Raw genomic sequence first — 144,179 nt, forward strand, 5'->3', positions numbered from 1 at the left:
TATTTTTGGAATATGCATTATGACAAAAATTGGCACTTTTCTCAGAATCAGGTAAATCCACAAACATGCAAATAAAGCTGGTAAGCTCAAATTGTTTTAATTTATGAATTTCATATATGAAGATAAAATATGCCTTTAAAATAGAAAATAGGCATCTACACATGCATATTGTAAGCAACCTTTCTGATTATAACTGAGGCTGAGATCCTCTGCTTATTAGAGCATATGGCCATTGATCACTGTAGTACGGTCATAATGTTATTGTATTGTATTGTTATATATAGAAAAAATGAATAAACAAAATGTTTGGAGAACCAGGAAGCTACTGTAGCTTCCCTGTTTCTACCAAACTTCAATAACAAGCAGGCACAGAATACAGTAGAGATTTTAGTTGTTATAAATACTGTTGAATAGACTGATAGTTTCATGTCAATAGTTACTTTTAGCACCTTATAACCCAAAATTAATGTCGGTACCTCTTCATAGAATTTTTGTTTTATTAAACATAATTAAAAATCTACATTCAAATAAGCAAACAAACACCCTACCCCTAAATGTAAGACTTTCACTGTTGCAATAAAAGAAATTCCCATTGCTGGTTATTTAGATCTATAACTGAAAAATTCTAGAAAATGCAAGAACCTCTTTCTTTGAATCAGAATGGAAAATTCTTCTGCCCCAAGTGTTTTGGCAAAAAAATAATGTAATAGCAAAGGATCTATATTTTAAATCTTTTTTTAAAGGAACATAAATAAATAATTACCTATAAAAATGTTCTGGATATAAACATGGAATATATAGCATGCTTATATTCTTAAGATCACATTTGTATGAATACAAGCATAAATAGGCATATTCCCAAATTTTTCTTGATTTGCTTTTTTCATCTTGATATTCTTTAGATTTTACACATACACAAAAAAGATTAAATCTATATTCCAGGAGTCTTGACAGTTTGATTTTTTATCTGAATAAAAAATATGAAGAATACATCTTGAGTAATTCTATGTATATGAATGTTATGGTTAAACACTTAGCTATTAATGCTACGGTAGCACCTGCTGTTTGTTTTTCCTTTCAGGAGTATTAACATTTTTCAGAAGCTACCCTGATGCTTTTCAATTGATTGACAGCAAAAAGATCCATTCTCAGTGGGCCAAATCTCCTCTTTTCAGTCAAACATGTTAATCTTCATTCTAATCATACCTGCCACATTTTTATTTACACTGCTTTGTTAATGGCATTGCTGTTTTCTCTACCAGAATGAAATCAAAGGCAATGCTACCCTTCCAAAATGTCTGTGACCTTTTCTATCTCCATCACTTGGCTTTGGTTATTGCATGGCCCTGCACTATCCTGTCACCAATCAGTTACCCAGTATTGTTCTCTGGAACAGTTGCAGCCATTGCTTGAAAGAACACTGCAAGCAGCACATCAGGGTGGTGGGGGGCAAAAAAAAGAGCTTCCAATTGAAATACAAACAAATATATTTGGCGCCAGGCAGGTTGATCATGCCATCTTTCCCTTTACATTTGCATTTATAATCAATCGCCTGGCCGTTATTATCTTTGCAAGCCTTCCAAAAGCTGTCCTTGATTGGGGGCCATCAGATCTGGTGATCTGCGCCCATAATTTTCTTTTGTTTGTAGCGGCGGCTGGCTCCCGGCCGGCTGGGAGATGCGGCGAAGAGGGAAGCGGCAGGAGATGCCGAAGCGGGCACCTCTGAAGGCTCCAGACGCTGCAGAATGAATGCGTCAGGCACGGAAAAGAGAGAGCGGAGAGGGAGAGCAGAAGGGGAGGGACGGCGGTGATCAGATCAGGCGCCTGCCTGGCAGAAGCCGCCAGGGTAGCAGGAGGAGGCGGAGGAGAGCCTAGGTGGACTTTAAACCGGGGCAGCCCCTCTCCAGCTGCACTTTTCTTTGCAGAGCGAGCGGAAAGCGGCTTGGCGAGTGGTTAGTGCATTAGGGGCCGTTGGAAGAAGCCAGCTTTGATGATAACCTGCGGATGCGCCTAGCCGAGGCGTACCAGTCTCCTCCTCCTCCTCTTTCCCCCTCCTCTTCTGGGGAGCCAGGACGACTCCGAGGCTGGCAGGGCGTTGGGTCTCCCAGGCACGCGGGGAGGCGGAACAGCCCCTGTGGTAGAAATCCCCGACTCGGCACCGTCACGCCAGAGTTTCGGTCCCCTCACTGGCAGGGGGGCGGCTGCGCCAGTCCTCGAGACAAGCCAGGTGGTGGGCGGGGGGGGCACGGGGGACGTGCCTCTCCCTCCGTATTTTTACGCGCGCTTACGCCCGCCCCTCCCAAGGCTCCGGGCTAGTCTGCTTCTGGGGCAGGTAGGCTGCGAGCGCCGGAGGTGCGCGCCTGTTACATCGGGAGCGCCGCTCTCCTCTGTCGCTCTCTTCCAATAGGACTACGCCCGGCGCGCCTCCGACCTTTCCAGGAAAGGGCCAAAAGTGCGCGCTTGGGGCTTTCACGCCCCTTCCCCGCCTGGTTGGTGTTTGCCCCCCCCTTCCACGCACGCCCACCTCTCCTGTCCGCGTGGGGGTGTGTGTGAAGGCAGCGGTAGGACGCGGCGCGCGCTTGGGGAGGTCTTTGCGTCGGCCTCAGCTGTGGAGAATGAATTAAAGCGGCTTTCCAGCAGCGGCGGGGCGCGTCTCTCCGGTTACGGTGCGTCTTTCTGATTGAATGAAAGGTAACGGGCTCTCCCACGTAATTTTTTTTGGGGGGGGGAGGCGAGGCGTTGTCGGGGCGACCCCGCGAAATTCCGACACCCCCGCCCTCCCCTCCTCCCCCTCCCCAGGTCGCTTTTGGATCAACCCCCCCGCCCTCTGTTTCCTCTGTAGAGCGATCCTATCTGGGTAGGCCAATGGATGTAGTTAAAGGGCGGGCGGCGCTCGTGGTCCGATAGGAAGACCGCCTTTTAAGGCTCCCGATGTGGGCGGAGGGGGGAGAGAGGGAAATATGTGCACTACTCCATTTGCAGACTTTCTGTTCGGGGTGTGCAAAGCTTACGCTGGAGGGCGGTGGAAGGGTTTGCCGGTGCTCGGTGGATCTTTCGTAGCAACCTTTTGCGGGCTGGTGATGCCTTCCGCCCCTGTAATTGACAATGCCATATTGGCTGGGAATTCTGGGAGTTGAAATCCAATACATGAAGGGGATTCCAGGTTTTTTTTGAGAAGGCTTGTTTTATAAGAAAATTGTTGTTTGAGACTTCCCGCGTTAATTACGTTTGTTTTTAATAAATTAAGGAGGTTTTGAGCCACACAGCTGAATGGTTGTCCAAATGTAAGCACGTTACATAATAGACTATATATGGATGGACGTATTAGATTCTTGCACAGATTTACACAAATTCATATCAGAAATGAGAGACAAGATTTTTTTTTTTGCATAATGCCTGTTACGTTGCAAAAAAAAAAACCAAAACAAAACATTTTAGGCCTAATAATAAGGACTGTAACTTTTACTATGTTTTGGAAAATTCATATTTGGCTCTTGAGAGTTTAACATACTCAGACTGACTTACACAAGGGCCTTGATGGTTTTGTGAATTATTGCAATAGAAAGAGGCCCTGTACTTTTACCAAAATTAATACTTTTAGTTTTGTTACTTATACAATGGCAGCTGCTAACACTATCTTTCAAGAATAGTTTTAGTGTTAGTGCTATCTCCTTAAAATTACTATTCAGAAAGTCCTATTGGGGATGTTTCTCTTCTAAAAATCTGATATCAAAACTGATGTCGAGGGAGTAGAGATCATTTATTGCAGAGTGTAAGGAACACTTTTAAAATTTATTTTACTTTTAAAAATCAAAATATCCAAACGTTCTACTAAACCACCTATGCAGTATCGAGAGCTACTGAAAATCTGAATTTAGCTCCCAGCTTATTGAGCTCTTTCAGTCTTGCTTTCTTAAATCCTTTCTGTTGAAAATATAGAACATTACTTTTTGGAAATTTATGTTGATGGAAGTACCAATGTTACTGTTTGGCGTCTATTGCTTGAAAAACCGTAACCATATTGATTCGTTTCAAAATACTTCTATTTTGCAAATAATGTTGTCCTAAACTGCATTCTATATTTATTTATTTAATTGCAATGGGGAACTGGAGAAGTGTATTATAACTATATAAATATTTTGCAAGGCAGGAAGGTTTTTATTCCCAGTGAGAAAATTAGAAGTTCTGGATAAAATCTGCAAAAAAAATCTACCAAGTATTTTCTCCTTTAGAATAGTTGAAATGCTTTTAAGGCACATTGTTATGCATTCAAAATATATCATGTAAAGTTTCTCATAAATAAAAATTGAGAGAATTAATGATTTTAAGAAGGATCAGAAAGATTGGGAGAGGAATCTGAATCCTTTTTAAATTTTTTGTTGAAAAGTTGGGAAAAATAGAATTTTAATTTTATCTAGATTGTGTTTGTTTCATGGAGAATCTTTATCAAACCATTTCTGTAAATTATCTACCAAGATCATTATAATTCCTCTGACATTTTCATGAATGAATAAAGAAGGAATCAGTGTGTTGTCTGTGAGCGATCTTGATCACATTTGTAATCAATTGTTTAGTGGTTCTGTTCTTGTCTTCTAAAAATATGACAGGTTCAAAATTCTGAAAGTGCTTTGGAATAAGCAGCAATGCATTATTCCAGTGGAGATTAGATAGAAACAAGGAACTTGTGATGTTGATTACCTAGACAGAGCAAGTCTAAAGGTTTGGATGTTGGAAGGAACTTCCCTTGATGTTGTAAGTTTATTTTGAGAGTCACAAATAGAGCTAAATAGAGATGAAATACATCATTGTTGCAAGCAAGAGTTCTGAAATCTTTATAATTAGTTCTATTTTACCCATCTTAGAATGTGCATAGATATGAAAAGAGACTATTGTTTTATATTCACTGGGTAACCATTGTAAAAACAGTTTTTACATTTCATTGTATATAATGCATTAAATTTCTCCAAATTATGCTAAAAACAAAGGTTAAAAAAAACTGGAAATTTTATATTTTTATTTTGATCTAGCAGTATCATTGGTTGCTCCTGGTTCGGTCCCGTTTGGCCAAACTGGTAGTAGTGGTGGCAGGAGGCTCCGCCCACCCTCCCAGATGCTTCTGCACATGCACAGAAGCATTGCATGTGGGTGTACCCGAAACAGTAGTAAAAATCTTTGCCACCCACCTCTGGTCAAAACTAGTGTCTTTGGCCAAATATCCTTCAAATGAACTACAATTTTTGGAATTTTCAGTCGTGAGCACTGATCTTTTTGAAATTCTGGAAAATCTTATGCCCTGAGGTGAGATGGGCTCCCACCCTCCTGATGTGTTAAAAAAGTCTTAAGACCTAGCTCTGCCAGATGGCTGGAGCCTCGGTGGGGAGAGCTTCATACTAAAGGTGATTGTATTAATTAAAATTGAACTCCCTCCCCTGCGTGTCTGGCCTCTTCTTCGCCATCTTGTCTCCTTGAGTTTATCCGTTAATGTTTTTATTTGCTGTGGTTTAGTAATGGATGATTTTAATGTTTTTCAAAGTTTTTATGTTGTTAGCTGCCTGGAGTGAGATGGGTGGCAAATAATTTTTTAGAGATAGATAGATAGATAGATAGATATTTTCAGCTCTCTGAAGGACTGATATGTAGGAGAAAGGGTTAATTTGTTCATTGTTTTCTAAATAGTGGGATTAAATTACAAGATATCAGATATCAGAAACAATTTCCTAACAGTAAGAACTGTTCAACAATGGAACAGTCTGCCTTGGAATATGGTAGACAGATGGATGGCTATCTAATAGTGGATTACTATTCCTATGTACAAGATCTCTTGAAAGTTGCCTAAGCAAACTATTTAGTTGTCGAGTTACCTAATTTTTAGATCCTCTAGAGTTACTTTTCCAGAGGTACAGATGGGGAGAGATTAGTTTTTCTTCTATATATTTCTGTAGAGAGTAAGAAGGATAATCTTAATGGAGATATCCAAGATTATGTTGCCAGGGCAATGGGAGATAACTTATTTTAAGCCCACAATAGACAGATAATATTCAGAAGTGACTGGGCAGACACCTTCCTAATTTACTGAACAATAAGCAATAAGTACAGCACAACATACTTGCAACATTCTTCTTATAGTCGATCTCAATGAAAGCATTTTTAGCCTTTCCATTTTTTGGATTCATCCACCTAGTGTGCTGAAAATTCTTAATTTGCACTCAAACCCAGACAATGAGTTTTGAGGTTGAAATGCATATGACATTTATAAAAATCTAATGAGATACATGCTAGAAATATGGAGAAAAGAATAGTAGTTAATGTTCAGGCAATTGGTATGTCTGTGTGTTCTGGGAAAAATCTCCATAAGGCTATGCATTTTAAATATCTGTGAAACCAATATATACGTCTCACTGTTCTTATTCCATGTGTTGTTGAAGAATTGAAAAATCTTAAGTGTTATTGTGCTAGCTTTTGAAATAAGTGCAGTTGCTTAGTAGTTTGAGTATTCCTTAGCATTGCCATTTTATTTGGCATTGTATACTGCTATGTTTTCTATATCTGTTTACAAGCCACAAACTGCACTGTATGTTTTGTAAACCTTAATTGTAAAAACCTTTGTGGGTTCTGTGAATGTGCCAGGATTGTATAATTTCCCAGTAAGTACAAACGGTCAAGAAAGTAAACTTTTAAAATGCTATTTTGGCAATAATTTAAAATACATTAGAACTTCTGACACAGTGAGAAAAAACATTGGCTGCCTGGCAGCTACTTTTTGCATTCAGATTGAAAACTATGAATTGTGTCTCTTGCTAATCTATGAAAGTGTAAGATTCTTCTGGAAGATTACACAAAATATGGCAGGTATGTTAATCTGAGCTGCTTGGCTGATGCTTACAACCTATTTTTATACCAGGCGACCAAGATTTTACTCCTATTGTAGCATTTAGGCTGGCTGCATTGAGGACCCGAAAATATCTTAAATCATTTCTGTTCTGAACATCTAAAGAAAATTGCTGGGGGGAAAAACCATGTCTACCAATTTGAGAACATATAGCAACTCTCTCAACCTGATACCTTCTAAATACGCTAAATTACGTTCTTAGCCAAACAGTGGTTGACCATGCTAACTGGGAATTTTGAAAATGGTGGGATAATATGCATGGAGGACATTCAATTGTATAACAATAGTATAACAATACACATAACAATACATAGTCTGTTTTTGTTTTTAATCTAAAAAGCTGTTTTAGGAAAAGATATGCTCCTTGAGCAACATTTAGTTCTACAGACACTGTTGAATCCACATTTTCATGCTTACTCAGCTAAGCTACTGATAAGATTTGATGAAATTTGTCCTCAGATTTTTGATTCTTTTGTAAGTGTTCTAAATTATTCCTAGGAACTTCTGATATTTATATTCAGTCTAAGTTAAATTCCTATGTTAATTCTGGAGTTAGGGAATCATATAACAATCTTCCTTTCATAAATCTTCCTTAAATACTTTTATTATCATAACTATCCCATGCTTGGAAGACCAGGTTAAGGGCAGATGGTTATGGAATAAATTTTGGTGGTAGTGTGGTTTTCTTCATGGTAGTTCCTTGATTGGGGTATTGTTTTTTGCTTGATAATTATTTGTCTGATGTTAATCCCTGCTTATCTGATGTTGGCTGCTGGAGAAGATGTTTTCTGGTCTTTTTGTTTCCTTTGTAGCTTTTTTATTGTCTCTTATGAATGGCTTGTAAATGTACTTTATCTCTATGTGCCTACAGATGGTGATTTTTCTGAATACTAAACTTCCAGGAATTCCATAGGAATTTTGGATTTAGCTTGGTCTCGGATGCTTGCACTCTCCCAGTTGAAATTATAGTTGAGTCTGTCCATCTGTTGTGATATCAAGGAATTTTTTTTCTTGTGTCATCTGCCTGCTAGTTGGTGTTTGTGGAGGCATTAATCTTTTGCATGTCTGTCCTACACTGTGGCTATTACATTTCATATTGTAGATTTTTTTGGTCTCTTGGTTTATTTAAGATACTTTGAAGGAATTGAGTTGGTTTGTGTGCTACAGTGATTCCATGTAGTTGTAATACACTGTTGGTTGTTTCTGTGATGTTTTGATGTATGGCTGTGTTGTCCTTTTCATAGCTTGTGTTGAGCGATAAAGAGTTTTTTGATAAAAGTTGTGTTGCTATCTATTTAGACTATGTTATATTAGGCAGTCTGTTTCCTGCATAATAACATTATCATACATGAAAAACATATCGGAAACAACCAAAAGGCTATTACAATCATATGGCATCCCTGTAGCACATGTACATAACTAGAAAAGATTGTTTTTATTATCAACCGTACTGACATCTAAACTAATAAAAGAATTTAAACTAATGATGCTCATTTATCTTATAATATATTTTGGCTCTGTATTGGAACAGACAACAATAGCATATTCAGTTACTATTGGATGTGCTTTTTGTAGCATAGGCAATTTGGATAGTTGTAGAGAAAATGAAAAATTCAGTTGGTGTCACAGAGGGAAATAGCCCTGTCTTCTGAATCTTAGTACAAAGGAACTATTATATAACCCTCTGTTTTGTGCTCTCTCTCCCTCCCCCCCCCATTATGATTAACCGAGAATGCAGCCTTGCTTCAGTGACAAGTATAATGTGTTTACTAATTTAAACAGATTTTTTTAAAAAAAACTTCTCCCATCTTCCTAGTTGCATTTTTGTTTTCTGTCTTGTATAAGTAGCCACAATAACAGTGGCGGGATGCTTAACACTACATTGCATTATTCAGTCATCCAGAATATTAACTGAGTAATCAGATGGTTATCTTATAAACAGCACATAGTCCATAGTGTGATATGATAAAGATTTGACTTGACAGTTTAGCGGGCGATGTGTGGAAGCTTAAAAGGAAAGGAAGAAAGATGCTTTCCTCTTCTTCTTTGGACCAAAGAAGAAATCTTGTTGCTAGATTCTTCCACTGCAAAGCTTTGAATACACAAGGAATACACCACACAAACAGCTGTTCCTGTCTTGAGCATTGCATTGTTTTTAAAGGAAAGAGAAAGGATGGTTGATTAGGTCTATCTAGGCTGATATGGATTAAATGCTAGATATGAATGGATTCAGGGTAAACATCCAGATTCTGACCACCACTCTAAAAGAGTTCTTCCAGTTGAGGTGGCCTGATAGACTTGCATCAACCTATTATATCCTATTCAACTAAAGATTCAAATGAATATAGCAGAGGTGTAGGCTCATCTCATGGGAAACCAATGATGGGGACCCTCTGAACTTAGCCCCAAATTTTAGGCTTCCATACTCAGAAGACTCCAGATTGCCAAAATGCTGTTTTCTGATTGGCTCTTTTACAAAATCTTATTGATATTCCTGAGTCTCAATCAGTCTTTCCTGAGTCAAGTCCTAGAAGTCCTAGAATATTTTACCATTTTCAACACATGTTAATTGCTATTCATCTTGATGTGTTCTTAACTGCTTTTTCAAAGTGGTCCCAATCATCTCCATCCTCTTCTGTAGCTTGTATCCAGCCCTGTTTGTCAAAGCCTGTGATTCTACGTAACATACAGTATATATAGTATCCTTGGATGAAGGGGAAAGCTTACAGATTGAGCAGGCTCTTTGTTTTGGAGGTGCCAGTGTCTTAGGAAAGTCTTTGAGACCCTAGGTCCGGGATGGCGAACCTATGGCACGCATGCCACAGGTGGCACATGGAGCCATTTGTCAGGGCACGTGAGGCATTGCCCTGTCAGCTGGCCAGTGCACATGCATGTGCTGCCAGCTGATTTCAGCCTTTTTTAAAGCCATCTTTCACCTTCCCCAGGCTCCAGAGACTTTATAGGAGCCTGGGGAGGGTGAAAAGAGCCCCCCCCCCCGAGGCCCTCCGGAGGCTTCAGGAGCTTCCCTGAAGCCTCTGGAGCGCAAAAACCTGGTCCTATGGGCAAAACGGAAGCCTCCAGAGAACTAAAAACGGCCTCCGGAGGACTAAAAACAACTACATATTGTTATAAGTTGAAGACTGTCTATGTCTGGAGATTGAGTGTGGCTATCTTGTCAGCCAAGGGCACTGTAGCAAAACTCTACAAACTATTATAGATTCCCCAAAACACCACATTTGAGATAACAATTCACATGGACCAAAAGGGAGAAAAGCATCAACAGTGTTGAGATTCTGCAGCTGGGCCAAGGAAAAGAAATTTCACCTCAGTTTCTACCACTATAGAAAAGCCTCAGCAAGGGACTCCAACCAAGCACCCTCAATGGACAAGTCTCAGCCCCCTCCTAGGATTCAGTAGTGGGAATCAAGGCAGTTATTTCCTGTCAGGATCTTCCTGCGATCTCCCTATTCAATGACTCACTATCTACTGGTATCTGTTATGGGATCTTCAGCTAATACTTCAAACCCTAATTTAAGACTTGTTTGAAATTTTAGACAGGTTAATCTTAGAATAGGGGTGTCAAACTCAATTTAATTGAGGGCCACATCAGGGTTGTGTTTGACCTCGGGGGCGAGCAGGGGTTTGTGGCCAGGAGGCATGGCCAGCTCAGCTTCACTCCTGTTGGGGGCCCCTATGGTGGCCCAAGTACTCTGCCAGTGAAAACAGGTTCCCAAGCTCTGTTATTAGCTGCTATGGATTCCTGCAACCCTGCTCCGTTTTCACTGGCAGAGAGTTGTAGGAGGTCGTGGCAGCTGAAAATGGAGCTCAGGAGCCTGTTTTCGCTGGCAGAAGCACTGCGGGCCAGTCCTTCGCTGTTTCCAGGGCAGCCCCATGGGCCAGATATAAGTATCCCACAGGCTGGACTTGGCCCCTGGGCCTTGACTTTGACACCCCTATCTTAGAGCATCTGACTTACAAACTACTGTTTCTAGTAGCCAGAGCCCTGTCAAGTGGACGTTAGAAATCATGGGCGCTCTCCGCAAAGAAAGCGTTCAGCATCATCCAGCTGGACACCACCATTCTGTGTTAGACCCTTCATAACTAAAGTGTTGTTGTTTTTCACCAGGGATCCACCCTTCTTCCCTCTGATATCCCTACCTAGGCTTCACAGCCTTATCAATCATAATCTCCAGGTGGATCAGGGTTTGCATCAAATTAACATATGAAACTCCAAATAAGGCCACCCCACAAAAAACCTCTGGCACTTTTGACTAGGACAACCACATTAGCTGCCCTCCCACTTAAATGTCTCTGGCAGATAGCAACTACGGTAGTCCTCCGTATACTCCTTTATAAACCATATAAATTTAACTTTTGGGCAGCAGGTTCCATCCAGCCAGGGAGAGTATTACAGAAAATAGTTCTCAGTGGGGATTAGGGGGCCTTATGATTGTAAGATTCCCCCCCTTAGGGATAGCTTTGGTATGCCCCACTATAGAATTTCCTGGCTCCATTGTATGAAAACAGCACATTTTTCTAGCTTTGCCTCCAGGGCTATTAGGAGGGAGATACCCATTGTAGGATGCTCTCTGTAGACAAAGAACCATCCCAATAAGTCCAAGGATAATTTTGTTTTCTGAAATCTTCAGTATTTTTGCCTTTTTTGAGGGGTGGTCCATGAAAGAAATAGCAAAGAGGAAGATCTTTACACTAATAAGCTCCTGGAATGCAGATGGGTAACTTCTACTTCATTTCTTTTTCCTGAACATTTCAGTAATTTAAAATGATTGTATTTTCCTGTGCACTGCTTGGAGAGTCCAAGCAATGGGTTAAATTAAAAAGCCGAGGTGGTGCAGTGGTTAGAGTGCAGCACTGCAGGCTACTTCAGCTGATTGCAGTTCTGCAGTTCGGCTGTTCAAATCTCACCGGCTCAAGGTTGACTCAGCCTTCCATCCTTCCGAGGTGGGTACAATGAGGACCCGGATTGTTGTTGGGGGCAATATGCTGACTCTGTAAACTGCTTAGAGAGGGCTGAAAGCCCTATGAAGCGGTATGTAAGTCTAACTGCTATTGCTATTAGTCTGGTTGTCCTGGGACTGAGGAATCTTTTTTCTTGGCCATGCCTCCTGGTACCTCGTGATGCCAGATTTTTTCCTCAGTCTGGCCCGGTCAGGGACTAATTCAGCTTTAGTCCTTAAAGCTCTAGCTTTAAATTTATTCCTAGGCTTGGACTCTCCTTTTTCTTTTCCCTTTTATTCTGATTATTTTCCTTTTTCATTCCAATTAAGTTTCTTTCTTCAGTTCTTCTGTGGTCTGCTCCCATTGGGAGGTGAACAGCTGAAGCTGTCCCCGATGGGAGGTGACTGTTGGTGGTCACTTGGATTTGTGGAAGGGTCTGTGAGAAGCCTCCCCCCTGCGGTTGGATCTGCCTACCCCTATCCCAAAAGGACTGTCTGTCCTGGGAGCGATTGAAGGATTGATTATATGATCTTGGGGCAGAGGAGGGGGAGGGGGAGGAATCATTGGAACGAAAGGATTGCCTACTGAAATAGGGAGTGGACTTAAACGCCTGCTTTTTGGTTAGCCAATCTTGTCAGCTTGTTCGTGTCCACCCCATGGCAAATTCCCCAGGGTCAGGTCTCCCTCAGCCAGGGGGCCATAGTTCATCCGTGCCCCCAGTGATTCCACTTGGCCATCTGGCACTTGAGGGAGACCTCCTGAGGAGGGACGGCCTGTTGCAAGAGGTGATACGTACCATCCAGACATCCTTTGATGACCAGAATTTACGATTCCACATGGTCCAGCTTTGCCAAGTGGTGTGATAACCTCCAAATTGATCCAGTCACAGCACTGGTTCCCCGTGTATTGGATTTTCTTCAGGAGGGCCTTGACAAGGAACTCGCTCCTTACACCCTCTGTCACCAGGTAGCTACCTTATCCACGTTTGGTTGGGGACCTCAGCCCAGCTTCTCAGCAGGATCCCGAGGGTTAGGTGCTTCCTTAAGGGCGCTTTCAATTTACGCCCTTCGGTGGTCCACCGATACCCGACTTGGCAACTATCTGTGGTCCTTTAGGCTCTCACTTCAGCTCCCTTCGAGCCATTGAGTACTGCCTCCCTTCGACACCTAACTCAAAACAGTTTTCCTTGTCAATAACATCTGCAAGGCTCATATCTGAGCATATGGGAGGCCTATCGGTCCACGAGGACCTTTATATCATCCATCCCGATAGGGTTGCCCTGCGCCTGGACCCTGCCTTCATCCCAAAGATCATCACCTGGTTCCATAGGGCGCAATAGCTCATATTACCGAACTTTTGCCCGCACCCCAGGCATCCAAGGTAATGAGTCTGGCACACGCTGGATGTCAGACGGGCTCTGTGAAGATACATAAAATGGACAGCAGATTTCTGCAGATCAGAGCCCTTCTTCCTGTTGTTCCAGCCAGGGTCCATGGGTAAGAAGGTATCCTCTGCTACTATCGGCAGGTGGCTGAGAGCATGCATTGTGACTGCTTATGAGCATCAGTCCAGGACTGCTCCTCGGAACGTCACCGCTCATTCCACAAGGAGTGCCACTACCACTGTGGCCTGGGCAACCCAGGCTACCATAGATGACTTCTGCAGAGCGGCTACAGGGTCATCTCCATTGCCCTTTGTCAGACACTATAAACTGGACATTTTTGCATCGGCCGAAGCATCGTTCGACAGGCGGGTTCTCCAAGGGGTTGTTTCCATGGCAGAATCCTGGACAGACCTTCTTCCCACCCTAGTGATATGTAACTTGGGTATGTCCCATTGCTTGGACTCTCCAAGCAGTGCACAGGAAAATGACCATTGGCTTACCTGAAGGGTCCTTTTCTGTGCACTGCAGGAGAGTCCAACCCACCCCGGGGGTTTTTCGCCCAGGGATTCGGTACCATCAGTTACCATCGGACTTTTCTCTCAGCATCAACAAACCTACGACCTTCACTGGATCCAGAGATCGTCAAAAATCTGGCGTCACGAGGCACCAGGATGCGTGGCCAAGGAAAAAGATTCCTCAGTCCCAGGGCAACCAGGCTAATTTAACCCATTGCTTGGACTCTCCAACAGTGCACAGAAAAGGACCTTTCAGGTAAACCAATGGTCAATTCATTCTCATTCATATATTCTTTCTTTCTCCATTTCCCCCCACTCTCTCTCATATTTTAGGTTCTGTTTTCTGTTCTATTCTTAAAATAAAAATGACAAAACTTTATGTAGTAACAGATGATTGCCCTTTTTTGAGGCAGTCAAAAATCCCGATAGAAACTTCAGCTGTGATGATCTCCTCCTTTTTGTTAAATGCTAATTTTTTTTCTTATGTTTTAATCAGTTTGTGTAAACATGTTTTTAACTTTAAATTGGTTTCTGTTCCTTAATTTGTTAACTATTTTAGGAAACTTAAAAGAAAATACTTTTAAAATATATGATGGCTAGATGAAAAGATACTTGTGAATTGTACTTTAGTTGTAACCTGTTTGGGAGAAAAACAAAGTATTTGTGTGTGTGTGTGTGTGTGTGTGTGTGTGTGTGTGTGAATGCTCATCCAGTTTACAATTTCCTCTTCAATCCTAGCTTAGTAACTTTTTTAGAAATGAAATGCATAACATCTGGAACATTGTTGGCACATTTTGTTTGTTATTTTTTGTTATGGCAAAATGTCCCATTGCGTTTTCTGTCTCTAGATTAACTGGTCCATAGTTTGAAATGCTCTCCTGGTATGTGTGAACCCAGCCTTTTATATTTCTACTGAAGTCCTTTAAGTGATGTTAGTCCGAGGGTCAGGCAGTTAATCTTAAAGGTGGGCCTTCTATGCTATGGTGGACTTTTTAGAACTCTGATTTTGGAGGTCCTTGCTTTAGCTTGCATTTCTTTACAGCAATAGCAATAGCACTTAGACTTATATACCACTTCACAGTGCTTTACAGCCTTTTCTAAGCGGTTTATAGAGTCAGTATATTGACCCCAACAATCTGGGTCTTCATTTTACTGACCTCAGAAGAATGGAAGGCTGAGTCAACCTTGAGCTGGTCAGGATCGAAGGAATTGAACTCCTGGCAAACTAGCTTGCAGCAATACTGCATTCTAAGCACTGCACCACGATGGGCTCTTAATTTTTTATGCAGCTTTATGTAGGCATTTTTATCTTTTATGTGTTTGATGGTAACTGCCATGTGCCTGTTGCTGCACATTCTATTGTTTTTATTTTGTTATTTCATTTTGTTTCTAAGAAAACTTAAAATAATATAATGTATTTCAAATAAACAATGATGGAGAGCAGGAGAATACAGATGTTGCTTCTTCACGTGAAACAATGTGTTATTTTGTTGTAACGTATACAATAGGCGTCAGGGTGAAAAGCAAACTTAGTAACATTTTTCTCTTGCTGTATTTTTGAAAAACATAATTATTTTACTAGCAAATTTGAACCTTAATCCGTTTTTTGTTAAATTATTAAATTTTGGGAAATTATTTTACGCAAATATCTAGATGGAAGATTGCAAAATAGATGTGATGTTACTTTGATTTTTCATGGATACCATCAGAGATGGATTCCTACCGGTTTGAACCAGTTCAGCTGAGTAGATAGTAACTCAGCTGCCCATACCCCCAAACCAGTTTTATTGGCAGCGCCATAGGCGATGCCCTCTTGTTTTTTGGTTCTGCGCATGCGCAAAAGCAATTTTTCACTACTGCACATTCATGCGTAGCAGACATCAAGTGTGTGTGAAGAGCGTGTGTGCCCGACGTGCGTCACTGAGAGAACCTGCAGTAAAAGAATCCAGAACCCACCCCTGGATACCATCCCCAATCTCCATAGGTTATATAGATTGTTATAATCAAATTTATATACAAAATAATACAATTAACTGGTGCAGTAATTAAAATGTTGTAGTGGGACTGGAAAGTCCCACTGAAAAATATCTCCATTTAACTGTGAAACTCATTGGAAGGTATTTTGCAAACCACTGTCAGCTGGCATGGTTGATGTTGGTGAGGCTTCAGTGAAAGATAATTTCATATACCCTGCTATCGGCTCTTTAAAGGAAAGGCAGGATATAAAAGAGCTCTAGAAAAAATGGAGTGGATTATCTGAGATCATGTAGATCTAGCTACAGAATGGTAAAACAAGGCACAGGGTTTTTTATGTCCTTAATTTGAGCTTGCAGATTAAACAAACATAGTGTCACGCCCCACTCCATTCCATAATTAGGAAAGAAAACCAAGAGACTCCATGGGTTGGAAATCCAAAGTACTTTTACTAATTACAAATGGTAAGCGAGCAGCAGTGAAGCAAAATCTGAATAATATGGCGCGAAAGCAATTGATATATAGCAAAGCCCGTTCCCCCCCCTTAGGATCAAAGCTCCAGTCCAATCATAAGTCCTTCAAATGTCAGGTGTGAGATAACTTCAAAAAGACAGGCCAAGATGGAATGTGAAGGCCGTTGATGCAGGCGGGAAACATGTAGGCATGCGCAATCCCAACGACTGGTACATCCTAGAACATTCCTCCAGCAGTCCTCCAGCACATCAATTAAAACCCTCCCACATACACGCCCCCCCCCATCCCGTTTCATGGCAGCTGAAGCAGCAGCAAAGCAGAAGCTGACATCCGGCCGTCCCCCGGAAAAAAGGCTGTCAGGCCTGGAAAAAAAAACAAACAAACAAGACAGACAAATAACAAACAAACAAGAGAGGGAAAGGAGAAAAGTCAAGGCCTGTCGGGATAAGAAGCATAAAATTTCCGCAGTAAGCGGGGGGCACGAACGTGGGACTTATCAACCCACTCCGTGTGGGAGGGGGGAAAATGTTTCCAAGCCACAAGGTATTGGATGCGATTACGGTGGCGACGGGAATCCAGAATGTCCCGGACTTCAAAATGACGGTCGCCATCAATAAGTAACGGAGCAGGTGGAGGGTCATCTGCGGGCCGTAGGTCGGAGACTCGAACTGGTTTGATGAGGTTGATATGGAACACCGGATGGACCCGGTTGAGATGTTTGGGCAATTGCAAACGAACAGAAACAGGATTGATAACTTTCACAATTGGGAAAGGGCCAACATACTTGGGACCCAATTTCTTTGACTTTTGTGTAGTATGCAAGAATTTTGTGGACAAATACACTAAATCTCCAACGTGGTACTCATAAGGCTGAGAGCGTTTCTTATCAGCCTGCTTCTTATGAGCCTTATGGGCAGCGTCCAAGGTGGAAAGAGTGAGGGGCCAAAGGCGACTGAGACGTTCACTCCAGTCTGCAACGGAAGGAACCTGAGGCTGGGCCGTAGGCAGTTCGGGGATAGGAACAAAATCCTGGCCGTAAACGACCCGGAAAGGGGTGAAACCCGTGCTGGAGTGAACCGAATTGTTATAAGCCACTTCAGCATGCGGCAACAAGTCCACCCAATCGTCCTGTTGATAATTGATGAAACAACGTAAATATTGTTCAAGAACGGAATTAGTACGTTCACAGCCGCCATTAGTCTGAGGATGGTAGGCGGAGCTAAGGCCCTGGGCGGAGCCAATGCGCGTGAGGAACTCTTTCCAAAATTTAGATGTGAATTGGACTCCACGATCGGAGATAATACGGTCGGGGACCCCATGCAAGCGGTATATGTGAGAAAGGAATAATTTAGCCAACGCCTTGGCGGAAGGAATCTTGTGGCAAGGCACGAAGTGAACTTGCTTGGAGAACAAATCAGTAACCACCCAGATGACGGTGTGCCCTTGGCTCTCGGGAAGCTCCACAATAAAGTCCATAGAAATCTCCTTCCACGGGGCAACCGGGCGGGCGACAGACTGCAGAAGTCCGTGTGGTTTCCCCGGCGGTTTTTTGGCGGTAGCGCAGACCGGGCAACTGGAAACATAAAGTTCAATGTCCTTTTTTAAAGAGGGCCACCAGAATTGTCTCTTCACGAGGTGCAAAGTTTTGACGAACCCAAAATGACCCGCCATCCTGGAGTCATGCGCGCGACGAAGGACCATAAGACGTAGGGAAGCGGGGATGTACAATTTAGCACCAATCCACGGTAGATCGTCCCTCATGGTGCACTCGTCCCGATGGTTCAGGAACCAGTCGTCTTGAGGAAGAGCTGCCTTGAGGTCAGAAAGCAGATCGTGAGGCACGTCCTTTTGAGCCTTGGTCTGTTGACGTGTGAGCACCGGAGCTGCCAAGAGCGGTTGGACGATACTCAGTTTGGAACAATTATACTGAGGTAACCGGGACAAAGCATCGGCCATGAAGTTCTTTCCGCCCGGGATATACTTTAGAGTGAAATTGAAACGGTTAAAATATTGGGCCCAACGCATCTGCTTTGGGGAGAGACGGCGCGGTGTGCGCAACGCTTCTAAATTCTTGTGGTCAGTCCACACTTCAAATGGGTGCTTAGAGCCTTCAAGGAAGTGGCGCCAAGTAGCGAGGGCCCAACGGACTGCAAAAGCCTCTTTCTCCCAGACCGCCCAGCGCCGTTCCGTGTCAGTGAGTTTACGTGAGGTGTACGCGCAAGGTTGCAAGTTACCTTGGTCATTGGCTTGTAGCAGAACAGCCCCAACGGCGACATCACTGGCATCCGCCTGGACAACGAACGGCTGGTCGAGATCAGGATGTTTAAGAACTGGTTCAGCTGCAAAAAGGCGTTTAAGCTTTTCGAAGGCTGCCTGGCATTCCATGGTCCAGTCCAAAGGCTTACTGGGTTTTGGTTTCGGGTCGCCTTTAGTTTTGAGCAAATTAGTAATGGGTAGAGCAATGTCGGCAAAAGAGGGAATAAATTGACGGTAGAAATTAGCGAAACCCAAAAATTTTTGCAACTGTTTACGAGTTTTGGGAGCGTCCCATTCAGTGACCGCCTTCACTTTTTCAGGGTCCATTTCAACGCCATCAGGGGAGATACGATAGCCCAGATAGTCAATAGTAGCTTGGTGAAACTCACACTTAGACAACTTGGCATACAGGTTGGCAGCACGGAGCTTTTTCAAAACAGTGCGCACCAGATTGACGTGGTGGTCGTAAGTGCGGGTATAAATGAGGATATCGTCCAGATATACGATAACGCCCTTATAGAGGTGGTCGTGTAGGATCTCATTAATAAATTGCATGAATACAGCAGGAGCCCCCTGTAGGCCAAAAGGCATAACCCGGAACTGGAAACAACCAAGAGGGCAGTTGAACGCGGTCTTCCATTCGTCCCCTTCCTTGATGCGTACTCTATAGTAAGCTTCTCGCAGGTCCAATTTTGTGAAGATGCGTCCCTTCCCCAATTGTGCCAATAAGTCCTTCATCAAGGGTAGTGGGTAGAGGTTTTGAGAACAGATGGCGTTAAGATTCCTAAAGTCACAACATAAACGAAGAGACCCATCTTTCTTCTCACGAAATAGCACAGGGGCCGCCACCTTGGGTCGGGCCGGTTCAATGAAACCACGTTTCAAATTTTTGTCAATGAAAGAACGCATCTCCTCCATTTCCCTGGGTGACATGGAGTAAATGCGGGGTTTTGGGAGTTTGACCCCGGGCAAAATGTCAATGGAGCAATCAGTAGGCCTGTGGGGGGGTAGAATGTCCGAAGATTGCTCGCTGAAGACTTCCTTAAGATCCAAATATTCTTTCGGAATTTTCTCCTCTCCTGCAATCCTCTCCTGCCCCCTAGCGGCCACCTCAGGAACGTTAGTGACGTCAGGCTGGGTTGGAGAGCCCTCCCCCACTGGAGGCACTTTGGAGCGAATACGCAAGCGGCCTGTCCGCCAATTTATGTGAGGGTTCCATTTCCGGAGCCATGGGATGCCTAAAATAAGTGGTCTGTCCATGCCAGGTGCGACCACAAAAGAGATTAATTCAGTGTGGGTACCCATTGTCATTTCCAAAGGCTCAGTAAAAAAATGGGCGGGCCCCCCCCCTGCAATCGATCCGTCTATCTGGCAAAAAACAATAGGGGTTTTCAAAGTGCGCAATTTGAGGCCTAATTTCTCAACCATGGCTGGATTGATCATGGACCGGGAACAGCCGGAATCCAGTAATGCTAGGAGGGTGGCAGGTGTTCCCTCAGGAGGAACTTTTAATTCAATAGGGAGTAGAAGGGGCCCCTTGTTTGAACTCACCCAGCGAGGTGAAGCGTCGTCATCTGAGTCATCAGAAGAAGAGTAGTTAGCATCCGCGTCATCCTTCAATGGTTGGGCAAGAGGAGGGGGGTTGGTTTCTCCAGCGAAAGCTGTTTCCCTCTTTTTCTTTTCAGGGCCTCTTGCAGGCTTCTCCTCACGTCTGGGAGGGGGTTGGGCAGAGAGGGGTGATTTCGCCCGACAGAGGGGGGCGGTATGGCCAAGCTTGCCACAGCGAAAACATGTTAAAGGTCTGGAGGAGCCAGAAGGGGGCTCTCTCGCGTCGCCTCGGCGTTTGGAAAGCGCTTGAGTAGCAGGAGGGGGGAGGGCCTTGGCAGCCCTTTCTTTCCGCTTCCTTTTTTCTTCAGTGGCATAGCGCAGACGAATTAAGTCAAGCTCAGCGTCAGCAGCATGCTCAAACCAAGTGATTAAGCGTCTCGGCAGGTTACGATTAACACATTGTTGATAAATTTCAGGGTTTAAGCCTTCAGCAAATCTGTCCAGCATCGCATCCTCCCCCCAGCCTCTCATGTACTGAGACAGACATTGAAATTCCTGGATGTATTCGGCGACAGGCCTGTCGTCTTGGTCAAAAGTTAAAAACTTCAATTTGTTTCGCTTCTCAGTCAACGGGTCATCAAAACGTCGACGGAAAGCTGCCATAAAACGGTTAAAATTCCCCAAGAGGGGAGAACCAGACATATGCAAAGCAGTCGACCACGCAGCCGCCTCACCATCCAAAGACAAAAGGACCATTCTGACCCTTAAAATGTCAGATTCAAAGTCCCGGCCATAAATCTCCATGTAGTTAAAAACCTGCATAAGAAAGGAGGCGAGGCTAGCAGAAGCCCCATTAAAACGCACAGGCAAAGGAGGGATTTTAGCCATACGATGTCTTCGGGGGGGAGCCTGGGGTGGAGGTGCTCTTTGATCAGCGAAACCTCTAGCCGCAGGGGGTGATACAGGCCGAGGGGGGGGGTGGGGGAGAATCCTGGCGTGGGTAACGTTGCCAATTTCTCCAGTCTCTTTCCTCCTCCCCCCTCCTGTCCTCCAAAAATGTTTGACTCCAATAATCAGGTAACTCACTCCGCTGGGGTCTTCTCACGGGGCCCTGGTGCTGATAATTTCCCCATTCCGCGTCATCGCCTCTTTGGCTCCAATATTCATGGAACTCACCCGCCTGAGGTTTTCTCACGGCCCCTGGCTCCAGCGAAGTTTGTTGAGGTGGTCTTTGGGTGAGTCCAGCATTCCAGCTTGTCTCTATTTCTCTTTGCCCCACTGAAGTTGACCAACGGGGTAGGGGGGAAGGTTCAGGCTGACTGGAAATTTGCAGTTGAAATAAATCTTCGTGCAAAGGTCAGTCAGAGGGGCTGGGCTGGTGTAAAGAAAGGTCGGGAGGTCCCAGTTCACTGGAATCCGTCCCTCCAACGGCGCCTTCCTCCTCTCTGGTCGGAGAAGACATTATTTCCCTTCTCGGTAGACGTAAAATCTCCTGGAAAGGGATATTTTCAGATTTTGCTTCTTGTCACGCCCCACTCCATTCCATAATTAGGAAAGAAAACCAAGAGACTCCATGGGTTGGAAATCCAAAGTACTTTTACTAATTACAAATGGTAAGCGAGCAGCAGTGAAGCAAAATCTGAATAATATGGCGCGAAAGCAATTGATATATAGCAAAGCCCGTTCCCCCCCCTTAGGATCAAAGCTCCAGTCCAATCATAAGTCCTTCAAATGTCAGGTGTGAGATAACTTCAAAAAGACAGGCCAAGATGGAATGTGAAGGCCGTTGATGCAGGCGGGAAACATGTAGGCATGCGCAATCCCAACGACTGGTACATCCTAGAACATTCCTCCAGCAGTCCTCCAGCACATCAATTAAAACCCTCCCACATACACGCCCCCCCCCCCTTCCCGTTTCATGGCAGCTGAAGCAGCAGCAAAGCAGAAGCTGACACATAGTAACTAATTTTGCACTATAATTCTTGGCCATTAGGGGAACCAATAGATTTTGCTTTCCAAGTCATGAAATGGAAGTAGGGAGAATATAGTTAAATAAAGATTATTATCAATTGCATAATAACAGAAGAACTGATTTTCCCCCAAACTTAAATGATGTTACAAAATTTATTTTAAAGGTAACAAATGCATTTTTTATATAGAGGGTATTTTATTTCTCTTGTATTAATGAAGCTTAATACAATTTTTTCAGCTCTATGTTTGCGTTTTGCATTGGCTTCAGTTGGTAATTTTGATCTGATTGTCACTGTCACAGATATAGTTGGTTGAAAATTGGGTTGGATAGTGTGAATGGAATGTTTTCTCTGCCTGATATAGAGATACATTCTGATAGAATAAGATTTGAAGATAGATTTAATTCCTTGCGCAAGGAGAATTAAAGAGTTGATAATTTATTTTAAGTCTTTTCCCATTTTATAAGTGCAGGTTAAATGAAAATCAAGTTAATATGGAACAGATGGAATATGTGATTCAGAGTAGTAAGAACAAACATAGAGCTACTAATCATGTTAATGATTTAGTCTCTATCATGATACAACTCTTACCTGCTTCTTTGGCATAGATAGTCCTTGGCTTATGTCCATTCATTCAGTGACTGTTCAAAAAGGCAGTAGTGCTGAATGAGCAGACTTATGACTAGTTCTAGCTATCACAGCATTCCCATGGTTGTATGATTACAATTTCTGACATTCCCTGCTGGCTTTCCACAATCAAAGTCAGTGGGGAAGCTGGCAGGAAGTCAGATGTTAATCATGTGAGATCCTCGCTTAATGAGTGTAACCAACACTGTTGAAACTCCTGTCCCTAACGTAATGTGTTTTATTATCAGGTAACATGATGTGTTTTATGATCATGTTGCTTAGCAATGTTCATTCCAGTCCCAATTACTTTTGTAAACTGAGGACTACATGTATATCCTCATGAGCTGCTGTATGAATACTTTAGATAACATGTTCTGAGTGGGTACAAAAATGAGTGGAATGGTATACAGTTTTCTTTTTAACTTATAAGTAGTTTTCTCCAATTTCGCACCTTGAGGATGTGTTGGAACTAAGTTTCAAACCTAACCTGTAATTGCTAAATATGTTACAATTCCTAAACATCTGGAGACTATCAGTTTGGGTAGGGCTACTCTGATGTACATATAACTTTTTAAAATTCCATGTGGATTCCTAAGATGAAATGATTACGGTAATAATTATGTATGTGTTTGTGGACTCTCCCAAAGGGATGGCCTTCCCTGTGGATCTCCTGGATAACTACAGTCATGAAGATCTGGAGAGTTCTGGAGAGGATTATCTATCTGAACTTAGATGTGGAGATCCAGAAAATCCAGAATATCTCTCTCTTGTTGATAATATCAAGGTGAGATTGGAATCATAGCGATTTCAGGGCATGAGTCTCTCTCTTTAATGTCTCTTGGTTCAAGAATGTACTGTGTCAGCAATTCACAGATCAAAATCAGAGGTGGGTTCCTACTGGTTCGCACTGGTTCGGGTGCACCTGGTAGTGATAAAGGGACCTGGGTTGGCAAACTGGTAGGGACAGCAGGCTGGCCACACTCCCAAACTGGTCTCCCGCTCGCCGCTCACCACTCGTTCGCCCACCTGACGCGTTCTTCGGATGGCAAGCTAACCGGAGCTGGGAAGTGGCTGGTTGGCAAAGAACCCTCTCACTTTGAGTGCCGGAGGATCAGAGGCTTCTTTTCTACCCAGCCACTGGCTGCAGGGTGCTGAAAAAGTCCTCTAGCTGGTGAGAAGAAAGCTGTGCATGGCGGCAGCGATGGAGGACTTTTCGCCGCCTTGTGGCCAGCAGTTGGATGGAAAAGAAGTCTCTTGGCTTCCAGGTTCAGCATCAAACTCAGTCCCTTCACAGAGTTGCTTTTCTCCATGCCCGAGAAAGATCAGAAGGCGCGGAGCAGCACCTTTCCCATAGCCCATGATAGCCCTTCCTGTTCCCTACCTGCTTTTTAAACCCTACCTCCGTGAAGGGAGCTCCAAAGGGCGCTGCCTTAAGGACACAGCTGGCATAGCCACCTAGAGGTAAGAAAATGACTGCTGAGGAAAGGAGCATCCCCCCCCCATGCAAGGGGGGCTCCTCCCTCCCACCTGCCTCGGCAACTCCGATTGTGCTCATGTATCCTTGCATGGAGGAGTGGAGCACGCTGAAAGTGTGGGAGGGACAATCTGGCAATTTGGTGATAAGGAGGAAAGCTCTATCCCTTCCCTGGGGAAAACCCCTGAACCCATTTTTGGGTCAAATATGGTAATGGAGAACATGTGCTTCATCAGTGACGTGGTCCTCTCAGCTTTGATTTACACAGGATTAACTCAATTGTTTGAGGTTTGTGTCAAGGCACCAAACCTCAGGCTAACCACACTGGAATGGATTCGCATTATAAATCAGCCATACATTTTAAGCTTGCATGGTATCCTAGCCCAACTCATGTGTCTTCAGACCAGTGCTGCAGAATCTCTGAGTGCCTGGACTCTTCTTAGTAGTTTTAGGTATCCTATGAATGAGCGTTGAGGCAGAAAAGGGGCTGCTTTGATGCCCTGTCCCAAATCCCACGTAGGAGACAGAACAAGTGAGGGGGAAACAGTTAAAGAAGGATCAATTTTAAGTAGCTTACAAATTCACTTTTCTGAAATAGGTGCACTTAGCTGCCTCTTTGAGAGCCGGTGGCCTCACCGGTGCTGCCGCCAGCTGGGCAGACAAAGAGAGCAGGTTGCGGCCTTGGTCTGGCGTGAGCTGCGAGCCTGGCCTGGGGAGGTGGGGAGCTGCTTGCCCGGGTGGCTTCTGCGACGGCCACGGGAGGAGTGTCTCTTCTCGCCTCTGATGGCTGGCGTACTGAGGCAGGCCAGGTGGGTTCCCCCCCCCCCCAAAGTGTCAAAAAGTCCCAATTTTTTTCCCCCATTATAATTTTTAAAAAAAATCCCAAAATTTTTCACCATCGGTTCGGTGGGCGTTGCTTGGCTGGGAGGCATGTGACTGCGTGTGCAGGTGTGCATAAGTGATGTCAAGTTGGCCACGCCCACTCAGTCACATCCCCCCACTAGCCATACCCACTAAAGCGGTGGTGAAAATTTTTGAAACCCCCCACTGATCCAAATGAATAGAATTAACAATGATGAACTTTTTCTCTCTCTCTCTCAGGTTCCAATTTGTTTGTCAACTGTAGGCTTTGTCCCCCTTTACGGCGGAGAAGAAAGACACAAAGTTCTTGCTTTATTTGCACCAGAGGATTCACTTGCAGGTTTCTCTTACATTTTGAATTGTAACAATGTAGCATTTTGATCTGAGTTATTTTTTTCCCCAGTTCCCATGTTGTATGTTGCTTTTGATAAGAAAGTTTTAGAAATACTGTAGAAATCATGATAAAACGGGGATGCAGTTGAAACTGGGCAAAGAGCCTTTTGGTGCGAATAGCTTCTCCCTTCCAGTTTTATAATGTTTGAAAGACTTGATTCAATCATAGATTGAATCATTAAATCAGATCTGATTCAATCATTTTGAAATTACCTGTTCAATCAAGCTTTGATTGAACAGGTAATTTCAGTGAATATAAGCCTGGAATTGAAGATTTAGGGTTTTCCTGAATGTTCTCCTTGTACATGAAAAAAGTAAATCATGTGTGAGTCTATGGTTAATTGTGATTTGTTCTTACAAGAGCAGACTGTCATTGGTTGCCATTTCGTTGCTATCATAGTACTGTCATTTTTCCTGGTGTATATACCTTTCCTTAATTTTAATTAGGGACTGATAGTTGATGAGGGCTTCCTTTGGTTCAAGTATGTACTATAGTTACTTATTCAAATAAGTAGTTTCTTTAAGTTTGATAATTTAGAAGTTGAGGTGGAACCCAATATGCTATTCTGTTCAGAAAAAGTCTCTTGCATGTAGAACCCACATATCTTTTGAAAATGAGCATATGATAGGATAACTTAGCTGGGAAGTGACTACTTCTAAAATGGGACCAATCCCAGATTTCTAAGAAATGCATATACTGTACACGTATTAAGTATTATAATTAAGAATAACACTAATGTGAAATATAAATCACTACAACCAATGATATTTACTAGGCATAATTAGAATTGAAAGACTGAACACATTCTTACTTTACATTCTTTTCCTCTTTGAGCTGTTGCCTTGTTTCTGGCTGATCAATGGTGGACTATCGATGATATTTTGAGAACATCATCTCCTTCTAGAGAAGGACTCCTACGGGTAAATAAAGTTGTACTTGTAGTAAAGTGTTCGATAATGAAATCTAAAGCTTAACATAAATAAAAGAAATATCTGGCTTATTCAAGTGTGCAGTCTGATTACTTTGAATAGAATTGCCTGTGTATACAGTTAAGCTGTGTCAAGCATTTTGACTTGTAGTGATGAGTAGTTTATAATATGGACAATGCCTCAAATAAGGATTTATGACTGCAATTGTTTTTTTTATTTCTAGCATCTCATAATTGATCATGGTGTCTAGGGCTGCTGGGTTTTGCAGTTCAGCTGTGGGTTTATTATTGTTTTACTATATAATCCAAGACAACTTCACTCAAATTATTTTATTTCAATGAATTCCGAGCTCTGAAGAATTAGCATTCCTATCCCAACATTATAGGATTTATGTTTTCTTTCTAGTCACTGTATCCTCACTTTTGAGCCACTTTCAATCAAGTTCATAATATAGTAGTGCCCTACTAGGTTTTTATCCACTCCTCATTTTTATTTTATTAATAGACATGTATATCTACTTTCTCCTAAACTGTTTGAGGTGCTTTAGAAATGTAAGCAAATTAACTAATAGCTAAAACCGTAATAAAAAATAAAACTCCATTCTATTTTCATTTTTTTGGAAGTATAAATGTGGATTTTAACTATATGAGACTTCTGGCTATGTTTACTAATTCATATGTGTTTTTGTAGGCGAAATCAATTGGGGAGAGAGTGGTCCTTTATGTGCTCAACAGAATAATTTATCGTAAACAAGAAATTGAGAAAAACGAGGTCCCATTCCTTTGCCATGGTAGCCATGATTATGCAAAAATTCTGTGGAAGAAAGGAATGGCTATTGGTTTTTATTCTATTAAACTGCCAGGTAAGACTATTCTTTCAATAAAAAAGTAATTTAATGTGAGGCAAAAAATAAGCCCATCTTTTAACGTCACTTGCAAAGAACTAGTCGATGTCCACAATTCCCTTGTATTTTTATTTTGGAAATGGCAAGGGACATTTTTACCCATTCAGTGTGACACAGACAAGAACATTCCTTACGAGCTGGTTGTGGTTATTAGTTATGATGATGGTGATTACTGCTGTTGGTGAACTGCTTATGAACCTATCCAAGAAGGTAGCATAAACTTGTAAATTTGCCTTTATAGAAATCACACAGTTCTAGGAACATAGGAAACATCTTTATAACAACATAAAATATATGGGAAAAGGTCATCCTTCAAATTTTCTAATTCAGAAAAAAAATATTTACACCTATCTTGATGAGTTTCATTTTATTGGCTCCAACCCAAGCTTTTACTACAGCTGTGCATTGATATAGCATTTGTCATACAATCTGACAGAGGTTTATGGAAGGTTTTGGGCTTCCATTCATTATTTTACACCCAGAGCATTGATATCAAGCTTCTCAGCACTGTATCTGTGATTAGTCATGTTGGTTCAGATACTGAGGTATGCTGGTAGCATTATGCACATTATGAGAATATAAGTTTATTTCACTTCTCAATATGGACACTCAAAGTTGGAAATCAATAAAAAAGAAATTAGAGAAGGAAATTAAATCCTTACAGATTAAGCCAGGGTTACCTCCTCAGATCTCAAATCTACTTACCCAGATTTAAATGCAGTTGAGCGACATTGATGTCACCAAACTCTTTTGCTAATTCTTGACATCGTAAATTAAATCCTATTTAAAGTTATAGGCTCATTTCCCTGTCTTTACAGATTGCTAAGAGATAGAACAGATCACTAAGTGTCTTGGTTCCTTTATTGCTATTCTCACATGGACTTTAATCTATTTTAATTGAGGGCTTCAATGCAGACTTCCCTTTCTTCTTTCTTATTGTAAGCAGAAAAAACCCTCCTTTGTTCAGTTTAAAATTGCAATAGTTTTAACAAGGCCATGTAATGAATGTCTAGAACCTTGGTGAATTAGTAATGACTGCTTGTTCTCTCTCTTTCTCCCCCTCCCTCCCTCCCCCCTTTTCTTAATTTCGAAGGAAATCAGTTGCCAAGTGCAACAAATTATATGGCCTTGACAGCTCTTAGAAACTTGATATTTGGCCAGATGGCCCTCCCTTCTGCCATGACTTGCCAAACCTTGGGGGAAGGTAAAAAGCAGATGGCAAGGGATTCTTTTGTTTTAGTTGCTGATATTTGGACCTTCTTGAATAATTTCGTTCAGAATTTTTAGACAGGTTAGAGGGTGATTTGCCTATTTTTGGAATTGTACGTTCCTATTAGGAGAGAGCAGTTTTGCCTAACCTGCTCCTTTGTTACTTGCAGGCTGGATCATCTCCATAGTAGGCTGCTTTCATACTACTTGCTCCTTAGTTTGCCAACCCTGATTGTATTTAGGGTTGACATCTGCATTCATGTCATCAGTCTGATAAGGCCTGGTCTGTAGTAGCTATGGTAGGAATAAGAAGATAACATCCTCCTCCCCTTCCTGATTCTTGACAAAGTTTAGCGAAGACTAAGATTTTGTTCCTGTATATAAAAAGAGATTTTAAAAACCCCAAACCAGACTATGATTTCATAATGCATAATCTGATCTTTTAACTTATTCTAATTTGAAGGATGTGAAGAGCCAGTTAAAAACTAATAGGCTCATTATGCCTACAAACTGTTATTGAATTTTGCTTCAGTTACATGCACAATAATCAGGACAGGTCCAGTGGAAAGGACAAAAGATCTCCTAATAATGATCTAAAATAATGTGATGGACTTTAAAGCAGGGTGATTGATTGCATGGCCAATACCATGGAGCCAACTATTGTTATTAAGGTTCAAAAACATATTTTAATCAGTCTTTTAAAGTTTAAAAGCTTATATGGATTTTATGCATTTTATTATTGTTGCCCAGAGCCCTATTTGAAAACTTATTTGAGGGAAATAAAATGCCTCAGGTATGTATGTATGTAGGTAGGTATTCTGAAATGCTAATTAGAATTGGCTGTTGCGTTTGCAGGGAGCATTTGTAGTGCCTTTCTTACTCAGAGCTACCAGCTTCCTGTTCTGGACACAATGTTTGTGAGGAAGAAACATCAAAGTAAGGACTTTGGCCTTCTGATGCTGGAAGATTTTGTGGATTCTTTCACTGAAGATGCCCTTGGTTTGCGTTTCCCTCTGACATCTTTCATGCGAACTGGTAAGACCTTCAGAATGTTCACTGTTTGAAATTTAGGAATAGAGTTTGATATTCTGAATGGATATTGCATATCTCAGTTATCAGAACATATTTCTCTGCATTCTTGCTATTATCACTTATTTTAGCTTCAAGTCCATCCTCATACACGCAAGAAACAAATATCTGAGAAATTTAGGTGAGGCCTGTAATCTGAAAGAACATTTTAAAAGGATTTCCTGAGTTTTAACATCCTAGGTCCGTGATGGCAAACCTATGCCATGCATGCTGGAAGTGGCACACAGAGCCATCTCTCTGGGCACGCCAGCCATTGCCCATTGCTCTTCTGGGTTCCGGCACGCACATGCCAGCTGGTCTTCGCATGTCGTGCAGAACATGTACACCAGAAACCGGAAGACCAGTTCAGCTTTAACTGGTCTTCCAGTTTCTGGTGCTCCCCCACGTGCGTGCACGCGCTCCCATTTTGGCACTTGGTGCTGAAAAAGTTAGCCAACACTGTCCTAGGTATTGAATTGCTTATACTGAGCACTCCTTTCATTGGTATATTAGGCAAGGCAAACATTTAGCAGTCCAAGAGCTATCTGTGGCTTTTGAAACGGTTCTACGCAACTAGGATAGGTGTACTGTATGTACCTGTTCTCTACAAACTGCAAAGTGCTCTTGTGCTTCTGTTTGTGACACGATTATGTGTTTTCAATGCTCCATTTAAAGCAAATGGTAAAATAAAAGTGTTGCCATATTTGGGGGGAGAGAATGGGAAGCTTGTAAAATAAAATAAAAACAAATCTGGATGGTTTACTGAATGAGTTCTATTTATCTTGCTCTCAGCTTGCCAGAAGTACTTTGAAAGGTATCCAGGGGATCGTGACCTTCTGTGGGAAATTGAAGGCATAGGCCACTGGCACCAGCGAACACCTATTGCTACTGTTTTGCAGAGAGAAAGTTTAAAACTCAAAGGTAGGAGGTATTAACATATAATGCAATTAGGCAAAAATAGAGACTGAGAATTTTCACTAGCCTGTGAGTGTTTTCCCGAGGTTCTGGAAAGGTATCTGGTTTTTAAGATCAGCAAAAAGAAACTTCCTTACAAACCAAGTTGTGGAACTGAAGGAAGATTGTTTGGGGCAAGGGAACCAGAGTAGATTCGTAGGTGGAAGATTATTGTGCTACCATAAAAAGTCTCAGCTTCCAGGTCTACGACAACTTGCTGTGGCTAACTCACAATGGGACAACTTGCCTCGGGAACCCACAGTGAGTTGCACTGCAACTCCAGTGAATTGTTCTGTAGAGAATTGGGACCATGGCGAATTGTCCAATGGTGGGTTTCAATTTATTTTACTACCGATTTCCCGCATGTGCGTGCACTTGCGGGACAGTTGTGCATGCGCAGAAGCGTCCGGGCATCCGGCCGTAGCCTCCCACTGCTGCCATTACCGGTTCACCCGATCTGGGGCAAACCGGCAGAAATCCACCTCTGGAGTTGTCCCATTCTGGCCCTCCACATGGACTCAGAGTTCTGTGCCTGTAAGGACTATTGTACACCTTTGTGTAGTTGACCAAATGGGGGTTTCTGTAATGGTTCTAGTGGAAAAGTAAATAGGGCCTACTCTTTTGGTATTCTTAAGTCTGCCCACAGAAAAAGGCAGAAAATAGTATCAACATATATGGGGGGATAATATTTTGTAATGGTTGCATTTTTATTTGTTTTCCCCTATGAACAAGAAGCCTTGCAAATAGAAGCGAACACTTCCCAGAATGAGGAACGGTTTCTGCACTCTTCCACAGATAACAGCCCATCGCATGAACAGGCAGTTGACCCCAGTGAAGCACACTTAAGTGTAGGTATAAAATAGCTTCCTTTGAATTATTTAGTACCCGCTCTGTGATCTATATGTATGCCTATGATTTTGTTAAATTTGCCTTTTCAAAATTCTTAATGTTTTTACTGAAGTAGAAAAATGGGAAACCTCTTACAATATCCAATTTAACTTGCATTGCTTTGTCCACTCCCCAGAGTTTATAATATTCTTGTGTAAATAAAGTATACATTTGGAATTAGACTTGAAGCAGTCACGTTTAGTGCTGCTTCTTTTTACGGGCTACAAAGAAAGCCTCAGATTGTGGTAAGCAGTGTTCTGACCTAGGCTTACCCAGCAGCACAAAGCTGAGTCCGAGTCCCGATAAACCCCTTTTATTTAAGTTACAGTGAATTCCTCTCCAGCAAAGCCCCGACTTTTCAAAATAGTTCATAATTAACGACCTTTATCAGGCTTGGACAGTGGCCAGGCTGATATCTTTCAGACTCCGCAATACTTGGCAAGACTGCAGGAATGAACAAATTGTCTCCTGCAAATACCCCTCCCCTTTTGGTCCTCTTTTATTCCCTATGGGAGGGGCCATTCACTGTCCACTTGTGGCTTTAGTCCCAAGTTGACCCTTATTCCTTAGCTGTTCCCTCATCTGGCAACTCTGCATACACTGGGAACAGGCTCCAGCGGTTCATCTGCCTCACTGATGCCTACCTCCAAAGGCAGCTGATAACTGTCAGACGGCCCTGGCTCAATCTCTGCCTCTGACGCAGAGTATTCCTCAGAGCCTTCCCCAGACTCCAGGACTGGCCCGTGTTCCTCCCCAACTTCCTCACTGTCTGAATCTGCCACCAGCTCCGCTGGCCGTTTGCGGGCCACAACAAGCCAGCAGAAAAAGGCAGAAGACAATTGAAAGTACATCCTGACTTTAATCAGGTTTCAGCAGTGTGTGACATTTCTCCAAATTAAACTGTCAAGAATCATTCGGAAATTGTAATTTTATAGGTGTGATTTTTCAATTTTTAGCAGTAAAAATGAGATCAAAGTTTTAATTCTCCCCACCATTGAAATCTATAAAAACCATACAGGAAAAAAGATTGAACCTCATTTAGCTATATTAACAATGTTTTCCTAATAGATTATCTCGGGCTGTACAGATGAGGGTTTTGGTGGAATATAGTTTAAACATTTTGAATTTCTCCTTCAGTTCTCTCATATATGTTAAATTTCCAAGGTTTTTAAAAAACTTTTTCTTCTCTCTTTAAATTCCACATTCATTTTAACTTTTTATATTGATGTTTTGTTTAATAAAGTAAAAATCAGTATGGATATGTAACTGAATGAATGGAAGAAATCTTTAGTAATGGTTTACTTTAAAGAGTTTTGGGTTTATGTTATGGATTTATGAAACTGATGGTAACTCTTCCTGTTTTTAGGTTGATGCCCATACAAATAAAGATGGCTTTGATGTATACGAAGGTACCTCTGAAGGTAAAAAATGCAGTATTGCATCTTTTTTGGAAAATATTCTTCATTTATTATTCACTTTGTTCATGAATGCCTATGATTAGAGGAAGTACTTCAAAAGGAAACTTATTAATTGAGGAGCCCTCAATTATTTGTGTGTGTTTTATAAAATATTCATTTATCTTTTCCCTACTCCCAAACTCCACAATTTGGGTTCGTTCTCCCTCTCTCTCTCTCTACACACACACACACACACACACACACACACACACACACACACACACACACACAGAAACACAAATTTATTTAGATTCTACAACTGCAGAAAACTTCAGAATATGGATGGAAAAATTCAAACCAATAGTAAGGTTCCATGTCATTGCTGTAAGGCTGGAGACAGCTGGACTGTGAATAGCTCCTAGTCATTAGTAACACATTGTTAAAGCAATTATATATTTTGAATTTGTCATATATTTTGGTATTATTTGTATACAAAATTAAGTTTTGAGGTGGTTTTTTCTTCTCCAGAACTTGTTCCTACTCGATCACGAAGCAATCATCTGAAACGTCCAAAGTTGGGGAAAAGAATGCAAGAACCCGAAGTTTCTGAAACTGAAGATATAAATACTTCTCAAACATCGGGAAACAGGTAGTATATGATTCAATACAAGTACAAATGAAAAAATATCTGAATAGGCCTTATACATATTTGCACAGAAAGACAGTATGTCATTTCACACTGAATAATATATATTTATTACTGTTAATCTGTGAAATTCAGGAAATGAATTGTAAAACTGCATGAAACCTAGCATCAGTAGCAGGGCAATACCTTTTATCAAGTTCAATCAAAGTAATAAAAAACAGTCTTGGAAGTTTTAAAGTTCTCCAGAAATCTTCACCAGGAAAGATGTTACAAAGAGCTCAGGATTGGTAAGAATAAAAGAAAGTTTAAATATTAGATGTGATATTTCACCTGTGATGACTATAAGTCATAACCCATCCCAAGTTGAGGATGGAAGACACTAGGTAGGTATTGTCAGTGTTGTGTTGCAAAATAGCATTCTTGGATTTCCTGGTCTCCAAATAATTTGTTCCCAGTATTTTTCCTGTGTGCTTGAATAACCCAGCAGATCTGAAGGTGCCAACAATTTTTCTTTGCCAGTAAATAATATATGTAACTTAATATAGTCCTAAAAATAAAATTGTGTGCATTTCAGTATTGCTAAGTTGCTGTTGGCTGCTTTATATGTATTTTTATTGTTTCTCCTGTTGCATAGATTGGATCCTAGTTCTCATGTATCTGAACATTCAGAAGAATTGATCGATGAGATGGAAGAAAAAGTAATGGACAGGGAGCAGGAAAAGTTAGTGGAGAATTCAAAACAATCAGTCCAAGAAACACTCCAGCAGTGTATTCCATCAGAGAAGCAAGATGATAGAGAGGTACGATGATATCTTTAAAAGTACAGATTATTTATTACTAGTATTTTTAATCTTCCCTCTGTGACAGCTGTCTTCCATAAGATCACACACCATTGCTCATGTGATTTTTTTTTTTAGGAAACAGATATAGAGCCAATTAATGGGGAGATAATGGAAAATGCTATCAAGGTATCAATAGTGACTGAAGGATCAACAACAAATGAAGCTCTGGATGGAGAGTCAAAGTTACAATCAGACAGTTCAGAAGAAACAACTTTAACTCTACTTGTCCCACTAATCCTTGATTCTTCAGGGAAATCCACTGAAGACAGTGATGACAATATTTCAGATAAGGTGAGGGAATGTTAAAACAATATTTTCAGACTATTTTACACCGGGCCTTTAATTTAATAGCTTTTAATACCAGGCAATGGATTTTATTTTGTTCTTCCAATACTTTGAATTTTAAGTTCTTATTTAAGTTGCAGTATTGGGGGGGGGGGAGTATCTTTATCACCGTTTTCCTTGTCCCTCTTCACTTTTCTTGTAGTTATTTCATGTGTGTTTCTTCTTATGTATTCATTTTAAACGTTGCAGTATGTTGAATGGAAGTTCATTTGGAAAATGTCCTGCTTTAACAAATGAAACAGTGTTTGCATTTCAGTTTACCCAACATGTAACAATTCCATTTGAAAACAACTGCTTCTGTCCATCTCTGCTTCTTCATGCATGCTGGCTTTTATATGGAGACTTCATACTTGTGTCATCTTTACTATTACCTGATTTTTCAGGTCATCTAAAAGTGAACATTTTAGATAACATATTTTAATAGAAATCTATGCCAGAAGCATTGTGAGAATGAATAAAGTAAAGAAGTATTCTTTGGATTAAAAGCAACATCTATGATATTACATTTCTTAAGAGTTTTGTACGTAATATTTGACTTACAGTGGTGCTTCCTTCCTTCCTAAGGTAGAGAATTTGGCAGATTCTGAGCTGCCAGCAGAAGAGGAGCAGGTTACACAAAGGAAAAGAGGAAATGCCGATCCTGTTTCAGCAGCAGAAAAAGAATCTTCTAATAATGGTCTTTCAAACTCAGTAGCAGGTGAAGCTCCAGAAGATGCCATTTCTGAAAATGTCTCTCCCAACACAACCTCTTCCTTGGAAGAGCAAAGCGAAGAGGGCGGATCAGACTCACCAGAAGCCCCTATTAATCTGGGTCAGGGGGCTCTGATGATGGTGGAATTGGAGGACATCTCTTACCAACAACATTCTGAGGGACAAAAGAACCAAATGGATGAACAGTCTGAAGAGTCAGCTGAACGAGTGTCTGAGAGAGCTGCTGACAGCAGTTCAGAAGAAGCAGAAATTGAGGTGCCTGTAGTAGACAGGCGGACCTTACGAAGAAAGGCTAAAGGATACAAAGGCCCACCTAAGAAAAAAGGAAAACTAATTTGAACAGAATTGTGGTCAATCTAAGTGGGAATGATTGCCATTTTCATTGTGTTACTTTCTTCACAGAAAAAGCTGTAAAATTACACACCACTTTAGGATACACATGTGTTTAAATACTGGAATCATTCCCAGTTTTTTATAGTCTCTTACTTATTTTGTTGTTTAACCACTACATAAAAGGAACCAAATTGACATGGAAGTAAATGTCTACTTTTGCTAAACAATAATCATAAAGACACCAGAAGTTAAAATGGGGGACGGTAACTATAAACCATTTATTTTGGAGATGTTGAAAGTCCAAACAGATGCAATTGTATTGTTAAGCTGCCTCAAGTGGTTATTTGAACTTCCTCGTGTACAATAACACATAATTTGTGAGGTGTCAGGCATTTTCTTCATCCTGAAATGGTTACGGTAATTGCACACCTTGATGCTTTTTCAAGCTTATCAGGGATAGGTATATATAATTACAGTCCCCCCCCCCCCCAAATCCTTTTACTGTTATTTTGTAGTAAATTTACAAGCCTGTTTTAAACAGAAATATAAAATACTTGATATTATTTGTGCTTAGCTTAAAATACCCTTCAACTTTTCTATGGATACTATTTACCCACGTTAAAAAAAACCCAAGATTATAAGATCCTAGCTAAACCTGAATCTTAAATTTGTATTGAAGTACTCCTGATTATTTTGCCAGTGAATAAACCTAATATATACATAGTAAAGTGAACTCTTTCAGAGTAATTGTAGATTAGACCATCATAAAAACTTACGGTTATTGTTTTCAAAGTATTAGCAGTTGGACAGATTCAGTCGTTGGTTTGACGCATATTCAGTCTTTAGTTTCAGTATATGCTAGTAAAAATATTCATTTGAAAATATGTGAAAGTGTTCATTTTACTCTCTTCAGAATTGGTCTGCTGTGACTCCTAGCTGTATAAGCTCTCAGGCTTCTCAGTAATAGATCAGCTGATTGCTTTTTAAAAAAAATAACTCATCTTGACGTAGAGATGCTGGGTTTTTGTTTTTGTTTTAAAGGGTGTCATGAGAAGTTTTGGCTTTGAGGTTTATGGAATTGCCACGTTGTTTGGATTTTCAGCAAGATACACATTTTTTTAACCAGTGTACATTTTGTATATCATGTATTAGAATTTGTGCAGAAATCTTGGTTCTAATTTAAACACTTTCTATGAAGCGCATAAAGAAGCTTGTATCTTGTACTCCCCCCCTTTTTTTGGGGGGGATAAAATAAGACATTTTGACAATTTAAGATTAGGGCAGATTTTTTGCTACTTAGTGCTGAGTTTTTCGAGATGGACAAGGTTAGATAACAGTTTTTGAAAGGAACCATAGCTATGTTAGTTGTATTGAGGTAGATAAGGGGCCAAGGGGCTTGATAATTCTCTTCTGTAAAACAAAACAATATTTTGTGAAGTGGTTAAGTGTGTATTTCTATTATGGCTTCTGGATTGATGGTGATTTAATACTATACTAAATGTGTTTTAAATCAGTGTTTTTCCCAAATCATAAATTTGACTTGTACATTTAAATATAAAAATATTCTCAATCTGTAAATTCAATTGGGTCTATATAACATTTAATTGCAAAGTTACTTCTTTCATGAGAGCTGACCTTAACTTTTTTAGGATATTCAGTTATAAAATCTTAAGGAAAGGTCATTTTGACATCTGTGGTCACCTCAGAAATTTTTTTCATTGTTTTGTCTATAAACCAAAAGGATATTTTCCCTTGTATGTACAAGTAAAAAAAACTTTCTGCAGAAAGCAACCGACTAGCTGAAATTATTCAAAAATCTCTCTTGGAACACATTTTGTTTATAAAAATGTGCAATGCCCGTGGCAAGGTCTGGAAGAATTAAATTCAATTCTGATCTGTTATGATAGCAAATATTTATATGTATTATGTAACAAAAACTTGTCCCCCCCCCCACTGGAATTAAGTAACCTTGCTTCAGTAATATGCTATTGGTGTCTTATCAACTATCGTCTTGTAACTTTTTTACATTGCAGCAGTTATTGAAGTAAAACACTTAAATTATGCTGAGAAATTAGTTAAAAACAAATTTGTAAAGCGAAATTAAAATGTGCAGCTTCACAAAGGAACATGTTCTCAAAAGGATTATTATATTGTTTAGCTTAAATAGGTGAAAATGATTATTGGGCCTGCAAAGAACAAAATAGACCTGGTTTTGAAAAAAGTTCATAGCAGAAGTGAAAAAGATACTGTACAAAATTAAAAAGCAGTATTATTCATCTGTTTTTAGTTTTATAAAGTAGTGTGTGAACTCAACTTTGTTTTTAACTGTAGTTTTCTAGGATCTCATCATTTATTCAGGTTCTTACTGCTTCCAGTGTCGAGGTGTATTTTACATTTCATGCACATATTATTTTCAAGTATGATTTCATGAACTGTTTTACTGTACCTATTGCATGAAGTATGTAGAATCTCTTCTACATAAATTTAATAAAATGTTTACCTTTTAGCTCAATAGAAATGATGTGGTTTATTTTTGTTTATGCACATCACTTAGTCATGAAATTGTAATGCAGTGTAAACTAGCAGTACCACATTCATTTTTCATCATCATTACAGCCTCTGCTTTTAAGGAAATTATCTGAAGAGTAGTATTGTTGCAGGATCAAATGTGGGTCGGTCACTGGGACCAGAGGTTTTGTCTTCTGAGTTTTTCTTGAAATGGGTTCCAAACCTCTGGTCCTAGTGACTGATCTTCATTGGATCCTGCAACATTAACCTGGGACACACGTGCTTGCCTTCATTCATGAGTTGTATTGTTGATAAAACATTTTAATACAATTCTTTCTTAAATTAATATGTTGTTTCTCCCTTATACTGTGTATTGTTTCTAATTGGTTAAACTTACATTTGTAATTTTCTTATAGTACTTACTAGCTTGAAAAATTCCTTTCTTTAGTCAGGATGGATGAGCATTTATCCAGACATCCATGGCCCAATATAACTTGATGGAACCTAACTAGATATGGTAGGTCAATAGAAAAAGAGATCAGTGATAAGATTTTTACATTGTAGCTGGGAAATCTGATCCCTTAGGTTCAATAAAAACTTTGCTCCACCAAGTTTTGAATGACTGAGATATTATATGCAACAAAAGTCTACCCATAATACAACATTTGAAATGTGTGGCAAGTAGAAAAGCAGTAGAAAAGAGAACCCTAGTCTCTTGATCACAAAATGTAATTAATATAATATAATGTGTTGTTATACATACTGGGCATGAAAAAGGGTTAAGATTGGTTGCAGTAACATTACTGGTAGAAATGCAGTTCAATAATTGGACTACTAATCTATGTTATTAATATTCCAGGCTTTTGATCTTAACCTATCCAATCTTGAGTAGGTCAACCCTCCTTGTATTCTGAAGATTTGGGAAACTGCAACGGTGATAGGATTACACTAATCCCAGATTACAGAGGAAAGGGCAATAAGATAACCACATTTGCTCTCGGAGGGAGTTCTGATTCTACATTGATAGCAGCAAACATAGTAACTTCAGAGCTTCATTAACATTTGACTATATATAAGAAAAAAACACTTCAACTAAAAATCTTAGAATGTGAAGATGGTATGCACTAGGGGCTAATACAGGAAATGTTTTAATATAAAATGAGGTTACAGTTCAGTCACCCACACATTCCCAGGTTAAGAATTTTTTGCATGCCTTGATAATTTTCACTGGAACTAATGACCTCCAATATACTATGAATATGCTTTCTCACTACAAAAATGCTCCTTGATATTTAGCAAGCTGGAATATTCTTAAATTTCAACTTGTGTTCTATGTATGTGAAATCTGGCACAGAAAATTAGTTTCAGCTATTACTTGTCCATACGTACCCTCCTTTCTTAATACTGGAAAAACTGACAGTAAAGGATGTTACTATATGCAAGAAACAAGAAATACAGATATTCTGTTTTCTAAGATAAGTTCAGGTTTTGGAAGTCTATTTAAAATACTAATCAAGACATTTAAATATTTTATTTTTGATAATATCTGGAGAAAAGTCAGTTCTGCAAGAGTTCTTTATCTTCAGATATGGCTGTTCTGAAATAAATTCTTTTATCCGAAGTCTGCAAAGGCACTTGTATGCGTGAAGAGATTGCAAATCCATAGTGCAGTGTCACTATACAAGTAGAACTGCGTTAATGCACCCGTCATTTTCTGGATTATTGGTTACCTGTGCATATTTTCCTGAAAAGAAAACAAGTTTTATTGAAACTAAATATTTATAATGGCAGATTGTTAATAACCCAGTCTACTACTGCAGTACAGTTTTTTAAAAAAGCATCCCTGGCATAGCTGGCATTTGAATGCATCATGACAAAACAACTCTTCTTAAGGAGTCAGAGGAAAAGAGAATAATGGGCCTTTTATTTTTCCCAACTGAAAAGTTACTCTGTGAGACTAGACAAACCAACCTTAACATTTGTTACAGTAAAGTTGCATAATGTAACTTTTGAATGAACTGCATAATTGGTATACAACTGAAGAAGCATTGGTATACAACTGAAATTAATGAGATTTTTTTTCTCTTCATAAGATATCTTTGAACTGCTGGGAAAATTTAGACAAAAGTCATCTTATTATCAAGATCTAAGCAAATTGTGATTTAAAAAAAAATCTTGCTAAGCAAGAAATACTTATTTACTTAGATTTGTGTGCCATCCGTCTCATTTAGAGGTGATTAGATATTCTGTAGTTTTCATCCTGAAAAACCTGCAATTTCATAGGAGTATAACATAATATCTAATTGCTTAAATGCTTCTTTTATTAGCATTAGTAGGAGCCTCTGTGGTACAATGGTTAGAATGCAGTTCAGAGGCTAACTCTGCCCACAGCAAGGACTTCCAATTCAGATTAGCTCAAGATTTTCTCAGCCTTTCATCCTTCTGAGGTCAGTAAAACCAGGACCCAGATTGTTGGGAGCAATATGCAAATAATGTTTACATTCGGCAACCAGCCAGCAGCAAGGCCAACAAGCAGGGCGCGGAGAACCTGGGTCATTGTGGCCACAGGCAAGCAGGTGGTGGGACGGAGAGGGTGGGGCCAGGGGACTTGCTGCCTCCTGCACCTGAAAAATAATAAGACCTCCCCGAAAATAAGGCCAAGCCCTTATTTCAGGGGGTCAATAACACCCTGTCTTATTTTCAGGGAAACATGGTATATAAGCCTACATTCTACTGCTATTAATTCTTATTATTTAAAAATAGTATTTGGTTACTTACCCCAGATAACTTTGCCGCCCTGGGTGACGAGACCAAGCTCACTCACGTTCACCTCGATTACTGTACCTCTTGTGATTACTCCCAAAGAAGTATAGAGAGGAGAAGAAGGATTCTTTTTTACACCAAGAATAGGTAGGCAAAATGTAGCTTTAAGTTCTGGATGTGTTACATGGGCCTTCTTAAATCGCAAACCCTATTATTCAACAAAACGAATAAAATTCTCGATAAGTAACATTATTCCAACTAACACATGCAATTATTTTTAATCCCAATCCTACTTCGTTTTAAACCCAGAAAAGTTAGCAGCTGTTTTTTGAGCTTTCATGACTCTGATTCCCACCAGGTTGGTGGACTACAATTGTGACCAGTTCCAGGTGGTTTGTCCTCTTTTTTTGATTGCTAAATGTACCACTATCTGTGCATTTCTCATTTATTTTATTTATTTAATTCATTGGCTTCCCATTTTGGGGGCTTACAATATTGAAAAGGCAAAACTATAGAAAATGTATAGACACTATAAATTGAATACTATAAAAATGTAAATATTCAGCTTTAACTAAAAGATCGGCATGGAGGGATTAGGCTAAGCAGGATGGGAGGTGGGATCTATTATTCATCTATCAACAACCCCAATGTAAAACCCCTGCATTGAAGCTCTAAGTCAATTAACAGAACCAGGTCTTTAAGCTCTTGTGGAAAATGAGGAGGGTTGCCATTCTGGGTGGCAAGATGTTTCAAAGGGCAGATCCAATAGCAGAGAAGGTTCTTCTCCTGGGCCCCGCCAGCCAGAATATCTGGCCGATGGGACCCGCAGCATGCTTCCTCTGCTGACGTGGGTGGGGCATCTTTACTGAAGATTGAACATGAAAAAGCAGATTAACTATTAACCAACTACAAAAAAAATGATTTACCATTGGTCGAATGAAGCGCTCGTATTTTGGAGGTTTCCTGGTGAAGCCGTCCCCTACGAAACACACTTTGGTAACCATTCTTTTCCAAGCCTTCTTCTTTCGTTTTCCTGTGCGAATCACTTTGAGCACTTCTGTTTCTCCCTGGGCCCGGACTTTGGGCACAGGAACCTCCCATTTCCCCTAAAAATAAGGAATTTGTAGCATTAGGCAGCAATTGATAGAAAAGGACACACATACAATATATTGCTTCAATAGTTTGGTAACATACTAGTTTGACACAATAACAGAATGATTGTATCTGCATCACAAGCCATAGAGGAAATGAATAGACCCGTGATGGCATACCTATGACACACATGCCAGAAGTGGCAATAAGAGCCATCTCTCTGGGAACGTCAACTGTTATCATTTGCTCTTCCAGATTCTGGCACGCACATGCATGCTGGCCAGCTGGTCTTCGGAAGCACCGGAAACCAGAAGATCAGGTGATTGGCATGCATGCGCACATCGGAAACCCAGCTTCCCGGCATGCACATGGGCAACGGGAAACTGCTCTTCCGGTTTCTGGTGCTGCTGTGCGTGCGTGCTGGGGAGCTGCTCTTCCGGTTTCCGGCACTCCACTGCGCACGTGCATGCGCTCTTGTTTCAACACTCAGTGCCGAAAATATTCGCCAACACTGGTATAGATAGTGTTCCAAACATTGAGGCTATTGCTAATGGTTTGTTTGATTATAAGCTTTATGTCCCTTTCAGGTTTAACTATTAAACAGTGCTACTTGAAAGAACAGCCCACTGGGACTTGAATCACAGTTGGTCCTATTTCCTTCTGGGTGTAACATATACACTGTGAGCAGAAATACTAAGCTTATAGTCAAGGTAATCCAACTAAGAACCATCTATTGAACAGATTGGGATATCATGAAAAAATGATATATTTATCTGATTCATTGTATTTACCACATATTTTATTTTTACTTAATTATTTTCTTTTTATCTATGTGACCTTGGAATTAGAAACTGTACTTTCTTTTCTTCGAAAGGGTTATTAATTAATAATCTACTACTACTACTACTACTACTACTACTACTACTACTACTACTACTACTACAGTTGGATTTTATCTGTGGTTTGATTATATAGACAACTCTTATTTGGTCTTCCTATCAAGAGAATGGAAAATTGTATCAAAATAAGCTTTTCAACAGGCAGAGGAAATCTTCCAATACTCAGGATGACATAAAATTCCTGTCATTTATACTGGAGAGAGGAGCAATAGGAATGTATATTAAATATTATACTGCACTTTTGAAAAAGGCAGAAATAGCTATATCTTCCCACAAAGAGATACAAAAAAACACTTAAGTATTTCTTCCCAGCAAAGGCTAATTCCTTGTTTTCTAGCCATTTCCTGTACACACATTTAATTTTGCTTTATATAAGTTAACAGATGTTTTAAAAAGCTATACTCATATTTCAAAGTTGAAGATATAAAATTACTAAGTAAATTAAAACATTTATTTAGACTGTTGGACAAATCCAATAACTCCCCATCATATGTGCATACTAGAATGCCATTATTTTGCAAATCAGTATTTTAAAGCAAAAGCAGATGTTCTGCCAAATGATATTAATTTAGGCATATGCATGACTTACAGCTTTTTCTTTTCTTTTTTGTTTGATCATGTTGGAAAGAACTTTTGCTCGAGACTGGCTCTCCCTGTCCAGCAGATATGCTGGTACAGCACCTTCTGGGGTCTTGTCTTCATTCTTCTGCTTGGTATTTCTCTTCTCATGCATTTTAATACTAGATAGATAGATACAACAAGGTGCTTTTCAGATTTTTTCAAAATTAATCTAGCATTAAATCAGCAACACTGCCATATGAAAATAGTTTTAGTAAGAGAGATCTTAAATTGCTTCCAAAGCTTTTACAATAGATACAATATAATATGGAATCATAGGCAAAATATGCAAAATTACTGCCAAGTGTAACATGAAGCACATTTCCTAAATAAGTGCTTAAGAAAATTATATTGTCATTGTATCTAATGTTTGAGCAATGGATATACACAAAAATTATCAGCATACTTTCTAATAAGTCTAGACCGCAGCAGTACAATTTATTATATCAAAGTCCTTAATTTTATAATAAAAGTTGTCTCACGTCTTTTTCATCTGTATTTTCTCCGCATGGCGCTGTTTATGATACAGTTTAGCTTTTAATCCTATCATTTTCTTGGCTTTCTTTGAACGCTCATGAGCCTCACGTCCTTCTTTCTTCCTTTTCTTCTCATGGTAATCCAAGCGGTAGCCATATCGCTTCCGATGTAACTCTATATATTCGTTTTGTGGCTGTGAATTAGAGAAAAGTTTAGAAATTAAACTGTTAAAATTATACCCATCACTTTTTCAGTGTCTGTATTTACACAAAAAATATTTTTGTGGTGTTCTTATCAGCAGATTATTATCTTTAATATTAGCTTATTCAGGGTTGACTCAGCCTTCCATCCTTCCGAGGTGGGTAAAATGAGGACCCAGATTGTTGGGGGCAATATGCTGACTCTCTGTAAACCGCTTAGAGAGGCCTGAAAGGCCTATGAAGCGGTATATAAGTCTACTGCTATTGCTATTGCTATCTGAAACTAAACATATTGTCACTCATATTTAGTCTCCAAGTAATTACACATCAATCTTCCACTAAGTAACAAATTTAAATCTATTTTAAAAAACCACTTTAAAATACCCTCAGCATCCATTTTTATTTTCACAGTTTTCATTCTGGCTATTTTAAGCAAACAGGCGCAAAAATACTTCAAAGTGAAACTGTAACATAAAACATTTGATTAAAAAATTATTGAATAATCAAGTTCTATCACTAGATACATGAAAAATATTTTATGGTATGGCAAGTGTTAATTAGCTAAATAATAGCAGCTGTCTATATTCGGCTGAAGCTTCTTAACAAATTTGACTACAGTCATTTTGCATTTTTTTCCAGTTTGTAATGCATTATGCAATTAATGATGCAAACTTTAATTCATAAAAGCATACAATTTCTGCACAAATATGAAACACAGCCCAGGAGAGATACACATACACACAAAAACTAATAGATTATTTTTAATCAGAAATGTAGGAATCTGCAATCTACTGGATGGTACTGAACACCTCCTGTTATCCTTCACCACAGCCCATTACTGACAGCCGGGTTTGATGGAAATGGTAGTTCATCACAGTTAAAAAGTCACTGACTACCTAAGCAAGCACCTTGTGCTGTAAAATGATGTTTGTTGGTGTAACATTGAACTAAAATGCAATACAGAATGCAAATAATAACCAGATGCAAATCTATTGGAGACTGAAGTCAGAGCTACCAGCCTGATTATAAACGATAAACCAAGGTTGATAAAAAATCTATGATTTTTTTAAAAAAATAAAATAAAATATCGGATGTTTTTGATTTTTATCAAATTTATTTTAATAAAATATTTTTGGAGTAAAAAATCTATCTAAAGATAGTTTTCTGTTTAAGATACATTAATAATTTAGTTTATTCAGCATGAAATGGAGCTTAGTTATGTAGCATGAGGCTGTATATTCTGCAATATTAGGACTGTTGTTGAGTCAGAGGGTCAGAGGAGGAGCTGCTGCGGAACAGAGGTGACAGTTGCGCTTTAAAAATTACGATTTAAATCGAGTTGATTTAAATCAAGCCTTTTTACTAGTGATTTAAATCATGATTTAATACTGGATTTAAATCAAAGCCAACCTGCGACGGACAATAAGCGGGGATTCCCGGGGACCTACTTCTCCTCTTTCTCCTGGTCCTCCGCAAGGCAGCTCAGATTTTAACAGATGAACAGTTGGAAGAGGTCTTAGAGGTCATCTAGTCCAACCCCCCTCCCCCCGCTCAAGCAGGAGACCCTACACCACTTCTGACAAATGGCAATCCAGTCTCTTCTTGAAAGCCTCAAGTGATGAAGCCCCCACAACTTCCGAAGGCGACTTCTGTTCCATGTCCCTCGAAAGACTCCCCTCATCCCCATTCCGTTCAAAGAACCCACGGCCAGTCAATCACCTCCACTCACCATTGTAGGTCGGTGTCCGAAGCCCAAGCAGAGGCCGGCAAAGAACCACCTTCCTTTCGATCCCGAAAGAAAAAGGAAGAGCGGCGGTCAAACAAGTCCGGGTAGATCCCCAGTTCCACTTTCGCCTCGTTCCGTCGACAAGAGAAGGAGCTCCGGTGTTGTTTGGCTACTCAGCTTCTCTCGCGCCTGAAACGGAAAGATGGACGGCTGAGCGGAAGGGAAAAAAAAGAAGAAGAAGCAAAACCAAAACTGTTGCGGGCTTTTTCTTTGGCGGATGCTTCCCGGAAGACGTGGAGGGAGGGGGAAGGAAAAGAAGCAGGGACGCCGATAAGGAAGTGATACCTTCCACGTGGGGAGTCGAGCGGAAGCTTCTCGGGAGGACTGCAGGACCCTTGGCTCTCAAAGGGCATCTGGTGACGACCAATAGCGTTAGCGTATGGTTTGTTTACTGCATCGATTTCCATAGCATGAAGCGCTCTCTGTCGACCCCATAAGCCTTTTCTGTAGCGGCGATTTACATGGTTAGGCTGGTCGGTGAATATGCTACGCAGTACAAGAAAAATGATCTTGCCTGCACTGCAAGGGGTATGTTTTATACGACATGGTTTTTCCAATATGCGTATGAAAATGAGGAAAAAAGGGATTGAAACAATATCAACAATTAATATTGCAGGGATAAAATAGGGGTTCATGATACTGCAGGGTGTGGGTGTGCAGTAATGTATCACAAAAGACCCACCATATAATCTTGAATAAATTAGCGGGTTTTTTTTGGTGGCATGCAATATGCTGCTAATACTTTTAACAAAAATATTTCAAAGGTAATGACTGTTTTGATGTGTATTTTGTCTTCGAAGTGTACAGGTTGCAGAAAAGCAAGAATTATCACTATGAAATGCTTCAAAGACTTTTTGAATCTTCAAAGAAATTACAGTCATCCAGCAGGTAATTTCTTGACAAAGGTAATTCTAAATCTATATCGCTTTTGACTCTCTAGTACAGTGCTACAAAAATGAAAAAAATAGTAGTACCAGTTTGAATATCGCTTTCATTCCACTGAGACAGTATTGTATGGTTAGTGCTTTTTGTTTCAGTGAAATTCTGCAGTCAGAAGAAGATAAAAGGTTCCTAATTTTTTCAGGTTAATTCTGGATATTCTGTGAAATATTTAAAAAATATTTAACATGAACCTGTAAAAATACTTTTTTTTCCAGAATGCACGCAGCACAATATTTCTATACACACACTGTTGATAGGGAATAAATCCTCTGGAAGCCCCTGTTATGTATGTAGTGAATAATATTTTTGCTAAATAGCTAAGTGGATTATCAGGTCTAATTGCAGATAATTTTTGTGATAAAATAAATTTAGACATTCTTTTCCACATTCCAGATTAAATAGCATTTTTAGAATAGACAGTGTTGTTTATTTTTTTGAAATGGAAAAAGAGGAACTTCCTCCAATAGCAGAATATCTCGGATTGGAGCCTGCATGCACTGTAAACATGATGCTTTCTATTTATTAAGATAACTACAAATGTAAATGTCAACAACTTTTCTATTTCACAGGTGAAGTAAAATCTTTACGTTCTGTTTTAACTCCACCAATATCTAAGTGAGTAATGTTTTTTTATATAGTATGTGAGTAATAAGGTTTTTTTATATAGTATGTAAAATGTAGCAAGACTACCTTGGTTATGACTGGAAAACTCATTTGGCAACAAATGTTTTAAGTTTCTTTGTATATTGTGTGGAATATTGTAATAAATTTAATAAAATTATAACGATGCTAAATGAAAATGTTTTTGTCTTTTTCTTCAGGATTCGCAACATAGGTATAATGGCCCACATAGATGCAGGAAAAACAACAACTACAGAGAGAATGCTCTATTATTCTGGTTACATAAGATCCCTTGGAGGTTAGTGGTGTGAGAGATAAGAAAAAAATTAAGTGCAATAATTATTTTTCATAGCGGTTAAAATCTATTTTATTTTCTTCACATTTAAACTTTCTGCTTAAGCATTTTCAACAAAATCCTACATCATAGAAAAACTAGATATAATTGCACTTAACTTATTGCCATCTTTGCTATCGCTTTTAAGGGTTCAGCTGGCCAGCTCCCCCTTCCTTAGACTAAACTTTTCTTTAAAGAGGGGAGGCAGCCATTAACACCAAGACAAAGTGTTATCTCTGTGAACTTGCAAATCTCCCTTTATAGGCTTTGAAATCTATGAGACAGAGAAAGCTGTAATGCAAAATTGTTTCTTGGAGATTTGCTAAGATCAGAATCTGACCTGAGCAAATAGTGTTATAAGTTAGCATGTGAACTCATTTTTGTTTGTTTCTTGAAAATGAAATTTTAATTTGGCTTTCTGTCTCTTTCCCTCTCTTCTTCCCCTCTTTGTGTTTTTTAACTTGCAATCCTCATGCTTTCAAAATATAGGATATTGAGAAACATTACAGCTGTATCAACTTTTTTCATTCCTCTCCCTCCCCCAGCCCCATAGCAATTAAAAGGACTGGGGGTGGGTGGTATTCAATATTTATTTATAGTTGTGTATCTTATCACCCCACATTTCTTGCAAGAGATAGTCCAGGAGATAGGTAGTCCAAGAGATAGGTAGTGGTGAGGCTGATGTTATTGTTTTTCAAAAATCAAGACCACATTATAGGTTTCTTGTTCAACTAAGTAATCAATTGCCTCACCAGGTGTTATATTCTATAACACTTATTATATTACCAAGAGCTCAAGTTATTTGATTAAAAGCATGCTCTTTCTATTAAACAGATGTTGATGATGGTGATACAGTAACAGATTTCATGGCACAGGAACGGGAACGTGGCATTACCATTCAATCTGCTGCTGTCACATTTGACTGGAAAGGCCATCGAATCAACCTGATAGATACACCAGGTACCATGTCTCCCTAATGTTAAGAGCACAAAGAGCTTAAGAAAATAATGGCAAAGTGATTTCATTTTTTTCAATTATTTTATTGGGGATTATATTATGCAGGTAAAATTTATACAGCTACAAAAAAGAGATACATTAAGAAAGTAAAAGGGGCTAAAAAGGAAAAGAGGAATAAAAGAAAAAGGAAATAAAAAAGCCTCTATCTCTTTCATTGCCAGCAAGTATAATCAACATTAAGAATTTATCACTATCTCTTAAAATAAAACCATTTCTTCATTCCATATTTCCCCCCAGTTTCTATAAACCCATCTCTGAAACCCGATTGCTTTTTATTAAACAGCAAAAGTGCAATAGGACTAAATAACAGCATAAGCATTGCATATTATATCTAGGGTAGATCCATGTTTTCCCTTTAAACAACCCCCGCATTCCAGGTGTGTTAAACTGGCAGCCCGCGGGCTGAATGTGTCACATGCAGGCCATGCCCACCCCAGCTCCGTGAAGGAGAAAAAAATCACAAAAAGTCATGTGATGGCAACGTGACACCATGAGTTTGACACCTGTGCCCCATTCCCTCTCTTCAAATAATCAAAATTCAATTCCACCACAAAAAACAACAGTTCTTGCTTTCCATGAAAAATCAATTATATGGAGCACATATGGGTGACTTGACAATTTCTCTTTGACTTCAGGGAGATTTCAACCACCCGCTTCCTGCAATTGGGCACTTTCTCAGCCACAGGGTGTCCCTCATTCCTCTCTTTTTAGAAAGAGAGGCATTAGGCTCACTAGAAGTGTCATGCCAAAGTGATTCCAGATGGCTATGATCAGTATAGATGATTCTTCAGGAGGAGAGCAGTCAGCTCAGCAGACCATTCTTATTTTGGCCTAGCCACTTCCCAAGGGCCAAGGGTCATGTGCATCCTTATCAGGAATGGGTTTCACATTTTGTTACTACTGGTTTCCCCCCCCCCCCACGTGCCCGCTCGCTTCCTCTTCTGCGCATGCACCTGGGCTCAAAAATGTGCCTAAATAGGAAAGCATAGAGCCAGGGTGGATAGGTGGGCCCACCTGCGATTTCCACTACCGGTTCAGGTGAACCAGTCTGAACCAGCTAAATACCACCTCTGATCCTTACATAATGTGTCTTTAAAAAAAATCATTAAATAGTTTTACAGTAATAAAAGATACTATTACAAAACAAAACACTTTACCTTCCCGTGTGGACTTTAGGTCACGTGGACTTTACTGTGGAGGTGGAACGTTCCTTACGAGTGTTGGATGGGGCAGTGGCTGTTTTTGATGCTTCAGCTGGTGTGGAGGTAAAAATGACTCTATGGTGGCTTTGCTTCATGTCTTGGGGATGCTTAAGGATGAGAACTTAAGACTTACTCCCATTAGCAAATGGCTCCCTTTGTTTGCATCTCTGCAAGAAATATATTGGAGGGAAAAATGTTGTGGCCGAAATCTGGTTTACTTAAAACAACCAAATCACTTTGAAGATATAACATAAAGTTATTAAGCGTGTAAACAATAAACAATGTATTCTGAACTTCTAGCAAAGCATTGGCATATAGCTTAGCAGCTCTGAGCAAAAATAGAGCTATAGCTTATTTACCTTTGGTCTATCACATTTTAAGAGAAGACAAAAGAAAAGATAAACACAAAGTAAACTACAGCATAATGAATTGTTTTTGATGACAGACTTATTTATCCCTTCCAAGGTCAACATGGCAGCTATACTATCTCTCAACGTATAGTCAGTGAATATAAACAATTTGGATCTTTGGTTCCTACCTGATTCCTCCCCATCATCCTAAATATCATATGCACAAATATGGGGAGTAACATCCAAATTGCTGGATACATGGTGTGGGCAGAGTCTGTGTCCAAAAATTCACATTAAATAACAAAAAGGAAATACAGTTCAAGGAAGAAGTGCAACATGTAATTGGCAGAAATGGTGAAATTGACAGCTTTGATTAAAGAAAAGACTTTGACCAATTTTCTGCTTGGGAGCTACTTTTGGACTTTTTGAGAGAAACTGAAAGAAATGAAATCTTGATTTTGGAACTTTATGATTAGATTTATATGTGATTGTAGTACTACTGTAGACCAGTGATGGCGAACCTTTTCGGCACCAAATGCCCAAACCGGAACATACGTACATGTGCATACGTGTGCGAGCACTGGAGCACCGGAAGCCTGAAGATCAGTTGACTGGTGCGCGCATGTCTATTTTTTGACTGTTTTGGGGGGCATTTTCAGGCCATTTTTCGGCCTGAAAACAGCCAGAAAAATGTCCTGAAGGCCTAAAAAAAGCCCCCAAAATCAGCTTATTTTTTAAACCTGTAGAGCAACTGGTGATGGCACGAGTTCCCACAGAGAGGTCTCTGCGTGCCACCTCTGGCATGCGTGCCATAGGTTGGCCATCATGGCTGTAGACTATTGTTAAGTTTAAACTAATAGTTAGATGTATTTTTATATCTACTGAAGAAAGTGAGACCATTCTGTTTTTCTTTTCTTTTGCTCTTTCTTTTTTCCCATTTAATATTTTTATTGAGTTGTAAAATAAAGTAAGATACAAAATACAAAAGGAAATAAGAAAACAGTGGGGAGGAAGTGGGGAAGAGAAGTGAGGAGGGATAAGAAAAGAAGAAGAAAAAGAAACAATTCTCTCTGTTGCAGTAAAATAAAGCATCGTCACAAGTTTTTGTTTTTTCATAATAATACGAGCAAGCCATTGCTATAAAGATCTATCAATCTAATCGGTAAAACCCAAAAATCAAAGTTTCATTCTTTTCCACTTCAAGCCCAAAGTTCAGAAGAGGTCTCCAAGTGGAAACAAAAGTACTTATCTTCCTTTGCTCTTTCTTATTGCAGCTGGACCTTGCTTTCAGTTTGACTTTTCCTTCTTTTCAATTCCTTTTTTTTTGCTTGTTTACTTTTTATTCATGTTTTGAAATTTAATCAAAAATATATTAAAAAACAAGGAAGACGCACAGCGTGGCCAGACCTCTGGAATTTCAAGTATCCTAAGTAATTCCCTTTCTACCGAGAGAGTCAGCTTTCCCAGGGACAAACTCAAGTTACTTTTAACTTTTTCTCTCCAGGTCAAAACAGACATTCAGCCTGGGTTTTTCTTTTTTCTGATTTTTTGTGGGGAAGGTGATGCACATGTATAAGCACAAAGACCATGTAGCTGCAGAGGGTTAGGTAAAACAACGTACACATCACCTGCTACCCTCAACAAGTACTTACAAAACTTTCCCCTGTACAGAACGGTATCTTTTAGGAACTGTTATGACACATAATGAGCATGACCAAGCAGTTCCAATTTCTGCAGACCATTGTGCTGTAAGCCTCACAAAATGGGCTGTTTGTACTCAGATCTAAGAGGGCATTGTCTATGTGACAGCAGAAGAAACGTTTTCCTGGTTTTAATCACAGCCTTTTAAGCCTAGTAATAGCTATCATTTTGGTAGCTCCTTTTGGAATTTGCAAGCAGGATATCACCTATCAGTATCTTTCTGCAGTATTTGGAAACTACATTTCTGAATTTTGTATTTAGATAAGCAGTGCTATTGACAAGACATGGATTTTTTTTTTAAAGTGATTAGAAATTCCTAAGCTTTAGTTTAGTAATACCAATGATGTAATTTGTTACAATTTATCTTTGCTGACTTAACTTCTAATATGATAGAGAAACCATATCCTTCTTTCTATCTCATTTATACTTAGGTTTTCTATTCCCTGTTCCCTTTAAAAAAATCTTTTGCAGCCTTTTCTCAAAGCTGGGATTCTTTAACTTTGCAGTTATTCATTTTTAATTCTTTGCATCTACTTGTCTACTGCAGTCTATATTTCCCATCTTCCTTATGTTAGCACTTAGGTTTTCTATTAAATTCATCTTATTGCAAATTTCATGGGTAACAACGGGTTTTTTTCCCCCTTTGTGTATCATGGAAATAAATATTTACATGTTTTAAGGGACAGAAGACTGCCACTGTACAGAAATGATTAATGCTGTACATTTTTGCTTAGGCACAGTCTCTGACTGTCTGGAGGCAAGCAGACAAACACCATATACCCAGAATTTGCTTTTTAAACAAGATGGACAAACATGGAGCAAGGTACCAAAATAACTATTATTTTGGGTGGGGGGCAAAGAAGGACTACAACAATGTGGAGTGATAGGCTATTACTGAATTTTATAACTTAATAACTAATCAGTGAAAATATTTCAGTTCTGAACTGAATTGAAGAAGCTTCTTGGATGAGAAGCGAAACATTTTCAAAGGGAAAACCAAGACATTCCAATTGTCTTTTGGAAAAAGCACCTTTGGGGAAAATCTTGTGCAAGCATTATAGCCAAATAATAATTTCTTATTTTTGTAGCTGTTGCGTTACTTTGGAAGTTTGGAGAAGAGAATAATTTAATGGTTAAAGAAATGTAACTGTTCTCTCTAAAACAGTAATATTTTGTCTTTAGTTTCATCCATTCAGTTGAGAGTATCAAGCAAAAGTTGAAAGTGAAGCCTTTACTTCTACAGGTAATTTTAGAAAGTGATTAATATTTATTAATTACATATAGGTAGTCCTAGTTTTGCAACTGCCTTGTTTAATGATTATTTGCAGTCACACTGATGGAAAAGTAACTTCACGACTGATCCTAATATTTGGGATCTTTGGAAGTCGGTAAAGCAAAAGAAAGGTCAATAAAATCATAAGTACAGTTATGGTTTTATTTAGCGACCACTTGGCTTAAAAGAGTTGCCAGTTCCAATTCTAATGCTAAATGAGGTCTACCTATTACTGCTTTTTAAAAATATTGTTATACTGTTATACAGGCGTGTGTGTATGTATTGCAAAATCTGCATTTCCACCCCACCCTGGGGTTGACCAGAGCTGGTATTTACCGGTTCTCCGAACTACTCACTTTCCACTACCAGTTCTCCAGAACCTGTCACAACCTGCTGAATTTTACCCCGATACATACATTATACTATTTGCATAATGCTGGATTATTAAATTTGTGGGATGACACTCAATTGTACATCTCAACACTGTGCTAACTGAGTGATGCCATCAATATACTATCCAAATGCCTGGAGATTCTCTGGGTCTTCGTGGGCTTCTGCCAAGATAGAATGTCTGTGGATTTTGGGGTCCTTTAGATATGGAAATTACCTCTGATATTTGGATGGGGTTGTACTTCCCCATTTAGATATGCAACCTGGGGGTTGTCTTGGACTGACTGCTCCTGCTCAGAGAATTGTGTCTGCCTCCCTGGATTGACAGTCACTACAGACAATCAAGCTCTCTTCATCCCAGAGTTCGGTTTACATGGGGCTGCCCTTAAAACCTATTTGAAGCTACCATTGGTCCAGAATGTAGTGGCATGATTCTGTGGACATGCCTCTGTATTTGAGGGACCGCTTGTCTTCCATGGTTTTTGCCCATCTGTTAAGATCAGGCAATTGATGTACTTTGGGTCCCTTCAGTTAAACAATGCCATCTCAGGAAGCATTCCTTCTCTGTCGCTGTGCCTGCCTTTGGGAATGGTGTTTCTGCAGAGAACCATATACCCCTTTAAAAATGAAATTGGTGGATTTAAGAGGCCTAATTGTGTTTTTTATGGGATATGGTTGTCTGTTGACTTCAGAGACTTTATAAATAATATTTAGTGTTACTTTGGTACTACAGTGCCTTACCTTACTGACCCTGGTAGTTTTTAATATGTTTTTTGTACAGTTGCCAATTGGAGAAGCAAAATCTTTTAGAGGAATCATTGATGTGGTGACCAAGGACCAAGTTATCTGGAATGCTGTTACTGGATTGGATGATGGAAAGACCTTTAAGCAGAAATCCTTAGAAGAAGCTGGAGATCTTAATTTGTTAAGAAATGCCAATGATGCAAGACATACCTTAATAGAACAAGTAAAGTTCTAAAGTAAATATATAAGACACATGAGAATTAAATGTAAAAGTATGAATACCTTTCAAATGTGTGGACTTTAGTTCCCAAAATTCTCAGCAAAAGTCTTGCTGATTAGAGAATTGGGGGAATTGGTGCACATATTTGGAGAATAAATAAATCAGGAAAGCTGACCTGGAAATAATGAAATACAAGCCAGAGATGATATGCTAAGTTTATTTGAACTTGCTGTACAGTGTCCAATGTACAGCTGCTTGAGTAAATAAATATGGCTAGTTGGAAGCTATACATTGAGAACTACATATATTTGCTGCAATCAAATAATGAAAATAGTGCTGTGTTCTCATTTTTGATCAGAGTGTTCTGGGATGTGTATTGTTAAATTCTTAATTGCTCCTATGATGGTGGCAAGCATTTGCAATGCCTTTGATGCAAATTAACATTGAATTAGCACATGTTTCTCTAAACGGCATAACAGGATCCTTTCATTCTTGTTCAACTAGACAAGTGGTTCCCAACCTCTTTTTGGCCATGCCCCACTTAAGCATCTTTAAAATCCTGATGCCCCACCCCCACCCCCTTGTGACTTTTAATTCTTACTTTACTCAAAAAGTGAACTCTACTCAGAGGAAGCCCTAAAAGGCTTAACTTGGTTTAAACAAGATTCAAATTGTCCCCATTAAAAATCAAATTGCCCCCCTGTGACGTGTAGGCCGCACGTTGGGAACCACTGAACTAGACAAATGCTACATTTAATGATTGAAGAGGTTTCAATACCAATTCCCCTCCCTAGTCCTAGTCCAGTATTAATTCTTGTACCATATTGACTCTTCACTTATTTTAACCTAAATTAATTATTGTGAGTTGCCCAACATCACTGACAGTTGCTTATAATATAATACACAATAATATACATGTTTTATTTATTATTATCCAATGTAAACATTAGCTTTGATTAATACAATACATGCTGCTTTAGTAGTCCTTGACATGACTGTAATGTTGCCTGCCCATTATGGTTGCAAGTTGTAATGGTGGTTAAGCAAGGCAGCCATCTGATTGCCTTGCTTAACAATCCCCATCCCTGCTCTGCCAGAGGTGATCATGAAGTGGAGCATGGGGTGCCTCAAGGGTTGGACAGGCTCTGAGAGGCCTAGTGCAGACTTGGGCCTTCTGCTCCGGGCATCTCAAGCCTCCTCTGCCTCCAGAGGCTTCTTGCCCCTTGCAGGCCTTGGACTCTTTCTTAGCCTACTGAGTCCTCATTGGCCTTTAGACTGATCTCCCACCCCAGTGTGTTTCTGGAGGCCTTGGGGCTCTTTACTACTCCATTGACTAGGGGTGGTATTTACTTACCTTCCCTACTGGTTCGCAAATGTGAGCATGTGTGCATCTGCGCATGTGCTCAGCCTTCTGCACATGCTAAAAAAAAGGGCCTAAATGGGACAACATAGAGCCAAGTCGGGTTAGGGTTAGCGATTTCCACTACTGCGATTTCCGCTACCAGTTTGGGCGAACTGGTCCAAATCGGCACAATTCTATCTCTGCATTGGACCCTACATCCTCTTCGCTCCCTCACCACCATCACTCACCTTCTGCAGACTGGAAACTGGAGAGTGTGTTGGGGAAGAAGGGCAGGCTGCTCCAACCCCTGACATCCCCAGGCCCCATGGCTTTCTCCTGGAAGCAGGTACCATTTTCAGAGCAGCCTCAGTGAATTCCACTTTTTCCGTTCACATCCTTTCGAGCCCATATCAGACTAAGACAATGATACTGTTCAATGAGGTCTCCAATAAAAAATGCCCCCTGGCGCCTTGTGAAACGTATCCTGAGATATGTTATTGTTTTGGTCACTTTATTTTAATTGAATCAATTTTGGTTGCCAGAGGTGTCTTTGAGGTGGCGCAGTGGTTAAATGCAGCACTGCAGGCTACTTCAGCTGACTGCAGTTCTGCAGTTCGGCTGTTCAAATCTCACCGGCTCAGGGTTGACTCAGCCTTCCATCCTTCCGAAGTGGGTAAAATGAGGACCCGGATTGTTGTTGGGGACAATATGCTGACTCTGTAAGCCGCTTAGAGAGGGCTGAAAGCCCTATGAAGTGGTATATAAGTCTAACTGCTATTGCTATTGCTATTGAGGCACATTAGATCCCCATGTCTCTTTAGGTGCGTTGTTGCTGACCTCTGGTGTAAGACATTTGTAACTGCATAAGCTTATATAAGGAAGATACTTTTAGGCTAGCAATTAAGGGAATTCATATTTTCATATTGTTAGATTAAATAACATGACCTTTATATCTTTATTTCATTAAGAAGCTAGCAGACCTAACATAAATAATGTGAAATCTTAACCATTTGGAAATGCATTATCTTTTAAAGGTTGCAGACCTGGATGATGAATTTGCTGAATTGGTCCTTGGAGAATTCAGTGAAAGTTTTGATTCATTACCAGCTGATGAGGTCTGTGCCTTGACTCATTCATCATGTAAACTGGATTTTATATATGAAAGTATACTTGTGTTGAAAAAAAGAAGCTACTGACCTCTTTTCCAATAGAGTGTGTCATAGATTAAAATAAAATGGTTTCTTTGAATAATATTGCTCAAGTTTGAGGTTAAAATAATGATTAGTGAGAAATAATAGGGAATTGAATCAGATTGGATTGCAGAATATGCTATGGCAAGAGGAAATCTAAATTAGATTTTCTGTATCAATTAAATGCTTAAGCCACCTTTCTGGATCAAAATTACCTGAAGTGGATATTAAGCTATTTTAAACTAGCTGGTATGTGAAATGCAGCAAATGTTTTAGAATTATTATAAAAGATAAAACATACTATCCACTCTCCTTTCAAATTGACCAGTTGTTATCAGTATTTCAGTTTTGTTAAAAAAAATTAAATTCAAACAACACAAAATGGTTCGCAGAAAGCTTGGATTCGCAAAATGACAAAGATCCCATGTCATTTGAACAGAAGGAGGGATTTGCAAGCGGTTTGGGATCTGGTTTACACTTGCTAGAGGAATGGTACAAAGTTTGTTAACAACTACTGTAGTCAGTTATTTTAAGGCATGTGAACATCCTTAAAGGAGCAAGTTACAAGTTTTAATAGTGTAAAGCATGGGTATCAAACTCGCCATATCACGTTGCCATGACATGATACATCGCAACGTTTTTCCCTTCGCGGAGCTGGGGTGGGCATGGCCTGCATGTCAGCTTGACACCCCCGGTGTAAAGGGTGTGTGACATTAAGTATGGAGCAATTCTAGCTGAATTCATAAAAAAAGGGTCTTTTCTTGAATTGGACTCATTCTGTGGTGGTCTTCGTTGTAAAATGTATTTCCGTTATCCTCTTGGGATATTTTTCACATTACACGAAGCGCTTGATGGTTTGCATCTTCATGCACAAGAGGGAGATTTGGAAGGAGAGATGCAGTGACCCCATATGTCTGAATGTGGAAGAGGATAATTGTGAGTTTAGTATCACTTTCCACAAAAGTTAGTTCAGAATAACTCTGGGGGAAAAAGCCAACTTGTAATTTTGTTGCTGACTTGTTTAAAAATGATCAGAGTCAACTTTTAAATCATAGTTTTCACTTCTTATATAACAAACAAACCAACTGAGAAACCATTGTGCTCCTAGTTTTATTCCTGTTGTCTCAGCGGCTGGCAAACTGAGCCATTCATTTCTTAGCAGCTGATATTACTGTTAAGCTGACAGCTTGAGAAGTAATTAGTGTAGGAGAAAGGTTCATTGACTCTAATAAATACCATATAATTTTATCAAGCTGTTTCGAGTGCCCATGAACGCAATAGATATAAATTCAAGTAATAACAAACAGTAATGCCAAGCAAAAACCAATCAATGTATCTAAGAAGTGGAATAGGCAGATGCCCACTTGCAATTGCACTTACTTTGGTTTGTTGTTAACTTTTTGAGTCAATCAGTGTATCCAGCCACATGTTTTTCATATTGCATTGAATTGTAAGCATGCATTTGTTTAAAATAAGTGTGTCTTCTCGATTTTCTACAGCTACAGGCTGCAATACGAAGAGTAACCCTGGCTCATAAAGCAGTGCCTGTGTTTTGCGGAAGTGCATTGAAAAATAAGGGTGTTCAGCCCTTGTTAGATGCGATCACGAAGTATTTGCCTGCACCTGATGAACGCAGTTATGATTTCTTGTGAGTATGGAATAAAGATGTAATTTCATTTGATCAAAAGTAAACAAGATTTGTACAGCAAAGAAAATTTAATATCTTACGGGATGGGCAAGTAAACTGAATTTTGGAGAATCAGGAATATGGAAAGCATGCTACAAACACAATGTACTGTTAATCGGCAAGGGACAAACACAGCCAAGGATTCCAGGAAGCCTAATCTATGCAAAGATCTTCCACTTAGTATTTCAGGGTGATTAAGGAAATACAAATAACATGTCTGCAAATGCAACAGAAACCACTCAGTTATCAGTAATTATGGTGCTTTCAGTGAATGAATCTGCTGCTAGATGCTAAGTATTTATTTTTTTCATGTCATGATTTCTAAGATGAATAGGTGGGCTGGCTGGTTTACTTATTGATTGATTTAATTGATTTTTCCAGGCCGGCGTATAAAGATGATCTATGTGCTCTGGCATTTAAAGTTCTTCATGACAAACAGCGTGGACCCTTGGTTTTTCTGCGCATTTACTCTGGCACAATGAAGCCTCAATCGGCGGTTTATAATATTAACAAAAATTGCACGTGAGTTTTTTTTAAAAAGGGTTGGTGGTGGGAAAAGGCGAATGAGCTTAAATAAATGGGTATCTCTGACGGGAATGAAGCCTAACCTGAGTCAACTGTTGCAGAGAGAGAATGAGTCGCTTGCTCCTGCCTTTTGCTGACCAGCAAATAGAAATCTCTTCACTAACCGCTGGCAACATTGCCCTGACTGTGGGGTTAAAACAGGTAAAAAAAACAAAAAACCCAAACCCTCCCATGATCTCTCAAACTTTATATTTTGTAAACAAAAAAAAATCCTGCATCCTGATTAGTTTATGGAATCAAAATCATTTTGCTGATTTAAATGTCTGTGGAGATTCTCAATCATCCAGGTCATGGTTGTCTCAAAGGTGCTTTTCAAGAGGCAACTGGACTTTCTGACCAATTTGCTGATTTAAGTTTTCTCATAGGTAACCTTGCAACCTTGGAACGCGATGGCTCAGTGGCTAAGACACTGAGCTTGTCGATCAGAAAGGTTGGCAGTCCAGCGGTTCGAATCCCTAGCGCCGCATAACGGAGTGAGCTCCCATTACTTGTCCCAGCTTTTGCCAACCTAGCATTCGAAAGCATGTAAAAATGCAAGTAGAAACATAGGAACCACCTTAGGTGGGGAGGTAACAGCGTTCCATGCACCTTTGGCGGTTAGTCATGCCGGCCGCATGACCACGGAGACATCTTTGGACAATGCTGGCTCTTCGGCTTTGAAACAGAGATGAGCACCGCCCCCTAGAGTTGGGAACGACTAGCACATATGTGCGAAGGGAACCTTCACCTTTAACTTTGCAAAATAGTCTAATCAAATGTATGGAGACTGCAGCTCCCATATTCTTTGGCATATATTCTTTTGAGGCTATAGAAAATGTCTAACCATACATGGAACAGCATTCGACATTTATTTTTCTAGAGAGGAATAATATGTGGAAATCTTCATAAAAATTTTCTTCCATTTTTCAAAAAGTGCTTTTATTGTCTAAAAAAGTAATTATTGTAGCTGCAAAACAAAGGATTGGATGTCCTTGTCCTTTAATTGGGAAAAAACAATGCTGGACAGCCAATTAACATTCAGTGTTTTTTAATGATGGAAACCAATTGTGTGCTGGCCATTCACCATGCATTTTGTTATTTGGCTTGCATTAGAGTGCCACTGGCGACACCATTGTTACTTCAAAAGCGTCTGCAGTGGCTGCAGCTCGTCGAGCTGGAAGAAACGTGGAATCAGCACGTGGTCAAGCTAAAGAAGTACAGAACCTCCTGTTAGCTGGCATTGAGATTCCAGAACCGGTCTTCTTTTGTACCATAGAGCCACCTTCCATGGCCAAACAACCAGGTACAATTCAGTTTCTGAAATAGGAGAGTTGTGCTTGTAACCTTTCCATGGCCCTAAAGAAATGGGATGATTTGTTATTTATTAATAGGCACAAAAATATATTACAGTTGACTAGTATTCTTATCTAGACCATGCCTTCAATTGTGAGATAATTTGAGAAGGAATACGATCCTGTTATGGGTCTCTAGCTTAGCAGGTAAACTCATTAATTCAGATTTTAGGATAAATATCCAAAGGTCACTGTAATCGCATTGCACATCCGAGGTGATCATAGTCAGCAACTGTCTGTGTTGATCGAAAGACTTTTTGGAACTAAGAGATGAGGAGATGAAGATCAGGAGTGTGAGAGTCCCTTATTTTTTCCTGATGAAGAAGAAAAAGGGGCAAGGAGGAATAAAAATCTTAGACACCGTTTTTAAAGTAATGATTGACAGAACAGCTTCATGGTTTTTAAAAAGAGGAGAGAGAGAAACAATGGAAGAGATAAGCCTAATGTAGCTTTTTCTCCCTGGCCTGCTTTTCACTCTCTTAAATTTTGAAACATTGTCTTCCCTTCCATGCAGGTTTTGGCCTGTAGTTTGGAAATCAAAATATTTTAAAAGAATAGAATTAAAATTGTTAATTATTTGTCTGGCTAGGAAACCTTGGTCTAGCATGCTGCTACATTAACTTTGGAAGAGTTGAATAACTTATGGGTAATATCACATCTTTTCTTGAGAGTTGTCACTTCTTACTGCTATTATTCTCCCCGAGGGCACAAGAGTCAGTTTCACTAGAGTACTGTAGAACTTCATGCCAGGATTCCTCACCAGTGACCCTTGCTAAGGCCCCGGGAAACTGCAGTACAGAAGAAGAGGACCACAGTTATGTTCTCTGTATCTATTCTAATCAATTATTTGCTCCAGATCTAGATCAAGCATTGATTTGTCTGCAGCGTGAAGATCCAAGTCTGAAAGTTAAGATTGATGCCAATACGGGGCAGGTAAGGTTTACAATGTTACCCTGTTCCCTTAAAATAAGACCTCCCTAGATAATAAGCCCAATCAGGCTTTTGAGCACATGCGCAAAAATAAGCCCTCCCTAGATAATAAGCCCAATCAGGCTTTTGAGCACATGCGCAAAAATAAGCCCTCCCTAGATAATGATAATAACGTGTGGTGTGTGTGTGTGTGTGTGTATATAGGATATAAGGATTTAGTGTCATTGGAGGATTTTAGAAATAGCAAATGAAATGTCAGTATGTGGTTATGTATTAAATTTTGGTATTATTTTATGATGAAGGACGTTTAAACAACTATAGTCAAATGAAAATGGAGGTATGATGGTAACATGCATAAATATCTGAGTTAAAATACTTTAGTTAATATGAATTATGCTTGATGACTGTGGAAGAGATGCACGAAAGTCTTTTGTAACCAACTGATACACTTTCTACAGTATGTAAAAAAGGAAGATTTTATGTGTTGTGTTTGTTTTGAAAATAAAAATAAAAAAAACTTTTAACACCCCCCCCCCAAATATTGCAACATGGCAGCAGCCATGAGGTGTCCATGCTTGCATCTCAAAAATAATAAGATCTCCCCGAAAATTAAGGCCAAGTATTTATTTGGGGGTGGGGGTGTCAAAAGAAAATAAGACCCTGTCTTATTTTAGGAGAAACACGGTACTATTATTAAACTTACTGCTATGCTCTAAGGCAGTGAAGCATGAATCCTTACTGCTGTACTCTAAGGCAGTGAAGCATGAATCCTTACTGCTATGCTCTAAGGCAGTGAAGCATGAATCCTGTGTAGACCCCTTCTCCTTTTTTATGGTGGCACTACCTTTCAGCTGACACTGCTGAAATCAACGGAATAACTTTTGCTGAAATACAAAGCATCTTTTTTTAAAAATTGTAAACCTCCCAGAATCATTTAAGTGAGATGGACAATGTGGAAATATGAATGAATGAACCAATGTTATTATTTTCTGCTGTTTTTCTGTGTCTATTTTATATCCCATCCACCACCATCCCAAAATAGGATCTATGTGCTCCTGGTGACATCGCGACATTTGCATTTCCTGCAGACTTTGGAAGGAGCAAAAGTTTCATCTCCAGCTGCAGAGTTTCTAATATTTATAACTCATTGTTCGTATTTATACTGGTATCCATATTGGCTTATGTAACTGGACGGGGAGAAGGAGGTTCCCAAATTATTTTCCCATTGCAGCTGTAATTATTTCCAGAAAATCTGCTATGAAAGAAGGAAATCTATGAAAAACGGATAGACACTGTTTAGCTCAAATTCACTGCCAAATGCATTTTGCTGTCTGTATTGCACTCCTCTCTCGTCTGCCTGGTTTTAAAATCACTTTGAAAAGTAATCAGTATATGCCATGCTTTGATGATGCTACTTTTATGAATATTTTTGCTAGACAATTCTTTGTGGCATGGGAGAACTACACATTGACATCATTCATGACCGAATCAAACGCGAATACAAACTGGAGACTTACCTTGGACCTCTTCAGGTTGCTTATCGAGAAACAATCCAAAATTCAGTTGAAGCTGCAGGTACATTAAATGTCATAGAACTGCAAATGAAGGACTTAAAACTGGTGGCTAGTAAACACTATGCTAATTTGATGGCTTGAACTTCGCGCTTGATATGTTACTTGATTTCATTACAGATACACTGGACAGGACAATAGGAGAAAAGCGACATCGAGTGACGGTTGAATTGGGAATTAAGCCATGGGAGGGAGAGATGCCAGCAACAGCACCAGTCATTGAGTATGGTGAAAGTATCAACGACTTACTTTACCCTGACCTTCGTGAAGCGATAGAAAATGGAATTTCAACCTCATACCTTCAAGGTAAAGAGTTATTTCAGCAACTGTTTTGAAAGTCTCATATTGGAATTTTCTGAAGAAGTAGACATTTGTTGCCTACAAAAGAGCAAGGCTGTCAAGTAGAAATTAGCATCTGTCCTCCTTTTCTTTTTTTTAACTGAAGATGCAAATGAACAAAACTGCTAAGGAGAATAGCTGCAGCTTTTCGCTGTTTGTTTTTATTAGGAAAGTGACTGGCCTTGAGATGTTTACTGTGCAATCTGCAAAATACCTTTGAAAAGAAACAGTATGATGCCATCTGAACAGGTTGAATTGTTATCTGTATGGTTGATTCAATGTAAAATTGTTACTGATACTTCATTTTGTAGGACCACTTATGGGCTATCCAGTTCAAGATGTGGCAGTCACTGTCCGGGCAGTAGATACAAATGCTGATACATCACTAACTATGGTTTCTGCATGTGCATCTCGTTGCCTGCAAAAGGTATAAATCAAATAATCTTATCCAGGCCAAGTAGCAAATTTTTTGACCTTCTGTAGTTCTCTTTGTTGTTGTTTACGATATTTATTTTCCAACATTCAGAAATGGTGAGACTGGGATCATGGTGAAGATGCATATTTTCTGTTTTTTTATATAAAAGGTTTTATTTCTTTTAAAAAAACCACAAATATTTCATCATTCGTCAATCATTAAAACATTGAAGTACAATTTTTTTTGTATGCCCCTCCCTCCCTCCACCCCCCAACCCCCTCCTCCCCCCCGACTTCCCAGAACCCGTACACGGTATGGATTTTTAACTAACACAGTCTAAAATCTATTGAAAAAAAAGAAATAAAGAAATTAATGACATTCTACATTGACCTTAGCTTCTTCTTCCTGAACTAACTTTAAACAGTTTAAATCATTTCTGATCTTAAGCATAGGCTAACTGGAATTTCTTGGTCCCGTATTTATTTTGTATATAGTCAATCCATTTTTTCCAGTCTCGTTTATATCTCTCATTTGAGTGATCTTTAAGATATGCCGATATTTTAGCCATCTCGGCTAAGTTTGCGACTTTCAATGTCCATTCTTGGATTGTAGGCAAGTCTTCCTTCTTCCAGTATTGCGCCACATATTTTCTGTTTTAAGTTGCTGTTTTAAATTAAAATATTTGTAAGCTGCATGGGACTACTTACGTTTTGGAAAATGGCATTTCATTAATCACTTTTTAAAAAAATTTCAGTTATAGTTCATAATTTGTTTATATGAAATTTTATAATTTTCGGATTCATACATTATAAGTATAGCCTTCATTTCAGCCTGATCTTCTGATGCAAATTAATACTGTATTAAGTAGATTGATATTTGGATGGAAAATTTGTCTTGTAATTTTGTTTCTTAGGCTTTGAAGAATGCAGATAAACAACTCCTGGAACCTGTCATGAAATTGGAAGTGACCATGCCTGGAAACTACGTTGGTGTAGTAGTTGCTGATCTTGCACAGAGGAGAGGCAACATAAATGACATTCAAGGTCGCCTAGATAACCAGGTTGTGATTGCAGCTGTTCCCCTCGCAGAAATGATGGTATGTGCTGTAATTGGCAGGAAACTAAAGTTGCATGTTTTGGATACTGTGGAGTACTTTACAACAAACCTGAAAAATTGAGCACAGGTAGTCCTCAACCCACGGCCACAGTTGAACCCAAATGTTGTGTTGTTAAGCGATAAATTTATTAAGTGAGCTACTGGATCTGAGAATTTACTAACTTTAGTTCTGGATGGGCTGGTACTGCCCCAGACTTACCTGGTGTGCTGTTTGGGGAAGGGAGGGTGTCTTTCTAGACTCATGACTGTGATGAGCAGGTGGTGGTCATGGGCCTTAGCAGAATTTTGGACTGTGTGCCAGTTGCATCCATTCCTAGACAGAAGGCCCTATGTTCAATTACTCATACCCCGAAAACCTCCTGCATGAATTACTGTAACACATTGTGTCTGGGTCGGCTCTTGAAGAGCATCCAGAAACTTCAGCTGGTGCATTTGTTGTGGTGTAGGGAGTTATTTGCACCAGATTAGGATATATCACACCTCAGCTCCGTGAGTTTCATTGGTTACCAGTTTGATTCTAGGTTCAGTTTAAAGTGCTGGTAAGGACTCCTAAAGCCCTACATAGCTTGGGGTCAGATTATTTTGAGGGACTGCCTTTCCCAATTCCATTTACCCATCTGATGTGTTTTTAATGATTTTTGTTTTTGCTGGATTCTTTTATGTTTTTAACTTTCTATGCTGCTCAGAGACACTACATGAAACAAGCAGTTATAGAGAATAGCATTTTGGGCTTCAAAGAATAGATGCTGTTGTGCAATTCATCTGTGAACACAGAGGGGGCTCTGCAGACCCAGTCCAGATGTGCAAAGTCTAGCACAATTGAAAGTTTTATTGTTACAATATCTGTCAGTATTGATCTGTGATGCCATTTGCTGTTTTTGGCAGTGCCTGTTTTCGAAGCTGGTGTGGGCTTTGAAGCACAGGGCTTGTCAGTAGATTCTGGCAGCAACCACAGCTTCGAGTTTCCTTGGCTGGATGCCAGTGGCATAGACACAGTGGTGTTCCCTTCGCAGCATCTTTGCGGTTCTTGTGTAGATTACCTCAAGGTCTCTTTCCCGTTTCCATTTCACCAGAATGCAATTGGCGATGCATTCTGATATATAAATTTACCATGTAAATAAATAAACATATTTTTTTCTTTGAAATAGTAATTGCTAGATCTCAAAGTCAGAAAAGTACTCTCTTTTGCTCCAGCCTCAAAACAATTTGGCTCTTTTGAGCATCATCCTTGTGGCCATAAGAAACCACCACAGGTCAGGGCATTTCAGCTTCAAAGCAAGCTGTTTCTTTAACTCCTTTTTAGAAATGAAACTTCAAGCTTATTCCATGTATTTGTTATCTGAACATTTTGAGGAAGTGGTGGAAACTTCTCTAGCATAACATTTAATCTTAAAAAGAGCAGTTCTGCTTTATAGTGATTCTTGAGTGGAAAGATATTTTTTTTAATGGAAGAACTTGACCTAGAACAGTTTGTTTCAGATTAAATTAATCTAGGCTGGAATCGTCCTTGGGCTGTATAGCTCACATGCTAGAGCAGGAGTGTCAAACTGGCGGCTGGATGCATCATGTGCAAGCCACCCCCTCCCCAGCTCCGCGAAGGGCAAAAACGTCACAATATATCATGTGACAGCACCGTGATGTCGCGAGTTTGACACCCCTGTGCTAGAGCATTATACTGTCTGGCCCATTTTCTATGCTATGGTATCAAATAGTTCAGTTAGTGCAGTCTTTTCTCTACTGGGCTAACAATATTGAGTTTGATAAAAAAATCTCCAGGAAAATATAGTTAAATCACACCCCCTTAGTATATAAAGCAATCTCATTTCAGATCAATTTCACTTGCAGAAGCATTTGATGAAAATTTTTGCAGCCTCACAATTAAACAAATTTAAACTTGAAATTGCAGACAAAATACACTATATTGTGTTATTGAAATACCGATTTTCTACCGGCAGCAATCAAAAAGTATTTCAATTGTAGGTAAAATTTATTTTTATGTCTTTGAAAAAGCTTCATCTTATAATCTTTTGTAATATACATTTTCCCCCCCAGGGCTACTCAACAGTTTTACGTTCCTTGACATCTGGGACTGCTACATTTACGCTGGAATTGGCAAACTACCACCCAATGAGCCTTTTTGAGCAAAATGCTTTGCTTAATAAGAGGACTGGTTTGGCATGATCTCATGGAGTAGTACTGACATCCTATGTTTTAATCCTATGTTAGGAAACAGTTTATGTTGCAATTACAATGATCAAAAGTATAGATTGCTGCTGCAGCCTGTTTATATGTCAATAGAAACTATAAGATATAAATTGTAATTCATCTTCAGAAAAATTGAGGTTTCGTGACTGTTAACGGTTATTCCACTGAAGGACTACAACTGCCTTTTTCCTGAACTGTTATATTGTTATATACAAAATATGCACTAGTATATTTCTGGTCCTAGTGGTTATGTAGTAGGTTTTATAGCGTTCTGCTGTTGTACATATCTCTTTTCCTATATAGTTCACATTGATACATATGTCTCACATTAAAATGAAGAATAGGCACTTTTGCTACGATCCCTAATCAGAGGAAGTCATGGTTGCAGGATCCAACAAACAAAGGCTGTGCTGCAATTCCGCGCCTGTAGAGAAGAGAAAAGGGGATTAATCTGTGGCCAGGAAGTACTGTAAAAGGAGAGTTTGTATTGTACAATTTAAAGAGCTACGTAAGGAATTGGAGATAGTTCCAAGACTAAAATCTGTTTTTTAACATTAAAACAAAATCTCTTCTTATCATTTATATAACTTCAATTTCATGGCAAGGTCTAATACTTTTTTTTTTTTTAAAAAGGCAAATAGCTGAGGAAGGACAAGTTAAAAAGTGCATATGTGTGCTTGCATTGTTTTATAAGAAACACTTCTGAGCCATTCATAATTAAGTTAAAAACCATGAAATATTGGACAGATTTTTCAACTGATAAAAGTCAGGTTTTTAAATAAAATAAATTTTTCCAGCATTAAGAAAGAATACAAGGTCGGAAAAATATCAAATAAAAAAAATATGTATTTTACATATGTGTTTGTTGTGAAATTCTGAAGCTTATCCGCACCAAATTATACTCTTGTACTTCCATAAATCTAATGCAAAGAATGAAAATATGCATTTAAAGCTCCACAGATTGTTTTCTCAGGAAAATGTAAATATCAAGCTACACCTATCTATTTGAACAGACATATGTGGAGGACATAACAAAACTTGAATTTGGATGAATTAAATTTAATATAATGTAACATAATTAAATGTGCATTTATACATTCCCATATCCTTGCAAATCTTGTGGAGCTTTATAGAGCCATATCCAGCCTTCCAAGCTTCAAGCTACCTACATTATGCTAAAATCTTACCTTTTTGTTCAGTGAAAAAGAGGGACAGTGTTACAATACACTCATTTAGTAACAGAAGAGATACAAGAAATTTTCTAAGAAACTTTGATAGCACTCTACTACTTTATTAAACTATAGAATCTTAGAATATCTGTATCTTACCTAAGCATGCGACAACGATGTTGAGTCAGTCTTTTAGAAGCATCTGAAATATCGGTTACATTTTCGCTGCTCCAAAGTCTCTCACCAACAGCACTTGCCCGGGGCCTGGAATTACAAGGGAAATGCAATTTTATTTAAATACTTTAAAAAAAAATCAAATGGTTAGTATTTGTTTAAAAAGAGTAGGACAGTATGTGCAGAATTTAAAAGCTTTTACCCGCTTGCTCTCAAAATGGAATATCTACCTTTTGCTTAACCAAACTGAATTACAAGATTTCAGATACAGCATTATAAAAAATGTTACTGTGGCTTATGAGTTCAACGAAAGTTGAATGAAAGTTCAATATCACTTTCAGAATATAGTCATGCCTAAGTTCTTTTATATGAGTCTCGTTTAAATTAGGAAAATAGGCATTGGTAGAATAAAGTTTTAGATTCTGTATATATTTTGTTCTAGGTAGTGTTCTGGTAGTGACAGGTTTTATTTTCCTGGGTTCCAAGATCACTGCAGATGGGACTACAGCCAAGAAATTAAAAGACGCTTGTTCCTGGGGAGGGAAGCTATGGCAAATCTAGACAGCATACTAAAAAGCAGAGACATCACCCTGCCAACAGAAGTGTGTATAGTCAAGGCTATGGTTTTCCCAGCTACAATGTATGGCTCCAAAAGTTGGACCATAAGAAAGGCTGAGCGCCAAAGAATTGAGGCCTTTGAACTATGGCGCTGGAGAAGACTCCTGTGAGTCCCTTGGACTGCAAGGTGATCAAACCGGTCAGTCCTAGAGGAGATCAACCCTGACTGCTCTTTAGAAGGCCAGATCCTGAAGATGAAACTCAAATACTTTTGCCACCTAATGAGAAATAAGGACTCTCTGAAGAAGAGTCTAATGCTGGAAAAGACTGAGGGCAAAAGAAGAAAGGGAGAGAGAATGAGGTGGCTGGATAGAAGCCGTAAGCGTGAGTTTAAATGGACTCCAGAGGATGGTAAGGACAGGAACGTCCATGAGGTCACGGTGGGTCAGACACGACTTTGCAATTAACAACATATATTTTGTTACAAGGTCAACCTTACATTTAAATCAAAAACAACTTAAATGTTCCCCGTGATAGAATGGTACCATGAAGCTGATTGAATGTTCTGGATCAGGGGTGTCAAACCTAACCGCATCACAGGCCATAATGTGATGTATTGGGATTGTTTTTGCCCTTATGTAGCAAGGGTGGGCGTGGCCTGCACGGGCTGTACCCAGCCCATGGGCCGTGTGTTTGACATGCCTGTTCTGGATGATGCTGGAGAATAATAAATTCAGTATATAATCCAGAAAATGTTCAGAACTATGCCTTTTTGTATAAAAGAAGTTAGGCAGATTTGCCTCTGATTCTGTAATGTCTCCCATCTATAAAAGCAGTTTCTTATATTGAACTCATTAGTGCTTCCTGTAAGGGCAAATACAGGTAATCCTCGACTTAGGACCAGAATTTATGTTGCTAAGCAAGACAATTGTTACGACTGTTTTTGTCAGCAGTGTGCTGGAAGTTAAGATACATTCCAAAACAGGGAAAGTAAGGTTTATGTCCTTTTTCGCCATGGCTAGGAGAATCACTGTAGTTGTTAAAAGAGACACACAGTCAATAAGTGAGTTGGCTTCCCCTATTAACTTTGCCTGTTGGAAGCTTTCAAATGGTGAGCACATGTGCCAATGATGTTGAAAAAAGTGTTTTATAAGAACCTGAAATGTTGGTTATATTTTCCCTGCTTCAACATTCATAAAAATATGTTGGTTGCCAAACAGCTAAATTTTGAACACATATTTGTGGGGCTGCTACAAGAGTAGTATGTGTGAGAACAGCTTTAAGTTACTTTTTTCAGTGTCCCTGTAACATTGAACAGTTAATAAACAAATGATTCTAAGTTGAGAACCACCTGTATATTAATGAGGAGGAAGAGGAGGAGAAGAAACAAATGGAAAATAGAGATTTGCAATCCTCTGATGCGAGGAAAGTATATACACACATTTTAAATTTCTATTTTAAAGCAGAAAGAAAAAGATTACATGCTTAAATTTATGAAAGGAGAAACAAGCTAAGTAAGTGATTAGGTGTACCAGAGTCTCGGTGTAAGATTAGTTGCATCCACATATTCTCCCCAAAGACAAGCCTCTCCACCAAGCACCAGCTCCTTCTGTGATTTGCTTCCTGTGTTTAAAGGGATAAAAAAGCATTTGTTCATTTCCTATTTGCCATTGAAAAGAGTGTTTAAAATGAAATCTTAATATAAATTAAATCAGTGTTGGTAATTATTTAAACTGAACAGTATGATTACACAACTCATCACAATAATGTGATGGGTTCATATACAAGTAGTCCAGTACCTAGGTGCTCCCATGTTACATCCCTTTTAGGCATCCTGCACTAGTTGCTGGTTGTTTTCCAGGTGCGATTCAAGGTACTAATTATGACCTTTAAAGTACTCCATGGCTTAGGCTCAGGGTACCTGCGAGACCACCTACTGCCACCAGTAGCCTCCCACCATCCAGTGCGATCCCACAGAGTTGGCCTCCTCAGGGTGCCGTTGGCCAGTGTCGGCTAGCGACCCCCAGGGAGAGAGCCTTCTCTGTGGGAGCGCCTTCCATCTGGAATGAGCTGCCCCCCGGAGCTTTGCATAATCCCCGACCTCCGGTCCTTCCGATGCGCCCTAAAAAGTTGGCTTTTCCAGCAAGCCGGCCTGGCCTCAACAGAATAAAATAAATAATTAATTTAATTGTTAATTTTAATCTAATTTTTAAAAATTTATTGTTAATATTAATTGGGTTTGTTTTTGGATACTTTATTTAATTTCCTTTTTAACTTTTGTAATATATGTCTTTGTTTATGTTGTACGCCGCCCTGAGAAGGGCGGCATATAAATCCATAAACAAACAAACAAACAGTGGTGGGTTTTGGATTCCATTCCAACCGGTATGGTTGGAACGGCCCCGGCATCAACCACATGGATGCACGCGGCGTGCGCACTCACACGTGTGGCACACACATAAGTTGTACTTGTCTGCGACACTTCCGCAAGCCTCCGCAATGCTCCAGCTCCTCGGTGGAGCATCCCGCAGGCGCCATATGCTCCATCCACGTGCGCATGAGTGCCAAAGGCTTAAAGCACAGGTAAGCAGCGGGGGTGGACCCTCTGGAGCACTGTACTGGTATGGTACCTGTGCTCCAGGCAGGATCTGGTATGCCCGTATCAGGGCGTACCGCCTGCAACCCACTACTGAAGTAGTCCTAGACTTACAATAGTTAATTTTGTGATTTCAAAGTACATCACTGAAAAAAATGACTTATGACCATTTTTCACACGGCCATTGCAGCATTTCCATGTTCACATGATCAAAATTTGGATGCTGGGCAACTGGTTATATTTATGACAGTTGCATGTCCCGGGGTCACATGATCTCCTTTTGCAACCTCCTGACAAGCAAAGTCAATAGGGAATCTAGATTCACTTAACTAATTTAACTGCAGTGATTCACTCAACTGGCAAGAAAGATGGGGCAAAATTCACATAACTGTTTCACTTAGCAACAGACATTTGGGGTTCAATTGTGGTTGTAAGTCAAGGACTACCTGACCTTTATTTTTTCTTAGGTTACAAAAATTGTAACCTTCACACAAACAACGAAAAAGAAACTTTCCTGTAATCTAGCGTAAGAAAATACATGAATTTGAGCACTAGGGAATATGCCAATCAACACACTGGAATCCAAAGATTTTAAAAATGCCCAACTCCCACAGAAAGAAAGCAAATGCGAGCTATTGACAAACCAATAAAGTTCAGTGGTTCAACACTGTAGTAGCTCTTCCAGTCCTCGCCATAACTGATGAGATCTAGGTACCAAGGTGCAGCAAGGATTGCCTGATGCCCTTGTTTTGTTACTCTTGCTAATTCAAGTTGATACAAAAATTTCTTCCACACTTCAACTACTGTGTCTGGCTGCAGCTGAAAAGACAGGAAATTATAGGATGCTTTTGGTTTTTATTAGAACAGCATGAATATGATTCATTCCACCATGGCATGGTGTTTGAGCAATTCTAAAAGACAATGTATTTATAGCCCAACTTTTCCTCAGAACCCATAACAATTACCCCTTAATTTTATTTTACACTACAATACAAACATTCTATAAGAATTGTAGTCCTAATACATTTGGATGGTACGAGATTGGAAATGTCTGGATTATAATATTTTGAAGGCTGGTTTTTCTGAACCTTGGACAGAAGCAGCAATTGGGCTGGTCTTACTCATTTTTACACTAGTTAAACCTTTCTTGGTTTTATAAATCAATAAAAGGGTTATTTAGTTCTACATACATCTTCTAGTGTATTTTTGCAGATGAGAACTACTCTCAAAATTATGATGGAACAGTTCACATAATTTCTCAGACCTTACCTTTGCTCCATCATCAAATACTTCCTGCCATATTATGGATTTCTTGTTAAGAGAAGTCACTATTTCCAGAATTCTAGGTGCAAAACAAGACACTCATGTATTTGACACACATTCAATTGTTTATTTCTCTCTCAAACATACAATTTTCAGCCAAGAACAGACCATCCAGCAACTTCCAATAACTGGATATAAAAGAAGATTAAAAATTGCCTGCAAAATTGCTTTTGAACTTTCCAAATATTTACAAACACTTATCTCAAATTAATAACCAATCTTGATGGGATTTAGATTATGAGCCCAAAGAAAATGAAATACATTCTGGTATATTTGCAAATAGACACTATTCTTTTGTGGTTGTTTTAATGTTGCTATATCCTTCTTAGTATGACAAAGAAAACATTTTCTGGTGTAGGTTTTTACTTAGGGGTCTTTCTGATAAAAGAACATTAAGTGCTAAAAAACACTGCTTTTCTGCTGCAAATTTTGAATGCAATTGATATAATGTATTAAGATTTTAAATTTAAAGAAGCAGCCAGGGCAAGAAAGCTAGTCTATCATTGTCAAGAAAAATATGTGAGTGTGCTAGTTACTAGGAACTGAACTTGATTTGAGAGATTTCTGCTACTCACCATGTCTTAAATTATGTGCATCTCATTATGTTGATCTTCACAGCGAAAAAATAAACTGAGTTGAAAAATGTACCCCCTCTCTGCTCCATCATTTTAAGCAGGCATTGTTCCTTCCTTCCTTCCTTCTTTTTTTTTCTGCTTCAGTTTCAAACCTACTGCCCCAAACTCTCAATAACACTTCCTTTAAAATGGTTAACTTTAACTAATCTAGTTTTCCATGATTCTAGATGTAATTTTAATCATTATGTTTTAGGTGCCTGAAATGCAAGATGAAATCATTGCAACAAGCTTACTTTTAAACTTTCGTTTAAGTTGTAAAGATTGGAAATGCATTTTTTCCTGATACCTAGTCAAGTTTCAAAACATTTAATTCCGAAGGACAGTGTGTGCTGTTGATTCAGTCTCTTATTTCAATAGAAAACCTCAACACTCCTCTCCTAATTCAAAGTAAAAAAGCATTTTTAAAAATTTGTTAGAAAAAGGGTGTATTTTAAAAATAAAAAATAAGAAAGGATATGCTAGAATGAGTGATATTAAAAAGGACCATTTCAGATAACTTCTATTGTCTAAACAGTACACTTTCCTCATCTTTTAAAACAAATCAGTTGTATTACTATTCCAATCTGTCAGTCCTTCAAGTTAGACCAGGTCAGGCAACAAATACTCCAAGAAATACTAGAACTCAATTTTTTAAAATAGGCTATAAGAACAGAATCTTGAAAACCTGAGAATCATTGGTCTTGTTTTCCCAGGCTGAGTTCATGTTTTTGGTAATAATTTTCGCATATCTTCTCCAAGATCATATTTATGTTCCTCTACACAATTCCTCCTCTTAATTGATTTGTGTATGTGTGTGGTGATAAAATATGAGGAAGGTTATGAGGTAAATGGCATCATCTGAACTAAGCTTAGTTATTCCATAGAAGAGGGCTGGTTTGAAAACACGCCTGGTCTACCTATTGAATTTTCTAGTCAGAAGAAGCGACTGTTGAAATTGCGGAATACAGCATCTTTAGAAGAATTTATGAACTAGAATCTGCAACTACACTGGATTAAGGAATAAGACAGATTTTGCTTCAAAACTTCTGAAAGTACCCAATTATTTAATTAATTCAAATGTACTAGATATAGAACTGAGTCACATGTTCTATCTTCTTCATCTTCTGCAGACTCCAACCCTATCTTCTCCATCTCTTCCAGGATAGAAAATGGCCAACAAGAAGGAGAATCAAAAAAATAAAGTTCCATGCCACAGCTAATAACATGGATCCCATATCATACTACTAAAATTAGGCAGGTAAACTGCTGGTTTTCAGCAGCATCTTGTTTTCTTTTGCTAAGTTACAAAGGCTCAAGTTTCAAACTCTCAAAATGTCACTTATACCCACTCCAGTGACATTGTTAGGTATTTCACTCCAATCCCTGCAATGTTCAGCTGCAAGAAACCAGCCTCCCGCTGGCCTTTAGGAAGTTTTACTAGCAGCAGTAAAAATAAAATTTAGGGGATTAAAGCAATCAATAAAATCAATAAAATCAATAAAAGAAGCTGCAAATACATAAAGTAATATTTCTGAAAAAGGAACAGACTCACTTTTCAACATAATAGGATTCCAGTTTAGAATACCAGAACCCAAATCCTTTCTTTTTCATGAACTCAGTTACATCAGGGTTGGAATTCCTAAGAAAGAAAGAAAGAAAGAAAGAAAGAAAGAAAGAAAGAGAAAGAAAAAAAGAAAAACAAAAGCAACAAATTACATTTCTTATAATATAATACTAAAGTAGCAAAAAAATAGAATGGATTTTGCACTCTAATGTTCTTTTTAATCATACAGGAAAGGGAATCTAAAGAACATAATGCTGAAAGAATGCCTTCTTTGACTTGTGACATAAGCTAGTTTGGGCCACTGTCTAGTAAGCATAAAGCATCTGCAAGCCCCTTTACTTTTTTGGCATGGCAATCTTAAGATCAGGATATTCAATGCATAAGCAATTGTCCTATATGATACAATAACCATGTAATTTAAGTTTATTTTAATTCCACCCAAAAAGATTTCAGTTTGTTTTTCAATTCAATTGTACAGCTTGTGTGTTATATTGAAAGTGGAAAATATTCTGAAGTTATTTATCTTTGTTTGATTTTTTTACATCTCAAAAACCTGGCATTTTAACAGGAGTGTATAGATTTTCTATACTTAAATATTTTGGTAATGTAAAATTGTACATATTGGGTTCCGTTAGGAAGAAATACTTTGAAATATGCTGTATTCAGGAAAGCATCTCCACCTCATTAAAGCTACTGCCTGTTTCTAGGGTCATATCCTTCAGTGGCTGTGTAATCCTGGATATGGACAGAGCTACATTAATGAGATGCAGTTAAATGTTGCACTTATACTACTAGATTTTCTACAATACCTCTTCCTAATCAAGTCTGGAGAATTGTATAATACTAGTATCTGTTTAGTTGTGATGTTCCACCATACCAACAACTGAAGTCCACTTCATCTCCTCCTAAGTGGATATAGTCATCAGGAAATACAGTGCCAACTTCTTCAAATAATTTCATCATAAAATCATAAGTTGCATTCAAAATGGGGTTTATAGGTCCATAAGAGCCACTTGGATGTTTTCCACTGTAGCAGGGTGTGAGGATATCTTTTTTCCCAGTGTATAAAACAAAGACAAAAATAAAACAAAAGATTTATACTATTTTATTCTACATGAACTTGCATTTCTTACGTTCCTTTTAAAAGCGCTTCCAAGAACTTAAATGCTTTTTTTCCTTTTTAATGGCCAAAACCCTAATCCTTTCAAGTGGAATATGATTACTGACTAAGTATCAGATTTGGAAAATAATGACTCCTAAAACCTTTGTATTCACATGATATGATTTAGCTATTTATTCAGTACTTTTGTCCTGGATTCTATTTGTTTCCATTTATCTGAATCACTTAATGATAATCACTGACATTGGTAGAAACAAACATATATTATAGAAATACCTTATTAAACCTCTAGAATTTTGTTGCTAGAGGGTTGTAATACTTTTTTAAGGACAAGGAAAAGGCAACAGTAAATCAGGGCACTGATTTAAGTATAGGGATTTATACCAATAAAGCTGGATATTTAATATTCTTATTGGGTAAGGGCCAGAGGTGCAATTCAAAATTTTTCCCTACTGGTTCTGTGGGCATGGCTTGGTAGGCATGGCAGGGCAAGGATACTGCAAAATCCCCATTCCCTCTCCACTCCTGGGGGAAGGATATTGCAAAATCTCCATTCCCACGCCATTTTGGGGCCAGCCAGCAATGGTATTTGCCGGTTCTCCGAACTACTCAAAATTTCCGCTACCGATTCTCCAGAATCTGTTAGAACTTGCAAGGGGGAATGATTGGGAATATTTCTTTTTAAAACTATGTTAATCTTATTTAATGGCTCATGCTACAGTTTATATGTGCTCCTCCTTCAAAACAATAGGGAAAAGCATTACATGCCAACAGTTTTCATAAATTATGAGCGTGTGGGACTGGGCTGCCTGACAGGACCACAGATCAATTATCCTGACTAGCTTAATACTGCAGTGTCAAATCCAGTCTAAAAATCTGGCTGAGTGTGCAACCACAATTTATTAAATTTGTATGCTGCCCAAATCTCAAGTACAACAAAACATAAGAAGATAAATAAAAGTAATTGAAACCCTACCTACTCTCTTTATTAGAAGATATCGTATATAAAATCTGAACATATCTGAATTATATGTAGTCAGGCAAGACCTGAATTATGTAACAACACACACTGAATTTAAATAATATTTAATAATAAATATGTATTTGTATTTAGCTACCAATCTTCCTTTTCTCTTTTTTTATTCCCATTGTAAGCATATAGTATTTTCAATTCTCCTTTCAGAATGATACACATTTTACCTTTTCTCCAAGACTGGGTATGTCCTGGCGTGTCAAACTCTGGAATAACTCTAATCCCTCGTAACCGAGCATATTCTATGACATTATGGACATCCACCGGAGTATAAACATGGTTGGGAGTATATGCACCCTGTGGAAATAAACAAGAGGTAGCATTTTTTTTCTCAATACTCCAGGAAAATGTCAGCAAGTGAGAATAATGGTTAAATCTAGGAGCAACATCATATTGCAACAGTCAAGCACAAGGATATAATTCAGATACAAATTATTTTTTTTATGAAATTAAGCACAAACCATATGTACCTTTTACTGATGATCTGTACTTTGAGTAATGTTAAGTAAAAGTGGGACATGGTGGCTCAGTGGCCAAGACGCTGAACTTGTCGATCAGAAAGGTTGGCAGTTTGAATCCCTAGTGTCAGGTAACAGTGAGCTCCTGTTACTTGTCCCAGCTTCTGCCAACCTAGCAGTTAAAAAGCATGTAAAAATGCAAGTAGAAAAATAGTTTTTTCTCCTGTACTTTGGTGGGAAGATAATAGCGTTCCGTGTGCCTTCCGTGTTTAGTCATGCTGGCCACATGATCATGGAGATGTCTTCGGACAGCCCTGGCCCTTCAACTTTGAAATGGAGATGAGCACCACCCCCTAGATTTGGGAATGAGTAGCACATATGTGTGAGGGAAAGCTTTACCTTAAGTAAATGTGAATCATTCTCTGAAATCCTAGGAGAATTTAAGCTTGCTTCCCTATGTATTATTTTGATGAGTGATCATGTATCTATTGTATCTAGGGACTGGCAAATGACTTTTATGGATGAAAAACTGATATTGTTTGCTGTATCTCTGAAGATCTAGCCCATGAAATGTGAAGTTGTTAATTGAAAAAGGCAGGAAAGAAGATGGCTTTGTGTATTCTTTCTAAAGTTATTTTATGCCTATTGTGTCAATAGGAATACATCTGCTGCTCTGCCATTGACATAACCCATATCAAATAAAAAAATGTTACAACCACCAAAACAGCACAAACAGATAAATACAAAAAGGACGACAAACAATACTGTAAATATAGGAGTAATTGAGTCTTCAGGAAGCATCATATGTCAATTCACAGAACTTGGTAACATTGTAAGTTCACCTGCAGTTCCTTACTAGCTAAGAGGAACACTGAACACTACATAGTAATCTTTTGACCACCTTGGCATTATTACTAAAAAAGGAGAAATTAAAAATTGGCTTAAGGCCAAATAAAATCTACAGTGCAAAATCACATTTTGTAACAAGGAACTGGGTGATAGGTTATAGGAGTTTTGTGATATCTGTCCAATAGCAGGGCAGGGAGAAGACCTTTGCAACAACATTTAGAAGAGACTGCTCTGTAAAGATAAGATTCAAAGTAAACTGCAGTTCTAAATCCAAAAGGCATTATGTGATCAGTTCTTTGGTCTGTTTCATTGTTACTGTTGTTGTTTAGATTTCTTTTATCTTGCCTTCTTTTGTCCACTCAAGATGACAACCGTATTTAATACATGGTTGGTCTCAATTGCCATTGTTAACTGAGGACTACCTATAAACTTTATAATTACATTTTATTATTATCCTTTCTCTGAAAGTTTAGTGAATAGCATAAATATTCAAAATGGTGTACCTGAATTAAGAACGTTTTAAGTATGCTGACTGTGATTCTTTTATATTATTCTTTACCTGTATCTTAGTTTTAGGATTTTTATGTTATTTGATGCTGATTAAAATAATGTAATTTCATTTCTCTTCAATAAACTACAAATCTTCTACTCTATTGGAACATTACCCTGAATTACTATTTTCACATTTCACAGATTGGAAGTGTCCAGATATGTTAGCCCATCACTACCAGTCAATAAGGTGACCCTAATATAACTGACATGTGAGAAAGAGGTCTCTGAATTTTATTTTTTTAAAGACTTGCCACAAGATTTCATATGTTCTTACTTACCTGGGCATTCAATTCTGGAAAAGTGGTACTTTCATAAGGAAAGGAAGGATCATCTACAATGTGCCAATGTAGGACATTGAACTTGTTAAAGGCCATGGCATCCTGTGATAGACAAGATGGTATTTTAGTGACACACACTACATCCAAAAATTAATTTATACATGTGGGAATTTCTACCATGAGAACAATCTCATCACTGTTTCTATAACTATTACATTATTTCTACACCTAAGAGAACTCAATGGAGAAAGCTTTACATACAAATACTGTAAATTTTTACAAGATATTTAATTTTATGTAACTTATTTCAACAAGTGGTCACAGGATGCAAAATATAATGACCTAAATAAGATAGCTGCCAAAGAAGGTATTTATCACAGAGCTTTCCACATGTTGTCGAAATGCATAGGCATATATTGATTATGTAGATGTCTTTACAGTGTAAAATGTAGGCCTTAAGCGTGTTCCTCAAAACTACCTGAGTACTTGTCTGTATGTTGTGGGTCCCACTGATTAGGAATTGCGGCCTGGTTGGACCATGAAAAGGGGTCTCAGTGGTGTCTCCTTCTTAATGAAAGCCATTCCCACTGAGGTATAGTTAACCCCCAACCTGCTGCTTTACTGTAAAGCCCTAAAAGTGGTTTTGTCAGCAGGCTTGGGGACCGTGAATGGAAACTGACCCAATCAAGTGGTTAATGGGAAGAAATTGTTTAGACCAGTAGCTTCTCCCAGCTCAGTGAAGAAGTCTAAATTAATAGATTCTATTAAGTTCTTCCTAATGTTCTAAAGAACCTGCCTTCTGTAACTAAACACATTCTGCATCCTGTACTCTGAATGAAAGAGAAGAGAGCTTCTGCTATTTCCCCTTTTCTCATAGGCATTTTCTTGTATTTTATTATTCTGTCAAATATGTTCTTACATTGAGTGTACCGGTATGAAGCCAACTATTTCATGCCATGGCCTCATTTCATTGGCCTTTTTTCTTTGCCAAAATCCAACAGCTATTCACTCTTCAGTTTTCTAGGTCATCCTTTCACTGAATGAAAACCCGTCTATGGATCTTGGATTTTGCCTTTAGACCGTTATGTACAAAATGGTTTTACTGGTACATCTTGCTCATGTTACCCAGAATTTTAGGCTTTGTTATTAGCATTCTAAAAGGGTGACATTAGCTTTTTTAACATGGAAGTTGAAGCCTCTTCTCTAACTTTAAGAAAGCACGTTTTTCTCTTCTCAGCCAAGTCCACTTCATTTGGTCTGTGAGAACTTGCTTTTTTCAGCAACTATATACAATAGAAAGTGCATTCTGGAAGACCTGAGATATATATGCAAGTATTAAGAATCAAACTCGACTGGGAAAGGAAATGTATGTAACATACATTTGAGGTTTGAGCAATAGGAAGCATTGATGCTACATAACATTTTACAAGAGGCAAATTTATGGGTTGTGTAGTCTCTTTCCCAGTCAATTTTGATTCCTGAGTTTTGTCTGAATTTCAAGGCAAAACATTATAATTTCTTCAAATGGATGCCACTTATATTGAGTAGAGAAGCCCCTCTTAAAGATAATTTGTTATCCAAATCTGTTATTAGACATGTAGAAAAGGGTTTTCTCTGTTATTACCAAGCTATGGAATCTGCTCCCTTTGAAGTTGCACTCAGTCTTCCAATCTTTCTGCTTTCTTTAATTAATCAAACTCTTTTAAACTGATTTAAATTAGAGATAGTTCTTGATTTACAATCCCAATTGGGACCAGAATTTTCATCACTAAGTGATGCAGTTTTAAAGGGAGATGTCACATGACCACACAATGATCAAAATCCCACCTTTTCTGGTTGCCATTATAACTCTAGACATGAGGTTTGTTAAGCAGAGGGAATCCCAGGTAAGGAGCTTAGGTGTAGGGAAGATCTAGGTCACCTGCAAATGGGGAGGGTGCTGTGGTGTGGTATGAATACAGAGAGGCCAGGAAGAATATGCTGCAGCTCAGGGGATTCTAGAGTTGCAGCTACTCCCTGAGCTTCAGTGCAATTCAAAGCTGCAGTCATCCTGGGAAATCTCATCTGCCCCAGCCTGGCCCACCACAGCCTGGAAAGCCTTAGCCACTACAGGCCATCCCAGCAGCACAGTGCAGCATGCCTCAGTCTGTGTACCCTGCAATCCACAGGCTCTTCCACGCCTCGCTGACTTTGGCCTTTTTCTCCTGCTCTTGGTGAGGCACACGCAGCCTGGCCCTATTGTAAGAGAGGAAGTTGTTGGCCATGCTCGGACTTTCCCCTGAGGCCACTTGTTTGCTTCATTATCATGATCCTTTGGGAAATTTGTGAGCGTTGTTCTGAAGCATTGTGAGAAAAGGGCATCTGCCATTCTCTAAGTCACCTTTTTCTAAAGGTGTGGCAAAGCTGTGTGTGCACATGCTATCATGCGTGCTTTCCCACCCACCTGCGCATGCATGAGCGACTGCCCACATGCATGTGGGAGCGAACGCTTGCGCGTGCAGGGGAAGGAGAATATTCACTCTTCCCATGCTCCGGAGGCTTTCCTGAAACATGGGGAAGCAGAAAACAACTTCCCTTGGCCCTCCGGGGTGGGGTGGGGGAGGCCGTTTTCGCCCTCCCCAAGGTTCAGGAAACCCTCCGAAGACTGGGGAGGGCAAAAAACAGGCCCAACTGGTCAACCGGAAGTTCAGAAATGAACTTCTGGCTGGGGTGTTGGGCCTGTTTTTTGCCCTGTGTAGGATCCGAAGGCTTTCCTGAAGCCTGGGGAGGGGAAAAACAGCCTCTCCTGGCCCTCCAGAAGGTTGAAAAACAGCTGGCCAGCGGACACATGCACGCTGGAGTTGAGGGCTGCCACGCTGGCAAATATGGTTCCGCGTGCCACCTTTGCATGCCATCATGACTCCAAGTAGTTCCCCCAAGACCTGGGGAAGACCTCAGAAACTTTCTCAGAAGACTTTTGAAGCATTGCGGGAAAGGGGCAGACTATTTGGAACGATGTGCCCGATTTGAAAAATTGAGAATGAGTTCACAAACCATAAGTTCACGAGGGCTGCCATGTGCCTAAATCTTGATCACATTATTCTAGGGGTCCTGCAAAAGCTGTAACTTCATTCAGTGCTGTGGTAACTTTGAATAGTCACTGAACACATGGTCATAAATTGAAGATTACAAGTACTTAAGTTTTTCTAAAATGATAAGCCGCAGTGAATGCCCTCTGGGAAGGTAGGAAAGATATAACTTGAATAAGGAATAACAACAATAAATACTATAATGGAAGTCTTAAGTCAAAGCTCACCCACAACATGCAGAGATTGATACACCTATCTTATTCATTTATAGTCATTCATTTTAAATGTCTCCTAGAATCCTCTCAACCTGTAGTTGTAGATGGCAACTAGAAGCTTCATATACCAAGATAACTCAGCATATAATCTGGATCACTTACCAAATTAGTTAGAATAACTTTCAGTGGCAGGAAATGTCGTGATGTATCCAGCAAGATTCCTCGATATGCAAATCTTGGAAAGTCACTTATGATAGACTCATTAACAAAATACTGTTGAAACAAACAAAAGAGCCATATGCATGCGTGGAGTGTGGCAGATAATCAGATTTGACTTTTGCGTTAAGATACATTTATTCAGGTGTTAAACTTCATTTTCTAGCATATAAAAGTTATCAAATATCTTGCAATGCATTTAGCCTTAGATTTGAAAAATTATGTATTTGTATAAAAAATTACTACTATTCCTTCTGTTTGGAAAGGGTATATTTTATTACCTGCAAACAAAATATTAATGCATATGTTATAATCAAATATAAATACTGCTTAGTGTAAACGTCAATAAAATATTGACATACGGTTCCAAAGATTATAAGCAAATACATAATTTGTAATTATACCTTCTGCTTATTTTTGACTCTATCTGCCTTCCTCCAGCTATTATCCAGATTTTTTTTGGATAGCAGCTCCCATCATAACCAAGCTGATATGGTCACAGCCTATGAAATGGTGAGAGTTGTCCCAACAACCAGCCAAATAAAGGACTCCCAGTTTAGTCCTGCTAAAATATAATTAATAAACAATAGACCAGAGAATATTGGAAACAAGGTTGAAATGATATATTATAGATAGGTAGGCAGATAGATAGATAAAGTTATTAGAATTTCAGCAGAAAAATTACAATGCATTCAGAAAGTATTCAGATCCCCTTCACTTTTGTCAATTTTGTTATGCTGCAGCCTAATACTACAGTTGTTAAAATCATTTTTTCTCATTAATCTACACTGAATACCCCATCATGACAAAGTGAAAACAAAATTTTAGACTGAAAATGGCTGTCCACTGACGGTTACCATCCAACTGGATTGAGCTTGAGAAGATTTGCAAGGGAGAATGGCAGAAAATTCCTCAATCCAAGTGTGCAAAACTTGTCACACCACTCAAGGCTTAATTGCTGCCAAAGGTGCTTCAACAAAATATTGATTGAAGGGTCTGAATACTTACGACAACGTGATATTTCAGTTTTTTTCTTTTTAATAAATTTACAGAGATTTCGTACATTCTGTTTTCATTTTGTTGTTTTTTCGTTTTCATTTTGTCATTATGGGGTACTGAATGTAGATTAATGAGAAAAAAATGAATTTAGCAATAGCAATAGCAATAGCAGTTAGACTTATATACCACTTCATAGGGCTTTCAGCCCTCTCTAAGTGGTTTACAGAGTCAGCATATTGCCCCCACAGTCTGGATCCTCATTTCACCCACCTCGGAAGGATGGAAGGCTGAGTCAACCTTGAGCCGGTGAGATTTGAACCGCTGAACTGCAGATAACAGTCAGCTGAAGTGGCCTGCAGTACTGCACCCTAACCACTGCGCCACCTCGGCTCTTATACTCTTAATTTCAACAACTGTAGAATCAGGTTGCAGCATAACAAAATTGACAAAAGTGAAGGGGGGTCTGAATACTTTCTGAATACTTCAGTATTCTGCAGTATTACTTTATTGTATTAAAATATCATTCTCAATAAATAAATGTATGTTAATATTACCGCCCAAAGTAACCTCAAATCACATCACAGGGGTATCAAACTGGTGGCCTGCGGGCCGGATGTGTCACATACAGGCCACACCCACCGCAGCTTCGCGAAGGGAAAAAATGTCACAATATGTCTAGAGGTGGGCTGCTGCCGGTTCGGACTGATTCAGGCGACCACCGGCTGAGTCTGCCCACCCGCCCTAGCGCTAGCCTGTCCTATTTATCTCACTCTTTGGCTTTGTTCCCCACCCATGAAGCCCAGCTGATTGCCGCACCTCACTGGCTCTACTCACCACGGCTGCCTGAGAAGATATGTTGTGTGTTTGAAGCCGTGCGAAAGTGAGGAATACATGCGAGCGAAGCGAGAGAGAAAGAGTGCACACTCACATTTCCAGCGAACCAGTTGTTAATGTATGTTCAGCCCACCTCTGAATACGTCATGTGACGGCAACATGACTCAGTGAGTTTGACACCCGTGACAAACAGCAACATCTGGAAGTGCTAAATGTATGTTCAGCCCACCCCTGAATACGTCATGTGACCGCAACACGACGCAGTGAGTTTGACACCCGTTACAAACAGCAACACCTGGAAGTGCTAAAGCCAAACCTGAAGAAAATAATGTACCATCTGGGATACTCACAGTTCCACAATCATCTTCATATAATAACTGGCTGAAAGTTTCCAGACCTGGAAAGAGAGATAGATAGATAGAACTTTATTCCTGAACCCGCAAGAAATATTGTTTTGAAGCCAGAATCACTTAGCTATTCCAAAGAGGTTTAAGTAAACAATGGGTCTTCTTCCTAAATTTATAAACTTTCTTTTAAAGAGGGAAAGTGGATAGACATAGACTTGAAATGGGACTTATTTGTGGCACAACCTGCATCGTATATGCAGAAAGTATGAGCTCTTCTTTTGAAAAGGTTGAGAAATGAAAGATGAAGAAGCACACATCACTTATATTTCCTGTCTCATCTTTTCCTCTGAATATTTGCAGCAACAGCAAAGCCAACCACTAGTAAATACTGGTTGGGCTATTAATGTTTTGCAACCTAATTTACATTTATATATTTCCAATTGATTATAGTATAATATGGACCCCATCATAGACAGGTTACAACTGTCTACACTCAGCTTTTAACATGACCCATATTAAAACAATTAGCTTACTGTTTGGGAGAAAAGTCAATATAATAAAAGTTTTAACATAATATAAGAGTTGGGATTATATGCAAATCTGGAATTTGGGTCACCTAATAAAGCTAATTTACAAAGATTTAGGAAAAATAAATAAGAGGGTTTTTTTTATGCAATTCATAATTTGCAAATGTAAGGACCTGCCCCAGTTGGTCTCTCAGGAAAGCAAAGTTCTTGAATCCATTGAATTGAATCAAAAGAACTTTTACTGAAAGAATGTGGTTGCAATAAAGTCAGATGGTATCTGAAAACACCCATGCAAAGCACAAAGCAATTCTTTCATGTCCCCAAACCCACACCCACCCCCCATACCGGTTCATCGGCAGCCAATGTGATGCCGCAAGGTTGTTTTGAGAACACAGTTCAACTCTAAGGGCATGACGGCCTTGGAACCAGGGAGGGAGTCTGTTCCATTTCTGAAGGCAATGCCCATCTTAATTCCCAAGCAATTACAGCAAAAGCAAAAGCATGCGAAAAATGCTAGCAAGCCATTCTCCTCCCACCTTTCCAACAGAATGCCAAGACATGATAATGGACCTGACAGCAATATCCATTGCCACAGATTGTCGACACTGTCAATAGATGGTTTTCAAAACAGAGTAGACGTTTGAAAGGACATAGGTTTATATCAGTATTAACCACAATTGCTAAAAAGAATCTCTATGCAGAAAAATGATTTTTTTTCCAAGTGATGCTTGGAACATTCTAAAGTTCATTGTGATAATTAATTATTAGGACACTTCATTGAATATTATTACAATAATAAATAATTATCACAATGATAAGAGCATGCTGGGTGAGTAGGAAATTTCCATCCTCTGTTATTTTGAGACTCACCTCTTAATATTCCCCAAACTTTGTCTGCTTTTAACACAGATGTGGGCTTTGATACTTGGAGATGATCTTAAAAGGGAAAAAAATATTTAGCATGGAATTATTATTCAGTAAAACAAACCATGAAACAACCACTTAGAAAATTAGCACACTGAGTGCTTATATGTGCAAACCAAATGTGGAAGCAGGTGCTCTATGGGTCTAATGAAAGGAAACTAAGCCCATTTAGAGCAAATCACTTTCCCACTACAAGCAGCCTCTAAGGAATAAACATTTCTTGACATCAGGTCTCATATTACTTGTGATTTCCCAAACCGAATGAAGTTGCTCAGGAAACAGGTTTGTGTACCTGATTCACACCTCATCTGCTTTTGCAATGGAACAAGATAAACCAGCAAATATTTCTAAGAAGCTCACAGTACTGCATATGGCTACAACATATTTTTTTCTCCATGGATGTGATCAATAGGTGTTGTCGTACTCTAATGCCTTTCATATGCACTAAGGTTTCTAACGAAGGTGCAAAGACAAAGCACAAATGGAAATGTGTGAGGTATTTCCCTATCTATGTCCGTTTGCGGATACATTGCTCTGAAAAGGAAATGAAATTTCATCCACCTTAGAAAATGTTCAAGGTCTTTCATTCAGACACCCACATCTCTGAATATATTAGGGGAAAAATAATGTTAACAGGATCACAATCAAGCTGCATTCCTTCTACTGAAATTAAGAATCTTTATAAATTCAATATTATGTCATCCTCACTTCACAAAGAAACTTTTATTAAAAATAAAGACTTTAACGAGATGAGAAAAAAATCCAAAATCAGTGCATTGACTCCTGAGCATGTGGAATCCTAAACAATTACATGGGGAAGGAGATGGAAAAAGTTTCAGAATGAGGAATTGAATCGTGTATCTTTGAGAAGGAATTATCTGATAGAATATTACATTTTATTGTCAATCCCATTTGTGTTGATCAAATATTTCAATTATCAAAATATATACATCTAGTTTGCACAGTGAATTATTTGACTGGGTAAATAACATTCATCTCCATCTATCTTTATAATTCGATAAGCTATGAGTAATGGATTGTGAATATAACTTTGTAAATCAGCAGGAAGGCCATAGCCTTCAGGTCACAAGTGAGACAAAAGATATATCAAGCTAGAAGGAATGGGGATGTGGGAAATGTCTCAGAAGAAATCCTCCCTAGTTCTCTGGAAAGTAAAGGCAGGGGAGGGCAGAAGTGCTTTCAGATATGCAAGATTCTATTACTCAACCTAGTGAAGCTCATGATTTTGGTTTCTTATCCGAACTACCATAAAGGGCTGATACTATATAACTATATCATAAATACATATATTAGTCACAATGAGTCTTATTAAAGAAATTTTGACTTACAATATCACAATATTTTATTCAATTACTCACCAGATAAAATTTTAGATAAGAAGGTGGTTATTACAGATGATTAAAATAGCGTCCAATACAGTGGTAGGATTCAATTTTTTTTACTACTGGTTCTGTGGGGCATGGCTTGGTGGGCGTGGTGTGGCTTGGTGGGCGTGGCTTGATGGGCATGGCAGGGAAGGATACTGTAAAATCTCCATTTCCACCCCACTCCAGGGGAAGGATACAGTAAAATTTCCATTCCCTCCCCACTCCAGGGGAAGGTTACTGCAAAATCCCCATTTCCTTCCAATCAGCTGGGACTTGGGAGACAGAGAAACAGATGGGGCGGGGCCAGTCAGAGGTGCTATTTACTGGTTCTCTGAACTACTCAGAATTTTCACTACTAATTCTCCAGAACTGTTCAGAACCTGATGAATAGCACCTCTGGTCCAATAACATACCCATAAGAAAATAAGGAAGACAGAAGACAGGCACAATTCTATACAGATTTATATTGTCAGATACTCACAGGATTCATCTGATGTAATACTAGGGAATTTATCACATTCGGAATCCTTTGAAGTGATAATCACCTGAAGCAAGGACAATTCTGTTTCACATAGGGATTTTTTCTCATCTTGATTTTGCCATTTGGAATAGCCAAACATATATTCATAATATCTGGAAGTAAATTCAATGGCATAGAAAAATGTTATTCAAAGTTTGCTTTCTAGCAAGATAGTCACAAACTGGAGAAACCCAAATCTAATAATTCAAAAAGAGACAAGCTATTGTTTATTTTTTCATAATAGAGAGACTATATATAGTGTTAATACTTTGTGTTATTTTAACGAGTTTTCAAATTATTTCTGGTCAGAAATAATTTCTTTGAACCTTGATCCCCACAGCAAGATTTGAATCAACAATGGTTTCATTCCGTTGAACCATGGCTTGTTCTAACTATAATGGTTGAGTTCAAACATTGAAATAAACTGAAAGTCAACAAGATAAGAAATAGCTTAGCATATCTGTATAACTTCCAATTACTGAAACAGAACTTTTAAATCGATCTTAATATTCTTTGTTAAACATTGGGTTTTGAAATTCAGAATTTTTTTTTTATTATTTTTAAGATCCTCTCTCAACACCTACCCACAATTTTCAGCCAACATAGAAACTAGTTGCAGCAACAGCCTTTGGATGGATAATGTCATAACACTGCTGCACAAATGATGTGAATTCAGTAATCTGGTTACCTTGTGACGTTATTACTTCATTTGTGTGATTATTTATTTTTAAAATTTACATGCCGCTTGCAGTGATTCTGAGCAATTATTGCGTTTAAGATGCTACTTGTTTTCAGCTGCAGAAACTTTATGTTGACAATGGTATATTCTGAAGGTACCAACTTGGGAAAAATTGTTCTAAATTGAAAGGCAGTTGTCTCTGAGATCACTTCAGTGTAATTACCTCACCTATAATGGAAAGGAACATTAACCATGCATTTCCTGCTGTCTGTTGCTTCACTGAAGTATGCTCAGAATCTCCACCATCAACACTTAAAATGTATCTGTAAAAATGCATATTTTTCTACACTTGGATTCTAGATATTATGCAATAGTCAGTGCATCCTTTTATTGGTAACAGACCTACGACTATTCCAAGTTAGTTTAAGTATCAGACAGACAAGAATCACGCGCTTTCAAAAATAATGAGAACACAGGCTTCCAGTGTGAGTCTTGGCTGACTAAATAATGAACAAAGATGACAGGTGGCAGAATAAAAGGCCAGTTAGTAAACAAGCTCTTCACATTTTTTCAGAGAGGGAGAGATTGGGAGATCTTCAATGAGTTCTGATAGGCAGCTCATTGTGAGAAGACTCTAAAACACTTGTCTCCTATGGGTTTGAGACAGTGGTGAAATTCATTTTTTTTACCTCCGGTTCTGTGTGTGTGGCTCGGTAGGTGTGACAGGGGAAGGTATACTGCAAAATCTCCATTCCCTCACCACTCCAGGAGAAAGATACTGCAAAATCCCCATTCTCACCTCACTCTGGAGCCAGCCAGAGGTGATATTTGTTAGTTCTTCGAACTACTCAAAATTTCCACTACTGGTTCTCCAGAACCTGTCAGAACCTGATGAATTTCACCCCTGGTTTAGAGCTAAGAGTCAAGGAGAGTAAAATGTATTTTCTAATTGCCTTTATATATAGTCAATATAGGCACAGAGTTAAAATTTTTTTAACATTTTCTAATGGTGGTGTGCCTCGTGATTTTTTTTCATGAAAAAAGTGTGCCTTTGCACAAAAAGGTTGAAAAACACTGTTCTAGTCCAACCCCCTGCTTAGGCAGGAAACCCTACACCACTTCAGACAAATGGTTATCCAACATCTTCTTAAAGACTTCCAGTGTTGGGCCATTTACAACCTCTGGAGGCAAGTTGTTCCACTGATTAATTGTTCTAACTGTCAGGAAATTTCTCCTTAGTTCTAGATTGTTCCTCTCCTTGATTACCACACATTGCTTCTTGTCCTGTCCTCAAGTGCTTTGGAGAATAGCTTGACTCCCTCTTTTTTGGGGCAGCCCCTGGGATATTGGAACACTGTTATCATGTCTAAGAAAAGAATCTGGATCTTGATGCCTTGCAGACAGAAGCTTTTCAGCAACCAATGTAATCAGAAGGGAAGCTTAACAGTCATTCAGTCCATGCCTCTCCAAAGGGCATGCACCTGTACCCCTTTAGATGCTCCAGTAGTGGTGAATATATGTAACTCAGAGTTGAACTGCTGGTTTCCTGGGAGCTTCTGATTTCTGATTTTTATTTCAGACATTTTGTTTCATGGTTAGAGTAACATCAGTGCATCACTCTGATGTTACCCAATCTGGCAACGAAACATCAGCGGGAAAACAATCAAGTTCAGAGAACACCCATAATTCAACTCCTTAGGTATTTCCGTACTTCAGCTCCTAGCAACCACAGCCAGACTAGATCTGTGGTAAGAGATGCTGGGAACCGTAGTTCGATAACGTCGGGCGATATACAGCCGCTCTACCCCGTCCAACTATACAGATCCCATAAAAGAGGGCAGGAAGGATGCAATTGCAGCATTTCATGCGATGGCTTAAGCAGAAGAGGGAAAACTCTCCTGCTTAAGAGGGAAAACTCCCCAGCTCAAGATAGCTTCTTTCGCTTAAAGCAGGGCTGTCCAAACGTGAGGACTTTTAAGACTTGTGGACTTCAACTTCCAAATTCTGGAAGTTGAAGTCCACAAGTATTAAAGTTCTCAAGTTTGGACACCCCTAAGGCTTCATTGGGAGAAAAATTCTCTAGCGGATCTGCAAGAACCATCCCGGAGTTCTTCCCTCTATGCCAGGGTTACCATGCTGATCCCCCTCCCTCACCTTTTGCTTTCCCCGCTCCTGTTATTCCCCAAAGAGAACGGAGAGACTCACCTGCGGAAAGCGTCCTGCAACAGGGAGCAGTTCGGACCCGCGGAGGATCCCGGGCCGTGGACGATCTGGAACTGATCGGGCGCCAGCCGGAACCTCGTCGGGGAGACGCGGAGGGACTGGGGCAGCGGCCAAAGCGAGCCGTATGGCGTCTCGGGGCTCAAGGACAGCAGCTCCTGAGGCCCAGGCGCCCACCTTGGGTACCGAGACGAGGCCGCCAGGGCCCCCGAAACGGCCAGGAACAATCCAAGCAGCTCCATGCTCCCCATCATCACCCGCCGGTTAACTCGGCAGCCGAGACCGACAACCGCACCCTCCGCGTCGCGGTCCCTGGCCTCTCAAGAGGAAGGTCCTCCCCGGCAGCTCCCAGCCCCTCCTTCTTCAGCTCTCCCGGGATGAGGGGAAAGCTGCTGCTCCCGCCCGCGAAACGCCCCTCCAGGGAAAACGCCGAGCTGCTGCTGCTGCTGCTGCCCATTGGACGGAAGCACCCGCCTGAATCTGGCCGCCGCAGAAGCGGAGAGTCCGTCTGCTTCGTCCCTTCCGAGGTGTCCCGCGTTGTCCGCTTTCCCGCGTTCAGGCCAAGCATCCGAGAAGAGCCGCGGTAAAACACCGCTTGCCCTCTCCTTTGGCCGTTGCTCTGAGTTGCTCCCTTTCTCTTCGTTCTTTGCGACCTTTGGAGACGGGACGGTCAAATGCAATGCAAGAAAAATAGCCGCGGGGGGGGACGACCCAAATAGGGTAGAATCTTCAGTGATCCGGTTTTTGGAAACCAATCCATATTTCTTCACTGCAATTGTTTTTTTTTTTAAAAAATATTATACATTTTCCTTTATAATACATGGCATTTCCAGTTTTGCAAAAAAAGTGTACTGGCTAAATCAAGTCCTTTTTAAAATATACATAGTATTATACATCTTGATATGCATCCCCATGTATATTCCTAAGAGGTCTATAAGGATTGTGCATAAGCGTACCAGCACGCCTACCATCCCTGTCCTAATAATCGTATTCATTTCATGTAGACATAATCATGTTTATACTTATATCTGTTATCTAATTCATGCTTGATGAAATAAATAAAATTAAAATAAATAAAAATAAATTATCACCATTGTTTTCATAGTCATACAGTATAGTCTCTTTTACTTACATAATGTTGTACGTAGTTATGACCATTATTTTCATAGTTGTACCATAACGCTCCATATATCACTATATGTTTTAATCTATAGTCATATACAGTCCAATAGTAAAATTACTTACAGTATAAGTAGATATAGTTCATACCTTTTTAAAATGAAAATTATCAGTACTTTTGATCAGTGACGTCATCAAAGTAAACAAACCCACGTGCTGATTACGTCACCAGATCATGCCCCCTAAGCGGAAGTGATGTGCACAGCCCCCACCCTCCGGATGTGACGTGCATACCCCTCCTCCCCGGCTGGGGTGTGCATAATTGACCCCACGTGGTGCAGGTTTCACAAGATCATAACCCTAGCCGGATATGTGTAATGGCCTAAGCCCATAATGATGAGTAGCCCTAACAGATAAGTTGTTGTGCAATATCCTAACCCTATTTTTCAGATAGGATTGAAACTTACCCCATCAAGAAAGATGCCAAGACTCTGTGTACATGATTAGTTTAACCCTAGATTAATTCTATGGACATTCAAGGGTGGTGGGAGTGGGGTTGTGAAATAAAAAAATGTTTTTTATTTGTAATCAATCTCCTAAGGGCTGCATTTTAACCCACTTTTTTCCCTAGAAGGAATTTATTTCTAAGCAATGTTGGTTTTAATTTTTGTTGAGACATGGGGTCTGCATTTAACCATTTTTTCTCTAAAAGGTATGGGCTGCATTTAAACCCACTTTTTTCCCTAGAAGGAATTTATTTCTAGGCAATGTTGGTTTTAATTTTTGTTGAGACATGGGGTCTGCATTTTTTCTCTAAAAGGTATTTACTTCTAGGTAGATTGAAGCCCGCCAACAGGAAAAGACAAGGAATATTAACAGGAATTAAAATGTTCACAATAGACAACCCTGCCAGGTTGCATGCAGTGGATAAGCCTGTTCATTCATGCCTGGGATATGCCCTGACATGCCTTACTCGCCCACCCACCCCACTCCTCTGGTGCAAGAGACATGGGTGGGACATGCCCGGACATGTCTTACCCGCCCCACCCCACCCTTCCCCTGTGATTCTGCGCATGCGCAAGGTGTACTTGTCATTACAAGAGCTGGTTAGTTTGCCTTAATTTCAGCAGTCTCTTGAAGATGGCAACCTCTGATTCCAAAGATGTTTTTAAAACGACAGCAAAAGCCAGCATCGAATGCTCTGACACAAGACCCCTGCCACCAGAATGCAACAAACCCTATATGGCAACCTCAGAAGGGGATTTGTTTGATATAAATTTGATCCCCAAACCTCCCAAGCATGGGCGTAGAATAAGAAAAAGACCTGGCTTCATTGAAGAGAATATAAAGCTTTGTTATTGTAGACTCTGCAAAATATCAAATGGTAAGTCAATATAAAAATTAAGAAAACAGTATTTTGATTAGTTGAAACACCCCAATCTAATTCTACCTTATTTCCTGTTTTAGAAACGGTGGAGCCTCAAAATGTCAGCATGCCGCAAGTTCTGAAAGTGTGTGTTATTAAAATAATACATCATTGTTTAATGGGATGTTTAAAATCAGAAGATGATGTAGATGGAAACAGTGAAACAGAACTTATTAACAGCTTATGTATTCGGCTTTCTATGCCGCATGTTCTCTGGGTCATCATCAGTATTACTGACAAAGTGAATAAATTATATTTCACCCGGGATACATTTGACGATCTCAAGACATTCATACAGTGTATCGAGAAGAGCCATAAACCACCAATATAATTATGTCCCTCGGGAGCTGTCGCTGTTCCGCTACCAACGAATTCTGGCGATAGATTTTCCGAATCTGCCAATCAAAGTTAAGTCCCGGGCTTCCCACCGCATGGCTGAGGGCTTCAACAGAGGTCTGTTTCAGATTCTCTCGCTCCTTTTCGCGGAATCCTCTGACTCTTATTGCGAATGCCTTCTTATTAAAGTTTATCATAACGAGCTGTTCTTGAGTGTCTCTAATTTTTTGTTGTAATATTTGAATATTAGTAGTCAAATTAGAATTAGCCTCCTCCAAGCTTTCCAATTTATTGTCTATTTCAGCGGTGTAATCTGACAGGGCAGACACGGCTGCAAACGTATTCGCCTTCATTTGGTCAATTTTAGACTTTAAATCACCATATAGCTCCAATACAAATTCCTTAATTTCTTGTTTAAAATCATTAAACATTTGAAAAAAAAATTCCTGTGTTAAGAATTCTCCAGTAGAGGGCGTAGGAGACAAGGGCTGCGATTCCAGTGTAAATTCTTTAAGTTCATTCATAGATTCTTTAGGCACATTTGTAGAGAGAAGCTTCGATTTTGACCTGGGTGCCATTATAAGTAAACAAATAAACAGCGCTTTCGCTCCCCTCTGTTTCCAAAAAAACAAAAAAAAATTATTTTGTTAAGGAGCGGTCTGCAGGAAGGTAAAACCGGCTACGTACATCCCCTATCAGTCACCAACGGAGAGAAATCGCCATTTTGAAGTCCGTTTAAACAAAGAAGCCTCTAAGACAAATGGTGCTGGTATTTAAGATAGTAATAAAAGCATAAATCTCACAGGAGTGGGACCCGCCCGTATTAATCCTAGCTTCAAACAACTTTGCTTTGTCCTGGGGGAGGGGATCGCCTGTCTAGGGCTGCAAAAAAAAAGGCAGCTGCGAAGAACTGGCTGGAGATAAAAGCTCCGCTCACGCTGGATCTAATCTCTGTCCACAGCCAGAAAAAAAGAGAAAGGCTGTGAATTACGAATAGACCCTAGCACACAGAGCTACTCCCTGCCCCTTTATAGCCAAAAAGGGGTGATATCTATGATCTTATTTAGATATACAGACCAGATCTCTGAGAGGAGCTCGGTTGAGCCCTCCTCGGCAACAGACTCCGCCCCCCGGAAGTCAATAAATAAATAATATTACAAATTACTGTAATTAGTGAAGATTGCCTGTATTCCATCAGAACCTTAATTGCCCAGGTACACTATGTGCACAATTATTAGGCAAGTGAGTATTTTGACCATATTATCATTTTATGCCTCCTCTCCAAGTTTTATACACTTGAATGCTTAATGGATATAAGCATATCGGATGATGTGTATTTTTGTAATGAGGGAAGGTGTGGCCTAAGGAGATCAACACTCTATATCAGGGTGTGCATGATTATTAGACAGCTTCTTTTCCTCAGGCAAAATGGGTCAAAAAAGAGATTTAACTGATTCTGAAAAGTCAAAAATTGTAAAAAAATCTTTCAGAGGGATATGACACTCTTGAAATTGCTAAGATATTGGGATGTGATCACTGAACCATCAAATATTTTTTTGCAAATAGGCAACAGGGTCATAAAAAATGTGTTGAGAAAAAAAGACACACATTAACTGCTGAAGATATGAGAAGAGTCAAATGTGAAGCTACCAGGAACTCATTATCCTCCAGTGCTATCATATTCCAGAACTGAAACATACCTGGAGTGCCCAAAAATTCAAGGTGTTCAGTACTCAGAGACATAGTCAAGGTTCAAGGTTGAAGGTTGAAACCCAAACACCACTGAATAAGATACATAAGTTGAAATGGCAAAACTGAGTCAAGAAATATCTGAAGACAGATTTTTCAAAGGTATTATGGACTGATGAGATAACAGTGACTCTTGACAGACAGATGGGCCCATGACTGGATCAGTAATGGCCACAAAGCTTCACTTTGACTCAGACTTCAGCAAGGTTGAGGTGGGGTACTGGTATGCACTGGTATCATTAAAGAGGAGCTAGGTGGATCTTTTCGAGTTGAAGATGAACTCAAAATCCACTCTCCAATCTACTGCCAGTTTTTAGAAGTTTCTTCAAGCAGTGGTACAGGAAAAAGTCTGCACCTTTCAAGAACACCATGATTTTTATGCAGGACAATGCTCTATTGTATGCATCGAAGTACTCTACTGCGTGGCTAGCCAGTAAAGGCCTTAAGGATGAAAGAATAATGATATGGCCCCCTTCCTCGCATGATGTAAACCCTATTGAGAATTTGTGGGTCCTTCTTAAATGGGAGATTTACGGTGAAAGAAAACAGCACACCTCTCTAAATAGGTCTGCGAGGCTGTGATTGCTGCTGCACAAACAATTGATCGACAACAGATCAAGAAACTGACAGACTCTATGAATGGAAGGTTTATGATTATTATTGAAAAGATAACATTTTGGATTGACCAACAGCACCGTAGTTCTCCAACAATAAAAATTAATTCTAAAAAATACAACTTGCCTAATAATTGTGCACACTATGTATTTGCTTAACAGTGATTTTTGTGTATTGGTAATTATTTTCTGTTGATCAAGGTTGTGCGTCATACAGTCCAGCTGCACCTATCTGGAAAACCTTGATAGAAATAAACAAATGTACAAGATTCAGGATGTCTGACAGACTGCAGCATTAGCCAAATCCGTTTGCATGTAATACTATCCTTCTGAAAAGGTTGTCCAGATGGGTGTGGGTGGAACAACTTTACAGTAAGTAATCACCTCCAGACTGATTTTGGTGGTTGCCTGCTTAACCCCATGATAGATGTTCCCCAGAATTTACCTGGAACTGCTGTGTGAGATCCTACAGATACACAGGATAAAATCTCAGTATCAATATGCTAATAACAACCAGGTGTTTTCAGTGATTCCAGGTGTGGCAATAAGATTGAGAAATCAACACCCGGATAGATGGTAATCTTTAGTCAGTTTGATACAGTTTGTAAGATGCGGCTGTTAGACATTACTGCTAAGCTCAAACTCCTATTTTTCCTAATGTGCTGTGCCACATTAATTTACCTAGGCAAAGTAGGAGAGAAAACCCAGAGCATGTCTTCAAGATCAGATTCCATGTGCACAAAGTAGAAAGTCTTGACAAGATTGTGTTCTGGGTTTTTTTTTTGAACAGCCAGTTTGTCTATCCAGAGTGGGAAAAATGTGAATACCATTAACTCTAACTGCACTGAAAAGATTGGGACCTAAGCACATAATGAATTTAATTTCTATTGAGTCCTTTTTAGCAGTCATGTGCATCATTGTGATTTATGGATGTTTAGTTCAATAAGAGCCTGAACACAAAATTATTTTACATTGACACATTTCTCAAAGCAGAAGTAGGATTTAGGATTATAGGTGATGCCTTTTAAGAAGTAAGACTTTTAAAATTACTTAATTATTTCTGCGGTGGCTCAGTGGCTAAAATGCTGAACTTGTCGATCAGAAAGGTTGGCAGTTCAGCGGTTCGAATCCCTAGCACCATGTAACGGATTGAGCTCCCATTACTTGTCCCAACTTCTGCCAACCTAGCAGTTTTAAAGCATGTAAAAATGGAAGTAGAAAAAAATAGGAACCACCTTTGGTGGGAAGCTAACAGCGTTCCATGAGCTTTTGGCATTTAGTCATGCCGGCCACATGACCACGGAAACATCTCCAGACAGCACTGGCTCTTCAGCTTTAAAATGGAGATGAGCACCGCCCCTAGAGTCGGGAACAACTAGTACATATGTGCAAGGGGAACCTTTACTTTTAATTATTTCTGCACAAAGTCCCCAGAAGGCAAAATCGTGAAATTTCGTATCACTTACTTTGGCCATGTTATGCAGGAGAATTCATTGGAGAAAGTGATTATGTTTGGAAGAGTTAGTGGTAAAAAACCCCTAGGCAACCAAAGAACATGATGGTTGGACACCATTAAAGCTGACATCAGTCAGAGCATATAAAAATGCAAAGTAGTACAAGATTAGAAAACGTGGAGAGACCTGGCCCATAGAATTGCCAAAAGTCGGACTTGATTGAATGGATAACATCATCGTCATCCTCATGCATTCATACTTTCATCATGCAGGAACATCAAACTATTTCATCTTCTGTCTTCAATTCTCTGAGTAAAGCATCCAGGACCAATTCTGCTATTATAAAAAAGTGCTATCTAAAGGGAATCTTTATACTGAAAATGATTTTCCTGACCAGCTTGAATTCCAAAACCACTGTAATTTTGGTTAAATTCTATTATTTACAGTGGATGCCTGAATTTATCCTATCAAAGTGATTTTTATTTGAAATGTTAGTATTCTGCCACAGCATTCTTTATATATATATATATATATATATATATATATATATATATATATATATATATATATATATATATATATATATATATATATATATATATATATATATATATATATATATATATATATATATATATATATATATATATATATATCCCAGTAAGGGTATGGCTAGCTGATGAGAGCTAAATAGCTTGAAATAGATCTATACTAATCTCCCTTTATTTATTTATCAGCATAAATATAACAAATGTAACAAAAAGGCAACAGTAAAAAATATTGGGTTTCTGTCTGGATGGTCTCTTGTGACGAGCCTAATGACAGAGAGTGGAAGTGTGACCTTCCTCCCATACTTGGGCATACCAGGGGTTGTGACTTTAAGTATATACCTCCCACCCTGGCTGGCTGATAAAGGAGTCGTTCTCTGTAGCTCAAATGGTTAACTCCCTGCCTGGGAGGCAATGGAGCACAGGTTCGATTCCCAAACTTGGGTATGGCTAGCTGATGAGAGCTAAATAGCTTGAAATAGATCTATACTAATCTCCCTTTATTTATTTATCAGCATAAATATAACAAATGTAACAAAAAGGCAACAGTAAAAAATATTGGGTTTCTGTCTGGATGGTCTCTTGTGACGAGCCTAATGACAGAGAGTGGAAGTGTGACCTTCCTCCCATACTTGGGCATACCAGGGGTTGTGACTTTAAGTATATACTTCCCACCCTGGCTGGCTGATAAAGGAGTCGTTCTCTGTAGCTCAAATGGTTAACTCCCTGCCTGGGAGGCAATGGAGCACAGGTTCGATTCCCAAACTTGGGTATGGCTAGCTGATGAGAGCTAAATAGCTTGAAATAGATCTATACTAGTCTCCCTTTATTTATTTATCAGCATAAATATAACAAATGTAACAAAAAAGGCAACAGTAAAAAATATTGGGTTTCTGTCTGGATGGTCTCTTGTGACGAGCCTAATGACAGAGAGTGGAAGTGTGACCTTCCTCCCATACTTGGGCATACCAGGGGTTGTGACTTTAAGTATATACCTCCCACCCTGGCTGGCTGATAAAGGAGTCGTTCTCTGTAGCTCAAATGGTTAACTCCCTGCCTGGGAGGCAATGGAGCACAGGTTCGATTCCCAAACTTGGGTATGGCTAGCTGATGAGAGCTAAATAGCTTGAAATAGATCTATACTAGTCTCCCTTTATTTATTTATCAGAATAAATATAACAAATGTAACAAAAAAGGCAACAGTAAAAAATATTGGGTTTCTGTCTGGATGGTCTCTTGTGACGAGCCTAATGACAGAGAGTGGAAGTGTGACCTTCCTCCCATACTTGGGCATACCAGGGGTTGTGACTTTAAGTATATACCTCCCACCCTGGCTGGCTGATAAAGGAGTCGTTCTCTGTAGCTCAAATGGTTAACTCCCTGCCTGGGAGGCAATGGAGCACAGGTTCGATTCCCAAACTTGGGTATGGCTAGCTGATGAGAGCTAAATAGCTTGAAATAGATCTATACTAGTCTCCCTTTATTTATTTATCAGCATAAATATAACATATATATATATATATATATATATATATATATATATATATATATATGTATGTATGTATGTATGTATGTATGTATGTATGTATGTATGTATGTATGTATGTATGTGTATATATATATATATATATATATATATATATATATATATATATATATATATATATATATGTATATATATATATATATATATATATATATATATATATATATATATATATATATATATATATATATATATATATATATATAAAGTTTCTTATTTTTTCATTTTCATAACAAATAACCATGTGTATACTATTACATAACCAACATCATATTATATTGTTAAATGTTTATATCAATTCGTCTCCGAAAAACAATTATTGGTTCTTCTGCTCTCCATGCACCATATTTGTACTCTAACCATCACTTTCTTCTCCCTCTCTCCTCCTCTTCCCTACCTCTTTTCTTCCCTCTATCATCCTTCTCTTCTCTCCTTCCCCTTCCGCTCTCCTTCCCTTTTCTTCCCTTTCCACTCCTTCTTTCTCTCTTCCTCTTCCCCCCACTCGTATCTTTCACTTCTTCCCTTACCTCTCTTCTCTACTTCACACTCTTCCTCTCATTTACATGGTGTATTTCAGCCTCTGAGCAAGCTCCATTTTATGTTGATGGTATTTATAATTCCTTTTCAATATACATATTTAATTTTAACATATATCCTCCTTTTTGAAAAATAAAAAAGTATACATATATAATAATTGTATTTTAACACCCCCCAGCCTATTTTTGGCCAAAATGTAGACCTGGTTATGATTCCCAGCTATTCTCATCATTATATTTATATAGTTATGCATCCTTACATGCCCCCAATTTGTAGTTCTGTCTTTATAATCTCAATAATTTCCCATTGTAAACATATTTCATGTTCCCTCTCCAATTTTCCATATCTTGACTTAGCTTACCCTCCTTAATTGTCTTTAAATAACAATCCTTACTGTTCAATGTTCATTACAATTCCATTAATCTACTATATAGAATAACAAGTGGTACACATCTCACTTTGTTCATGATCTTAGAAGTTCTCTGTGTCCATATTTCATGAATTGTCCTTCTATTGACACATTCAATCAGTTAGCACTCAGTTTCATTATCATGTATAAAAGTGAATCACATACCTCTACTTTACATTCTCCACATAAGTTTCATATTTGTCCATATTCCATCTATTTTAATCTTTATCTAATTATCTTTCCATGATCATATTCAATCAATTAGCAAGCCAGTTTTATTATCATATATAGGAATAAATCACATATCTCAGCTTTATATTTCCCATATAACAATTTCTAACTGTCTGATTTTTTTTCCTAGTAATTTTTTTGACCCATATCTCTATTCCTGTGTTCTCCCTTTTCTTTGTTTTGGCATGTCCACCCTCTTCAATTTTCCCCAAGCCACTGCCAAACCCAGTGAAATCTTTTGTATTTCCCTTTGTTGGGGTGTAACCCCCCCCTCTTCAATTTTCCCTATGCCACTGTCAAACTCAGTAAGATCTTTTGTCTGCTTTTTATTTCCTTTTGTTGAGACACATCCCCCCTTTTCAATTTTCCCTATACCACTGTTAAACCCAATGAAGTTTTTTGTCTGCTTTTTATTTTTCACCATTTCTACCCCTTCATTATCCCCCCTCTTCTTCCTTCACTTCTTCCTTCGCTTCCTGCTTCTCCTCAATATCTATCTTCAAAATTCTATTTAGATTTGATTTTAATGATTTATGCATATTTTTTTAAAATAATTTCATGTATTTCTTCAAATTCCCACCTTTCGATAATGTCCAGTTCCAAAATTACAGTTAGTTATGCAGTTCTTATTTCAGAGTTCTGGTCCACCTTAAATTTAGCTAGTTCAGCTGATGTGGAAGAGAGGAGGGGGGGGGGGATCTTGAGCCTTTGTTTTTCTTTCGGCAAAAAAACCAAAAGAAAAACAAAAACAAAAGAAAAAAACTTCGTGCTTTCCCAGCTCTTTATTTTACCCCCCCCTACCCCTTGTTACTTTAATGTCCAGTTCCAAAATTACACTTAGTTATACAGTTCTTATTTCAGAGTTCTGGTCCACCTTAAATTTAGCTAATTCAGCTGATGTGAAGAGGAAGAGAAGCAGGAACCATCTTGACCTTTTGTTCTCCCTTCAGCAAAAACAACAACACAACCTTCGTATTTTCCCGCTTCTTGATTTTATTATCCCCCCCCCTTGTTACCTTCCGCCTCTGTTGGTTATAGTTGCTCAAAATATATTAATTGGAACAAAATCAAAATACAGGAAATCTGCAGTATGTTTCTCTTCTTCGCCTCCTGCTTTTCCAAATTCTGATTTATGGCAATTGGTTAATTAAAACTTTCTGCTCTGAGTTTTGCATTCCATTTGCCACACAGGCAAGATTAGGTTATCAGTGAGAAAATAATGCTTTCTTCTTGAGTTTTTTTCTCCCTTGTTACATTCCATTTCTCCTTAATTTGAGTTGCTTAAGATATATTAGTTAGAAGAAACTCGAACGAAACCAATCTCCTCAGTATGTTTTGGTTTCTGTTTCACTCTCCTAGTCTCTTTTAAAAATTTATAGTTTGTGTTTGAATGGGTCTGTCACTTCTCTGCTTTCTTTTTGTCCAAATTGTTTAAAGCAAATGGCTCACTTCTGGGCTAGTGATTCTACCCTCCCTTTTCCCCCTTTTCTTTCTTTTTGCCAAAATCCCAATCTGTCCATCTATATTATTTTTTTATACTCTCAAGATTCTTTGCCTTTTCTAAATTCTGATTTATGACTGTGGATTAATTAGATCTTCTTACCGGGTTTTCATCTCGTCTCCTGTATACTACTATTCAGTTGCTTTGGCCTGAAGTCAGCTTCTTGTGCAGCCATGTTGCCATGCTGCCGCCCCAATTCAGAGGGCAAATCTCTGACCTACAAGGGACCTGTTGCACTCACTCTGGGTCTGATGAGACGCTGCCCCTTCTTCACCCCCCCCCCCCGGGACGTTCTGATCCAAAAGGATCTTGGCATTGGTTTGTCAGAGTTCATGTGAGGCTCTTCAGAGCTCACACCCCCCATGTCTGTCCAGCTGAAGAACTTCCGGTCAACCTGCCACGCCATTCTTTCTTATTGGTGTTGTGATCTGCTATGTTTTTAAAATTTCTGTTGAATACAGCTTTTTAAAAAGATGTGTTAGTACGTCCTAATCATTAAATTATTTTCAGATTTATAATTCATTGTTTGAATTGGGTTGTTGCCTTGATAACATTCCTGCTCTGGCTGCAGGATTAGGCTCACTAAAGGCCAACAAAATGAAGTCAGGTCCAAAGTTTCAGTTAGTAGATGGTTTATCTGCCCAGAGATATAAGATCCAGGCTGTTCTGGATGTAGTTGAAGTTCTCCCAAACGAATTACATCCACAGTTTTGGAGTATTTTCTAGATCCCCTTTTGACATTATAGGTAGTAGAAGCCTTTGTAGCATGAAACCTTTCACTGGTTAGGGTTGGTTGTGCCAGTTATGGTCCTCCTCTCATAGTGAGAAATGATCCCTTGGTAATTTCTGGTTTAGATTACTGCAATGTGATTGTGATGACCAGGGCTGGGCACGGAAACAACACAGCCAGAATGAAGACTTAACTCCCCTTTAATGTTCCAATTTCCACCCAAAAATTCCCACTGTTCACTGCAAGTCCAGGAGCAAAGCTCCAAACACACATCTCCAATAGTTCCTGGCTGCTATTAGTTCAAGGAGCAGCCACAGTTTTGAAAGCCACCACAGTTCGGGGAAGTTGATTCCAAGGAGTCCTCTTCACAGGAAGAGTTCACTGGTATTGCAGCACCACCTGGAGTATAAGGGTGTCACTGCGACCTCGCACTAAGCCAGGCCAGACCAGTATGGCAAACAAGACAAGCAGAGCAAAGTATCCAGACGTCGGTAACAGCATATGAGGCTGGGAAAAGCAATGTGTCATTCCTGCAAGCCATTTTTTCTTTTTGGACTTCATGCCTGACCCACTTTCTATTGTGGGAAACTGGGACAAGGGGATTATGTGGAGTTGGGTAATATATAGCCATAATAACATTCTTCTTAGAAAGTCAACGTCGACTTTGTCTCTGCACCTGGCCGGATCTGGATGGGAGGAATCTGTCTTCGTGGCAGTGGAAGATTGGACCATGTGATGAACTTGTGGTTAGGGCAGGATCTTGAACTTTCAACTGTGTGGGAAAACTGGGCAGCTTTCAGATTTGGGTTTTCCCAGAAGTGCCAACATGGCTCTTTTAATAAATTGGAACTGGAAGGAATCCTTTGCCTCGGACTCTGATTTAATTTTGGATGCTCTTTGGAACCCTGACACAATGCTTGTTCCCGACAAATGCCCCTCCTAACAGTGTCTCTTTAAATCTCACCCTCTTCCCGAGTTGTTGGGTTGTGCTCGCTGATCCTGCTGCCTCTCCATTCTCCGTGCTTGGGGGGTAGTGTTAATTGCTCCTGTGCTCCGCTGCCTGCCTTGTCCTCCTGCGCTCCCTTTCCTTCGCTGGAGATCCTTCCCGGGCCAGCGGGATCTGGGACTGCCTCGTCCTGCTCCTCAAATCGTTCCTCGGTTGGCTCTAGCTTCATCTCATCCTCCTCAGACTCAGGGGCCATGACAGTGATGTAAATAAGGCTGCCTTTGCCTTGGGCAATATGAACATATCACATACCCTTGTGATCTTCACTGGTTCCCAGTTTGTTTCTAGTCACAACTCAAAGTGTTGGTTTTAACTTATACAACCCTTAATTGTTTGGACCACAGCTTCTGCAGAAATGACTCTTCTCATATGTTGCTAGCTGTAACTTAAGGTCATCTTCAGAAGGCCTACTCAAGGTGCCATCCCATCTTAAGGCATGATGGCTACTCAGGAGCAGGCATTTTCAATAGTTGCATTTCTGAGTTTGGAATGCCCTTCCCAGTGAGATATACCTGTCATCATGTTTTTCTTAGTTTTTCATTACTGAGAAAGTATATTTATTTTCTTAGGCCTTTTAAAAAAGCTACTATACTTTAACCCTTGTTTGGTGCTGTTTTGGGTTATTGTTTTGTTGTTTTATTTCTCACATTTTATATTTTTTGCATATTTTATGTGTTTAATGTATGTGATAACTAATGTAAATTATTGTTTTATTGCTAATTTTTATTTGAATTTCTGTGATGTTTTTAAATAAGCAGCTGAATACAACTATTTAAATTAATATAATTTAGACATAATTATGCAATTTTTCTATTAAAATAAAATCATTTTAGCTAGTTAGTTTAAATTGCTGTATATTGAATTGCAATAAATCTGGATTTTAAATCTAAAACTTGGTACACCCACCCACCATTCAAACTATTCAAATGTATAGGAAAAGATTACATATAAAAATGAGGTTCAGTTATAAGCCCAAGTAATGATTCTAAAACATATTATCCTCAAATGTAGATTATTACAGGTACAAGATTTATGTTTTTATGCATAGCAAACAATCTGGAACTATTATTTGCAATTAAGTCTGAATTTATAAACAATTAATACAATGTTAGTAAATTAAATGAGTGTCTTCATCATACAATAGCTAACTATTCCTTGTAGCATAAATTTGCCTTTCATTTCTTCAAACTTTTATCAATTGCTCAGCCACAAGCAATAAAATATCTGGAGAACTAGATTAAATGGAAAAAAATACTACTCTGTTAGGAGTGTCTGGCATCCATACATATGCTCTGTAATGCACCTTTTTATGGGCCAGATGGGATATTTTGTGTTATGCACACAAGAAGCATGTTCACTCATACATTTTATTGCAGCAAAAATGTTAAGATGTATTTTAATAACTCAGAATAGAAATTGTATTGCAGTAGTTAGAAGATGTTAATATGTCACAGATAAATCTTTGAACAACTAATCTGTCTGCTAGGAGATAATTTACATTTAGGGTGACTTGACAAAGTTGAGAGAATGAAGTTTATATATTTTCAAGGGCTGTTGCGGTAAAGCTCATCTCCACATACTTTGATTGTTCATGCCCAGGGAAGACCCATGGTCTCTTTATATTTATTGCTGTATAAAATAATTGCGTCCTTATGTTGATTTTTTTTCAGCTTTTCTCATTTTACCATCAAGATTTTCAAAAACTTTGCACAAGCCTGCAAAATCTCTCCTTTAAAGATCTCCATGGGTTTTTGCATTGAACATTTAAGGAACCAAACTGAATGTCTTAATTTGTGGCTGTTGCCTCCTCTCTTACATTAACAACCAAGATATTTGCTTTTACAGATTACAGATTAACACAGTTGGAAGGGACCTGGTAGGTCATCTAGTCCACCATCACCCCGCCCAAGTAGGAGACCCTACACTATTTCTGACAAATGGAAATCCAATCTCTTCTTGAAAGTCTCAAGTGATGACGCTCCCACAATTTCTGAAGGCAAGTTGTTCCATTGCTTTTTATTTTAGTCATAGTTCTCTGTTCTGACCCCCCTTCTCCATCCAGGAATGAAAGACAAAAGCCACGTAACTAAAAAGGTTTCTTTTAATCAGTCCAAGCTCTTGTTGGCTGCAAGCCCAAATAAACAAAGATAATTAGCTCTGGCAGAAAGTTCTATAACTCACACCAAAATGCAAACCCGGCTTCTCTTATCTCAAACCACTTGGCCAAGTTGGCTTCTCTCGGTTTGCGAACGCAAACAAGAACAATCACTAGAACGGGAACGGAACGTTGACTTCTGCAACTAGCGCATGGCACCAGCAGTCTCTTTTATCAGCAGGAGGGGATCTTGATCAGCCTCAGCTGTTCGCAATCACCTCCTGTAGTTACTCCTTTGTCCTTTACGCTGAGTAGACCTGCGCCTGCATGCATCCTGATACAACTCCCAAATGCTTTCATGAACATTCCCTTTGATCCAATGCTCTGCCGCCACCTGGTGGCCAACCAGTCTCTTCTTGCCCTGCTCGGAGTCGACACCCTGTCCAGGGTCCTCCACCTCCTCCAAGGCCGACTCATAAGACCCCTTGCTGTCGGAGTCTGGCGATAGCTCCTACAGCTCCTGCTGGGCCACAACAGTTCACTATCCAGCTAGAAGTCTGGTCAGCATCCTACCTGATAATACAATGCTCATTCTTAGTCTGATATAAGGTGTATCAGTTCAACACATTTGGATAGCACCAGTTTGGGGGAAAGCTTCTCTAGCCAGCAAATGATAAGAATTTTTGTAATTTGTCACCAAATATTCACCTACAAAAGCCAGATGCACATTTTTTTTTCTGACTGTATTCCGGAGGAAACAGTAATTCTCCAAAAGTTTCTTAAAGGGTGTTCTTTTTCCTTAGCATGTTACTGAAAAACCCCAGGATCCAGTCTGGGTCGGTCACTGGGACAAGAGGTTTAGTCTTCTGAGCTTTCAGACTCATGTTGGAACCCATCCTCAGGGAACTTCTCTCTACCAGAATGTGTGCTTTGGGTTATTCTGGGGAAGACTAAGCGTTAGGTCTAGTCCAGTGGTGGGATTCAATTTTTTTTTACTTCCGGTTCTGTAGCTGTAGCTCGGTGGATGTGGCTTGGTGGCATGGCTTGGTGGGTGTGGCAGGGGAAGGATACTGTAAAATCTCCATTCCCACCCTACTCTAGGGGAATGTTACTGCAAAATCCCCATTCCCTCCTGATCAGCTGGCAGAGAATAGTTGGGGCGTGGCCAATCAGAGGTGGTATTTACCGGTTCTCTAAACTACTCAACATTTGCACTACTGGTTCTCCAGAACTGCTGAATACCACCTCTGGTCTGGTCCCAGTGGATTACACCCAGATTGGATCCTGCAACATTATTCTGGGACACTTATATTTGCCTTCACCCGTGAAAAACCACAGTCAGAAGAATTTCTTTATTGTGTCATTTTTTTTTTTACCCTGGGTCCACACTCTGTGTTGTTGGCTTGGTTTGGGGCATAGTTATACAATTGGCTATCATCAACATATTTTATTTATTAAAATTTACTATGAATAATTTTTACTTCACCCACTTTCACTCCAGGATTCTTAGCAATATATAATAAAAATAGTGTAAAATATTCCATAAAAGACTATATTCTGAATATTCAGTAACTTTATCAGTATAAACAAAACATAAAAATAGGCACTCATATTGGTTTGGTATATAAAAAAAGTTTTTTATGAAAAGACAGATTTTACACAGGAACTTAATAGTTTGTTATACATTTCTTTTCCAGAATCTATGCAATAATAGTTATTTTCCAAAGACTATGTAATATTAAGTAACCTAATGAACATTTGGAATAAATATGGGAGGGGAGAAAGTCCAGTGAAGTCTAATGAATGCCTATTATGCGGAATGAAGAAAATACTAATAAATTTGTTCATTGGAAAAGACATTAATCTGTTTAGTTTAAAGGATTCTATTATTAGAAATTATTATTATTATTATTATTATTATTATTATTATTATTAATATTATTGCTATTATTACAATACAATTGTATCACAGTGGCCAGTTGTTTCACCGGATTTGGCATTGGTTACTAGTCAAGCCCCACCCAGGGGCCTAGGATGTCGTAACGTATTTTCGTAATATGCGTGCAGATCCAAGCAGTGCGGCTTTTTGCATTTGACTGATGGTGATTTTGTACATTTTTAACTGTTCTAAATGTTTTTGGAATAGGACCCAGTGTGCCAATTACCACTGGAATTACCACTGCTGGTTTGTGCCATAGTCGTTGAATTTCAATTTTTAAGTCCTGGTATTTTGCGATTTTTTCATGTTCCTTCACAGCGACCCTGCTATCACCTGGTATTGCGATGTCTATGATTGTGACCTTATTTTTCTCAACCAGTGTGATGTCTGGTGTATTATGCGCCAGTATTTTGTCTGTTTGTATGCGAAAATCCCACAAGATCTTGACCATCTGATTTTCGGTGACTTTTTCAGGCTGATGTTCCCACCAATTTGTTGCTGTTTTAATATTATAATTTTTGCACAAATTCCAATGGATCATTTGTGCTACTGAATTGTGCCGCAATTTATAATCAGTCTGCGTGATTTTTTTACAGCAGTTGAGTATGTGATCAACAGTTTCATCAGCTTCTTTGCAAAGTCTGCATTTGGCATCATCAGAGGATTTTTCGATTTTGGCCTTAATGGCATTTGTGCGGATTGCTTGTACTTACACAGCCAGGATTAGTGACTCTGTTTCTTTCTTTAATGTACCTGTTGTTAACCATAACCAAGTTTGTTCACTGTCCACTTTATCTTTTATTTTTTCCAGAAATTGGCCATGCAGTGCTTTGTTCTGCCAACTCTCCATTCTTGATTTTATCACACCTTTTCTGTATTCTTGTTTCGTCTGTTGGGCCTTCAGTAGTTTTTTGTTCTTTACTTCAATTAATATATGTTCTTGACTTTCTTTTAAATAATCAGCCAGTGCATGTTTTTCATCTTCAACTGTTTGCTTCACTTGTAATAATCCTCTGCCACCTGATTTTCAGGGCAGGTATAGTGTATCAGTATCACCACGTGGATGTAAACTGTAGTGCATTGTCATTAGTTTCCTGGTTTTTCGGTCCAAAATGTCCAAATCAGCTTGTGTCCAGTTAACTATACCAGCTGTGTATCTTATAACTGGTATTGCCCAGGTATTTATGGCCTTGATTGTATTTCCACCATTCAATTTAGATTTCAAAATTTTCCTAACTCTGTTGGTGTACTCTTCCCTGACAGTAGTTTTTACTTCTCCATGCTTGATATTATCCAACTGCAGAATGCCTAAGTATTTGTAGGCTTCATTTCCATTGCATTTAATTAGTTGGCCATTGGGCATTTCAATTCCCTCACATGCAGTGATTTTGCCTCTTTTTATGGATACAGTGGCGCATTTTTCCATGCCAAACTGCATTGAAATATCGATGCTGAATACTCGGACTGTATTTGTCAATGATTGGATTTCTATTTCTGACTTTCCATAGAGTTTCAAATCATCCATATATAGTAAATGCAGAATTTTTTCAGCTTCTTTGGCTGTTTGGTAGCCTAATTTCATTTTTTTAAGATTACTGATAGTGGGATCATTGCGATGATGAAGAGAAGAGGTGAAATTGAATCACCCTGGAAAATTCCTCGCTTGATATTAACCATTCTGTAGATCTCATTCCCTACCGCCAACTCAGTTCTCCATTGTTTCATTGCCTTTTCAGTAAAGGATGTAATATTTTTGCTAATGCCAGTTGTTTCTAAGCATTTTATGATCCAACTATATGGCAGTGAGTCAAATGCCTTTTTGTAATCAATCCAGACCATATTCAAGTTCGTTTTTCTGTTCTTACAATTTTCTAATATCATTTTATCAATTAGGAGCTGATCTTTTGTGCCCCTGCTCCTTCTTTTGTTGCCTTTTTGCTCTACTGGCAAGATGTTGTTTGTTTCCAAATAATCCATCATGTTATCTGCAATAATCTCTGTGAGTAATTTGAAGGTTGTTGGCAAGCATGTTATTGGTCTGTAGTTTTCAGGTGTTGTTCCTTTAGTTGCATCTTTCTGAATCAAGTATGTTTTTCCAGTTGTCAACCATTCATCAATTTGGCCCTTTTGTAAAATTTCATTCAGTTGCCTGGCCAATACTGCATGTAAACTGGTCAGATATTTGATCCAGAAACCATGTAATTGGTCCTTTCCAGGTGATGTCCAATTCTTTACCTTTTTTACTCGATTTTTGACCATCTCAGTTGTTATCTCTAATACTTGCATTTGTTTGTTGCTAATGCTTTTCTCAAAGTCATGTATCCACTTTGCTTCCTTATTGTAGTCCTTTGCATTTTCCCACAATTCTTTCCAGAATTTAACTGTGGCCTGCTTTTCTGGTTTTTCACTTTTGGTGTCACCATTCACATTAAGACTTTGAGAAAAACGTTTCAATTCCCTCACATGCAGTAATTTTTGCCCCTTTTTATGGATACAGTGGCACATTTTTCCATGCCAAACTGCATTGAAATATCAGTGCTGAATACTCGGACTGATTGTTGTTGTTGTTGTTGTTGTTGTTGTTGTTGTTGTTGTTATTGCCACAGCAGCGCAGTGGTTAGAATGCAGTACTGCAGGACACAATTTGGCAGATTGAATTTCACCAGGCTCAAGGTTGACTCAGCCTTCCATCCTTCCAAGGTCGGTAAAATGAGGACCCAGATTGTTGGGAGCAATAGGCTGACTCTGTAAACCACTTAGAAGCACTGTGAAGTGGTATATAAGTCTAAGTGCTATTGCTATTAATGTGACAAAGTTAAAATTTCTTACATTTTGAATATACAGTGCAGCTCAACATCCAACTGATTGTAATATTCTTCAATAAGCAGAAAAACAAAAGAATTAGGGTATTATCGAGGAATATGCCTGCATTTGAAAATAGCCAATAATACTGAACTGGGCATCATTTTTAATTTGTTAATGATATATGATTCAGAACCTGAACAAGATTGAATGATCAAGTGGATGTCCCACAGGTGCTTTTTTCAAGGGGCAACTGGACTTTCTTGTTTTTCTTTGAAGGCATTTTGCTTCTCATTCAAAAGCTTCTTCATCTCTGAAGAAACTTCTTGGATGAAAAGCGAAACGTCTTCAAAACAAAAGGGATAACCATGACTTGGATGACTGAGAATCTTCACAGACGATCAAGTGGATGCAAAATTTGAATGCAGTTGTACTATCCACTGAGCACAGCAGAGCACCATTGTAACACCAGCAACAGGTAGATGCATAGAAGAATGCTATGATAGAACTAATGGAACAGCTGGATAGAATTTTCCTATAGTATCACAACAATTTGTGGCTCAGCTAATGCTACTGTGCTCCATGGGAGCTTGCCAGAGAAGTTTGGAGGGGACCAGAATCAATTGTGAACATTAAGAGCCAAGGTGGCGCAGTGGTTAAATGCAGCACTGCAGGCTACTGCTAGATCAGCAGGTCAGCGGTTCAAATCTCACCGGCTCAGGGTTGACTCAGCCTTCCATCCTTCCGAGGTGGGTAAAATGAGGACCCAGATTGTTGGGGGCAATATGCTGACTCTCTGTAAACCGCTTAGAGAGACCTGAAGGCCTATGAAGCGGTATATAAGTCTACTGCTATTGCTATTGCTATTGCTATTTCCAGCTCAGTGTAATGTTTATGGCTGGCAGATTAGTGGAAATTCCCATTGATCATACCAACGTGACTTTTGTGCTAGGTTTGCTGAAGGAAGCTGCAGCTAATTGAACAACACTGTGCCATTCATTGAGGGGAAGGATCTGAGCTGGACAACTATCAGGATTTCATGTGTAAGCCCTGATGATAATTTGGAGGTCCCATCCGAAGAATCATGAGATCAAGAGATCCAAAAACTCTCCAAAACAAAGTTAGAGGAGAGCAAATAATAAATTACTGTACTTTTTGGAGATGCAAAATTGCTTAATCCAATTGTTCAAAAAGGCCTGAGAGATAAGCTGGTAGGGCAAATAACCCCCCAATCCTGGAAGAGCTGTACCAAAAATTGTTCATGCAGAAATTTATTTCATCAGTGTCTTTGCTCCCCAATGTGACATGTGGATGGTTTTGTAGCATTGGTATGTCATTGGTAAGAATAATACATAATCTCAGATGCTCCAAGATTATTACCTGAATCTATATTACACTTTGCCCCAATTCCCGAACCTTCGTTCAACTGTTCAATACTTTGACTAAGGACAAGAACAATTTTATACTATCACCCATATTTGTACTTTTTAATTCAATTCGAAAACAGCAGGGGGCACTCTTGCATTGTCAAAAAATCTAAAGTGTCATTACATTTTCAATAAGGTTGCTGCAAAACAAAAAAAAAATTAATACAATCCTATTCTATGTTTTCCTTAGGTTAGATCCAGCTCTCTTGAATGAAATTCCCCCTGAGATTTGAACAGCTCCTATCCTGCTGGTGTTTAGAAGGGTCTTAAAAACCTGGCTCTTTGCCCAGATCTTTAAAGAGAATAACTGATGCCCCCTCCTCCTTTTTCCCTGTTCCTTTCTTTGCCATGGATCTCCTTATGTCTTGTGCTGTTTTTTGCATGTGTTTGTGTGTGTCTGCTTTTTTTCTGTTGTTCTTTATCTTTAAACGTTTTAATGGTTGTAAGTGTATGCCCAAGGTCACTGGAAATCAGGCAGCATACAAATTTAATATATTACTATTATTATTAGTCATAATTTAAATATATCTGACTCTCCTCACAGGATAGAAAGAGTATTGATGCCTTTGAACTTTAGTGTTGGAGAAGACTCCTGAAAATACCATGGACACCAAGAAAACAAATCAAAGCCAATCAACCTAGAATTCTCACTTGAGGCCCTAATTATTCTTTCTCAGGCACAACATGTGAAGACCCATCTCTCTGGAAAAGGCTCTAACGCTGGGAAAGAGAAAAAAAGAGAAGAGGGTCGCCATTTGCCGGTGAATAGAGTTAGTTGCAATGGTGATGAGTGCATCATTGGGAGACTTAAAAGAACTGGTTAGGCTTGTCAGATTGTCATGGAGAAAACTCACCTACTCAATGGCACATAGTCAATTAATCTCTCTATACTTAGCGAGCATTCATTCATTCATTCATGCACTGGAAACTAGTTTTACCCTTTCTTTCTGCTAATAATTACACTCTGAATTTTGAAAGCAGCTGAGGCACAAGGCACAAAACTGCTTTAGCGATTTCTCATGTTTGGCAAAGGTGGGTCAATCATTAGGCAGAACAGGCTCTCTCAAGCAGCAGTCAATACAGAGAGTCTCTTGGCTTATGGCCACAACTGAGCATTTCTATTGCTAAAGTGAGACAGTTGTTAAGTGAATTTTGCTCGATTTTATGACTTCTCTTGCCACAGTTGTTAAGTGAATCACTGCAGTTGTTATAATTTAGTTAGTAACGGAGTTGCTAAGTGAATCTGGCTTCCCCATTGATTTTGCTTATCAGAAAGTCGCAAAAGGTGATTGCGTGATCCTGGGACATTGCAACCTTCATAATTATGAACCAGTTGCCAAGCATCTAAATTTTGATCAGATGACCATGGGGATGCTATGATGGTTATAAATTGCTTTTTTCAGCGGTGTTTAATGTCAAACGGTCACTAAATAAACTGGGGGAATATAATTCTTGGTCCCATGGACTTCTGCATGTCACCTAAATTAAGGCTTAATTTTAACTCTGAACTTAATTGATTTTGGGTACAAATGGGTTGAGGGTTCAAGGGGCATTTACAGACATTCAAGATTTTAATTATACCTTGTGGCTTCAGTTATCTCATTCTGTTAGGCTACTCTAACTCAGTGGTGGGTTTCAAAAATTGTTCGAACCTACTCTGTGGGTGTTACCTCCTTTATGGGAGTGGCTTGCCGCCCATGTGACCGGATGGGAGTGGCTTGCCGCCCATGTGACCGGATATGAAGATGCTGATGACACTTGTCAAAACCATCTTAAATTACCTCACACACAGCACTGGCATGCATAAGAATATGATGTAAGCTTGTTTTTTAAAAGGCATCTTTGGTTTGCGTTAAAACAACTTCAACACATGCAATGTTCTGATTGCACCACAAACGCAGTAGTCATCCTTACCTTTCACAGAGGCACCGAGTTTTATAAATATGAGCATGATAGTGTAGAATAACCATATCCAAGGACCAGTGGTGGGTTTCAAAAATTTTTGGAATCTCTTCTGTAGGTGTGGCCTGCTTTCCGGGTCCACTGGTGGAACCTCTTCTAACCGGTTCGGTAGATTTGACGAACCGGTTCTACCGAACAGGTGCGAACTGGTAGGAACCCACCTCTGCTCTAACTATACTTCTATGTTAACATACTAAGTCACTTACTGCTACTTATTTTCCCTCCCTCAATTTTGTCATTAATCTACACTACCCCCCCTGCCCTCCCATTTTATCCACAAACTCTATATACATTAAAAAATGGGACATCTTAGACCAGTGTTTGCCAACTGTGACAATCTATAGGTGTGTGGACTTCAACTCCTAGAATTTTATAACCAGCATCGCCATTGATGACAATTCTTGGGAGTTGAAATCCATGCATCTGAAAGCTGACAAGTTTGAGAAACACTCTTTAGGTAGTAAAATGCCCTGTGTTAATTTTCAGACTTGGATATTGGGAGATTATTTAGAGTTCATAATGTCTCCTGTAAAATGAACAATAAAATAATTTTTATGTCTCTTCTTTATTTACAGCCTGTGAAGAAGGAAAGGCAGAAAGAGGGACGGAGGGGGAGAATGTGCATTAAAATAAAGATTTTAATTCACATTCATAGTAATGCAAGAGTGGGCCATAGATCATTTTATATATTGTGCATTATATAGAAGAAACACAAATATTATTGTGGAACTTTTGGTGCTGTCTGAGCTTGTTTGTCTGTTTCATTATCCAATTAGGTGACATCCTCAGTGCCAAAATATTATTGAATTGGTATAAATAATTGTTATCTTACAGTAAATGTGTTTTACTGTATATTCCAAGTTTTCCACAATACATTTGTTTTATTCTAATAATAGCAGGGTGATACATACCGTTTATGCAACCTAATTTTACTAGCTATATTTACTAGCTAAAATATTCTTCTGTTTCTTTAAAACTCACTAGCAAATTAAGTATGGATTTTAATCTGTATTCTGTAGGCCTGGTAGCAGCACTTTACTCAGCTAATGGACTACTTGAATTCCTGCTCTATTAAACTATGCAGAAGATAAAGGAAGGGACAGTCACCAGTGCTTGAAACTAGTGTATAAGTTTTGAATGGCATCCTTTTTGTTTGTGCTACCATATTACTCAGATAAAACAAACCTCACAATCTATAGGCAGAAGGTTTAGATAGAGAATGTCTGATTTGAACCTCAAACACTCCTGCAAGCCAGAGAGAGTGGTTGCAATAGTTACAGGCATACTTGAAAGTTTAAAAGCATGTTAGAGCCATTCAAACAGGTTTTTGTTTTTTTGTTTTTTGCTGTGGAAGGGTTCACCCGTTCAGAAAATGGTTACAGTTCTGTACTTCTACCGCAGATGGCTGATCTTAGGTGTTATTCTGGTGTCAAACAAAATACTGTAGGAAGTTAGCACCCACTCTTCTCCTAGAAGAATGAATAATATTCTAGGAGATATTAAAAAGGCAGAATATTATATTTCCCTGGATTACCCCTGCATGACCCCATGAGAGTCTGACAACCAATCAGACTACATTTCATATACAGAAACAGGAAGCTTCAAGGCTGGGCCAAAGAGAAGGTATTAATCTCTCTCTTTCTCCCACCCATGTGCTTTTTTTGCCCAGGATCTCAAATCCTGGGCTTTGCTGGCTGAGGAACTCTGGGAGTTGCAGTCCACAAGTCTTAAAGTTGCCAAGGTTGGAGACCACTGCTCCATACCATTAGAGACCATTTTCCCAAGTAGTCTCCATGTTTCCAGAGCCTTTCTTCCCACTTGGAACTGAAGCCAGATGGATATTTCTTCCAACAATTCAGAAACTTTTCTATCTTTTATATTGGGAAAAACATGGCAGGATTGCAATAGAAAGACAATATTCCCTGGGCCACTTGTAAAATTTAGTATTTGAGGTAATTACCCAATGAATGCTTTCTAGAAAAAAAAATCCCTTGTATATCCGACAAATAGAAATCATATCCAGAATATATTTCCCCCAAAAGATATATAGTGTACTTGCTAGAGGTGCAAGAATACAAAGTCTGTGTAGCATTGTTGCTTTTTAATATATATATATTAAATATATATTAATTGTGGGGCTGTAGTTGAGAATGGAAGGACAAATGGAACGAAGTGTATAGCACTTTTCCTGCTGTCATTTTCCAGATTACCTTCACATCTATTCTCACTGGATATAATATTTATGCACTTTATTGATTAAAACAAAAGAGCTCAAAACCGCAACTCTGAACACAAACTGAACTAAGAGAACAAATATTAGAATTTCCTTCCTGCTCAAGAACAACTTTTGATTCATGATTTTTCCTGCCTTCTTGCCTACCTGATCAACGTTTGATATATGTATCTTCATATGTTATATATTTCTTTTTTCGGCCCTTAAGGAAAAGGTCAGGCTGTGGGTTTTCTATACATGCAAATCCTTCATTTCAATAAATGGCTTATGACTGACTCCAGACAACAAAACCAATCGTTTTATGTAATGGGAGACAATAATAGAACTGCTATCTAAACACAGATTTTCACACGGTCTTATGTAACCATTGCTTTCTGTCTGTATTTAAGTATCACCTCTTCAGTGATCAAATACCTTCCCCATTACAAAAAGCAGCCTTTACTGTTTTCACTTCCCAAACAGCTTTGTATTGAGCCCTTTAATTAAAGCAGTATGCACACATTTGCTCCCTATAGATCTTTTCTTTCAGGTGGGGACAAGTCTGGACATGCTCTGAAGATCCGTATATTAACAAAAGTACACAAATATAAAACAGCAACACTTTACTGTTTTGGGCAGCCATTGGATTTATAATTTAATTAAAATCAATTATCTGGTTTCCAAAACCAAACTTTCAGTCCTATGAAGGTCACAGTTTCACAGATTCAGATCAATAGGCAGCGTAAATGTGTTTTATTGATTATATTACAAAGCCCTTCAAGGCCCCAGTAGCTAAATGTGTGAAGCAATTAAGAGACTTAAATTTGCTACTCCTGTACAAAACCTAATACACACCTATGATGGTTATAACTGTAAAACTATTTAGCTACAACCAATAATAAATCTTCTTATGAATCAGCAGTTTCCAGTTGTTACTAATGTATGAAAATGAACATTCAGAAATGAAGTATTAACTTTGCATCTTATTGCTGGGTAATGATAAATATGCCAGCAATTTAATACATGGTAATAATCTTTTTTTTGTGTGTGAGTGTATTATTTTTTATGGACAGTAACATTTATATATGTACTATAAATACATTATTGAAGTTCTTATACAGTATTTAGCAATATGACTTTTGTTCTTAAATGCATAATTTCCTAAGATTGCTTGGGTTCCTAAAGACAGCATATATAAAAGGAAGACAATCAAATTAAAGCAGAATAAAGAGCATTGTGCTTTATTCTGCTTTAATTTAAATTTAAATTGAATTATTTGAAAATTTACTGTTTAAATTTGAATTTTCTTTCCAAGCACTTTCTCTGGAAAGTTCACATCTAATGCAAGATAGTTAATCTTGTCACAGGTTTTGATGAACTGCAAATTTCTGAATTATTCCAACGTTTTGGTACTATCATCCGAGGTGTGCCAAACTATATTGGCCTGTAAGTTCTACTATCATCGTCATTAGGTTCAATCATTCAGATCACTATGGGGCTGTGTCTCTTACATCAGCTTCCCTACCATCTGTCAATTTCAAATGGGTAATATTTTTTTTCAGAGACCATGTCATCTTGACACATAGCAGGTTACTTCATGTCTTTCATATCTTAACAGCATCAATACATTCTCTGTGTTGAGATAGCAACTTACTGTGTATGCTGTTTGTTCTTTAAACCTGCTTTTGAATAGTAACAGGAAATCTCACAAGATCATACGCGGAGATACATGGCTTTTAGAATATAAGCTTCCATTATTATTGGAAACTATAATTTATACTACAGATCTTATTTTTTTCTGGTTTTTTTTGGGGGGGGGTTTAATAGATTTGCAGCATCACTTGATCTCTTAGGTCTTGAGTCAAGTTGGATTAGTGATTTTGCATGATGGCATTATCTAATTCATCACCTGATTCTTGAATTGGTAGTACAATGTTTTAAAGCAGCTTGAAAGAAAAAGAAAGGAAAAGAAAAAGGAAGAGAATAAGCAAGAGGAAGTGCTTTCTATTGAATTTAACTAGACAATTACCAGACTGTAGAATTATACTTCTGAATCATGTTTGCCCTGCACTGTAGTTCCTATAACTTGTCATTTTTGGCTTTATCCAGAACCAGATTGTGATAACATTGTCTGATTATTGTAGTTTAATTTTTGTAAATATTTAAGAGCCAAATATCTATAAGCTTATTTTAATGAGAGAAGAGTATCGTTTAAGCATGCAAAAGGACCTTCATGCACATTATAAAAATAAGTTCATATTTACAAGAGATTGTACTTTGGTATGACTGGGTCTGTGATCAAACCTTGCTCCCTCTCTAAAGTTATATTTTCAGATGTCCATTTGCCATTAGTACTTTACATGTTTAGGGTAAAAAATCTCAGTTGTGCAGCCAAAACAAACAAACCAACAAACCAGAACCAACAAACAAACACAAATGTCTGAAGATTTCAACCTGGCTTCATAGAATAAGCAAGGAGCGTGTGTTTTCAATCAATGGCTCTATGCCTGCAATAATTTCTACTGTAACACCTTCTTTACCACTAAGTCTAGGTAGAACAACCTGGGATTGTGCTGTGGTGATTGCCTTGACCTGGTTCTTGCTGCCTAATTTTATTAAGGGGAGGGCCTTCTCTGTGGCTGCTCCGGCCCTTTGGAACGATCTCCCCTTGGAGATTCGGACCCTCACCACCCTTCTGGCTTTCCGCAAAGCCGTCAAGACTTGGCTATTCCGGCAGGCCTGGGGCTGATGAGTTCCCAGCCCCACTTGAATTGCTGTGACTGTTGTGTTGTTTTTAATCTGTTTTGTGTATCTTGTTTCTGTCTTGTTTGTTTTTTGTATTTCCCCCTTCCCCACTTGTTTGTTAGCCGCCCTGAGTCCCTCGGGAATAGGGCGGCATACCAGTATAATAAACAAACAACAACAAACAACAAGTATTTATTTATTAAAATATGCTGCCATTCCTAAAGGCTCTGAGCAAAAACTTGAACACGTGTACCTGGACAACATCACAAAACAACCAAACAACCAAACAGCTACAGGTTCAACAAACTACTGAACTCCTGGCTATGTTTTCAAGGACTTGAAAGGTAGAAGCTATGCAAATCTCTCTGAAGATGTTGTTCTACTGCATTGTTTTCTTTTCCTCTCTTCAACCAAGGTTATAGAAGCAAGGCTAAAAATGCTTTTCTCTTTCTGGTAATTGAGAAATGTAATAGCATGTTAAGCTCAATATCTGGTTGTGAATCTAGTGAGGCTTATGTCTTCTGAGGCATGTTACCAGATTATAACGTCCACAAAGCACAGATTGACACCAAAGAAAATGTCTCTTTGGTAAAGCATATTGAATTTACTGAGAAACATAAACTAGCAAAGAAAACATGGGCAATTGTTAAGATTTGAGAAAAGGATTAGGCACAGGAACAAAGAAATAATAGGAAGGCACAACCATGACGGCCATTGTATCACAGGAAATATAGCTCTGAAAGAAACCTGTCTGTCTCCAGTGTGTGCAAAATAAAATCAACTGCTAACATCACTTTTGCACAAGACGTCCTTGGCGTTTTTGATTGTTTGCTGCATTCTGGAAAATTTGACGCCACAATTTTCAGGTGGAGGACTTACGTTTCCTTTCATTTCTTATCCAGATCCAGGTAATGCTTGTAGTGAAACAAAACAAAAAACACAATAAACGTTCCAGAAACTACTACTCTGTAAGTTTTACCTACTAGAGATAGAGTCAATTGGACTTCAAATCAGTTGTAAGTGCATTTATCTTGAAGAAGCTTTAGCAAGTTTGCATTGCTGGAGGTTCCCATTATATAAACTTTCAATGTTCCTACTACATATAAAATGAACCTAAAGTAAATTCAGTCACAACCAGGGCATGGAAGCAGTCCAGGCCATTCCTGGAGGTGGGAACCAAGGAATCAAAAATATGTAAGATGTTATAGTATTGCAACATAGGTCCCATACTCTTTATGTGTGTCCCAATCTTGCACGCAGACCCAAAAGGGGCAGAGATTGCAATTTATGTATGCAAACTTTATATTAAAGTTATGTAGTTTTCCTTCTTATCTTAACAATGTTCAAGTATTTGAATTTAACAAAAAGCTCGGACTGTATCTACTCAGTGGTACTGAAAGCAGGAGCTATGTCATGCCATATTACTTTGGTGTGTTTTGTTATAGAGATAAGAACTAATTAGTTTGCTTCTCCTAAGAATCTACCCAGTCTATGCACAACTCTGTATGAAAATGAGAAGCATCTAGCTTTAAAGAAAGTTTTGAAAGATAAAGATACACAATATACTCAGAACTTCCTTAAAGCAAAAGGAAATGAAAATAAGCAACCAATAATATTCAGCTTCATTTGAGTAACACTGATAAATGCAGTTACACAAACAGTATGTACCATGTTACCATTGGAATGATCTTACAGAAATACATTTGATTTAAATACATTACATTTTAAAATGATATAAAAAAGTACTCTTAAGTAATTTGAAAAAAGTTCCATTAAGAATACATATGGATTTTATTTTTGTTTGCTTTAGTACATTTTACAAGGACAAATTTTGCTTTTAAAAATGGCTTTTAAAACAATTCTTTATTACACTTCTCTTATTAAAGAGGCAACGTGTGTTCCTGCTCAATAGAAGTGCCAACTCTTTATGTGTAGCTTTGAAGCCCAGTCTTAATTCTTATGACTCTTTTTTGTTAATAAAGACTACAGTTCTCAAACAAAAGAAAACTTTTAAATAGGGGGTTGTTTTTTTGGCACTCCTTCAAATGTCCTATGCAAAAGAAGAGTGATGATTATTCTTTTACAAATCCTACCATTTAAAACAATGGGAACATTTATGGTGCTAAATTGAAGACATCTGTACCAAGCAGCACTATCTAAATTAGGGACTAGATTTTCATCACTCTCTCTGGAAAGCCACAAGCATGGTCTAATTTAAGTTCAATGTAACAAAGCTTTAGCACAGAGGAACATCCAGAGATTTTGATAACATTCTGGTTCCCACTATTATAGTATACCCAGCAGCCAGATCCATAACTGAGATTGATTTGAGATTATTTTTTTACCATGGCAACGGAAATAAATTTGACATCAATGGACGCATGTATTAATATTAGATTTCCATATTCATGATTTTTTAAAGAGTGCAGGCTCTGTAACATTTTAATGTCTCTCTTTCCTTCTTCTTTTGACATTTGTTTTAATATTTGGGTCAGTCAACTTATTTATTATATTTTACCAATTATAATAACTGAGTCTTTGGATATCTAGTACCTAGTTGATCCTTGCTATGGTGTTTTGTTGTATTTTAAATTGCAACTGGAAAAAATAGAGAAATTGGGAGTGATAGATATTATTTTCTCCTCTAGTTTTATGATCTTGTAAGGTTTTTTTTTCTCTCTGTAAGGAAACAAAAGTCTTGCCAATGAGCCAAGTGAAATTATGAACTTCCTCTTGGGAGAAATTTAGACAGTCTCATTTTGCTTCCTTTAGGGCTATTTTTATACTCTAGGTGATTCACCATCTCCCAGCAGACATAAGGGAGAGCATCTGCATTCAAGCTATCTGGATCCTAAGTACTTTAACAGTGTTTAGTCAACCATGCAGTATAAAGCAACAAGTTTCTTGCAAACTATTATAGGTTGTAGATTGCTGATAGGCTAATATGACTGCACTTGGACTGATTTGTGCTTAGCAAAAGTATGGCTTGAACGATGTATTGAAAACTCCCAGGTTCCAATCTGGTAAGAGGGTGGAAAAGACTGATAAAATCTCCTTCAACCATATGTCTAGATTACTGATAATCCAGTAAGAACATTCAGCTATTGGCAAAAGTCTGGATCATCTGTCACCTAAATGAGCTCAATTCTTTTGACCAATGATTCTTTTACAAGTTTGAAATGTGGTACAATGCGCTTATAAGCTAAGTGCACAAAAACACATCTTTCCCCTGATCATCTTCCTTATTCTTCTCTATACCTGAGTTTACCCTTGTCATGGTTGTTATAATCACTGCTCAGTGAATAAAGCAGAATCATCTAGCACATATAATCTTTATTTAAACGAAATTTGTATATCAGCAATTGCATGATCTCTATAAATGCCATATGCTAAACAAACCTAGTGCATACAACTTGCTAAGCCACAACCCATAGGTTACCCAACAATTGGGTTCACACTATGCTTTAGGTCTTGTTAACTGGATATATGTATGAACATGTGTATGTATATGTGTGTGTGTGTGTGTGTGTGTATGTATACAATTTAATGCTAGTAAATAATATTGAACTACTTATTATGAAAGCAATAATTATAATGATGTGGATTTGTTTGAACTTTAAATGTTGTATAAACCCAAGTTGTCAGTTTTATACAATTTATGGCCACCAATAGAAAAATAACTGAATTATGTATCAGTTATATCTGTTTAAAGCATCAATTTTGCATTTAGACTCCATCACAACTTTATAGAAAATAAAAACCAGATACAAAATTTTCAGGCAACACTTCCTGATTTATGGCTTAATCTTCTATGTGAACTTGATTATGGCCTATTAAAACATGGTTAAAGAAAACATGGTTTATCCTGACATAAAATGCCCCCCAGGTACTATTTCTTATGCTAAGTTTACTCTAATATTCTTCTATGAATATGGAACCTGATAAGGACCGAATGATCATTTTGTTCAAGAACAAGAGTAGGAAATATCCAGTTCCTATTAACTGCAGTATATTAGATGCTTAGAAGTAGCAGTTTTATTCTCTGTTGAATTCATTGGAGATTATGGATACAGTGTGTGTGCAAGTGTGTATGAACACTGTATTCTTAACCTCCAGTGAATTCAATTGAGAATACAACTCCTGCCACCTTTAAGTATGTATAAAACTGTGCCTAATTCCAGCGTTGGGGTTGCTTTGCTAAGAAAGTTACCTTTTATTTTTATTGTACACCTTTGGTATTGAACGTAACTGGAAGAAAAATAAGATAATGTCCGAGCTGTGTGTTCGTTATGTTTAACAGGAAGCATAAAGTAGGATGTGTGTGTGTCTGTGTACCGTTTTTCATTATCCTTCTGTACGATTCTGCACTTGTGTGTTGGACTACAACTACCATAACCTCCCAGCTAGAATTCATATCTGAAAGGCACCCCGTCGACGAACGCCGTCCAACAATGCCTGCGTTCTTAACTGCAAAACAGGCTCTTCGGCACGAAAGAACCTGGGCCCTTCTGCCCGGACGTCTCCCACAGAGAAATCTGCGGAACGTGCACGGGCCGGTGTAAAAAAAAACAGAGCCGGGATGTTCCTTCACATCAACGCCGCTTCCGAGCGAAAGGAGAGGAAGCGCCTCATCCACATTCCCGCCCGCACCTTTTCTCTCTCTCTCTCTCTCTCTCTCTCTCTCTCTTCCTCTCCCCCGGGTGATACCCGGGCGACGTCCAGGGACTCTTTCAGCAGCAGAGCCAGGCCCCGCCCGCCTTCCTCCCCGCCTCCCACGTGTCATTCACTCTTTGCATCTCGGGCCCTCCCCGCCGGCAGGCCCATATACTCTCTGCTTCGCACTCGCCGAGGCCACAGGAGGAGCGGCGCCCCTCCTCCTCGGCCTCTCTGCCCGCCTTCTTCACAGCAGCAGGAGCGCCGTCGCTCCTCTTCGTACAAGCGTGCGGAGTCAACCGGGACAGTCGCCGAGGAAGGACCGCGCCGCTCTTCTGGTGGCCGGGAGGGGAAGGCGGGCGCTCTCGGTCTCTCCACGCGAGACGAACGACTAGGGAGAGCCGCCCGCTGGATCGTGCGCGACGGAGGACAGAAGCTTGGCTCCCCATGCCGTGAACTTGCGAGGGCTCCCAGGAGGCAGGATCCGAGGAAGCGGCGGCTGTAAGTGGGACCCTCGCGCGCCGACCTGTTGCCGCAGGAACAGGTTCGCGCCTAGGCGGGCGTGATGGGGTGGGGAACCTAAGCCGGTTCGGCGAGCGCCGGTTGTGGGTCTTTGCCGGAGGGATAGCGGTGGTGGTGGTGGTGGAAGAAGACGCTGCTTCGTCTGCAGCCTGAGTCTAATTACCCCACAGCTCGGCGTGGTTCACTCAGAAGGAATCGCTGCTGAATCCATCGCGATTTATTGTATTGCTGAGCGGAGGGGCTGCAGCGGGAGACCCGAAAGCGATTTTGTTTTCAGTTGCAGGGGTCTCCAATGGGTCGCTGAGAGGCGGTTTGGACACCCTGCAAAGAGTTTTAACGCTAAGGGAGTACCGAAACTACTCTTTAAAAAAAAAAAGGTGCGGGCTCAGAAGGTGCAAATCCTAAGCTGGTTTTTTATTTCCCCTGCACTCGGGTCGACCTTAGCCTCTCCAATGCTTTGCGCTTTAGAGGACTTGGGTCGGTGCACCTCCAGGCAGGGCGCATTTGTTCCTTTCCGTCCTACAGGAAGGAGGAGGGCCAGAGGGGTGTGCTGCTGGCTTCCTTCCTTTCCCAGGGCTGCCTGCCTCTTTTCTCTCTCTCCCCCTTCCACTTCAAAGCGAAGAGAGGGGAAGCGGGAGGCAGCCGTTGACGGAGCTTTTTGTATTTCGTTGAAGAGGGGCGCACGTGGTCCGCTGCTCTTCCGCGTAGTTGCAGGGGGTGCGCGTAAAAGTAGGGAAGAAGTGGGGTCCGAGCTATGCCCGTTCAAAACCTCTTAGTTTTAGACTCGAGCACCATTTGGTCCTCAGAATTTAAAACAAGATGTGTTGAAACAGGATGGGAAAACTCTTCCTTCAAATACACATTTTTATTCCCATCTCTTGTAACATTGTAAAAAAATTTTTGGAAGCTTAAATTTACCAGCTTAAAAATAAATGTTTACACCTGTCTGATGTTATGGAATAAAAGAAACCAGTGATATCAGAAGATAGTAATTTAAAAAAAAAACAAAAACCGGTAGACTTATGGCTCATCCAACTGTTTCTAGTGAATAGAAATCCATTAATTATAGCAATGGAAAGGGGATAGCTGCATACCAAAATTAGCAAAATAACAGAGCAGATTCTTTACCCAATGATATGTGTGGTGTAGTATGATAAGCTTATCAGTATTTGCTTAGTAACTGAGCCCACCCCTCTTACAGCTCTTTTGAAGTCTCAGCCATTACACAAAGGAAGTAAAATATTTGCTTCTCTGGCTTTTTTTTTTCATAATATGTTGGCATATTGCTGCATTGAAAAACAGAAAATTATTAAAAAGATACAATGCACATACTAGATTGGCTGCTAAAAGATTTTTAAGATAATAAAAGCTATACAATTTACAAGCTTGAATGTGCTTGCTTACACTTGTGTGTGCATGTTTTTGAATAATTTTTAGAAGAGCTATCCAAATTCAGAATACTGGAAAATAACATTCCAATAATGTGTTTCTATGTCTCTCTTTGAATGAAGAAATAATGGTTATAGTCAGTTCTTTGATTACTTCCATTGACTTGACCACACTATCAGATTGGTTTGGGAACAAAGTAAAGCTTCCAAATTCAATAATGACATAGTTTGTAATTCCAGAGGTTGAAGAACAAATAATGAAGGATAGCCTTGTGCTATTTGAAAATTACAAATATTTTGATAGATTAATGTTGGAAACAGAGGATAAAATTTGTCTCACAAAGTCATTTCTTCTAAACTAAGATGTGAGTGGGAAAACATATTAAGAGCCATCAGTTCTGTAATTATTCCAAAGAATTCTTAATATATAATAATTCACACTTCAATTCTTATGTACTCCCCCCTCCACCTTTATGTTTAATTGTGTCTGATTTTCAGAGACTGCTTGGACAAATTCCTGCAGTTTCCTTGGAAAAGTTTTTCAGGAGTAGTTTGCCATTGCCTCCTTCCTAGGGCTGAGAGAGTGAGAGTGACTAACCCAAAGCCATTCAGCTGGTTTTATGCCTAAATTGAAACTGGAACTCACAACCTCGAGTTTCTAGCCTGATGCCTTAACCACTAGACCAAACTTGCTTTCTGTGTAGCTTTGGCTGTGAATAAATCCCACCTGGTTTTTGGGGGGTTTACTTAAATCATGTATATGGCTCAACTGTTAATTTCAGTGTATTTTAGATATACAATTTAACTTTCATAAGATAAATTATCTGAATGGCATTGCCTTTATTTGATGGTTTGTTTGGTGTTGTAAATAACTTGGTAGAACTATTTATGGCTTAGATTTATAGCACTGGAAGTGGCTATTCAGATCATGTAGTCCATACTTAGACAGTTTGCAGTGATAGCAGAAAGTTTAGCATGGACTGTTTGATAGATTGTGGGACCCGGAAATGTCTAAATAATAGGGAGCTTACATAAGGAGTGTATTAGCATAGAACCACATGGGAGACAATCAATAAATTGCATTGTTAAAAGTCTTCAATGGTTATTGCAGTAGTCTTTTTGAACCATTTAGGAAAAAATTGCCTAAGCACATATTAGGAAGCAGATCTTAGAAGAAATTACTACATAATTAACAATATATCAATGTTAAGGTATATTTTCATCTTGTGTTATTAGAAGATTACAAACAAATTTGCAGCCTTATTCTAACAGAAGGTATGTTTGGATTAGCACCTACAACCTCATAATTTGTTAAAAAAATTACCTGGAAGTGAGGTGGGAGAGGATTATTCATAGGGATTTTAACTTTGTTTTTAAAAATGGGAATAACATAGCTGAAATAAAGCAATTCATGTGATTGAGATTCTTCTCTATAAATGACCCAGGACTGTATATTCCCATGCTATTGGGGAATTGTAGGTGTTTCAGTCCATACATATAAATATAGATTAGTGAAAGTTAGCTTAGTCATAAGAATCTTTTAATTCATAGGAAATTATTTTAAGATTTTAATTTATATGTTAAACTGGGTACAACATACATATCATAGCTGTGCTGTTGAAATCCGTAGTAGCCATTAGAGCTGGCAACAAAAAGCTACAATACTTTTCTTTGCTGCTATCTAGTGGTCATGTGCATTTTGCATTGAAGTTGTAATAAGTATGAAGTATACATTTGTGGTATACTTCACCAAATTAACAAACATCCCCAGTGATGGGTAGATTTATCTTTTAACCATTTCTTTAAGGTAAGCATAGCAGATATTAAAACAACCACATTTTCCTCCAAGGATACAAAATATTTTTGAAAATAAAAAAAAATTGAAAAAAAGAAAAGAAAAATCCTTTATGGTAGTAACTAAGTGACCAACAAGTCAAAAAAATGAGAATAATTGGCTATCTAAGTGTATCATTGTAGGTATAACAATTGATGCTTAATTGTTACAGATATCACCTCATAATAGTTTGATTTTTCATTTATGTAATTGATATGGCTGCCCAGCTCTCTGACTGTAGCTCTGGACAGCTGATATATTAAAAACATGATAATGATAAGTAGTGCCACAAAAAAGTAAAACTTATTTCTCCAACTTGTATTACTTGGTTTTGAATAAATATTAGACTCAAACTGCAAAACTTCTAATCTCTTAGCAGTTTCTAAACATACGTAGCAGTGACAGCACCTTTACAAATGACAAAATACTAGGGAAGGGTGCTGTCACAAAGTAATACTAAACAGAAAAATTTGGAGAAATCACATGCTTCATTAGAATAGGTCCTACTTATTCCTACATTCTCACTTTCCCTATTTGGTCATCTTTTCCCTGAGGAAAATGAGGCATTGTAGTGAATTGAACACAGGCTTTCTGTCCTGAGCTTATTGTCTGTTACCCATGTCTAAGTACTGACCAAGTCCTCTCAGGTGTCATATCTGATTCATCACTAAATAGCAGCTTAATGAGTAGTTCAGTTTCCTTTTGCTAGTTTCTGTTGACTTTTTCTGGTCTGGTGATGGGCAGACTTGTGGGAAAGCTTTATGGAGGTCATGCCAGATTATATTTTTGTCTTTCTTCACTCCTTCCTTGGTTGTGGAGATAGTCTTTTTCTATGGGCAGTAGTGGTTTCTATCACACCTGAACAGGTTGAACCTGTGCAGCTGGTAGGAACATCTCCAGGGGACTTCTGATTCTGTTATGAATATAAGAGTTCTCCATCAGAGACAACAGGATATTGTTTCCCCTGATCATCTGCTTGCCATTCCCTTGCACATTACTTGTTTTTCCAAATTAGGACAACATTCTTAAATGTCTACTTATAAGACCAGAAATTACAAATTGCAGGTTTCTTGTCATAGGTTGAATCATTGCCTTATCAAATCATTGGGGTTGGAGCAAGTATAACTTCTGAACACACAGAATGGCTCCTTCAATATGTGGTAGATTTATTGAAGCAGGACAGATGACCATATCTTGAAGGGGGGATAGAAAGGTGATTTTTGTCGAATCTTAATTCTTCTGGGACAGCATAGCTGGAAAGTAAACAACATTGGCAGATTCTGTCAATATCAGCAGAGGTGTTTTTTTTTTATGAGGAAAATTTTCACTGGCAGAATTGAAATTTTGCTCCAGAAAAATGGTTAGGCTCACACAACATTCCAAACCAGAATGTTATTTCCTTTTCATTTAGTGTATTAATATGAATCCAGGTGTCAGTGGCAGCTTAGTGTGATTGATTAGTTCAGAAATTGTGTCTTATTCTCCTGGCATCTTTGTAGTAGTTTTAAATTCTGAATTTATTCTAATGATTTCACCTTGAAAAAACTTTGATCCTGTATAGTTTAGGTAAGCATGTTCCATATTGAAGTTTTGGGGATTTTTCTCTCCTTCCCCAGCATTGGTGGAAATTCCTATTTACTGTAGGATTTGTTTTCCAGTCAGCATCTTGTTCCTTTTCATAATTTTTGGCCTTTTGCTAAATTGGTGGGAATAAAGATTCAAGAAATCTGGGATATACTAGGCTGAGAAACTCTTTCAGCATATAATTAAATCACATGTGTGCCACCTTAAAGTATCTGTTGCTGGAGAGATATGTAGCTTTGAGGTAAAAATCTACTGGTAACATTATAGTAATTAAAGCAAAATATGCTGGGAATGATCTATTTGTGTCTTAACTTTTTACATATTTTCATGCTGTGGGTGGAATTGGTTTTATCAGACTATAATCTTAATAAGGTTAATTTGTGGATGCTTGTGTTCCTTAAAGTATTCCTGACTGTAACGTCCTTGTTGCTTGTTCTACTATGATTCAAGGCATAAGCATGTTTTTAAATATGTGTGTCAGTACATAATTATTAAATCAGCTACTGTATGCTGGAAAGGTGTGGGAAAAATTCAGACCTGTCTTTTTTTTTCACCCATTCTGAAACTGCCACTTATATCGTTACGAAAGTGGGAGGTCTGGTTTGCCAAGATAATCCTGCTGTCTTGAGCAATTATTTTTAGACTATGCCAGTTAAGAAACATATAGTAGGAAAAACAGGCATAGGATTGGATGTCCTCAGCTCCTGTTTGATGTTGCTTAGCATATTCTTGTGTTTTGCAACTGTTTTTTTTTAAACCACAATTTTAAGTTTTGGAAATAAACTCTGTAGTCAAAGGATAGACTTCCCAGTAGATGTGTACAGGTAACTTATTTTTAAAACATTCTTGTATTTTGATATTTCTTAATCATATTTATTTTTTTAACATTTAGGTGTGGAAGAAAATGTCAGTCAGCATGCATGAGAATCGGAAGTCTAGAGCCAGCACTGGCTCTATAAACATATATTTATTTCACAAATCTTCATATGCTGATAGTGTCCTCACTCATCTGAATCTTCTGCGTCAACAGCGTTTATTTACAGATGTACTCCTCCATGCTGGAAACAAGTCATTTCCTTGCCATAGAGCTGTCCTAGCTGCCTGTAGCCGATATTTTGAAGCTATGTTCAGCGGCGGTCTTAAAGAAAGCCAGGCCAGTGAAGTCAACTTCCACAATTCCATCCATCCAGAGGTTCTAGAACTTCTTCTGGACTACGCGTACTCTTCAAGGGTCATCATCAATGAAGAAAATGCAGAGTCCCTCTTGGAAGCAGGTGATATGTTGGAATTCCAAGACATTAGAGATGCTTGTGCAGAATTCTTGGAGAAGAACCTTCATCATACCAATTGCCTTGGCATGCTGCTTCTGTCGGATGCTCATCAGTGTACCAAACTTTATGAGCTCTCTTGGAGGATGTGCCTTAGCAACTTCCAGACCATCAGTAAAAGTGAAGATTTTCTCCAGCTTCCAAAAGACATAGTTGTTCAGCTGCTCTCTAGTGAAGAATTAGAGACTGAAGATGAACGATTAGTTTATGAGTCTGCCATGAACTGGATTAACTATGATATAAATAAACGTCACTGTTACCTGCCAGAATTATTGCAGACTGTGAGACTGGCTCTTTTGCCAGCCATATACCTAATGGAAAATGTAGCTACTGAAGAGCTTATCACCAAGCAAAGGAAAAGTAAAGAGGTTGTAGAGGAAGCAATCAGGTGCAAATTGAAGATTCTGCAGAATGACGGTGTAGTCACTAGTTTATGTGCTAGGCCTCGAAAAACTGGACATGCCTTATTTCTTCTGGGAGGCCAGACATTTATGTGTGACAAATTATATCTTGTCGACCAAAAAGCAAAGGAGATCATTCCAAAAGCTGACATTCCAAGCCCAAGGAAGGAATTCAGTGCATGCGCAATTGGCTGTAAAGTCTATATTACTGGCGGTCGAGGATCTGAAAATGGAGTCTCTAAAGATGTTTGGGTATATGATACGCTTCATGAAGAATGGTCCAAAGCAGCTCCAATGCTAGTTGCTCGGTTTGGCCATGGTTCTGCTGAACTCAAACACTGTCTATATGTTGTAGGAGGTCACACAGCAGCCACTGGTTGTCTTCCAGCCTCTCCCTCAGTATCCTTAAAACAAGTAGAACAGTATGATCCTGTGACTAATAAATGGACAATGGTTGCCCCACTTCGAGAAGGAGTAAGCAATGCTGCTGTAGTCAGTGCAAAGTTAAAACTCTTTGCTTTTGGTGGTACCAGTGTCAGTCATGATAAGCTTCCAAAAGTACAATGTTATGACCTGGGTGAAAACAGGTGGACTGTACCAGCCACTTGTCCTCAGCCATGGCGATACACAGCTGCAGCTGTTCTCGGTAACCAAATTTTTATTATGGGTGGAGATACTGAATTCTCTGCTTGCTCAGCTTATAAATTCAACAGTGAAACTTACCAGTGGACCAAAGTGGGAGATGTGACAGCTAAGAGAATGAGTTGCCATGCTGTTGCATCTGGAAACAAGTTATATGTTGTGGGAGGCTACTTTGGAATCCAGAGATGCAAAACATTAGATTGTTATGACCCCACACTTGATATGTGGAACAGCATAACCACAGTGCCCTATTCGCTAATCCCAACTGCATTTGTGAGCACATGGAAACATCTCCCTTCTTAACTGCATGTGTGCTTATACAGGTGAGAAATTGCTTATTGAAAATATAAGTGGCTATAAATTCACTTTTTTTATAAATCAAAACTGCATATTCATTTGAATAAACAGGAAGCAAAAAAGCTGGCATGACTCAACCAGTGCATGAATAAATATAATAAATAAATAAAAATATCTGTTTCATAAGATACTTTGTTCATATATAAGAATTATCCTGGTTATCCCCAGTTAAATAGTGTATGAATTGGTCATGCACAAGTATCCATATTAATACATCTGTATCTATCCATGATTATTAATTTATAGGCTTATTTATGTAAGATTGTTCCTAAGGCAATTATGGGTTCACATAGATATATTTCCCTCCCCCCACACTCATTTGCAAATGATCTTAATAAAATGCAATCTAGGAGAAAATCTACTTAATTAAAATTATAGTTTTCTCACATTTTTTCTTTTGTTCAGCTATGTCCTATTCTTTTAAGACTTTGTTGCCATATCCACACCTTACAATTTAAATATATATATTTTTAAATATATATCTATCTTTTGAAAGGAAACTTTATATGAAATATTATAAGACTATATCTTGGACTTTATAGAATTGGGACTATTAATAACTGAAGCAATAAGAATCTGCTTCCCCAGGGTGGGGTGGAGTTAGAAAAGAATTCGTATGTGCGATGGTGAATCATTCTGACCTTATGTTTAAAAGACATGCCAGTTAGCTCAAGTAATTTTTGGTTTGCACTTTGGGATGTTTCAAAGCCCATAAATTCAATCTGAAAGTTTAATGCAGTGGTTCAGGTGTGCACCTGTTGTGGGCAGGTGCAGTGTTTGTGATTTTAATGGATTGGTATCTACTTAAAACAATTTTGTTTGAACTAGCTCATCCAGATATCAGTATTTCTTTTTGCTACATTTTTTTTATTATTGATTTTCCTCCTGATTTTTCATTTTGAAACTACCAGTAAACCTTCCTTGCAACATATCCTTTTATTTAAATAGTGGCCAGCTATAAATATAAACCTATCCTTTTATCTATTTTTTATTCTTCCAGGATTGCAAGAGGTTTATGGCCTTTAGTAAGGAAAAGAGGAACCATTAAGTTCAGCAGGGCATGTTTCTGAGTTAGCATGCTGGGCTCAGATGCAAATTTTGCTTTGTTAGAATGCGTGCAGGCCATTTGTATTCATTGCTCATTGTGCTTGGGGTAAAAAAAGCTGAAAGGACTTCAAAACTTCAAGCCACATATTAACCAGCAGTATATATGCTCAGGTATAAATATTTCAGGGAACTTCATTTTAAATAGACCTTGCTTATAATTTATCCAATCATCTAGAAGTTTTTAATGTATCCATAATTCCAGTTGTAAATATTTCTTGCCATTAGTCTTTTCTTATGAGGTTAAAACTTTTGGTGTCAAGATTAAAAAGAACTAAGTAGCACTTGAAATAAAATCAGAACAGATTTTTTTGGGGGGGTAAAGAAGAAAACAGTGAGGAGGCCCAATAGTACCCTGTTTCCCTGAAAATAAGACCTCCCCAGATAATAAGCCCAATCAGGCTTTAGAGCGCATTAGCCCTCCCCATAAGTAAGCCCTCCCCAAAAATATTGCAACACCGCAGCATCCATGAGGTGACCACGCTTACCACCACCTGTACCTCAAAAATAAGACATCCCAAAAATAAGGCCAAGCACTTATTTCAGGAATCAAAATCGGGGAAACACGGTATATTGTAAATTGATTCATCAAAATACAAATATCCTTATCAGTATAATTGCAGAACTGCAATCTTAATTGTAAAGAATAGCTGCAATGCATGTTTTTATTCTCTATAAACCCATGACATATTTTTCTCAGTCAAAGCTTGATCCACATACATCGAGGCATTGTTCAGTACTTTTGGTCTAGGCTGAATTTAGATACATTTCCAGAGAAATAGTTTTATCCTTCTAGTAAACAGCAAAGTACCTGAAACTCTTCTATCAATCACACCCCCCATCAGTGTTAATATTCAATGTTTTGTATATTAAAGTTTTACACGGTTTTTTTTTAGTTATCTAACAACTTATAAGGTAGCTGTTCTATAATTTCCATCCATTGTCCTGGCAGACCCTAGATTAAGAAAAATTGCTATAAGGTGATAGATAGTATTGTTTCCAGTAGATGCATGGATTCAAATTTTTAAAATAAAATAAGTTACTTTTTATTTAAAAAAGGCCTCATTTCCATCTTAGTTTGGATTTTAAGAATATTTTATATATCTAATTGTAGTGTTTCAAATATCAAATTTCCTTACATCTGATAATGAAAGATTATCCTGTTATTCCTTTCAATATGTTTGTATATGAAAGACTTATTTTTCCAGGATAATCAAATAAGAGTTTACTCTCGGTATCGTTTTCCTCCATCCTCCCAACCTGTTTTACTTGGGCGATTGGTTAGTATAACTGAATCAACGTAACCAACCTGCAGTTTGCGCTCTACCCAGTGATAAAATTTTTATGTGTGGCTCCTGCTGCTCCATCAGTGGGAACAAAGGACCAGAAGAAAATGCTTCTGATTGTCCCCCAATCAAAAACATTTTTCTCCTGGCCCTTTCTTCCCATTAATAGGGCAGCAGGAGGCAAAAAATTTTGTGTGTGTGTGTGTGTTAAAAGAGTTAAGGAAAAAAAGTTAAGAAAAAAAACCCCATGAAGTTGCTTTGCAGTGTAAAATATAATATGCTTCATATTCATCTCAGGAGTATGTAGCTGATTGTCCTTCAGTAAAAGTGGTTTTAGTTTTTTAATATGCAAGAGATTGCAAATTGTGTCTATAGTATTCTTTTGCAAACTGCACATACACACCTTCTGTGATCCTGCCCAGTGCTTTTAAGGTGCACATGCACCTTCCAATCAGTCGCACCAAGTTAACCACCAAATTTTTACAATTGCACTGCGGAAATCCCATCAAACTTTGCTTCATATGTTCTGGCAGAGCTATTAATTGCTACTTTAAAAACCAGCATGGTGCCTGGTTTGAAAACCGGCTCTGAGCATAATGGAGTGAGAAGGTGGAGTACAGAAGCCAAACACTGGCTTCCAAAGCTAATATTTTGCACTGAATAATTGACGTATAGGAAAGGCTTCTATGGGGAGGCAGCGAAGCGTACTGCATTGTTACAGGACAAAGCCCCACAAAAGAGAGTTCTGCCATAATGAATAGCAGAAATGTTTTAAATAAGGGGATTAATATGTCTGCCTTTCATATTCTGAATCAGTTCCATTCAGGATCCTCCATGGTTAATAAGGCATTGATTGGTGATTCTTTTCTCCAACAAGCTGCCTTTCCTTCTGTTTCTTTGCTACTTGGATTTGGCCCATGACCAAAATGCCTGTCCCTGCTACTGTGCCAGCCAACGTTATGACAGAGATGTTGCATTACGTTATTTTCCCTCTTAACAATCAACTGTCTCTTCATTTGCAGGATTGATTTATTGCGTTCAGGCACCGTTCTCCCTCTGTCTGCCAAGTTATTAATGTTATTAAACTAGAGAGTTGCTGGTTACATTATAGAGGAATAACATACGATCAGTGAGGTTACAGCATCTAATATTTAAGATACATAATGACAGGCGTCTGTTTTATACACCTTTAAAACATATATAAACGTTATATTGCTCCATCAAAATGTTTATAATGTTTCTGTTTCTTTTCTTTAGTTTATTGCATTATAACGCTGAGTAAACCTGGGAACCAACTGTGGAGAAGTGGTTTTGATGAAGACATTTCTTTTTTGAATTTGAAGAAGATACCCTGCACCTTCTAAATTCTTAAAAGTTGGAAATGAAGGAATGGAAGTGGGAATATTGTTTTCGGTATATCAGCACATGGTTTAATTATGAATGAACGAACCCATGGTCGGGTCCTTGTGTTAGTAATTGTGGATTAATGTCAAGTTTAATAATCCTTTCAAATGGGAGGGGAGGTAGGGAGGGGGGATGAACTTTCCAGAGCTGCATAACACAGCACAACCCTCAATTTTCATGGACTTTGCTTTTTGTGTGCAAAATTTGAAATGGTTGTCACCTCCCTTTGTGACAGTTTGAAGTGTCAACAGCAGCTGCGAAGGAAGCATACAAGGGTTCAGCAAGATGTATCCTTTGTGAATGAAGATGCAGCTTTGCCCAGGGCAATGAGCTTTGTCCTAGGCAGTGCTGGGAGCATCAGTTTCAATTGGTGAGCTGCGTTGTGGCTCGCTCTTGAATTACTTTCTTAGGGAGCAGCAGCTCAATTATTAAAAAATAAAATAATTTTTTTCCCCAGCGTCTACGTGAAAGGAGAATGACTCTTCTTCCCTACATACATGCAATTTATTTCTTCTTGTATTTATTAATTATGACTGTCCTGCTTCTGAATTGTTACTTGTTGTAGATACAGCTATTTATTGTTCAGTGCTTGCATGCTGAAACAATGCCTGGAGTAATTTTCAAGTTATAAGGGCTTATCGGACTCTTATGTTTTGCACATTCTGTGATTTCTGACTTGTTCTGCTGCACAAAAGAAAAAAAGAAAAAAGCTGAATAATATTTCAGAGCTGGGTAGGGGTCAGAAATGGAACGATTTTACATTGCATATGTACTGAAGGACAAAGCCATGGAGGTTGTTTTCTCAAGCCATTGACTCCCTGAATTACACGTGTGCCCTGCTGATAGTATTTCTGTTACACTTTATTTGCCTAGTCATGCCTTCTGAATGAAAACATCTAGAAAGAGAGACAATAGCTTTTGTAGCTTTCTTTTTGTGCAGCCTCATCACTATTGGAAAGGGGACTGGAGGGAAATTCTGCAGAACCTTTTTTTCCTCTAAAATCTTTCCAATATGAGATATACAGTTTTGTTTTGTTTATTTATTTATTTATACCTGATCGAATGTTTTAATGTGCCATTTATATGACCAGGGGAATTTTATTCTCTTTAAGAGATGGGAAACCCTTGGGGGAAAGAGTTAGTGTCTGTTTAAATTAACCCCAATTCTCTTGGTTTATCTTCTTGGATTAAATTGGAATTAAAACCCATTCTCTACCCCCTCCCCCATTGTTTCTTAATATAATAATATATATCTATATTATTAGATATAATAATTAGGATGGTCAATGAGGGAGCTGGGAGTTGCTAAATTCATTTAATATATTGTTTTGCATTCATTAGCAATCTGAGCTTTCAGAGGAATAGTAGCTGGAAGTATCATATGTGGGATCCTGATCGATCAAAGGATTTTTAAATATCCTACACCACCAACTTATTTTTTGGCTTGAATGTAAAAGTAAACCTATTCAGTCTTTCCTGATGTACTTAGCCCATAGTTCCTTTGTTTAACTTTCTAGTTGTGCTTTTCATAAGAATTGGTACAGCCAAACAATATACTGCTACCAGTCTTCCATTGTGGTTGGTTGTCTTAATGTTGTGTAAGCAAATTGTTTTGAAATGCATGCATGCATGCTTATAAACAGTTATAATGATCACGTCTGCTTACATTTTGATAATATAGCTCAATTCTGACAGTTTACTGTAAAGAACAATTTGTGTTCATGGCACAATCCTATGTTTACTCTGAAGTAGGTTTTAATATCTTAACTTGAGCTTACTCCCCAGTAAACATGTTTAAGGATTGTAACCATTGGCGTTAGAAAGCTTTCTCATGTTGCCGTAAGTGTGCTCCCCCCCCCCCCCGGATTCTCAATATATATGCATTTCTTATGTATTATCTTAAGTAAGAAATGAATGTATGTGAAGTTTTTCAAATTGTTAGTTGTGGTTCTTAGCATGGGTAGCAGAGAGGATTGAAAGAAAGTCTGAATTATAAAACACATAAACATTGTATTGTGAACTTCTATTGATTTATACATTGTTGACTGAAGTCTAATTTCTTTGGTCAATCTGATCCAAAAATATTGGTCAGTTGCCTTCATTTAAGAATAATTCTGTTTCTGAACTCTGAATTAAATATCCAAGAGTGAAGTTATATTAATATTCATTTCACCGAGTTGTTTGACAACCAGTACATCGCTGTGCAAGTTAATGCACAGAGTACAGCTGCATTAACTTATGGCAAATTGGGAAATCTAAAAAAAAAGCTATCACAAAGCTCTTATAAAGTTCGTATAAAGCCCTGCCTGCAAATTCTCTCAAATATCTCTTAACTTACATTAGGATTGGAGGTATTACTGCTCCTATAACATACATGCAAATAAAGCAATTGTAAGTGCTAGCCTTTTGCATTCACTTTATATAGGAATTAATGGCTATTTGTGTGTGTACATGTAAAAGGGTGAAAACATTATAGTGAGAAATGACAGAATTCTGTTTGTGCACTTCTCCATGGAATTGTTGAGCTTAGACCGCAAACCTGTTTTGTAATACCATCCAATTTCCTGTAGTGTCTGAAGTTTTTGCAGTTGCATTTCAAAGCAGTAGCTTGCTTTCAAGTGCTTGGATTTACTTCATGGGTATAGGCAGAAGGGAATGGAAAATCAGGGTGGGCCTCTACCCCTGCAGGCGAATATTTTGAGCTCCTACTCTTTGAATCAGCATGGGAATCTTGATTCGTTACTTGGTGATTTCCAGTCTGAAAAAAATAGCCCACGCTTCTGAGACAAATGCGGTTCACTTAAGAGTGCACACAAAAACCTTGGCATAAGACAAGAAAGTTCTTCGTATTTTGTGGGCCAGTTGCTGTGGAAACGTTAAACAAAGGACAACCTACCACTTCTGGTATAATTGTGTAGCCCCTTTTCTTTACGCCTGACACCTGTCTGAATAAGAGTGATTAGAACTGAATAGTGTTCCTTGTCTGGCAACTGAAGATGCAGTTCACGTACAAAAATAAATGAAGTAAAATGTCTGTGTGTTTTTTTGTATATGCTACTACGTTTTGAGGTTTTGTAAAACTGCATTTTTTTCACAATGTGAAACTGAAGGTCAATAAATTATTAGAGATTTTCTCTTAAATACGTTCTTCTGAAGTTTTTATTTCTTAATAAAAACAAAACAAAAACGCTTAGCTCAGCGTATAAGTTCTGTCTTTATGGAAAGGGTGTCTCAAAATCAGGAGTTGATTGTTTTGTAATATCTGCTTTGGATACACTGGAACGTTCTTTGTTCCAATCTGTCACTCTTAACTGTGTATCAGCTTTTAAAGTTCAACAGCTAAAATGACAGGAGCTTTGAGATGATTCTGTGTGCCAGCATTTATAAACTTTCTGCCCTCAGTTTTTGAAACATGGCTTAAGAGACTGATACTACTTGAGAAATAAATTATGCAAGATAGAATTATTTCTGATGGATACAGTGAAAAATAACTAGTGCCTTTCCCTTTCCATACTAAATACACATTAATCTAGACTAGAGGTTAGATTCATCGAAATCAACAAGAAGTGATTATGGACAAAAAACAACTAGATTCCATTTCCCTGCATAACTTTGTGGTGATGGGGGGGGGGGGTGTATACAGTTTCTTCCAATCTTTAGTTAGAAGAAATATAAGAAATCCAACAACCTTGGGAATTCATTTGCATTTCTATTATTTTTATAAGGAATTAACATGATAACAAGTGTATCTAGAATTATGGTCATGACTCAGGCTATGGTCTTTAAGTAGGCTGCCTTGTGGCTGTGCCTGATTTTATGTCTTTTTTGCTGTGGTTAAGCAAATTGGTTATTAAGCAAAAAAAACATAAATTGCAGTTATGTGATGACAGAATGCTACAAATGCAGGCTGATTACGAAGAGCCCAAATTATGATAATATATCTGGGGGAGGAGGAATGGTTGTTGGAACTCCAGAACTGAGTTATCAGTACCTCTGGTGAGATCTGTCATAACTTTGAACAGTTGTTAGGTGACTGATTGTAAGTCAAGGATTAGCTTTACATATATGCATCCATGTATTTTCATAATATTTATAACTTACTCTAGTCTGGAAAGATTCTGGGCAGCATACAGCATCAAGCAAAATGAAAAAAAAAAGAAAACACTGAAGGGTACATACATGTTCAATAATAAAAGGCTGCAAATTTTCAGGGTTATACTTTTTGCATATTGATCTATAAATAAGCGTAAACAGTTGTAGCTTTCACAGCTGTAGAACCATCTAAGGATCATTCCTGTATTGCATTAAATTCATCCAAGCATTCACATTTGTTGGGTAAACATGCAGAAACAATTCCCAATGCAGTATTTGCTATTTTGCAGAATGTTTAAGCTGCACATTCACACAGTGGTACGTGCAGAGGGACAAAGAAGAGAAAGCTGTAGTAAACCAAATGAATGGTGTTCTGCAAGATGTTAGAAATAGACACTGAACAATTGAGTTCTTAACATATTGCATCAGTGTAAAACAGCAGTGGCCAACACCATCCTTTCAATTGCCCCATATTCAGAAAGAAGGCTTGGGAGATCTTGATAGGTAACATGATTCAATTTATTTATCTAGGAATGTATATTAATGGCATATGATACTGTGGAATTATTAGAAGAAGATAAACTAAATCAAATTCTTCAACTTTGGAATATATTTCTGAAACAGTTCTTTTCTTCATCGAACAAGCCCCAAAGCATAGCAATTTTCTACGTTTTGAATAAAATATCTTGGTGAATTTTAGTAGCAATAGCACTTAAGATCCAAACTGAATCAGTCACCAGGACCAGAGTTTTAATCTTCCAAGCTTTTAAACTTTTTTCTCTCCAGAATGTGTGCACTGGGCTATTCCTTGTATAGAATTTATGTGGCTGTGCCTCATTCTGTGTGGCTATTTAATTGTTAATTGGATGTTGATGGCCAATTATTAAGTTGATAATTGTTGTTTCCTTGAGCTGCCACACACTTGGCTCCTAAATATCTGATAAGCTGGTTGTAAATCATCATTCCTGTTGACTGATAAGGGGCCACTTCCTAGATTCAATCATTTTTCTGGCTATTTTTGTTCCTGCTCAACCAACAATCTTAGCAGCTGTGAAATTGAAAGTATGTCCTTGTTTGTTGAAATGTGAGGCTACCAATGAGTTCAGGTCTCCTCATTCATATTCTTGCAATCTGATAGTTAGCTTCCTTCCCATCTGACTTATATAGTCATGAGCAATCCATACAGAGAATCTGGTAAATTACAATAGAAGTTTCTCCCACTTCCCAGCAATCTTTGTAATGCATGATTTGTCTTCATATGGTAGATTCTGGGCAGTGGGCAATGCCTACTGGTAGATCTTGGAAGCTGCGTTCCACTGCTTCTGAAATTTTTTGAAATATGGCAGGGTGTACCATTTGGTTGGTGCCATCTTTCTTCCTGTTCTCTCCCCTGCATGTTGGGTAGTCATCTTGTAGTAAACACTTGTGGGTATCCATTCTGCCTGAATTGTTCATGTAAGTAGCTGCTCTCCAGCTGTTTTGCTTGCTGGGTACTAGTGGGTTTTCACCCTGCCATATAGTGTTCTGATAAAACTCTTTATGTGATAGTGGACAATTACTTTTGAAATTCAGAATGCATGAAGTGCTGGTAGCCTTGTGATATAATATATGTCTATCAAGACCCCAATTAACAACTAAAATCCACACACAACCAGGCACCACATAAATACTACACATGGAACTGCCCAATGCACACATTCTGGAGAGAAAGAAGTTCACTGAGGATTGGCTGCAGCACAAGTCTGAAATTTTGGAAGACTAAAATTCTGGTCCCAGTGACCAATTCAGAATGGATCCTGCAAAATTATCCTGAGATACGTATATTTCAAGGGGTGAAATGCTACCGGTTTGCACTGGTTCATGCAAACTGGTAGGGACAATTATCATCAGTTCTGTGAACCAGTAGTTAAAAAAAAAGCTTCCGAGGATCGTGCGGCTCAGCTGTGAGTCGCGCAATTGTTGGAAGCTTTTTGCTCATTTTTTAAAGCATTTTTTCCCTGCCTATTTGCCCGAACTGGCAGGAAAAAATGCTGTCAAAAGTGGAAAAAAAAGGTTCCATGATAATTAGCTGTGCCATGGGAACCTTTCCCCCCCACTTTTTAAATATTTTTTTTACTAGCTACCCTGTTTTCCTGAAAATAAGACAGGGTCTTATTATCTTTTGGCCCCCCAAATAAGCACTTGGCCTTATTTTCGGGAAGGTCTTATTATTTTTAAGGTGCAGGAGGCCCCTTAACCTTGGCCTGTGGATCAGCTGATCCAGAAAGGGCCAGATGTTTTGTGCCTGTTTCTGGCACACTCCTGCCAGCCATAGCATCACTGGCCCTGCCACTCTCTTTGTGGCCGCTACTAAGAGAAGGGGCACGGTAGCTAGGGTTTGTGGGAGTGGCCTTCACGAGGCTGTACTGTGTGGATGGCAGGTGCATGTGGGGCATGTTCCTCCCTTCCCTCCCCAGGAAATGGCGGGGAGGGCTTATTTTCAGGGGAGAGCTTGTTTTAGTGCATGCGCTCAAAAGTCTGATTGGGTTTATTATCTGGGGAGGTCTTATTTTCGGGCAAACAGGGTAGGTTCCCACGATCACACGACACAACTGAACCTTTTTTTCACTTCTTAAAGCATTTTTTATTACCTGTTCGGGTGAATAGGTAGTAAAAAAATGCTTTAAAAATTAAAAAAAGTTGGCCATGCCCACCCAGTCATATGACCCCACCACCACAAAGCCACGCCCACAGAACCGGTGGCAATTTTTAAAAATAATAATTTTTTAAAAAAATTTAAAAATTTGCCTTCATCTGTAATAGCACTTAGAATTATGTACTACCTCTTAGTGCTTTAGTGCACTCTCTGGGCACATTACAATGTCAATATCTTGTACCCAAAAAAACTGGGTCCTCATTTTACCGATTTTGGAAAGATGGAGACTGAATCAACCTTGAGCCTTGTCAGGATCAAACTCCAGGATGTGGACAGTTTGCCTGCAATACAGAATTCTAATCACTGCACCGCGAGGTTTTTTTTAAACATGTTGCACTGTGAAAACAATACCCAGAAAAATCTAGTTGCTCAGAGTTGTTTTGAACTGCAAGATGGACTGCATATAAATTGGATAATAATTTACTAATTTAACAAGCAGAAATTATTTCCATATTAATGACAGTTTATGTAATATAAGTAGTTCAAACTATACACATGCATAATATAGTTTTTGGAAATAGGGTGTGCTGAATGAATTAAATCTTTAAAATCACTTTGCAAGCTGCATTTGGACATTATCAGCATCTTTCTTTAATGGGGAGAGTGCAAGGCAAAACTGTTAGGTAAGCTGTCTGTTGGGAGAGTGAGTACGTTCAGCGAAGCGTTGTGAGAGTTGTGTTGGAGAAAACACAAACCAGCATACAAAGACACTGCAGTTTAAATAGACTTTTACTTTCGTGGAAATAGAGGTATCAGAGTCCATCAAATAGTCCAAGACATACACGGATAAGAGAGTCATCAATGTCTTTCAGTTAAGGGATAATCCAGATAACATAGTCCAGTATCATATAAACAGTCCGGTACACAAAGTTTGCTA

At 38.8% G+C, this 144,179-nt stretch overlaps 5 protein-coding genes across 9 annotated transcripts; 3 read left to right on the plus strand and 2 right to left on the minus strand.

Moving 5' to 3' along the window:
• The first annotated feature begins 215 nt into the window (after positions 1-215).
• On the plus strand, positions 216-35,974 carry FAM169A (family with sequence similarity 169 member A). 3 transcript variants are annotated; one of them, XM_087715647.1, is made up of 13 exons: positions 216-2,691; positions 23,244-23,380; positions 25,172-25,271; positions 26,160-26,245; positions 26,945-27,116; positions 29,223-29,402; positions 30,228-30,356; positions 31,122-31,237; positions 32,644-32,698; positions 33,203-33,323; positions 33,955-34,120; positions 34,238-34,453; positions 35,072-35,974. In XM_087715647.1, exons 1-13 carry the CDS (start codon positions 2,685-2,687, stop codon positions 35,555-35,557), a joined length of 1,971 nt encoding a protein of 656 aa, XP_087571773.1. In that variant the 5' UTR covers positions 216-2,684; the 3' UTR covers positions 35,558-35,974. The 3 variants fall into 3 exon arrangements, with proteins under 3 accessions (XP_087571773.1, XP_087571774.1, XP_087571775.1); XM_087715648.1 differs by having other exon boundaries at positions 31,125-31,237; XM_087715649.1 differs by having other exon boundaries at positions 1,922-1,952.
• A 3,601-nt stretch (positions 35,975-39,575) lies between these two features.
• Positions 39,576-46,039, minus strand: NSA2 (NSA2 ribosome biogenesis factor). The gene is made up of 6 exons (XM_087715651.1): positions 45,838-46,039; positions 43,914-44,101; positions 43,403-43,553; positions 41,749-41,928; positions 40,838-41,030; positions 39,576-39,803 (listed from the first exon to the last, which is right to left on the minus strand). The coding sequence occupies exons 1-6, from the start codon at positions 45,838-45,840 to the stop codon at positions 39,736-39,738; spliced, it is 783 nt and encodes a 260-aa protein (XP_087571777.1). The 5' UTR covers positions 45,841-46,039; the 3' UTR covers positions 39,576-39,735.
• Positions 46,040-46,199: 160 nt separating this feature from the next.
• On the plus strand, positions 46,200-68,251 carry GFM2 (GTP dependent ribosome recycling factor mitochondrial 2). Of its 3 annotated transcripts, none has more exons than XM_087715643.1 (20): positions 46,200-46,422; positions 46,702-46,782; positions 47,406-47,451; positions 47,658-47,755; positions 48,626-48,751; positions 49,985-50,073; positions 52,796-52,884; positions 53,244-53,304; positions 54,506-54,691; positions 57,065-57,145; positions 58,720-58,868; positions 59,289-59,429; positions 59,534-59,633; positions 60,585-60,774; positions 61,680-61,756; positions 63,190-63,328; positions 63,445-63,630; positions 63,975-64,090; positions 64,992-65,174; positions 67,247-68,251. In XM_087715643.1, exons 1-20 carry the CDS (start codon positions 46,356-46,358, stop codon positions 67,373-67,375), a joined length of 2,334 nt encoding a protein of 777 aa, XP_087571769.1. In that variant the 5' UTR covers positions 46,200-46,355; the 3' UTR covers positions 67,376-68,251. The 3 variants fall into 3 exon arrangements, with proteins under 3 accessions (XP_087571769.1, XP_087571770.1, XP_087571771.1); XM_087715644.1 differs by having other exon boundaries at positions 46,201-46,422; positions 46,695-46,782; XM_087715645.1 differs by lacking the exon at positions 46,200-46,422 and having other exon boundaries at positions 46,695-46,799.
• On the minus strand, positions 67,016-91,955 carry HEXB (hexosaminidase subunit beta). The gene is made up of 14 exons (XM_087715650.1): positions 91,610-91,955; positions 88,687-88,838; positions 86,764-86,829; positions 85,370-85,416; positions 83,133-83,243; positions 79,688-79,789; positions 77,718-77,847; positions 76,275-76,446; positions 75,386-75,472; positions 73,166-73,238; positions 72,541-72,715; positions 70,833-70,923; positions 68,728-68,832; positions 67,016-67,823 (listed from the first exon to the last, which is right to left on the minus strand). Exons 1-14 carry the CDS (start codon positions 91,876-91,878, stop codon positions 67,766-67,768), a joined length of 1,638 nt encoding a protein of 545 aa, XP_087571776.1. The 5' UTR covers positions 91,879-91,955; the 3' UTR covers positions 67,016-67,765.
• Positions 91,956-124,879: 32,924 nt separating this feature from the next.
• Positions 124,880-139,667, plus strand: ENC1 (ectodermal-neural cortex 1). The gene is made up of 3 exons (XM_014061473.2): positions 124,880-125,166; positions 130,886-132,687; positions 136,369-139,667. The coding sequence occupies exon 2, from the start codon at positions 130,898-130,900 to the stop codon at positions 132,665-132,667; it is 1,770 nt and encodes a 589-aa protein (XP_013916948.1). The 5' UTR covers positions 124,880-125,166; positions 130,886-130,897; the 3' UTR covers positions 132,668-132,687; positions 136,369-139,667.
• Positions 139,668-144,179: the final 4,512 nt, after the last annotated feature.

The sequence above is a fragment of the Thamnophis sirtalis genome, unplaced genomic scaffold, assembly GCF_051295495.1.
Source record: "Thamnophis sirtalis isolate CommonGarterSnake01/CBP01778 unplaced genomic scaffold, rThaSir2_p1.2 scaffold_5, whole genome shotgun sequence".
NCBI classification, from domain to species: domain Eukaryota; kingdom Metazoa; phylum Chordata; class Lepidosauria; order Squamata; family Natricidae; genus Thamnophis; species Thamnophis sirtalis.

Bases quoted from the DNA above. Each gene is read 5' to 3' on its own strand.
- FAM169A (XM_087715647.1), top strand. The intron at 23,381-25,171 runs GTGAGATTGGAA...TCTCTCTCTCAG, and splicing joins CTCTTGTTGATAATATCAAG to GTTCCAATTTGTTTGTCAAC. The intron at 33,324-33,954 runs GTAGTATATGAT...CCTGTTGCATAG, and splicing joins TCTCAAACATCGGGAAACAG to ATTGGATCCTAGTTCTCATG.
- NSA2 (XM_087715651.1), bottom strand. The intron at 43,554-43,913 runs GTGAGACAACTT...CTATCTATCTAG, and splicing joins AAAATACAGATGAAAAAGAC to TATTAAAATGCATGAGAAGA. The intron at 39,804-40,837 runs GTAAGTAACCAA...TTTTCTTTTCAG, and splicing joins GGGCGGCAAAGTTATCTGGG to GAAAATATGCACAGGTAACC.
- GFM2 (XM_087715643.1), top strand. From the start codon at position 46,356: ATGGTTAGGCTGGTCGGTGAATATGCTACGCAGTACAAGAAAAATGAT. The intron at 58,869-59,288 runs GTGAGTATGGAA...TGATTTTTCCAG, and splicing joins GAACGCAGTTATGATTTCTT to GCCGGCGTATAAAGATGATC. The intron at 64,091-64,991 runs GTATAAATCAAA...TTTGTTTCTTAG, and splicing joins CATCTCGTTGCCTGCAAAAG to GCTTTGAAGAATGCAGATAA.
- HEXB (XM_087715650.1), bottom strand. From the start codon at position 91,878: ATGATGGGGAGCATGGAGCTGCTTGGATTGTTCCTGGCCGTTTCGGGG. The intron at 73,239-75,385 runs GTGAGTCTGTTC...TTTTGCACCTAG, and splicing joins GAATCCTATTATGTTGAAAA to AATTCTGGAAATAGTGACTT. The intron at 68,833-70,832 runs GTACACCTAATC...TTGTAATTCCAG, and splicing joins AATCTTACACCGAGACTCTG to GCCCCGGGCAAGTGCTGTTG.
- ENC1 (XM_014061473.2), top strand. From the start codon at position 130,898: ATGTCAGTCAGCATGCATGAGAATCGGAAGTCTAGAGCCAGCACTGGC.